The sequence below is a fragment of the Zootoca vivipara genome, chromosome 6 (assembly GCF_965207765.1).
Source record: "Zootoca vivipara chromosome 6, rZooViv2.hap1.1, whole genome shotgun sequence".
Classification (NCBI taxonomy): Eukaryota; Metazoa; Chordata; class Lepidosauria; order Squamata; family Lacertidae; genus Zootoca; species Zootoca vivipara.
Genome location: NC_142589.1, coordinates 67777184 through 67918974, shown reverse-complemented (window position 1 = coordinate 67918974; position 141791 = coordinate 67777184). Strand labels below are relative to the sequence as shown.

Here is a 141791-nt window from a genome sequence, read left to right as displayed (position 1 = left end):
AAAACACTTTCAGTTTTTATGGCTTACTTGTGTTGCTGGCGTCTGTAGTTGGGTTTGTTTGTTTTTTTAAAGCATAATGAATTTTATAAAGGCAAAGCACATTTGATGGGACAGCTAGCATCGTGGCTAGAACACACACATTGGGTGTGTTCCTCAACCCAGCCTCCCCCCAGCATCTCATTACACGGAAAAAGGGAGTCGCTCTCGGGGTGTTGGTCTATGAAAGATGGGGTGGAAGAACGAGGCAGCGTTTTTATGCCAATAAAGAGGTGCGGAACATGTGACGCTGAAAAGCATGTGCACCATCCAGGTCGCTGCGGAGACCTTGGCGTATGCAAGTCGACTTTGGGAAAGGGCTTGGAGGAGACAAACAGGGCTCCTTCCACCACTTGGCCATAGAATGGCAAGGGAAGGGCAGTCAGTGGGCTGGGATGGAATGAACCCAAGCACACCCTCCTTCTTTGGTCAGTTCTCCCTGAACTGTTCCAAGCACACTTTCCTTCAGAGAAGGTCCATAGCTCAGTAGTATAGCATAATAATAATAATAATAATAATAATAATAATAATAATAATAATTTATTATTTATACCCGGCCCATCTGACTCAGTTTCCCCAGCCACTCTGGGCGGCTCCCAACAGAATATTAAAAACGTGACAAAACATCAAAGATTAAAAACTTCCCTAAACAGGGCTGCCTTCAGATGTCTTCTAAAAGTCAGATAGTTGTTTATTTCCTTGACATCTGACAGGAGGGCGTTCCACAGGGCGGGCACCGCCACCGAGAAGGCCCTCTGCCTGGTTCCCTGTAACCTCACTTCTCGCAGTGAGGGAACTGCCAGAAGGCCCTCGGAGCTGGACCTCAGTGTCCGGGCTGAACGATGGGGGTGGAGGCACTCCTTCAGAGCATCTGCCTTGCATGCAGAAGGTCCCAGGTTTAATCCCTGGAATCTCCATTTAGGTCTTGGACAGGTGCCCCTTGAAATGAATGGACCTCCTAGTCCGAAATCCTGGAGAGCTACTGTTTCTTAGTGTAGTCCTGTGTTCTTCAACCTTGGTTCCCCAGATGTTGTTGGACTACAGCTCTCATCATCTCCAGCCATTTTAGCCATTAGTCAGGGATAATGGGAACTGTAATCCAACAACATCTGGGATACACAAGGCTGAAAAACACTTTGGCAAAGCAGCTTTCAATGCACAGTGCAGGGATACAGGCCAGCCCCAGCTCAGTCCACTGTTTGGAGCCTTTAATTTTAATTAATTAATTGATAATTTATTTATACCCTGCCCATCTGGCTGGGTTTCCCCAGCATCCCAAGGTGTGGGGTGTTTTTTTAAAAAATGCTGATATCATGCCCTTGCAAAAGGACCCCAAGACATTTTGGGCCCAAGATGAAGAACAAGATTTAAGCTTTGAGATGTGTTATGGTACCGTTCATCTTTTTGTTGGACGAGGAAAAAAATGTTCAGCTGCTCTTGCCCAACACTTGCCGCTAGTCTAGCTACCACCTATATCAGCCCAGCGGGACGCAGGTGGCGCTGTAGACTAAACCACTGAGCCTCTTGGGCTTGCCCATCAGAAGGTCAGCGGTTCAAATCTGCATGACAGGGTGAGCTCCCAGTGCTCTGTCCCAGCTCCTGCCAACCTAGCAGCTCGAAAGCACGCCAGTGCAAGTAGATAAATAGGTCTTCTTCTTCCTCTTTGGCGATCACTCGTAGCCGAGTAAGATTGTGTTCCATAAACACAGGTTTAACATTGGATCCGTAAGTGTCTGTGGAGGCCAATTCTGGATCCACACGTCCTTGCACAGTGGGGACATTGGTTTCTGGGTGGAAGTTGATCACGGTGTGGATTTGCCAAGTGTGCCTTCCTCTTAGCACGTTTCTCCCTTGCATCCTTAGATTGAGTTTCTTCAAAGCCCATGACACCTTTGGTAAAGGCTGTTATCCAACGGGAGTGCTCGCAGGCCAGTGTTTCCCAGTTGTCCGTGTTTATACTACATTTTTAAAGATTTGCCTTGAGACAGTCTTTAAACCTCTTTTGTTGACCACCAGCATTACACTTTCCATTTTTATGTTTGGAATAGAGTAGTTGCTTTGGAAGACGATCATCAGGCATCCACACAACATGACAGTCCAACGAAGTTGATGTTGAAGAATCATTGCTTCGACACTGGTGATCTTTGCTTCTTTCAGTACACTGAAATTAGTTCGCCTGTCTTCCCAAGTCATGTGCAATTTTTTGGGAGACACCATTGATGGAATCTTTCAATAGGTACCGCCGCAGTGGAAAGGTAAATGGTGTTTCCGTGTGCTCTGGTTTCTGTCACGGTGTTCCATTGCGTCAGAAACAGTTTAGTTTAAGGTTACCATATTTTTTTCAATGAATCTGGGGACACTTGTCAACTTCAATGGATTTTGTATGGGGACGGTCCCCAGGAAATGGGGACGTTTGGTAACCTTAGTTTAGTCATGCTGGCCACATGACCCAGAAAGCTGTCTGTGGACAAACGCCGGCTCCCTTGGCCTGAAAGCGAGATGAGCACTGCAACCCCATAGTCGCCTTTGACTGGACTTAACCATCCAGGGGTCCTTTACCTTTTTTTCTATCAGCCCACCCTGACCTCCTTTCAGTATTCACCAAGCCTATTAATACGACTTGGTGACACAGGTGACACACACGGTAAAACCTGCACAGACACACATGGGAAAGACTGTACATCAGCCATAGAGCCTCTGCTTTGCATGTCGATTGATTGATTGATTCATTCATTCATTCATTCATTCATAGAATCATGGAATTGCAGAGCTGGAAGGGACCCAGCTAATCCATCTCCCTGCAATGCAAGATTGACTGATAGAAGCTTCTCTCTGCCTGAGACCCTTGAGGATTTCTCCCACTCAGAGTGGACAGCACTGGGCTAAATGGGCAGGCTTTATTCTCTTAACAAACTCTTACCTACTGAAAAAATCAGCAGCACAGTAATGGAATGCAACATCAAGGTTGCCATGGTGATGAGCTGTGTATGGCAGAGGCAGCTCCCTTTAAGGAGAAAGAAAGGGGGGGGAATAAAAGTTAATAAAATAAATAATCAACCAACTGGAGTTTAACATTGAAACCATAACCCAGTGTGGTGGTGATGTATATTCAACATAGGTTTGAACCCGGACTCTGCTATGCTTGTGCAAAAAGGGACTATCTCTGACCACATGCTCCTGCAGGAAAATGCTTCTTTGAAATACATGTTTATGCAGTGTCTGACATTTAGCTTACAAATTTTTGGAGGAAAGTATTAAGATGGATGAATGATACTTTGGGGGAGGATTTAAAATTGTCAGATGATATAATATTATCCTTAACCACATACCAACTATATGTGGTTTGACAGACCTTTCTGCCACTGCCAGATAAACTAGCACCTTGCATTTTTTTGTGATGGTACTTACCAAACAGCCATCACCTCTTCTTTTGCTACCTGTTGCAACCATTTTCTGGTGGCACCCACAGCACTTCAATTAAGATATAAGTATACCAGCACTTCATTTTTTGCCAAAAAAAAAACCCACCCAACAACACAAAACACTGAGCTAGCGGCCAGAGGTACATAGGTTGGTTGGTTGGCCAAAGTTGGCATCAACCCCAGTGGGCCATGCCTGGGCTCTTAGAACCCAGCAAGTGAAAAAGACCACCTACTTATCAATCCCCTGACATCCTAATGACACCGAGTGATTGACGCCCGACAGAACTTAAAGGAGACTGCCGCAACTGCTGGTCGCCTGATTGGTGGTTATAACCACCTCCTTTAAAGATGCACTTTCAGCATCAGTCAGAGAGCATAGTGAAGGAAGCTTGGCTGTGACTTCTGATCAGCCCCTCGCATAGCTGCCAAGTTATCCCTTTTTTAAGGGAAATTCCCTTATGCTGAATAGGCTTCCTCGTGAGAAAAGGGAAAACTTGGCAGCTATGCCCTCGGGTGCCATTAACGGAACGGCCGCTAGAGGGGCTCCCTGAGCCTTAACTTGTACAATTCTACCCGTCAAATTGTTATGAATGCAATCTATACATAAATTGCTGTGGCTGGTGATGAATGCAAATCTCTGCCTCTGGTGAAAGCTCTGAGATAAAAGTTGTAGAAAAGGCCTCTCTTATCTCCCCTTCTCTCCCTATTCCAGCTTCCCCCTTACCACCACTACCAGTCTGGTCAAGCAATGCATCCTAGAATGGTGACCAGTATATTACCCATAAACTCTTCATAAAGCAGAGGTAACCTCTCTTTTTTTAGCTCTCCGAAGGCTGACAGACAGGGTAAAATTGGAGAGCTGAGAATGTGGGCTGAGCAGGCGGTGACAGAGGGGTCAGATGCAGTGGAGGCTGGTCCATCAGGACAACTGGGGCACTGCCACAACAACCTTATCAATGACTTGGATGATGGGCTTGAGGGCATCCTGAGCAAGTTTGCAGACAACACCAAATTGGGAGGGGTGGCTAATACCCCAGAGGACAGGATCACACTTCAAAATGACCTTAATAGATTAGACAACTGGGCCAAAGCAAACAAGATGAATTTTAACAAGGAGAAATGTAAAGTACTACACTTGGGCAAAAAAATAAAAAATGAAAGGCACAAATACACGATGGGAGACACCTGGCTTGAGAGCAGTACATGTGAAAAGGATCTAGGAGTCTTGGTAGACCACAAACCTGACATGAGTCAACAGTGTGATGCAGCAGCTAAAAAAGCCAATGCAATTCTGGGCTGCATCAATAGGAGTATAGCATCTAGATCAAGGGAAGTAATAGTACCACTGTATTCCGCTCTGGTCAGACCTCACTTGGAATACTGTGTCCAGTTCTGGGCACCACAGTTCAAGAAGGATACTGACAAGCTGGAACGTGTCCAGAGGAGGGCAACCAAAATGGTCAAAGGCCTGGAAACTATGCCTTATGAGGAATGGCTTAGGGAGCTAGGTATGTTTAGCCTGGAGAAGAGAAGGTTAAGGGGTGATATGATAGCCATGTTGAAATATATAAAAGGATGTCATATAGAAGAGGGAGAAAGGTTGTTTTCTGCTGCTCCAGAGAAGCGGACACAGAGCAATGGATTCAAACTTCAAGAAAGAATATTCCACCTAAACATTAGGAAGAACTTCCTGACAGTAAGAGCTGTTCAACAGTGGAATTTGCTGCCAAGGAGTGTGGTGGAGTCTCCTTCTTTGGAGGTCTTTAAGCAGAGGCTTGACAGCCATATGTCAGGAATGCTTTGATGGCATTTCCTGCTTGGCAGGGGGTTGGACTGGATGGCCCTTGTGGTCTCTTCCAGCTCTGTGATTCTATTATTCTAACCTCTGTCGTCCCTCAGCCAGCCCTCACCTGACTTCCTCCTTACTTACAACCAGTCCAGGGGATGGCACCAGGGCCAGCCCACCCATGAGGGAACTGCCTCAGGCAGCAGGATCCATGAGGGAGCAGATCTCAATGTAGATCTTTATTTCACCGCTATTATAATAATACTGTAATAATAATAATAATAATAATAATAATAATAATAATTGTTTATACCCCACCCATCCGGCTGGGTTTCCCCAGCCACTCTGGGCGGCTTCCAACAGAAAAATAAAATACAATAATCTATTAAATATTAAAAGCCTCCCTAAACAGGGCTGCCTTCAGATGTCTTCCAAAAATCTGGTAGCTGTTTTCCTCTTTGACATCTGATGGGAGGGCGTTCCACAGGGCGGGCGCCACTACCGAGAAGGCCCTCTGCCTGGTTCCCCGCAACTTGGCTTCTCGCAACGAGGGAACCGCCAGAAGGCCCTTGGTACTGGACTGAGTGTCCGGGCAGAACGATGGGGGTGGAGACGCTCCTTCAGGCTTGTTCCCGATGTAGATCTTCACTTACCCCTTCTTCCCTGACAGGAGAGGGATGCCATTTTGTGGTTTGCCTTAGGTGCCCAAACGTCTTGGGCTGGCTACTGATAAGACAAGCATTTAAATGCAGGTCCTGCTCTGCTGACCTGCTTCAAGCACAGGACACCTGTGCAATCTGGAGAGGGTGCTTATATGCCTCTATATCTGGGACCTAAAGTACTTCCTATGGCAGCCACATCCCCAGAAGGGCCATTTTGTGTTATGCTATGTTCCCATGGCAGCCATTTTGTGACTGGCACCCCAGGGCACTCCTTCCAAATTCCAAACGTGCCCACTGACCCCAAAAAGGTTGGTGACCCCTGCAGTTTGTGTGTGTGTGTACACACACACCACACATATATATACATACAGTGATGTATTTACTCCATACATACCCTTGGACCTTGGTCCTCCACTAACATACATCCTGTCAAAATGACGGCTCCTTTGCTATCCAGAATAACCTAATACTGTACATTGAATTGGGATCAGAAGCCAAAGGTGACATTTATCACTGCCCAGCCTCCCATCCCATTTGGTGGGGCAAGCAAAACTTTCATTTTGCCCCACAATAGGTCAAAGGTGAAATGGGCAGAAGCTTCTGTATGCCCATCTCCCCCAATATTCCCTAATCAGCAGCTTTCCGGGCTCATCTGGGAGAGGTATTTCCCATCACCTGCTGCTGAATGCCAAAAACTGAACCTGGAGCCTTCTGCGTAAAAAGCATGGGTGATACCATAGAGAGACATTCTCTTTCCTGTCCTATTGTGGTCAAGAGTCGGTCCTCTTCTAGTCAACCCTAAACAAACATTGCTCACATCACAGTACTGTTCTGGGGCAGCCCTGGGTGGCCTAAGACTCTGCTGGATAGAGCCAAAGGCTCATCTAGGCCTGCATCCTATATACCACAATGGTCAGCCAGATATTTATGGAAAGCCCACAAGCAACTAACGCTCTCCCACTATTGTTCCTCAGGGGCTGGTATTCAAAGGCATGGTTAGTAGCCACTAGCAACCTTAGATCCTGTAAATGTGCCCAATCTGCTTTTAAAGCCATCTATGTTGGTACCCATCACCGCAACAAATTTCCTACTTTTAACATTGCTCTTGGTGGAAAAGCACTCCCATTTGTCTGTTCTGGCCATTCCATAAGGGATGGACCATGTGGCTCAGGGGGAGCACCTGCTTTTCATGCAGGAAGCCCCAGCTAGTTTCAGTCCCCAGCATCTCTAGGTAGGGCCAGGTGACACCCCTGTCCAAAACGCTGCAGAGCTGCTGCCAGTCTGTGAAGGCAATACTGAGCTAAATGAACGAATAGTATAGGACAGTTTTCTAAGTTCCTAAGTCCATTCAGTGTCACTAGATGACCTCAGGTTCTATTATGATGAGAGGAAGAAAAACACATCCATTTTTTTTCTGATCTATCTGATCCATCCTCTGCACCATGAGTAACTTTTACCATTCCCCCTGTCTTGTCTCCCGTGACATCCTCGGTTCCCCAATCTGGAAAACCTGCAAAGTGGACAGCAAGCCAGCTTTCACAAAGCCAGGCCAGATAACACAAGAGCATTACTGTATTACCAAATACCAAGATGAGCAACAATGAAGACTTGACGCAAGATGTACACGTGCACAGCAGCAGCACCAGTAGCAAATGTCTCCTACCTGATCCCAAGAAATAATCCTCTTTCCTTTGCTGAGGTGGGAAGAGAGAGCCCAGGTTTCTTGCAGGATCTAGTCTGCTCCGAATGATGCAGAAGTCAAGGCACTGGTGCTCAACAAGCAACTCATTTTTAACCTACTTGACTGACCTGGCCGACATTGATTTACGGGGCACCTGTTCTTTTATTTTGCCCTCTCTTAATGAAGGGGTAGCTGAACTAGCCCTCTTTAATTAGGCTTGCCATGGTTTGTAAGGACGCTGTGCTTTCCCCCCTTTCTCACCACATCTTCAGTGAGGTTCTGCTTTTGTTCTCATTGTCCCCGTTTTGCAATCTGCTGCCCTTTAATTTCTCAAGAAGGGACGAGTCGCTCCATTTTTAATGAGGACAGCAACGGATTGATAATGTGAGCCAGCAATTAACTTCACATCATAGGACCAAATTACTTGAAGGATCACCAGTCTCCTTATGATCCCAGGCCTACACTGAAAGAGGGCCCTCTCAGTGGTGACACCCCAGTTGTGGAGCACTCTCCCCAGAGAGATTTGTTTAATATCTAATTCAATGGTTCTCAAAGGGTGTGGCAGGAGAGGATGGCAAGTGTGGTGGGAAGATTCAAGGACAATCATTAAATCATTATTCTATTTTGGGAATGATTCATGCTCTTATGTGGCTGCATTGTTCTATCCCTTCGGGATGCCCCATGATCATATTATAAAGTAGTCATGTTCTATAAAACAAAATAAAAATTGGTGTTGAACAAGCAAAGTTTTATTCTGAAAGTATGACTGAAGAAAAAAGTTTGAGAACCACTGGCCTTATTTATGACAAAGGCTTATTTTTTAAATTTCCAAAGCTTTTTTATATCCAGTTTTAATCCTGTTGATAGTCCTGTGTGTTTTTTTACAATTTTGCAGCTTTTACTTTACTTTTTCTTATTCTTCTTGTAAACCACCCTTAGAATGTGATTGAAGGGTGGTATGAACATACTTAAAAAAAAAAGACTTATTAAAACACACATGCCAGCCACTGTTGCAAGACTATCAACAAGACAAGCCATTAAGATTTAGGTTGGGAAACAAGGTGTCACATTCGGGGCTCAATTCTCACTTGAGCAAAGGGCCCTCGTCTCAAGACAATGGGACACCTTTAAGGGTACCTTGCCATTTCTAACTTTATTTCCTCAGTAGTTACAGTTAACTGCATCACAAAAAAGGGGTTTTCTTCCAAGTGGACTGCGGAATGAGTGTGCATCAGTGGCTCATGTTCCATCCTCCTAAACTACCATAAGGAATTTGTTTTTCAAACCACCTATTCTTTTGCTCTAAAATGTGCCAAACTGAGCCAGCCGACCAAGAGCTTGATCGTGTAGCAACTTTTTATTATTATGAATAGGCAAAAAGATGCATAGAATGACAGCTCACTTCTAGTACTTTGTTTAAAAAACCTAATAGATCTAATAAGTGGCATCACATTCCTTGACACGTTTCTGAATCTGCAAAACACAACACTGCTGCCACCGTTCTGACTGTACTTATTTGCACACTTTGGCATAAGGTCAATCACTTAGCAGAAGTCAAAATAAGCAAATAGCTGTTTGCACCACGCAGAGGATGCCCTCTAGTGGTGTTTGCTTTTATAGCCTGTAAAGCTATTGCTATGTGATTTTTCTACGGCAGCTGTTCCCTGCCAGTGTCCGAAGGAAACTGCTGTTATGAATAGTCACTGTGCAACCATCTATATTCATTTGCACTAATGCAAAAAAGTTGCACATGTTGTACGTCTTGCATCTGTTGGCTTTTTAGTCACACATAGTAGCAAAGACTATAAAATGGGGAGAGGGGAGAGCTTTCGGTGCAGAAATAATTTGTAGCAATTTAAAAGAGTGGATACCAGTGGACAGTTACACTGTTGCTGTTTTTTATATATACAGTACCGTACTTTTCCGTGTATGGCTATGCTTTTTTCTTTAAAAATCATGCTAAAAAGTGGGGGCCGTCTTATACATGGATAGTGCACAGGGTGGACGTTTGATTGGTTCCTGCCATGGCTGTCAGTGACTATTGTGCATGTTATTGGTTACTGCGTCAATGGGTGTTGTTGACTGGCTGACGCTCCAGCAGTTGGGCGGGCAATTGGCAGCTTCTGCCGGTGATGGGACACACAGGAGGCAGATTTTGCGATACGTGTGCGGGTGAGTGATTTTCAGCAATCCCCCCCCCAAAACAACTCTGTGCCATCTCCACCCATTTTATTAAATTTGAGTCCCCCCCAAAAAATAAGGGGTGTCTTATACATGGGGGGGATCTTATAGATGGAAAAGTATGGTATATCTATAAAAAACACTATTGGATACAGATGTAAAAGGATATTGCTCCCTCCTGCTGAAAAGCAGGCTCTAACAAACGAAAGCTCCTTCCGCAATAAACCCCTTAATATGCCACAATAAACTTTTGGTTGCTCGTTACAAAAGATTTCTACCCCTCTAGAATTTGTCTTATTTAGATGGCAGCTATTCAATTACCCACTATACGTGGGAAACTAAGTTGCCAGGTTCGGGCATGCATGAAATGTTCGCCCTAACTTATGGAGCAAGTTGGAACTACTAGGAATCAATGTCTCTCCAAAATTCTGGTTTAATATCTTTGCTATCTACTCTCCATTTCAGAGTAGTTAGTCTCATCCGGTTATGTAAATTATTTTACAACTCCTCAAACTGAACATGACCACGTTCAGACAATTCCATCTGAACCTTTTGCTCAGATTTGTGGCTCTCTTCGCCTCACCTTTGCTGCAATTCTCTAGTTAACTGTAATTTCTCTGTTGAGATAAAACTATGGTTAACTGCTTTGGAATACGCCAGGAAATTATATCTGCTTTAAATTGTGGCTTAACAAGTATGGCTTGTTCTAGAACAGGTAACAATTTCCTTGGCTTGCTTGGACAAAATGAGAAACTATGATTGGAGATCATAGGTTAATCATTGCTCTGGGGAAAGACAGATATGTTCAGGTGGAATCTACACATATATAAAAAACACAGTGAATTTTTTTACCGTTTAAAAATATACCATATATTGAATTTGCTATTAGCTCACTAGCACCATCTAGTGTCACATTTGTATAATGCACTTAAAACGCACTTAAAATGTTATATTTGCAGCGGGACAGCTGAGTCCTCACAAGCAAAAGGCTATTTCATATATCGGCTTATTTAGCCAGAATCTGACTGTCTGAAATGGTTCACTACATGCATGAAAGAAAATCTATGTTGCATATTCACACAGCATGCACAGAAAATCCAGAAACTAGGGTAGTGCAAAAGGAGGATTTATTTACAGACCTATATATATCATCCTGGTAAATCAAGGCATTAAAATAAACCCCAAGTTGTGGTTTCACTTCTTACATGCTCAACTCTATAGGATTACTGTACTTTCCCAATTTCATATATTATTATTTCAATCACATTCTTAATGTGGTTGACAGCTGAAATGATGCACAACAGACAGCCTATTGGTTCCTATGGTTCACATGGCAAAAACCAGGAATGGAGAACCCATGAGCTTCCGGAGGTTGTTGGACGCAAAGTCCCATCAACCCCAGTGAGTATGGACAACAATCAGGGATGATGAAAATTGGGAGTCCAACAATATACAGAAGGCAGCAGGTTTCCCATCAACACTGGGAGGGCAGGAAGGAGGAGGGACTACCTGAGAAAGCTAGACCTCATAACATTCACTGATGCAAAGTCCAATGAATGCAAGATTCGGAACTAATTGCTGTCAATTAGGCGGGTGAGCTTAAATAGCAAAGAAGTTGAATCAATTTGAGCCTGCTCCATTATATCCAAAAAAGGTCCTTTTCCCAACCTCCATCCATCAAAATGCAAAATATTTTCTCCTTGTCTGGTAAGCCTCTGCAAAAAGGCATACAACAACAGGTCCTCCGTTGGATCACAGAAGCCTACAAGTTCACTCTACCAAATCAATATTTGTTCCCCAATAAAAATATTTGCTCTAATATAAAAAAGGGCTTATTGCAATTAAAGTGTAAAAACTGTGTAGGATTGTAAAATCCTATCCCCCCCACAAAAAAAGACCCGCACCAAAAGTTGAATAGGTATAGCAATAGAAGATCCTGCCTATAGAGTCAACAAAGGGGTTGTATCAGTCCATCTCATCTTCATCTTTGGAAGCATAGATAGCCTGGTTCCGCCTTTTAATTTTCTTTGGCCCACCCTTTCCTTCTTCGCTTGTGTCACTTAGCCGCTTCAGGGCTGTTTCACTGGGGATCACCTCTTCTGGCTGGTTTTTCTCACTCGATTTCTCCAGTTCATCACTTTCCACAGTATCATTCGGCGACACGGCCATGGAACCTGGCATGACCCGGATGTCAGAAAAAGTTGCTGAGACGTCAGAAGGGTGGTTGGGCGACGGGTCCACTGGGCAGCTGCCTGGCTCCTCTACATCATCGCTGTCTTCATCCAGTATTATTTCATCAGGGTTGACAGAAGAGGACAAGCCAGAAACATCTGTATTATAGTCACTGGGCTCCTCTGCTGATCCAGTACTGTCTACCTCCTCCTCTTCATCATCATCATCATCTCCGTGCTCCTCTCTCAGTTGTTGGATTCGGCCATTAATGTCCAAAAGGCCAAACCGGGCACAGAACTCGGTCGTCTGGGGATTGATTTGATGAACGGGTTCTCTGTGCTCCGGGAATTTGTTTGTGTTATAACAGGGAACTGTGGTACTGAAGTTATGTGGAACCTTAAGGTCTTGGTTCGCCTCTTCCAAAACCGCCTTGATGTCTTCTTCTGTGACACTGTAGTCCCATCTACAAGAGGCGAAACACAGGGAGGTTCAAGTAAGGCTACCCACCTCTCTACACCTTACATCTGAAGAGTTTCAGGACAGAGAAAAAGAAGAGTTCCTCACACAGGGCATTAACTGATATACTGAGTTCTAGGGATGGTAATGCCTCCTAACTTCAATGGGCTGGATTCAATTATCCCGGCATGCTAGAGGAATCCAACGCAAGGGAGAGTTGGGAGTAGTGCAATCAATATCTACTAAGAAGTCCTATGAATTCAGTGGGGCTTACTCCCAAGGAAGTGGGGTTAAGATTGTTGCCTTAGCTGTTGTTTTTAAACTGACTGTATTGTTACTGCTCTGATGTATTGGTGAGATGTTGGCAGAGGAGGCATAAGGGGTCAAAAAGCAGCAAATAAATAAAAATACACAGACAACACTCTACATACTTTGCATGGAGTCCATTGTTTTCAGGCATATTCCAGGAATTTGGAGACACATTAACAAGATTGTTAGTAGCTTTAAGAACAGCAATCCATTCAGGGTCATATTCCAGGCAGTCAGATGCACTTGGGTCGTGCTCAATCTCTACAATCTTAGAAAACATTGGGAAATTAAGAAGACCTCTTTGGCTGTGAACTTAAGGCACTAGCAGCTCAGATAAATCTGCTCTTGCCCTTGCTACAGACTGCACTGGGAAACAGGGGTAGGGAACATTATGCAGTCCAAGGGCCACATTCCCCAAAAGGCAACCTTCGGGGGGGGGCACATGTCACCAAGACATTTATCTACACAACTCTCCATCCTTCTGAAGGCTTTATCACAGTTCAAGGACACATCCAAGTTATTCAAAAACACTCAAGGAGGATAGTGAGGGCTGCAGCTTCGGGAGAAGGTTCCAAGCGTCAAACAGACCATCTTGGAAGGTTGTATCTGACTGACCATTTCTCCCCCTTTTACAGAAGATTCTAAATACCACTGAGCCTTAGGCCTCATAACAACAGATACCAAACAGACAATTCAGCATGTTTTACCTGTAGGAAGTCTCTGTGGGGCAAGCATTTATCCAGGGCCAGAAATTTTGTTGCTTTTGGCTGTTTCCCACTGCCATTGGCCTATTAAGTAGAGGGGGGGGAGAGAGAGACACATCAACAAGAAATGTCATATGTACCAAAGTCAACATTTTTGGCTACACAACAAGGATTGATGCGATTTATATGCATGGACATATGAAGCTGCCCTTTTGCAAGTCAGACCACTTCCATCTACCCCAGCAATGTCTATTCTGACTGGCAGCAGCCCTCTATTATCAGAGGTGGAAGTCTTTCTTACCCGGTGCCTCCCGAACCTGTGGTTGGAGATGCCAGGGATCAAACCAGCAAAACATAAATTCACAGACAGACAACTGTCTTCTGTCTTTCTGAAAGTACCAGAGGTTTGCTTGCCTATCAGTCATTTTCACATTTATAGAAATATCAACAGTGCAAAGAAGAGTGTGAAGTACATGGCAGGCTCTACAGTTTTGTCCAGCTCTATGATTTCAAGCAGAATTCACTAAGGGCTACTAATCAAAACAAACCAAGGTAAATTCATCAATAGTCTGTTAAGAGCCTAACCACTGTTCTGGAATCCCCGAGCAGCTTATATTTGAATTATGGTATTTTGTAAAAGATTGTAATAAGAGCACAGGTAAAGAACCTGAGGATGCTGTTGCGCCTCCCTATCAGCCCCAGACAGCATGGCCAGTATTCAGTGATGATGGGGGCAGTAGTTCAAAAACATCTGGTGAGGCAGTTTCCCCACCCCTGCAATCTATTATATATTTTGGAAGGTTGTTTGCTTACCTGTTCGCTATGCATTTGGACCCCTCTTAAGAGATTTTAACCAACTTTTGCATAATAACTCCTGAGCTCAAACAGTAGCTTCTTGTCTACGTTTGGAGACAACGGGACACCATTTAGAATAAATATGGCAGAATGAACCTTTCAAAACTGCAATGCCTTTTGTTTGTCGGAATTCTCAAGGAGCGCAAGGTGCAAGTAGAGCACAACTGGCTCCCAATCCAGAGCAGTTTGTTATTTTGAAACTACTGGCAGGTATCAAGTTTCCTCCACTAAAATTTCTCTGGAGCTCCAGCTTCCGTTAAAAACAACAACGACAGAAACACAACTGCACACATAAACGTCAGCAGAGGCACAGCAAAACGCTCCACTTCTTTTACCTGGTGCTGCATGAACGCAGCAAACTTCACATGCAGGTGTGCAGCAAACCAATAGGTTGGTTTCAAGTGCTCCAGTAGCTCTGAAGCAGCAGGACTTCCCAACGTATTACTCTCCACTTCTTGGCGGAAGAAGGATTTTTTCCTGAGCAGCAATTTCTTGTCTCCATAATGATATATACTTCTGGGCCAGTCGTGGGACATAAATACATCCATAGGCTGCTTTAGCTGTTAAACCAAAACGAAAGCAACACAAAATGAGACAAGACGGCTGCTGTTGTGAGTAAAGGAAGCACAGCACAGGATGTCAAGGAATTTTTTATGGAAGAGGGGAAATGATTAAGTGGGCTTAACTGCATTAGTTTCAATGGGTCTGCTCTGAGTAGGACTAATGAAGATGATTGTTCTTCTAAGTTTTGGCTTAATGTTTTTTTTCTTTTTGATTTCTTCTGTTAAGTAATGTTTTACTGTATTGTATCTTGATTATATTTTAAATATTATAATTTGCTTGTCAACATAGATTGTATTTCTTTTAGTTAACTTTTTAAAAAAATATTTGTTTTTTTGAAAGAGCCAGCCAGTTCAGCAGGACCCGCTGAGACTTCCTGGTGTTTCTGCAGCTGAATGCAACATCAATGAATTACTATTATCGTAATATTATTATTCCCCTGCCTTTTTTCCCTGAGAGGAGCTTAAGGTGGCTTAAAGAAAAAATCAGACCAGCTTTAAACACAGGGCAGGGGACGGGACAATAATTAAAAAACAGTTAAACATTAATTCTCATCCCTCTGCCTAGCTGAGAGCTGCTGAAGAAGAAATAACATAACTAGAAACAACATAAAACCATTTTTAAAAAGGTATAAGCCCTTTTAAAGGCTATTAAAAGATCTGGAAAATTAAAAGGCTGGTGGCAGAAAACCTAGTGACAGAAAGATTAACAAGAGTGGGGCCACACAAATCTATTGTGAGACTGTTTTGCAGCTGGGATGCCAACCCTTCCCCCTGTGCTGCCACCCACTTTATCTCAGATGGTGATGAAGGTACTTGAAGGGAAGGAGCAGGGCTACAAAGAAGATCTTAACATACAGACAGGTTGATATGAAATTACACTAACTTGCTTGAGCTTGAAGACTTCAATGTTTCTTACATGGTAGACACTTCTTATCGTTTGTTGGTTGTATGGTGGATACTCAAAGTGACCTTAAGCAAGTTGAGAAACGGTTAGCTGAATAAAAACAATGACAAAAAGGAAGACTTCCTAATTGGCTCTGATCCCCTGAAATGACAGCATTGTGGAATGGGTGTTATATTAAACCTCCTTTGAGAGTTGCACAAGTGTGCTTACCACTATACTACAAGGCCAGTTTCAAGGTGCTAATGATAATTTATAAAGTGCTATACAACTTGAGATCTAGAAGCTTGATCACAGAATGCAGATGTACTATAATTTTAACAAATAGTATTATTTATGCATTTTATTTGCCCTCATTTTATTGCACTGATTGATGTTACTGCTTTAAGATGAAATGCATTGCACACCACCTTGAGATTGCTTGCAAAAGAAGGCAGGCTAAAAATATTTTAGATAAGTAAATGTAACAAGGAATTTAACTTCTTCCTATTTCATTCAATAGATATTTGGTTTTAGCACTGTCAATTGAACAAAGACCACACAACCTTACTCTGACACCCTCAAGAGGCAAGTAACCATTTTTCCTATTTTACTAAAGTGAAAACTCAGTACCCCGGTGAGCAGGGATCTGAAATGAGGCCCTTTGCTGATCACAAGACAGATGAGATGGAACATCACTACAACAAGCCAACAGAAAGGTGCAGAGAAAACTAGATGGACATTCACATCCTTTTCCCTTTTATCTGTATCTTATACTTTCCTCACAGGAATCAGAGTAGCGTTTGGGCCTCACAACACCACTTTGAATTAGTCCATGGTAAGAAATAGTTATTTGCTCCAAGCTTCCGAGCTAAGCATCTTAGTCAAGTGAAGATTTAAAACTGGGTTTCCTACATCCAAGAAAAATACTCAATCCATTTTGCCACTTTGATTGCCTTCAGCACTGTCGCATCACAGGGATAATCAGGACCTGTTCAGATGTACCAGTAAACTAGGGTTTCCCAGTAAAAATATGCTGTGGTGGGCAATGGACCCACATGCTCCCCTTTCCCCTCCTTCAAGCAAGAATGAAGATAAAAAAAGCCTACTTTTGGTTATGAATAAGCTGCGGTTTCCCATTAAATCTAAACTCAATAACGTAACTGTGGTTAGCTCACACAAACAAACATCAAATCATGGTTTCAGATCTTGGTTCATTAGCCAGAGCTTCCCATTGCATCAAAACCAGGCTTCAGAATCACCTACCAGCATCAGATGCAACTCACTCTAAGGCAGGGGTAGGCAACCTAAGGCCCATGGGCCAGATGCGGCCCAATCGCCTTCTCAATCCGGCCCATAGACGGTCTGGGAATTAGCGTGTTTTTACGTGAGTAGAATGTGTCCTTTAATTTTAAATGCATCTCTGGGTTATTTGTGGGGCATAGGAATTCATTCATTATTATTTTTCAAAATATAGTCCAGCCCACCACATGGTCTGAGGGATGGTGGACTGGCCCACAGCTGGAAAAGGTTGCTGACCCCCTGCTCTAAGGCAAGAAGTGCTATAGTTGAAAATGAAATTCAGATTTAAAACAAGAATCTGCAGCACGACCCCATCCTAGACATACCCTTTTTGTAATCATGAGATTTGAAGATGCCAGAGAGTCCGCCAATTCTCACCCCACGATATTTTACCACTCCAGCGTAACCTGAAACAGGAAAAAAAATTATGTAGAAGTAGAAGTAAGAAGAAGTAGAAGACTGTCCAGGAAAACCACCAGCAGTACATTAAGTGGTTACTGATTCCCAAGAATGTGCTGTATTTCCTTCATAACAAAGAGATAGGTTGCATTCTGTAATATGTATAGGGATAAAAGTGTATTTTGGGCTACAATCTGCTGCTCAGTATACTGGCCACACAAGGTCAGAAAAAGACAGAATTGGACCTAGATATTTTGCTGTTGCTACACTGAAAACTTTCCAGAACAGCTATACAGGCTTATACTGAAAACATTCCAGCAACAAGAATATACAACTTCACCTGCAAGATACTGACACGCCTAATTTTGGAAGGAAAAAAGTGCAGCCCCCCACTATAAAGCTGAACTTCGATCTAAATCCTCAGCCCTATGCTTGTGCATCCTAGGCTATCAAAACAGAAAGAAAAATGTTAATACCAAGGTAGTAGATGTTTGGTGCCACCCATCCGCCATATGGCAGCTCTTGCAAGTGATTGGAGGCTTCGTGGTTGCCCCCAATAAAGATGGTCAGGACAGGAGCCTTCTTCTCTCCAGAATAATACCTAGAACACAGCCAAAAGCCAAGGTCTTTGTCACTGGTATTAAGGATCAGCATATTCATGTTTCCTGATCAGCGGAATCAGGTCTATAGGTTTACATGCATGCATTGCATATTGTATCATACATTGCTTCTGATGTGCAGCTGGGGAGGTGGAGATGGCACATGGTCTACTGCTGAGCGGAAAGTGCTTGTAGGAATCAACAAATTAACATGAAACACGTAAAGCAAACCTGTTTAATTGCATGTGTCAGTAGGACATGCAGTGGAAGCCTGGGCATGTTTAGTCAGAAGTCCCACTAAGTTCCATAGTCAATCCAACTAAGACTGACTAAGCCACGTATTTCACCTCAGCTTGGATGCTGGACTTAGTTAACACACTACAGTATATGGATAAAAGGAGTGCGTAGACTGAAAAGGACAGTGGGACCACTCAGTTTCCTCCATCTGCCATCCACATGTTGCATGTGAACATCTTGCAGGGGGGAAACCTGTTGACTTCTACAGAAGGTGGAATCCTGCATGATCTGTAGCACTTCTCTTGCAGACAGTCACCGTGGATGTCAGGAGTAGAGAGAGAAAAGGCTGTGTAAAATTGAGGTGGGGGGTTGGTCAGTGGTGTGGCCCTGCCCTCCTTTTCTCTCTCAAGGCCCCCATGAAAGTGGGATTTTAGGTTTTTCAGGAACACTTGACACTTGTTAATACTTTGCTATTCGCATATGGAAAACCTGGTGAAAAAGCACACCAATAAAAACCTCCCCTGCTTTATGCTGTGGCCTTTCCTCCTACAGGAGCTGCTCTAACAGCCTACCAAGTCAACTCTTCGGCATAAAACACAAATTATATATAATATTTTACACACGCGCACACAATGCTTAACCAACTCCTCTACCAACCCAGCAATTAAAAACCCCGCAAAGGCACTTGCACTCTGCGCGTGCTCAGAGGCACTCTTCCCTCAAATGGGTTCCGGGGCGGAGCCTCCCCGGAATTCCAAATCCTGCTGTCTCTTCGCGAGGGCGACTCACCTCGCGAAGCCCCCCAAGCAGCGGTACTTGGCCGGCACCGCCATGCAGCGCAGGTCCGCCGCGTTGCGCACGGCCTGGAAGTCCCCGGCGCACAGGAGCAGATCCGGCGCCGCCTGGCCGTGGCGCTGCTCCAGCAAATGGATCGTCTCGTACATTTTGTCAAGCGCGCCATGGCAGCAGCCGGCCACCGCCACCTTCATCTTCCGGCCTCGGCGCATGCGCAACGCACACGCCCTCGACCGTTGCTTTCTCCGCCTGCGTGCTCCGCCCCGCCCCCCTGCTGCTACTGTTGCGCATGCGTCTCTCCTTTGCTCTCACCGAACGCTTGGAGGTTGCGCTAGCATTGCGACAGTGTCCCGCCGAGTGATTTTTTTCATCGCCAGGATCCTCCCCCCCCCAAAAAAAATATCTATGGTCTTAACGTGGCTCATTTCTTGTATTAATAATAATCATCATCGTTCATTATTACTGTTAATCGTTATAAGGAAACCAATCTCGTAATGGCACATATTACTACCCTGTTTCTCCGAAAATAAGACGTAGCCATAAAATAAGCCGGAGCAGGATTTTTAAGCATTCAAGGAATATAAGCCATACCCCGAAAATGAGACATAGTAGGCGCAGCAGCATTGCTGGCCGGGGCAGGAGGAGGAGGAGAGGAGGAGGAGGAGGAGGGAAAAAAATAAGACACCCCCTGAAAATAAGCCATGGTGTGTGTTTTTTGAGGAAAAATAAATATAAGACGGTGTCTTATTTTCGGAGAAACAGGTATATTTCATGTATTATCATTTCATATTATTATGATTATTATCATCATCACCATCATTCTATTCCTTACCCACCCTTCCGCAATTAGGTGGGCTACGACGCGATCAAATTAAAATGCAATATATTAGTAAGGGGAATGGGATTGTTAGAATGTTAAATCCAGCTCCTCCTTAGAAACACAGCACGTGGAAGTGCAGCGGCAAAATAACAATGCAAGAAGTAAAATGCCATCAGAAATTTAAGTTAAAGCCTGCAAGTGTCTGACATGGGAACGGTGGCTGTGGGCATATGGAAGGGGGGGTGTTTTTCCATAGCCAATAAATGCAATTTCCAGGCAACTTGTCTTGGGACTCAGGATCAAGCCTGATTTCTAAGGGTGCTTAGAAGTAAAACGGGTTTTCCCCGGGTTGGCATGTGTTCCGATCTGTTACTAAGGAGAGGGTTTTCCAGACCCTTGGGAAGGGGGAAACCGCTCGGTCCCATTCTTTCAAGATGCAGAAGTGTGGATTTAAGCCCTTAACTTTAAGTTTAACTGCTTGGAGATCGGGCTTGTTCTTGAGACAATTTGCCTAGAAATGGCATTTACTGGCTACAAAGAAAATCTTCTATCTGCCCACATCGACTACTGTTCACATGTCAGACTCTTGCAGCATACCCTCCAACATTTCCCCTATGAAAATAGGGACGTCCCACTCCATAGTTATAATTTTACTAGTTATACCCCACACATCTTACAGGGTTGCCGCAGCCACTCTGGCCAGTTTCCAACAAATATAAAAAATAAAAAAACATTTAAAATTTTTTTATTAAAAAACCCTATATAGTATTGTCTTCAGACAACTTGGGGGGTCAGATAATCCATACCCTCCAACATCTCTCCAATGAAAATAGGGACGTCCTAAGGTAAAGCAGGACATTCCAGGATCAAATCAGAAACTAGGATGGCTTCTCTAAATCTGGGACGTCTCTGGAAAATAGGGACACCTGGAGGGTCTGTTGCAGGCTTTAATTGAATGTTACAGCACTGACTAGCTCAATATTCTGGGGAAAGTTCTTAAAAGATTTTAGGAAGCAATGTTGCTTTTTTAGCACACACACCCACAATTGACATTTATTCAGTAGGAAGTCTTATGGGTAAGCATGGAAAAGATCAGACTGCCCAGATTTGGAAACATACAAGTTAAAGAATGCTGGTGACTAAAGAAAAGGAAAGAAAACTAAAACAGAAGTGCTGCTTACATCTTCTTCCCAGGAGCACATTATTATTAACTAGCTGACCCGGCCACGCATTGTTGTGGGTCAGTCTGTTAAATGGACCCTCAGAGTCCCTTTCAGACTCCCCTCACCTTCAAAGTCCCCCTTCATTTTTTTAAAAAATGTTTTACGCGTGTTCTGTTTACACAGGCTCATCCCTGTGAGTCCCCCCACCCTGTCCCGACCCATGAGCTTTCCCACTCCCTCATCCCCCCACCCCCCAGCTTATCCTTGTGATTGTCTCCACCCTGTCCCAACCCATGAGCTATGCCGCCTCACCTCCTCCCACCCCCTGGCTTATTCCTGTGGCTGGCCATACCATGTCCCGATCCATGACCTATCTGGCCCACTCCTCCCCCCCATCCCCCCAGGTCATCCCTGTGATTGGCCCAACCCTGACCCGACCCATGAGCTATCCCACCCCCTCCTCCCCCCACCCCCCACCCAGGCGAGCCCGCACCTCCACTTGGCCCAGTCTGCAAAGGCAAGGCGAGATGGTGTGGAGAGGGAAGCTTTCCTAGCTGCAGTACCAGTGTAGGCATCGCTATAGGGCACTGTTTTGCAACCTCTCCAGTGCTCCCAGAATCCCTGGCTGTCTGAGTTTTGTGTTTGGGAACAGTAGGTTTTACCTGCTTTACCTGCCATAGGTGTGACATCTGTCCAATCTAAGTGCATACAAACACTCGCATATTCTCATGTGACGTTTTGGCCAAATTTGAACACGATTGGGCAAGTGGTTTCGGAGAAAGGTGGGCTTTAAGAAAAATGGACCTTCTACATTATATAGAGAGAGAGAGAGAAAGAGAGAGAGAGAGAGAGAGAGAGAGAGAGAGAGAGAGAGAGAGAGAGAGAGAGATAAAATAGAATATATAGATTAGCTGCTTTACCCATTGAAATGACTGGAAGCAATTTATAACACAACAAAATAATAAAATAATAATAAAAACATTTTTTTAAAAAACCACAAAAATATGCACAAATGAAAGACAGGTCTAACACATCCTGTCCTATCAAGAGAGCCCATGAATACTTAAAAAACCTTTCAGAACAACATCTCCCATCAGCCCCAGCATGGATAGCCAATGGCTACGGATGATGGGAGGTGTAGGCACAAATGTATTAGAGAGCCAGTGTGGTGTAGTGGTTAAGAGCGGTAGACTCATAATCTGGGGAACGGGGTTCGCGTCTCTGCTCCTCCACATGCAGCTGCTGGGTGACCTTGGGCTAGTCACACTTCTCTGAAGTCTCTCAGCCTCACTCACCTCACAGAGTGTTTGTTGTGGGGGAGGAAGGGAAAGGAGAATGTTAGCTGCTTTCAGACTCCTTAAGGTAGTGATAAAGCAGGATATCAAATCCAAACTCCTCTTCTTCTTCTTCTTCTTCTTCTTCTTCTTCTTCTTCTTCTTCTTCACTCAAAGGGGAACGCACAAACCACCTGCTCACATTGCTTGACCTTTTCTGCTCCTTTGCCAGCTGTACAGCATTCTTTATTTAAGAAGAAGTATCCAGAACTATCTACAATAATTCCAGCTTGGCTTCACTTTTTCCCCCTTTCCTTCCAACAATGTTCCCATGGGATGATATAAAGGTTTAAGCAGGAAGTTATTTATGTGGGATGAGAGTTGGGTGTGGGCAGATGTTTTCATTACACCCTTGGCCTTTTTTTATGGAGACGTGGCCTAGTTTCCCATGCACAGTAGGTACTGAATAAATAAATATCAACTGTTGGGGTTTTCCAAAGTCTTCAGACGACAATTTTCACTCCAGAATTTTGATAATATCTGGTTGTTGCAACTGAGCTTTCCTCCAAGTTGTTGATTGCCTAATAGCAGAGCCAACGTATCCAGCATTTTCTTTCTCTCTCTCTCTCTCTCTCTCTCTCTCTCTCTCTCTCTCTCTCTCTCTCTCTCTCTCTCTCTCTTTAGGTCAATTGCTCAACCTATAGTGTAGGAAAATACCCAAATGAAATTAACTGAACCTGTTACGGAACCTAAATTACCTGTGGCCACACCTTCCTGAGCAATGCAATTGCATGTGTAAGGTAGGATCCAGTAGCAGCCACACTCTACTGGAGCAGTTTACATGTTGCAGGAACGGCAACAGCATTCTGCACTGAACATGGAGAGACTCTTGGCCCAGGAACAGAAAATGCCAGGGCCAGCCATATCCCAGAAGACTTCCTAATTTGGAGTGAAATGGCAATTTGCTTCCGGTCCTTTATCTTTTCTTTGATGCCACTTTTTGTGTCAGGTATGTGGTTATTTATCTTTGATCCCGGTTCGGAATGATGGGGCATGGAGTTGGGGGGAAATTGCCTAGAACTAACTGTAACTTCCAGATCGTCTAGATTTTGTTTATATCTTAAAATGAGACTCTTCTCCAAGTAACATTAATTGGAGAAATCTGTTAAGATATGTCCTAGGGAGAAAGGGACTTTTCCTTCCTTCCTTCCTTCCTTCCTTCCTTCCTTCCTTCCTTCCTTCCTTCCTTCCTTCCTTCCTTTTTATTCTTAGAAAATGCTGTTTGCTGTTTGTTTTATTGGGTGGGTGTGTTGTTTTAGGTAGCATGAGTTTGCCTTTTTCTGTTTTCCTTTTCTTTTTACCTGCGTTTTTTTTTTTTTTTTTGTATTCATGTGGTGAGGAAGGGGACGGAGGGGGGTTCTATTTTTGTTTGTGTGCTTTTTTGGTGTATAGTCATTACAGCGAGGGGTGTGTGCGTTGGGGAGATGGGTTGTTGGGGTGAGTTGTTGGGGTGGGTGGGGTGTTGAGGTGGGTGGAGTTGGAGAGAATGGAGGAGAGTCACCTGGGTTGGTTGTCATCTTCCAAAGCACCTACTCTATTCCGAACTTAAAAATGGAAAGTGTAATGCTGATGGTCAACAAAATAGGTTTAAAGACTCTCTTAAGGCAAATTTTAAAATGTAGTATAAACACCGACAACTGGGAAACACTGGCCTGCGAGCACTCCAGTTGGAGAACAGTCTTTACCAAAGGTGTCATGGGCTTTGAAGACGCTCAAACTCAGGACGAAAGGGAGAAACACGCTAAGAGGAAGGCATGCTTGGTGAACCCTCACTGTGATCAACTCCCACTGGAAAACCCATGTCCCCCCTGTGGAAGGACATGTGGATCCAGAATTGGCCTCCACAGTCATTTACGGACTCGCTGTTAAAACCGAGTTCATAGAAGACAATCTTACTACGAGTGATTGCCAAAGAAGGAGGTGGTGTTGGTGTGGGAAGGATCACTGTGAATAGCAAGGGGGGGCTTCACCAGTCTATTGGTTCGAGGTGCTTTCTGGGTGCTTAATTTGGCAGTAGATGTTGTTGCAGGGTTGTCAATCTGTGATGTGTGGGTTTAGCTGAGGCTGGTTTGTAGTCTTGTGTTCTGTGTTGAGTGGTACTTGACTGTCTTGGTTTGCATTGCCATGTCGTTTCTGTTATTCCTTCTTTCTCTTTTGACTGTCGTTCAATCATTAGCTGCATTTTCGTCTTGGTTGTCGTTCGGTGGGTCAGATGGCTGCCATTCTGGTGGAAGGTTAAGTCTGAGGTTCTCCATAAGTTGCAGGGCTTCAGGTATGTCAGTGGCCATGTGCTGTGTTGTGTCATTTGTTACAATGAGGCGAAAGGGTACTTGATTCCTACATGTTGAAGACGTTGGATACATAGTCATAGGTTTGTTCTTCTGTTTAGGGTCTGTTGCAATAAATCCTGAAAGGCCAGGATGAGGTTTTCTCAGTATTGGAAGTTGGTTGAGTTTCTGATATTGTTCCATATTTCTTCTTTATTTTTGTAGCAGGTGAAGCACATGATGATGTCTCGTGCAGGGGCTTTGGCTTTCAGCATGGGTCTGTGTGCCCTTTCCAGATCATCTATTTCAAGTTTTAGATTTGGAATTGTGGTTTTTAGCCAGCATACAAGGAGATCAACCTGGTTCTTGTCTTCCGTTTTATCAGGGAAATTGCAGAAGCCGATACTGCAGTGTCTACTGTGAACTTCAAGGTCTGCTAGTTTAATTCTCGCTTCCATGTTTTCTCTTTCTTGGCAGTTATCCGTATCAGCTAATTTATTTTTCAGACATGTGTTTTCCTCTCGGAGTTCTTTTAGTTGGATCTGGATCTGGTTTTCCTTTTCTTGAGTGGAGATGATGCCAGTGTAAGTGAAGGTGTCCACTTTGGAGGTCAGGTCGCCGATTATTGTCTTCAGGGGGAGTCACTGTGTTCTTCAATAGTTCTGCTAGTCTCAGTTCCATTTTTGTTGTTGGGCTGTTGTCATCACGGGGGGGGGGGGGGGCGTTGCGGCCGCCTTGTCATTCGCCATCTCCTTGGTTGAAGAGAGGGACTTTTCTGTGCTGTTTCTCCAATCAGTGGTGTGTGGTGAAATTGTCTATAGGGGAATAGTTAGGGCCTGAGGTGCCAGTTTGTGAGGGTTATTGTGGGGAGGACACTGTGTATGCGAGCATTGTGCCTTCCTCCATAAGCCAGGCAGATGATTCCCAGGCTTTGGGAAGGTAGTGGAAGGGATCTTGGACCTGTTGGAGCATCGTCCCTCCCTCCCTTCCTAAGCTGGGCGGAAACTTCCCGGCTTTGGGAAGGAGGCGCCAGGGGAACATTTAGGGGACTAGCCTAGTCCCCCTAATATACTGACCGCACACCACTGACTCCAATTTTGGAAAACATTGGTTTTATGACCCTCCCCACTTCTCTTACATCCCGAGAACTTTGATTTCTGTCTTAGTGGTGCCTATGCAAATAAATACATGTACACAAATGTTAAGACAGCAATAGCACATAGCTTATCCATTCACAGCTGGTGAGGTTCATTTTATTTGTTAATTAATACAGTACAGTATAAGGTGCTTATGTTTTTTCTTATTTTTTAAAGCCAAAGGCGTTCGCTCTTTATGTTTTAAAATCATTGCAGGGCAGACTGGGTGAACTGAAGCATCAAACAGTATGCTGAGAAGAGTTTTCCTCAATGTGCATTTTTTACTTTTCTTGGAGAGATCACCTGGCACCTGGTGTGAGAATTTCCAGAAGGGTAGCCATGTCAGCTTACTGTATCAAAATGCTAACAGATCACAAGCTTTTAAAATACTAATCAACAGTGGACTACTCTCAAAGAATTCTCCCTAATGTTAGCAGATGAGTGAACACAATCTTAAGCCACTGAGAATCTGTCAGTTTGCTTATAGGTCCGTTTCTCACACCAATTTCAAAGTCGTAAGTGAATAGAACTGGGATTGCATCAGTAGGGGTATATCACACAGACCCTGCCTTTCTGGGTGCTTGCTAAAGTTAGATGTTCATAAAGTGTCAGGACTCTGTGGCTACCCCATGCCAATCTATGCCTGAATCTTCCAAGTGTTCCAGGAGTTGTGGTTCTGTAAGTGGCACATCGTTTCCATAACAGTCTTGCAGGCGATGGAGCCCTGCTTTGGAAAGAATAGTAGATACTGATAAGTTATCTTGAAATTGTGGTATATAAGGAAGCAGGATTTAGGGTGAGGGTGTGGAAGCTTGTTTCCTATACCATCTGCTCCACACCTCTATAGTACCACCTGTGAGTTACGTTCTTTACTGGAAAATAGAACAAAACATATATACCTAGTATAAAATTATAAGTGCACAAGGTAAAATAAGACATGAAAAGAATAACAATTGTTAAGGCACCTGTGTAAAGAAGAAAGGAAAAGGAAAATAACTTACAAATTTGCAAGGCTATTATTTTACTTAACCCAATAACAACTCTCAGAACATTTAACAAACTACCGGTAGTCCCCACAATTCTTTGGTGGAAGCCGTGCTTGTTTAAAGTGGTATGGTTACAAACTTTGTTGAAAAAAACAATTGCCGTATCAAGCATGGAGTGTTTTCTTCCAGGACAAATGCATGCACAGATGTTAAGTATTGTATGCAGTCATCCACATTGCATCAAAACAGACTTGGAAAATCATTTACATTACAGATTAAGCTCACATCCACAGGGTATACTTCAGTCTAGAGATTTAAGATAATTTATCCATGGTGGCAGCTGTGACAGAGATGGAAGAGATATTACTATTATTAATAAATGATATAATTAACAACATTTCCCAGGATTCTTCAGGGGAAGCCAGGGCAGTTAAAAGTGGTATAATACTACTTTAAATGATGGGGACCTTAAATGTGCAGAAAAACACAACCTTGGTCTATTATGTATTTCTTTTTTATTTATGCGGTGCCTTTCTGCTTAGGTACCAAAGGCAGTTCACAATTGTAAAACACGAAAACAAACAAACAAAATCCTATAAAATGGAGAGTGGCCAAGGTCTCTCAGGCCAACTGGAAGCTGATGGTAGGTGCTTCCTGCCCTGGGCTTCATCACTTCTGCCTTCCCTCAGGTCACACAGCTCTCAAGTAGCCCCAGGGAATCGTGCTGGTGCCCTGGTAGTTCTCTCAGACCATTGATGGTTCTTACAAGGAGTTGATGGCATGTGCTTCTTGGCCTGAGCTTCCTCAGAGCTATATCTCCTTGAGTACTAAAAAAGAAAAAGAAAAAGTGGTATCTTCACAAACAGGAGCACAAGTTTGAGGGGAAATATGTGACCCATGCACATGTCATGAGGAACCGAGTTAAAATGAATTGTAACGAAAGGCCCTCAGGCTACTCAATCCTCAAACAAGTGACGCACAAGATTTGATGACTCCTTCTTTCCGGCCTACACCTTGCGAAACAAAATTTCCCCACATATCCTTTTAGTCTGGTTTTAGCTAGGGCTTTTTTTCCAGCCGGAACTGAGTTCCAGCACCTCTCAGGTGGGCGCCATTGCCGTCCTAAGAGAATGAGGGAAGTGTTCATGGTGAGTTCTCACACCTCTTTTTTTTTTAAAGAAAAAAATAGCACTGGTTTTAGCCATTAGCTATAACCAGTGCCTTTTCTGTAACCAGTACTCACTGGTATGGAGTGGCCTATTGCTTTTGCTGCCCATGTTACCCATGTTGTGTTGCCACCTGTAATGCTTTTATCAAGATATGAGCCCTGGCGCCTCATTATTATTATTTAACCAGAAAGGCACTTAAAGGTAAAGGTAAAGGGGCCCCTGACCATCAGGTCCAGTCGTGTCTGACTCTGGGGTTGCGGTGCTCATCTCGCTCTATAGGCCGAGGGAGCCGACGTTTGTCCGCAGACAGCTTCTGGGTCATGTGGCCAGCATGACAAAGCTGCTTCTGGCGAACCAGAGCAGCGCAAGGAAACGCCGTCTACCTTCCCACCAGAGCGGTCCCTATTTATCTACTTGCACTTTGATGTGCTTTCGAACTGCTAGGTGGGCAGGAGCTGGGACCAAGCAACGGGAGCTCACCCCTTTGCAGGGATTCGAACCGCCGACTTTCTGATCAGCAAGCCCTATACTCTGTGGTTTAACCCACAGCGCCACCTGGGTCCCTTGCCATAAGAAAGGCACTTGCCATAACAATATACTGCCGCACTCTCCTGGAGTTAGGAAGCTTCTGCTTTTGATTAGCCATATTTATCCATGTTGTCCAGACATGCACATTATGGTTAGGTACAAAGGAGGCTTCCTTCTCCTTAATTAAACCTTTGGTCCACCCACGGCTGTTTACACCGACGGGCAAATGCTCTCCTGAAGATGGCAGGAATTAAACTTTCAAATGCGAAGCATGCGCACAGTCCTCCTTGTGAACATTATAAAACAAGCCAGCTTCAGTAGCTATGGCTTCAAGTCGACTTGTTTGAAGGTAATGATAGTCCAGGCTTTTTTCAGCCAGAACTCGTGGCACCTCTTTTTCTAGAAAAATATCGTTGATCGTAGTTAATGTTAACCAGTCCGTAAATCTAGACATCATCATTATCAGCCATCATAGTAGTAGCATTTTTATTTCATACTTCAATCTGAAAGAAAAAAAATGCCTCCCAGAGCAGTTTGTGTCTATCAGTGGATGAGGCAGTCCCTGCCCTCAGGCTCATAATCTAAGATACATGGCACACAAGGAAAATGGGGGAGGAGGGGAATAGCAAGTACAGAAAACTAGTTCAGGCACTAGTTTGTAGTACTGTACCGGAATGGAGAGTTTTGAAGAGGAGGAGCCAAACATTGCTGATTGATTGAAGGATAGACTCTGCCATTCCATCTCTTCCTCTCCTGTAGCCTGATGGAATGAGTGCCATTGGCAGATGACAGCTGAGGGAAGGGTCTGATGAAGTTGGTCTCTTAGCAGAGCTGATGGAGCCCTAATCTGAAAAAACTGTAGTTACGCAAAAGCCCTTTTATGTACAGGAACTGATCTTTGAAACAGAAGTGTCATTTCTACACAGCTGCCCAAATTTTCAGTGTGCGTCAAATAGCTAGAGCAGCGGTTCCCATCTGGTGGTTCCATGGACCCCATTCACATAACAAAAACTACAATAGGAATATCAAAAGTTTCAAAACGCAGTATTTAGCTAATTGGGAACCACTGATCTAGAGCATCTTCAACAGATGTTCATTTGACTTTTTTAATATATATATAAAATCTCCAAGGTAGAGGATTCCACACCTTTCTCAGAAAAAGCTGGACATGAGCACATCAGTCTGTATCCTGTTGACAGAGCGACCCAGCCATAACAGTAACCTCTGCTCCTCCATAATAACTCACAGAGTCAATTGTAACTTCTGGTTTTCTCCCTTTTTTGTATGTTGCTGGGTGATTCCTACGCAAAGGTGTGTTACTGCCAGCTCCTCGGAACATCACGATCCTGTCCACTAATATGAAGCACTTTCTAGTATGGAGCCCAGTGATGGTGCCTGGAGAAGCTGTAAAATATTCCGTCGAGTTTCAAGGGTAACTTTTCTTCACATTGAGTCTAAACATGCAGTAACTATCACTGCTGACCTTTCTTTCATTTTGGGGCAAATATGTAAAGGACAAGACAGAAGAGTCTTAAATTATGCATGGTGTGAGGAAATGGGTAATTAGAACACGGGGTTGGGATCATCCAATTAAGATGAAGGGAACCGTTCAGTATTAAACTATGATATCCAAAAGATAGGGTTGATGTTTTTAAAAGGGTATTAGGCAAATTCTGTTGCTAGTCATGATGGCAGAATACCTCCAAATACCAGGTGCTGGAGGACAACAGTGGGAGAGCCCTATTGCCCTCATGTCCTGGTTGTGGGCTTCCTGTAGGCATAAGGTTAGCCACTGTTGGGAGCAAGAACCTAGACTGTATAGGCCTTTGGTCTGACCCAGCAGGGATCTTATGAGCCAATCCAATGCAAGCTGTTGACTATCAGAGAGGGCCTAACCTGCTCCTTTGGCTGAGCTCTTGCAAAATTTCCTCACAGACTGGAACACGTAGTAGGGCCTAGGCCCAACCTACACATTCAGCCGAATAATGTGGTAAATATCCTGAGGTGGTCAAGCTGACTCTATTGCTGTGTACACACAACCAACTTGAAACACAGCTATGTCATTCTTTTTCTCAATAAAGATATACACTGGTTTCTTTCGGGGGTCGGGGAATGCATCAATATGCAGTACAGTGGTACCTCGGTTTAAGTACACATTTGGTTCTGGAAGTCTGTACTTAAACTGAAGCGTACTTAACCTGAAGCGAACTTTCCCATTGAAAGTAATGGAAAGTGGATTAATCCGTTCCAGACGGGTCCGCTGAGTATTTAAACTGAAAGTACTCAAAGCGAGGCATACTTAAACCAAGGTATGACTGTATTTCATAAGAAACAACAGGATAGATTTGGATTGTGGCTGTTGTGATGTGTACACTGGTTCCTACCGTAAGTGGGAATGTACTGAATGCAGAGTAAATGGGGTTGTGCACACAGCCTATGGTTCCAGACTATAAATGAGGTGCCTTTGAATGTTCCCAAGCGTTAAAAACAAAACAAAACTCCTGCAAGTGAGAAAAAAGTAGCACATTGCGAAGAGAGGTTCTAGCCCAGCTTGCTCTCTGTTCCAGCTTTCTGCTTGCAAAGTAGCATTCAAAAATGTGATTACCCACTTCCAGTTTGAAGCAAAACAACTTTTCTATCCCCACATAACCCTAATGTGACATTCTGATGCATGTCTTTGTGGCCCAAGCCATAGTTATTAAGTGACATTGCAGTAAACTAGCCCATGTGAGAAGGTTGGAAAGAATTGTATCTGCTACCAGACATGTCTGCCCTTGTGGGACTATTCATGTTGTAACACATGTGTGTAAGGGTTCCTAACAAATATTCTTTAAAGAGTGCACAGAATATTTGCTTCAGGGTGAGGCGGGTCACCCTCGAGTGTACAGTACGTACCGTAATTTGTACTTTGCTTTGCTCTCAGTCTTCTATAACTCAATTGAGTCACACACTCTGCATACAGAAGGCCCCAGGTTCAATCCCTGCCATTTCCAGGGTTCATCCTGGAGAGCCACCACCAATAAGCATCAACATTATTGACTGAAGTAGGCCAGTGGCCCAATCGACCGCTTCAGTTGTCGGAATTGGCAATACTACAGGTGCCACATTATACCTGTTCCTCATTTGTAAGAACTCAATTGTTTAGTGTGGCAGCGCCTACGGAACTCCCTGCCTATTGATATCAAGCAGATACCTTCACTGTACTATTTTCAGCACCTGCTAAAAACATTCATGTTTAGACCCAAATGCTTAGAAGGTTGAGGTAATTTTAATATCTGTTTTAGTATTTTAACTTCTGCATGCTTTAAAGTAGAGTCGTAATCTTTTCTCGATTTCACTGTTTCATCTTTTGTAAACCAATCTGAGGAGGTTTTCTTTACAATCAAGCGGTGTACAAATTTTATGTAATAAATAAGTAAGAACCACTGCTTTCAGCAAAGCGTATTGCATTCTTTCCCCTAATTTTTCTTCCTCTTCCCCTCAGAGAATATGAAAGAGACTATGCCAACGACAGCTGGATTCCCATTGGAGAGTGTACGGGCATTAGTGTTACGCAATGTGACATCACAGAAGACATTTCTGCCACTGTGCCATACGATCTACGTGTCAGGGCAGGTGTGGGGACCCAGGCTTCGCACTGGGCCACTCTCAGTAGCTTCTTCAATCGTGTCACAAGTAAGTGCATTCACATGCTCCTCTGTGATGCACATCTCACCCTGGGATCCTTAGGATAATGGTAGGTGCTAATGATCCCATTAGGGGGCCTTGTTCCTACTGAGGTCAGTCGTGGGTGTCAGCACCTGGCACCATTGAGCAGCTTAGCTAGCAGCTTCACCTGGAAAAGAGATTGGATAGCCATCTTCAAATACCTCAAGGACTGTCACATGGAAGAGGGAACAAGCTTGTTTTCTCCTGCTCTGTAGGGTAGGACTCGAACCAATGGCTTCAAGTTACAAAAAGGAGATTCCGACTAAACATCAGGAAAAGCTTTCTGACATTAAGAGCTGTTCAACAATGGAATGGTTTCCCTCGGGAGGCTGTGGACTCTCCTTCCTTGGAGGTTTTCAAGCAGAGGTTGGATGGCCATCTGTCTTGGATGCTTTAGCTGAGATTCCTGCATTGCAGGGGCTGGACTAAATGACGCTTGGGGTCCCTTCCAACTCTACAATTCTTTGATTCTATAAACCTACCAGGACCCCACTGAAGCAGACTCATGCCCTGCCCTCTCCTCCTTCAAAGCTGAAGAAGGCAACTTGGAGTTGCGATTTTAAATTTCTCACAATGCGCTGGAGCACTCGATGTACATATAGCATCACTCCAGGGCACTTTGTGAAATCTGAATGGCGGCTCAGGTCTGCCTGCCACTGTCGGCAAGTAAGCTCTTAACTGAGTTGGGAAACCAACAGCATTATGCTGTGGGATGCTCCTCCCCGCAAACTTGGTCCTGATTAAGGTGATAAAACTATGAGTGTGAAACAATTGAACTTACACAGGTTGGGGCCTACATAGGTTGCCAATTTGGAAAAAAATTGGTGGTGGTGGGAAGATAAGGGCTGCCCCGCATAATCAGTCGCATGATGCTGTGCACGCACACCATTTGACTGGCAATGCCCATCAACTTTAGGGACCCCCAGCCCCCTCAAATATTTTATCGTGGTAGGCTGAACAGACCTCGGCCCCCTAGGATTTGGTTCTTGTGGGCCTACATAATGGTGGGCTGCCTCACCATTGGATCTAATGACTTAGGGCTTTTCCTGCACCTTTGGTAGTTAGGAGAATTTCAGCAATTGCAGTTCTCCCCAGTTCTCTGCTTTAAGTTGATGGAATTTACCACGGTTGAGGCGGAAAATCTGTTTTGAATGCCATGGCTCAGCCTTCCACAAATGTGAAGTCGTAATAAAAAGGGGTTTGAAGCAAATGAGTTTCCACCAGCACATTTAACCTAATATTGTAAACACACATCTAGAAGTAGGGAGAATGGATTCCAGCTCAGAAAATGTGACTTCCAGACAAAGTTGTTTCCAAAATTTGACAGTTGATGCAGCATTTTTCAACTCTTAGTTTTTTGCCCTAGCTGGAAAGGAAGCCAGGGCTCCTTTTTCTTTATCAGTTGATGTATAGGAGTGAAATTCAAGAGTAGAAGCTGGTCAGATGCTTCAGTTTCTATCTGCCTGAATTGCCAAACTCTATGCAATTCATAAATGCACGTTGTATTTTGGATGGTATAGCCTCCCTTCAAATCTAGACAGAACTGGTTTGTCCTTCCTTCTCCTGTAGCTGTTGCTGGTACTATTACTGTAGATGATGCCTGCAGGGGAAACTGATAACTCACCAGCTGCCCAAGAAACATTTCAAGTCTATGCAAGATTGCTAAATGCCTGGCCCTGGTGGTGGAATCCAGTTTCCACTCCCAACTTAGCCCTGAGGGGTTTCTACTAGAAAAACAAGAACGGATCGGAGAAAACAGATGACAGATGCAAGATGGTACCTAAAGAGTTGTGCATCAGAATGAGAGCACCTCACAAACTCATCAGCACTGAATATAAAGTTGTAAGCTTCTGCTCAAGTGGATCACTTTGGGCAATACTATACATTCCATTGGCTGGGAACACAAATGAGATAACCACACTGAATGCAGGTTTTGCACAGAATGCACTGTAAAGCTAAAGCAGATGAAATGTTTGAGATCCATGATTGGATCTTCTCTCTCTCTTTTAATTAGATCAATTGAGGTAGGGTAAGATTGATTGGGACCACAGCATTGGGGTGGGGAGGGGAGATACTTATTGAGTATACACCAAATACCCATCTGATCTCCTTTTAAGTTCAGAACATTTTGGAAATTCCAAACTGGGCTGGCAGCATCCAATATGGTATTCATGGGCAACTGTCGAGGTCCCTCTCTGCCCACATTTATTTATTTATTTGTATTGCAGCATGTTATTTAAACCAAGGTGATGCTGTGCTGGCTACAAAGCATATTGTAAGCATCCAGAAATGCCATCTTACCTCCTTTTCCTCATAAAGCCTCTGTCCCGTCCCTGCCCCCCACAGCTTTGCCTGCTTTTTTCTGTTTGTTTGGAGTGTGTATATTTGCCTTTTTTTCTTTTCTGTGGTATGGGATGTTGCTCCTATTTTGAAAGTTGCCTGTTTTTTTTTCTTATTGTCTGATTTTTGTTTTGGGATGCGTATAGGTATTTGGGATGAGGGTTTTTTTGAGGGGTGGGGTTCCTGAGCATTGACAGTTTTTATTCTATGAAATGGGTATTTTGTGATGCTCACAACAGTTTCTTAGATTTCCAAATGTTCCCCCTGGGCTCAGAAAAGCTTGGGGACCCCTGCTTTAGGCTGTTCCACAGCATATTGATCCTTGTTTTTCCTGAGCTGGGATGCGAGATTCGTGTATGATCGCATGATGGATATGATTGTCGTTTTCACAGCCTCCCTCATTCCACCTATGTTGACCGTCACAGCTGATGGATATCATTTGCTAGTGGAACTTGAGCGTCTAGGACCTGCCTTTGAATTCTGGATATATTACTGGAAGAAGGGCCAAGGGCACAAGGTAAGTTTTGGTCTTATATCCTTATATGCAGGAACAAAAGAGAAGAAAGTTCTCTTGCAAGTACATGGACAAGATCAAATGCATTGATGAGGAACCTGTGGCCTTCCATATGTTATTGGACTTCCACCAGCCCTGGCCAGCATAGGCAGGATCAGAGAAGTTGTAGACCATCAATGTCTGGAGGACCACAGGTTCCACATCTCTGGTCTAGAAGTTAGGTTAGGCTATCCTGAAGCTCTGCCAAAAACTCTGAACGTTATTATGATGGAGCAGCACAGAAAACGATCCACAAGGAGACTTCACTTTGGTCCTTCCTAATTCCAAATTTTTTCCTGCTATATACTGTTGCCTGATGGTGTATGCAATCTCTTTGATTCCTACTTACTGCGATACTGTACAAACCTCCTAAGTGGAAACTGACTGTTGGGCTTCTCCCAATGAGTCTGCCTGCCTACAACAATAAACCAGAGGATCTGCTTTCTATTTAATCACCATAGGGTGTCAGAATGGCTGTGTTGCAATTGTTATAAGAATTTTGAGGTCATATCTATATATATATAATAATTGTTCATAAAACATGTACATGAATGTACAGTACAGGCACATGTCTGAAGCAGCACAGGAAGACAGGCCTTTCTGACACCATTTTGACTCTCTCTCTGACCAGGTGTTCCTCTGCAAGGAAGAAGGGGGGTGGGGGGAACCTTCTCATTGTCTCAGGAATTAAAGTGATAATCCCTGGCATCCTGATACCTGGGTGCCAGACAAAAGGGTGTGATTAACTTGGCTGGGAAACAGGGAAATGTAAATATCTCTCTTTTTTTGTTGATTAGGTTTTGGGGGCAGGGGGCAGGGTCCAGACTGCTCAGATTACTGCCACCAGACCTCCCCTTTCATGATGTACCTATGATGAATCTAGGGAGGGGGGTCTTGGGCTACACCCCTTCTGTGACATATGGATGATGCTTCTGGGGGGTGGGCTGAAACCAATTTCAAATTTCTTTTTAAGGGCAAGACACCTTTGTTTGGGGTTCCTTCCTTGTTCTCCTGCGTGAGAGGAAGGACCCTGTTGCAACAGCGAAAATAAAGGCTTTGCTTCTCAAACTTCTCTGGTTGGCCTCTGTTATATTCTCCAACCGATGGAGAACCCAATAAGGGAATAAAGACAGATTTTTGCCTATATCAGAGGGTATTACCTTTTCAGTTGTAGAACCCAAGTTGCAGAAAGTTCAGGGATCTGCATGTCTTAAAAGGCTCTTTATCAAAAAGTTTGAGAGGCTTTCTCAGTTGCTCCTTCGTAGTGAAACAGAAATTAATGCAAGGACTCTGAAGCTCTGTCAGTAGTAGATGGGCAGCCAGTACAGAGGTTTTAACAATGGTGTGTCACATGTTGCCAACCATGTGCCCCCATCAGCTGTCTGGCCAGTGCATTCTGCTCCAGCTGGAGCTTCTGAACCAGGGCCAAGGGCAATGATCTCAATTAAAATCACCTATGTCCTGCTGCAGTTAGCTTTATAAAAAAGTTCAATTTGGATTAAATCTTCCCTTCCTTGCACTCTGCTATCCCAGTGAAAATTGCTTCATCCACTAACCTAGTATTACATTTTTTTAAAGACAATGTTGCTATCTATGCAATTGAAGTAATGTCTAGTTTGGCAGCTGCTCAGCTTACCTACAAAGAAATCAGAAAACAATTTACTTGGTAGCTTTCAGAACCTTTGGTCCTTCCCTATACAATGGAACCTGGGTTAATCTCTTATTTCAGTTGTCTTGTACTATAACAATTACAACTCCCTAATTGCCCAGAATTTCTTACAACTGCCTAGAAATAAAAGGGGGGGAGAGATCTAACTTGAATTTGCTTGCAGACATTCCTACTTATATTTTCCCGAGGCGGTTTTTTAATGAGTGCCTCTGAAAGCAAAATGCGAAAATAACCGGAAATTCAAAAAGCCAAATTTGCATTCTGAAACCTTGCATAATTTTCAAATTTGTGAATAGTTTTTGTCTTGGCTCTAGTGTTTGTGCACATTGTATTAGGCGTTTGGCTGTGTTACACAAATGGGCTGTGGTGGTTCTTCCTGTTTAGCAATGGAGTTATTAATATTCAGGTGTCAGAGAGGGTGATCAAACAGGATCTCATGTCAAAGCAAAGAACAGACCAGTTAATCAAATATAGGGGTAGGGAACCTGTGGCCCTCCAGGTGTTGTTGGACTCCAACTCACCTCAGCCCAAATCAGCACGATCAATGAACAGGGATGATAGAAGTTGTAATGCAATAAAGTCTGGAGTAGGGATGGAGGAGAAATTCTATTCAGTATGCATTTAGAAGCAGAATCTATCAAATTTGTGCATTCCAAAACAACATGTAAACAGAAACGTAGATATCCTTCAAAATTTGCACTTATCAGAATTTTCTGATGCTGTTCTCCAAATGGTTTTTACAAAAATGCATATATTAGGTAAAAGTGTGCATAAAAACAAAGATACCAGTGAAAATAACATACAAAAATACATTATGTTAGGCCAGGGTAAAGTATTTGTACATTAGTTTGTACTGCATATAACATTATGTTCAATAGGATAAATTTGTGCTTAAATGCTGAATTTTCATGAAGATTTTTTAAAATATAAAATGTGAAGAACTGCATTTCAGACTGGCAAAATGAGAACCAAAATTCACAGAGCCTTCCATCTCTAGTCTGGACAGCTATATCAGGCATCCCCAACCTTCAGCCCTCCAGATGTTTTGGACTACAATTCCCATCATCCCTGACCACTGGTCCTTTTAGCCACAGGGATAATGGGAGTTGTAGGCCAAAACATCTGGAGGGCCGCAGGTTGGGGGTGCCTGAGCTATATGCTTCCCTTGCCTGATCTAATGTAACTGATTTCACCCTGGCTTCTGTGAAACTAGGTGTATCGCAAAGTGGTGAAAGACAGCAGCACTACCTTACATATGGACACCATGGAAGCTGGTACTGAATACTGTGTTAAAGCCCAGACCTATGTTGAAGCCATAAACCGGAGCAGCAATTTCAGCCAGGTGCAGTGTGTGAGGGCCGAAGGTAAGAACAACAAAGATACTCTCCTTTCCAGACATGGTTCTCCACTGCTGGAGGGCCAGGGCAGATAAATTTAATAAAAACTTGAACATTTGTGACACCTTTGTTGGGCTTACAGGGTGGGCAATTTCAAAAGTCGATATAAGGGCTTGCGTACCATTGTTCAGGGTTCTCCTTCCTCCTGTGTGTGGTGAGTGGGGACCATAGCTGCCAAGTTCTCCCTTTTTTAAAAGGGAAATTCCATTATGCTGAATAGGCTTCCTTGCGAGAAAAGGGAAAACTTGGCAGCTATGGTGGGGACCCTGTTGCAACAGTTCCTTGAATAAAGATCAGGCTTACTAGCCGCTTTGCTTCTCAATATACTCTGGTTGGCCTCTGTTATTTTCTCCTACCGATAGGGAACCCACTTAAGGACTCTATACGGGCACCAGAATACCCCATAAGGGAAAGGGAGCGCTGCTTCCCTTTACTTCACTGCTTCTTCATTACTCTTCTTCAGAACAGTGCAAAGCCATGTAAACACAATGTGCAGCAATGGCCCAGATACTTTTCACCTCAGAGCCCCTCATTGTGGTTTTCTGCCCTCTTAGCAACTACAGACTCTTTTTTGTCTCCAGCAGGCAAAGCCATATTGGTCACCTTTGCCCCACTCTTCTTGGTTATCTCTGTTGTGGCTGTTTTGGCCCTTCTTTGGGTTGCCTGGAAAACATGTCAGATCTGCCAGTATTCTTGCTGCCCGAATGAGAACCTGCCGGACACTTTGGTAAGATAAGAAATGGTTTGGAGTGCCATATTTTTCGCTGCATAAGACACACCTGACCATAAGATGCACTTAGTTTTCAGAGGAGGAAAGGGGGAAAGCTCCATTTGGGGTGGGGATCAGCTCACAGTTGTGCAGCTTCTTTTGCAAAGAGGAAAAGCCCCATTTTTAAAGGATCAGCTCAAAGCTTTTGAGTTTACTTTGCAAAGGGAAAAAATCCTGTTCAACTCACAGTTCTGCAGCTTCTGATAATCTAATCAGCCAGTCACATGTTGCTGGGGAAACAAACAGCCTCCCTCTGCAGAACCTTCAACAATGGAGGCCTGGACAAGGGGGTGGGGCGAAAGGGAGCTAGCATCCCTTATCTCCCTTCCTGATCTCTTGCAATCAGCTGCTGAGTAGCTTCCTCTTCCTCTCTTGTTAGCCTTTAGCTACTTGTAAGAAGAAGTAAAAAAGCACGATCTGCTTTTTGCTCCTGGGCAATTCGGCTCCAGAGACCACGCATTCGCTCCATAAGACGCACAGACATTTCCCCGTACTTTTTAGGAGGAAAAAAATGTGTCTTATGGAGCAGAAAATACGGTACTGTGTTGAGGTTGTGCCTTAACACTTCCAGAAAAGGTAGATGTGCCCTGCCTTTAAAAGCCATGGTGTTGAAGCTTGGTGCTTATACTGTGCCGCAGTGCCTGTTACCCTGGCAGGTTATTGAAATGCATAAGAGTAGCAATCAGTCTGGCTGCGGACACATGACAATACCTTTTAAAATCATATTCCTCCCCCCCCCCCATGAATTCTGGACATAAGTTGCTGAGAATTGTAATTCTGTGAGGGATAAACCACATTGCCCAGAATTCTTTGTAGGGGGGAATGTGCTTTGAATGTGCACTTACCTTGAAATGACAAAAGTCAAATCATTGAGGAGCACGGATTTGTAAATGAAGGGATAATGCTGTAAGGGTTACAGGTAGCCCAATGTGTTTAAAGCTATGTAACTTTATTTACCTTTGTGTTTGTTGAACCCAACACTGGAGCAACTTAGTAGAAACCTACCTGTGCTCTATTCCCCTCGTAGTGCCACCTTGAAGAGAACCAAATACTTAACTTTTAAAATTAAAAAGCTGAACATTGGGAATGCAGGGTGGAATATCACTTAAAGCTAGGGTGGGCAATACTGTGGCCCTTTAGAAATTGTCCATCTTCCACTATGCCTGACCCTGACCATTGGTCATGCTGGCTGGGGCTGATGGAAGTCCATAAACAACTGGAGGAAGCCAGGTTCCTCATTTCTGCCTAAGGGAACCAAACGTACACAGGCCCTCTTATGGCTACAGCCCTGAGTGCTGCTTTGAACACTGAGCTTTGCAATACTAATTCGGTACTGCTATCCCTCTGCAGTGGTGAAGTAAATGCTCTTCCATATTTTCCCCATTATGTGTTTTTATCTCTCTCTCTCCCCCCCCTCTTTTCCAGAAAGTAACAGAATCACCTGCTAGGCTCCTAAATTACAGGGGAGAGGAGACGGAGAAATGTGATGAGTCTGTGCAAGTGCTACCCCCCGAAGAGCTTCTCCGCTTGTGGATTCATGAAACTCTTTAATATCACACCAAGGACACAATCTGCAAGATGAGACTGCAGTGCTGCTCTCCTTTTTGCCTCTCCGAGTAAGGCACACACACACACACGTAGCTTTCCTCTCCTAACAACACAAAGACAGAAAATTGAGGATTTGCTTTCTTCAAAGGGAAAGTCATCATGTGGCCAGCAAGACGGGTTCCCGCGCTGAGGGTTTCACAGAGAGGGCTGGAGCCGACCCATTCATCCTTGTTTAACAGAGAACAGCAGCCAAGCTCATTGATAGCCACAGAGGCTGTGATCCTAGCTGCTTGTCATCATCTGCTTAGCTGAGAGTTAAAGACCTTGGGCTGATTACAATGTGCTGGGTTTGCTTTTTAACATAAAGGTGCAGTGCTAGAAGGAGATGCAATTCAAATCCATGTTGATTTTGCAGAACAGGAACAAGGAGCAGCAGGTTCGAATTCAGTGACGGACTGTAGCTTAGCGGTAGCAGCTAGAGCACATGTTTTGAGTCAGAAGGTTCTAACTTCCAACATCTGGCACCTCTATTTAAAAGGATCAGTTAGAAGATGGTGTGAAAAATCCTGAATGCCAGAGGAGACAATACTGGAAAAGACTGACCTGGTACAAGGCAGCTTCCTATGTTCCTTCTAGTCAAAGATCTCACCTGAATAAATATTTTTCACATATTTTTCAATCATAGCCCTAAGCTACGGTTAACCTCAACTCTGGGATTTTTGTAATAAGACAGTTTCTTAAACTACAGTCTCAAGTTAGCTTATTTTCAAGGTCGTCTTAAGCATATGTGGCACCGGGGTGCAAAGATCCCAGAGTTGTCAACCTTTTTTGGGGGGGACCCCTTTTTTAAGGAAAGGTTCCCCAGGGTTGTCAATCTTTTTTTAAGGGGGCTGACACCATGCTTATCTCTGATCAGAAAAAGAAAACAGGAAACGTAAGGAGCCCAGCGCAACAAACCAGCCCGAGGCATCGGCAACTGAGCGAAGCCGGGTGCCCTGTGGTGTAAGCAGTGTGCACTGGGCGGGCCTCTCCATGGCCCTACACCAATCCCAGGCGCGCAGGAGGGTGGAGCCGGCCATCGCCTCAGTGCCTCACTGGCTGGCTGGCTCGCTCCCAAACTCACAGTGCAGAGCCGCCTGCAGCAGAAGTGCCTGCCACGGTGCTCTGACCGATGGGTGGGCTCTTTCCCGGACTCCAACTCTCAGGCCCCAGACCCTCAGCCGGGCGCCCCTGAGAGCCCGGCGCCTATGGTTAAGACGGCCCTGCTTATTTCAGCACTGCTTAACCACAGATTGTCAGGTTCAGGCAACGTGATCAGAGGCAGAGCTAGCTGCTCTGGCACCCGCAGCGAGCGTCCCTGGGGGGGCGCCACCCGCAGCAATGTCACCCCCGCTCAGGGATGACACCCGGGGCAAGCCGCACCTAACGCACCCACCCTTCCTCTTCCAGTGAATGTGATTTAATTTTTAAAAAAAATATAAGCAAAAGCTTCCAAATTCCTCATGTCTGCACTGGAAGAGAGGTGTACAAGCCTGAGGTTTGTTGAGGCTCCTTGTTACACTCAACTATGGCTTAGTATTATGTTTGAACTAGCTCAATGAGAGAAGGCCCTCACTTAATATAGGCATTTCAGAATTTTATACAGAATTCAACAACACATGGGTTGTCTGCCTTGCATTCGGGAACTACTGTGCTTTTCCAGCTTAGTTCTAATTTACTGAAAGTTGTTTACTTCCAGTGCCTAATATGATTGGGTTAAACTTGGCCACTTGTTACCGTACTTAAATGGATGAAATCACTTGCTGCGGAACTACAGTAGTTTGCTGCTTGAAAAACATTCAATTTCTGGGCCAGGTTTTTAAGTAAGACATATAACAAGTTTTGCATTATTTTGGTGGTTTTTTTTTTTAACTATGCAAGGCATTGGAAGGCTTGAAAAATATTTTTAAATACTGAAACATGCAGTATTTTTTTATGTAGCTACATGTGATTACTACTTAAGTTCATTTCAAAAAGTTACCTTACAAAAGTTGTGGCATCCCGAGTACTGCAACTCTGTGTAAAAGCCTATGCATTCCCTATGTTGGCCGTAAAATATAGACATATCTGGAAAGCAAAACAATGTTTTGCATGTATATTTTATAGTCCTGAGATGTGCTATGCCAGTAATAGGGCGTGCAGGAAGGTATCATGTAACACACCAATGCTGCTGCATAGGATTAGGGTGGGGAGAGGGAAAAGAACACAGAGTACCTACTGGTAATTATCTTGGCATGGAATTTTAATGCAGTCCCAACTCAGCCGTACAGCAAAATCTGACATAACCAGACTGTGAAGTGATGATGTTACAAAACTAAATTAGGATTGCCACATTTTTCCCTGGCAAAACCTATGACCCTTTTAAGAGCTGAACAAAAATCTAGAAATCTAACCAAGTTCTTTACTACTTACCTATGCAAGGAAAAACTGCAGTGGAAGAATTTCACATAACCTTTGTCCAGCAAAAAGACAGAAATTTATCAGTTTCAGGGAGAGGTTAAGGGAAACAGTGGTTGTGGCTAAATAAAAAAATTCCTTCAGTAGCACGGCTACCTACCTGTAACTAGTGGTTGTGGCTGCTTACTTTCAACTCCTTGCAGTTGTAGTTTCTGTAGTTAGGAAAAAAGAGGAGTAAAAGATCCTGAGCAGAACCACTGTGAGCCTTCCTCTCTAGTTCAATAGCTGATTTTTGAAGGAATATAACTTACTGACAACTGGGACGCGGGTGGCACTGTGGTGTAAAGCACTGAGCCTGGGGGTTGCCGATCAGAAGGTCTGCGGTTTGAATCCCCACGACGGGGTGAGCTCCCATTGTTCGGTTCCACTTCCTGCCAACCTAGCAGTTCGAAAGCACATCAAAGTTCAAGTAGATAAATAGGTACTATTTACTATTCCCCCTCCAGCGGGAAGGTAAATGGCGTTTCCGTGCGCTGTTCTAGTTTTGCCAGAAGCAGCTTAGTCATGCTGGCCACATGACCCGGAAAAACTGTCTGCAGACAAACGTCTGCTCCCTTGGCCAGTGAAGCGAGATGAGCGCCACAAACCCAAAGTTGTTCGCGACTGGACTTAACTGTCAGGGGTCCTTTACCTTTACCTTTACCTTACTGGCAAAAGAAGTAGTATACTTATTAAATTTTGTAATGTTTTTTGGAAACTGGACCTAATAAAAAACATAAGCACGGCTTATGTAGATTAATTGCTTGTCACTAGCTAATCATAACATGGAACATCTGTATGTAAATCTTATCTGTTTGCGTGACTGTAATGTACATCTGACCTATATCACAAACACAGAAAGCATATAAAATTCAATGTGGCATTATAATGGTGTGGTCAAAGTTATTATGTGTATTAGAAGAGATGATATGTTTAACTTCATAGTGCTGGGAAATGTGTAGATTTTTTTTTAATAGAAGCCCTGGCATCAGTCTTCATCCTCTCCAACTTGTTTGAAGTCCTCAGTTTTGTTATTTCCAAGTGTTCTCTTTCACAGCAAGAGTTGTGAAAAAGGCAGATTCCATGCCAGGGGTCATTAAGAAAGGAATTGCCGTTATATGGGGCAACCACAGTTGGAATACTGTGTACAGTTCTGGTTGCCTCACCTCAGAAAGGATATTGTAGAGTTGGAAAATTTTCAAGGGGGTGGAGCAACTCCCCTATCAAGCATTTGGGACTTAGAGAAAATGCAAGGATTGGAGTTTATTATGATGGAAGTTTATTGAAATCATGCATGGCATGGAGAAAGTGGACCCAGAAGTTTTTCGTATCTCGTGACACCACAACCCATGAACATTCAATGAAGTTGAATGTTGGGAGGATTCAGATGAAAGTACCTCTTGCAGATTTCCTATAGACATCTGGTTAGCCACTGTGAGAACAGGATGCTGGACTAGATTACCATTACGTACTATAGTATGGTTCAGCAGCGTCTAATATTTTAATATTTCCCCCTCTGCTGTGGCAAATTCTGCTTCTAATTAGGCCCCCAACCCATACCCTCCAACATTTCTCCAATGAAAATAGGGACATTCTATTCCATCACAATAATTTTACTATTTATACCCTGCCCATCTGACTGGGTTGCGCCAGCTACTCTGAGCAGCTTCCAACATATATAAAAACATAATAAAACATTAAACATTAAAGCTCTGGCACTGGATAACTCCATACCTTCCAACATTTATCTGATAAAAATAGTGACATCCTAAGGGAAAGTGGCCCCTTCATGGATCACTGCCTTGTCGTGGCGAAGGGTCTTGAATAACTCCAAGAAGCTATGAGCTATGGCTATGCCGTGCAGGGCCACCCAAGACGGGCAGGTCATAGCCGAGAATTTAGACTAAATGTGATCCACCTGGAAAAGGTAATGGCAATCCACTCCAGTATTTTGCCAAGAAAACTCCATGGACACAAAAAAGGAGAAGCTTTGAGAAGACAGTGAGTTTCCAAGGCATGCTCTGGTTCATGGGGTCATGGAGTCGAACATGACTAAGACGACTAAACAACAAAGGGAAAGTGGGGCATTCCAGGATCAAATCAGAAACTGGAGATGACTTCTGTAAATCCGAGACCGTCCCTGGAAAATAGGGATACTTGGGAGGGTCTGCCATCCATTGTTAAAATGGCAAAGAAAAGGGGGAGCTCACACTTCTGCTTGTTTGCTCAGGATAGCAGGAGTAAATCAATGAATCTGTCACCCTGGATCGATTAAGAACCCTAATTAATGTTCAGCGGCTATAATTAAACAACTCATTACTACCAGGTATGTGCATTAACTCGTTTTATTATCCATGTATGCCTCCTTGAGCTCATTGATATAATATTATAGTAATATAATAAATATAGTATAAAAATTATAGTAATATAATAAAAATCAAATCCCAGGCTTTCCCAGGTCAAGCCTTTTGCACTGTGTTTGTGTCCCCGTAACTGTGACCCCTTCCAGCTCAACCTTAAGTTCCCCCGGGTGAAAAGAATAAAGAAAACCCAGCTACAAGTCGCCCTTCTCAGCACCCAGCAAAAAGAGAGAGAGAGCTTTACGCGAAATGGGAAGATCAAGCAGCGCAGCCCCGCCCAATAGCTCTGCGCATGCGTTCGCAAGCGGCGGACTCCATTCCCCAGGAACCTCTGCGGCACTCCCGCCCTTGCCCCGCCTCTTTTCCCTGTTTCACACTTCCGGTGCGACCGCGTTGTCCCCGTGCGTGCGTTCGAGCGCTGCGCGGTTGGTGTTTCCGGCCCGATAATTTTAAGCGCGTGTGTGGCGAAGTTTGCCTCTTGTCTGCTCCAGCCATGCGGCCCGGTAAGTGACGGGAGGGAATAGTTGTGGGGAGGGTGCTGCTTCTTCGGGGAGTGCATCTCCCGGCTGCATAAAGCCGATGTGAGCTTGGCGGGAGAGGGGTTGAAGGAAAGGAAAAGGAGCACTGCGGGCAGACACGTGGCTGCTGGAATCGTCTGGTGGTTGATTTGTTCGTTTATTTCAGGCATCCCCAAACTGCGGCCCTCCAGATGTTTTGGCCTAAAACTCCCATGACCCCTAGCTAACGAGACCAGTGGTCAGGGATGATGGGAATTGTAGTCCAAAACATCTGGAGGGCCGAAGTTTGGGGGTGCCTGGTTTATTTGTTATTTAAAGTCATTATGCGGTTGCTGCTGCTGTTTGCCCTGCTACCTAGCTGACAAAGTCTCTTCGAGCGGTTTACTAGATTGGTATCTGAAGAAGTGTGCATGCACACGAAAGCTCATACCCATGACAAACTTAGTTGGTCTCTAAGGTGCTACTGGAAGGAATTTTCCTACCTTAAGGTTTATGATCTGAAAAGGAGGACGCGAGGAGCAAGCTCAGGGCACCGATTCTTAAAAGTTAAAGCGCCTAAGGAGAGCCTTCTGGATTGGGAGTCCAGGACTGGTCCAGGTCCTGTTTTCACAGTGGCCTAGCAGATGCCTGAACCAGGCCTTACAACGGGCCAGCTGGGTCACCTGTTGAAATAACCACCACCGGTTTAGAGTTTTCCAAAAGGCAGCTGGTTTCTCAGCAGAAGTTAGCAGTGTTTTCGTACTTTATTTTCGCTCCGCAACCTGATGGGACGGCAGCCGTTAGGTTTCAGTTAAGGGGTGGGGAGAGTAAGGTTTCGTCCCGTTTCTCTGACTTGTGTGCCCTTCTCCTCTGCAGGTTTTAGCCCCCGTGGAGGACGTGGGGGGCGTGGTGGGTTTGGAGATCGTGGTGGGTTTGGAGATCGTGGGGGACGCGGAGGCTTCCGAGGAGGGCGAGGTGAGTTATCTCTTTCTTCCTCCATTTGTGCATTAGTTATAAGCCCTTGTTGCCACCCTACAGATGGGACATTCAGATCTGCAGTGGTGCATGCTGGGGGGGAATCAAGGTACTTAAGCACAGAGTTGTGGTGGCTCGTCCCTCCTCTTAGTGGTTTAGTCAAAGGGTGGTCCAGGTGCCTTGGCCAGGTAGCAGCCATGTGTGCTTCCCTTTATTAGACATCCCTAAGATTCTTGAGAAGCAAGAGCTAAAAACAAGTCACTGCACTACTTGAGTCTGAAGTCACCAACTTAGTAAAAGACCAAGAAATTAAGAACTGGATTGAAGACAAAGAAGACCGACATCAATTTTAAATGCTGAATATTTATTAAGAAATCAAAAAATAAAATAAAGGATAAAATGTAGAACTCCTGTAGCTCTGTTTTACAACAGCTGCCCTATTTGCCAATTTGTTTCCAAGACCTAATTAATGTTTAAAGCCCTAAACAGCTTAGGTGCCAAACACCTGAAAGACCGTCTCCATCCCTGCCAATCTTCTTAGGCGTAAAGATATGCAAAGGCATCTCCCTTGGTAGTTTGTGGAACCTTCAGAATTGTATAGAAAGGCAGTCCTGCAGAGGGTTTTCTCTGTGACATTCTGAAAACTGTGGAGCTCCAGGTGTTGCTGGACTACAACTCCCATCAGTCCCAGTCAGTCAGGGTGATGGGAGATGGAGGGCCACAGGTTGTAAGCCTCTGACCTTAATTGTGAACTGTAAACTGCCCTACGATCTTTGGATGAAAGGAGGTATATAAATTTTAACAACAACAGCTCTCCACAGAGGTATGTGTAGCATATTCATTGCACAGCTTTTGTTGTACACTGAAGGCACATCTCTTAATCCTGGCCTTGGGCAGTTAAGGTGTTTTTGTTTCATGGCGCCTGCCTCTTTCTGAATTTATACTGCCCTGCCTCATTTGGAATAGTTTTACTTGTCCTATAGCTGTAATGGTTTTTGTTTGTTTTTATAATGGTTTATTACTGTATCCCTCCCTGAGACCTTATAGGTGAAGGGTGATAAGAAATTGAAATTGTACAAATAAAACCACAGTATTTAACCTTTGCTGCAGAAAGATTTCTGCTTTCCATTATGCCCTTCAGGAGTTGCAACAGTTAAAAAGCAAACTTAAGCGAAGGAAACTAGAAATTTACTAAAATTACATTGGACTTGCACTGAACTGTCACAACTCTCATTCTTGTATTTCCTGAAGTAGCTAACTAGTTTTATTTATAGCTTAAGTCATTGCTGTTTTTCTTCTCTTATTTGTTTTGCTTGTTCAATACAGTTAATCTTTTTTTAAGTAGGGAGAGAGAAAATGAAGCTTACTTCATATTTCAGTTATATTGTAACTAATGGGCTGGATGATAACCCAGGGGCTCCTAGTTGGAAACGGTGCATTTATTGGAGCATAATTAGAAGGAAGTCATGGTTCTGTCAGGGAAATAATAGTTGGGATAATAAATGCAGCTGGAGTGGGTGGGATTATATAGGCATGTTGAGGCTTTGGGGTGGTGGTAACTGTTGCTTCTGAATTGCTCATATCCCATTCCTTCTTTCTCTTTTTTCACCTGTAGGAGGTGGGTTTAAGTCCCCTGGTGGTGGTGAAGGAGGCTTCCGAGGCGGTCGTGGTGGTGGTGGCGGCTTCCGAGGCGGCCGAGGTGGTGGCTTCCGTGGCGGACGAGGAGGAGGTGGCCGAGGAGGACGGGGTGGCTTCAGAGGAGGGAAAAAGGTTACGGTAGAGCCCCACAGACATGAAGGTGAGACTTGTTCATCCTGTCATATAAGAAGATAATTAAACTTTATGCAAGAACATTACGCTTACTGCAGTAAACCCAGTGAAAGAGGAACCGCCTCCCAGAGCATTGTGGGAGAGGCATTCTTTCTTTGTTTGATATAGGGCAAGGTAAAAGACTGTTAGGTTCTAAGCCTCTTCAGAAGGCTTGCTATCCCTTCCTGTTAACTGTAGCCAAAAGCTTGTCATGGGAACAGCCCCTGTGGCCTCTCTGGTAATTGTTGCAATGTTGAGCTTCTACTCACTCTAAAATATTGATTGCCTGGAAAACACACACACACACACACATCCATAACTTTAGTTAATGCTAGAAAGCAAATATTTAATAATAATAACAATAATTTATTTATACCCCGCTCTCCCCAGTCAAAACCGGGCTCAGGGCGGCTGACACCAGTAAAATTACAATAAGACGTAAAAGAAAGTCAGTTTGCATTCCTTTCCTACACCCTCCATGTATGAGCACAAATATTTTTTTAAACACACCTCTTCTGACATGCAGTCCTACTTCTGGCATTCCATACTGCTTTATTAGCCTGAAGTTCTGCTGCATATGGATGGGAGCTACCTGACCGAAAGGAAAACTGGAGTTAGATGCCAACAGTCCGATAGCTCCGGCCCATAAATATCATATATGCTCTAGGCATGCTTGTTAACTTTGAAGCTGCTTTTAAAGGAAAAGTGAGGAAAGCTAAAAGAAGCAGAAATGGTAGTTGCACCAGCTGAAAATGCAAGAACAGCCTGCTGCATCAGGCCAATGGTCCCACTTGGTCTAGCATCCTGTTCTCACAGTGGCCAACCAGATGCCTGTGGGAAACCTAGAGAGCAGAACATAAGAAAGAATTCTCACCTCCCGTGGTTTCCAGCAACTGGTATTTGGAAGCATTACTTCCTCCAGCTGTGGAGGTAGAGCAGAGGCATCCATCCATTTGTCTAATCCTTTTTTTAAAGGCTATCTAGGTTGGTGGCCATTACTGCCTCCTGGGGGAGCAGTTCCACAATTTTAACTGCTGTGTGAAAAAGTACGGGCAGCTCCCCATCTACATGTGATCTGTTTGCGCACGTAATACATGTCCATGTATCCTAACAGTATTCTAAATGTTTGATTTTTGTAAGGGTGAAATGAGGTTGTTGGGACAGAGCCCCATTCACTGTAAAGGACCAGCCATCACAGCTTAGCAACTGCCTAGATTGATCTCATGGGGGGGGGGGGGAAAGGCAAGAGTTTTAGCTGAATAATAATATTTGCACCCTAGCCCACCTGAGGTTGCCCCAGTCTCGCAGTATTTAAATCTTGCTCGCATGAAGCATGTCTCCAATGTGAACAGATGTAAGTTCCGGTCTCTCTTGTATCCTCAGGTGTCTTCATCTGCCGGGGAAAGGAAGATGCGCTAGTCACACGGAACATGGTGCCTGGCGAGTCTGTGTATGGAGAGAAGAGGATATCTGTGGAGGTGGGTGATGGATAACGCTCCATGGGAGCATGGTTGTGGGGAGAGGGAATTGCTTGCAAATGCAGGAAGGGGGAGCACGTTCCAAGGACGGGGACCCCTTTTGGTTTGCAGATGCCTTGGTTGGCAAGTCTCAATCCAGCATGCCTTATCCTCCCCTCTTAAGGATGGTGAACTGAAGGTGGAGTACCGTGCCTGGAATCCTTTCCGCTCCAAGCTGGCTGCTGCCATCCTTGGAGGCATTGACCAGATCCATATCAAGCCTGGTACCAAAGTGCTGTACCTAGGAGCTGCGTCGGGAACAACAGTGTCTCATGTCTCTGACATAGTTGGACCGGTAAGGAGACGCTTTGGGGTACCTGAGACTGCGGGTGTACCTTGAACTGCTGCCAGGTACTGCTGTTTGTACAGATAAAGCTGTACAGTCTTGAGCTAGTGAGTTGCAACAGGAGTAGCTGGGGTGCTATAGAAAACAACTTCTTGAGTAGTTCCCACAGCTTGCAAATATCAATACTATGCTCTTTCCTGGACCTCAGGCTATGACTCTGAATGAGATCAAGAGACCTAATCCCCAGCTCCAAGCTTCAGACAGGAGGGGACTGTAGGGACAGGAATCATCACTGGAAGTTGTCTTAATACTAAGTCAGATGAGATGCTGGGGATTGAACCTGAGATCTTGTATATGCTCTGCCACCAAGCTGTGGTTTCCACCCCCACATTTTTCCCATGGTACTCAAGTGCTTTGGCTCACTTGGCTCTTTTCTCCAGAGCTGAAAGAGAAGACTGAATCTTGCTTTTGGTGCCTAGCAGGCAGGCTGTCCAGTGCTTCCATGCTGTAAGTGTCAAGTGACTAGCCCTGAGGTTGGGAATCTTCCCTTGGCCAGCACTTCTGGAGACAGCACAATTGCAGGGATTATCCCTTTCCTGCTTCCAGGTGTTGTTCAAGATGGTAAAAGCAAAAAAATGATTGCATGGAGTGGCAAACGGATCTCTCCAAAGTGATTGTGCATTAAAATGGCAAATGTGGTTCAGTGTGAGCAGGTGTAAAGTGATACATATTGTGGAATAACCTTAATTTTACATATATGCTAATGGGCATCTAAACTGCCAGTGACTGACCAGGGAGGGCATCTTGATGTAGTGGTGAATAGGTCAGTGAAGGTGTCGACCTGGTGTGCAGCAGCTATGAAAAAAGGCAAATTACATTTTGGGGGTTCTTAGAGAAGAGTGAAAATAAATTTCTCAGTATCTTAATATTGTTTTGTGAATCTGTGTTGCAGCTGCACTTGGAATACTGTGTGCATTTATGTTCTCTGCAGAAAATATTGTATAGCTGGAAAAATGTGATGGGGGAAAATGGGGGTCAGAAAACTAACTTATTGTGTAACAAATACAGTTGTACACGAAATAATTTTAAGCAGTTTAATGACAATGAAAAACAGTGATGATCCAGATATTTCCAAAGCAAAAGAATCCAAACACAGTGTATACTAACAAAGTACCTAAATTGTGCATAGATATAAGTCACAAATTAACAAAGAACCCGGACACTTCTTGACCTTAGTCTTCTTCAGTGGTTTCTGTACCATGTACTTAAAAACTGTTTGGCATAAAAGCAAAGATGACTTTGCAAGACAATGAAACAATTATACACACACAATCACAATCAAAAGTAACTCCACCTATAAATTTAAATGCTATTTTTTAAATAAAAAAACCTGATTGGCCACTGCAAGAACAGGATGATAGACTAGATAGGCCTTTGATCTAATTAGCAGAATGGCCCTTATGTCTGGGGCTCCTCTAGCTATCCTTGCCCAAAGAACAGTGGATTGTTGCCGAAGGTGACAAGTGGAACTGGTGAGTGCTGCTCTTCAGACTAATTCTAGCTATTTTATCAAAGATGATCACTCATGGCTTCAGCAGTGGCACTGGACGCTTTTTCCTGTTCTGGGCCGTGGACAAGGCACTGACTCCCTTGCTTCCTTCTCCTTACCCAACAGGAGGGCCTTGTATACGCTGTGGAGTTCTCCCATCGCTCTGGTCGCGACCTCATCAATGTGGCAAAGAAACGGACCAACATTATCCCCGTAATAGAGGATGCACGGCACCCACACAAATACCGCATGTTGCTTGGTAAGATGCCTGTGAAACCTTAACACCTGTGCAAATAAGCCTTTCTTGTATGCTGGTTGAGCTGGACATCTCTTAGAGGAGCGTCTTCTGTTTCCCCCACCCACTGGGTGAAAGCAGCTGCCCATAGATTGCAAGAGCCTTAGTAACATTAATACTTGCATTGCGCCAAGCCCACCTCCCTCTGTGTTGTCTACAGACAAGCAGTGAGTCTCCAAGGATTCAGGCAAGGGTCTTTTCCAGACTCAGATGGTGATGCTGGGGACAGACCCTGGGAACTTCTGCAGGCAAGACATGTGCCAGGTGTGGGGAATATTTTGCGTGCTGGGGCTGGTATTGTTCTCCGTACCTGGCGTATGATCTACCACTGAGAAACATCCATTTATGTTTATTAGGAACTGGCAAGCTGCTAGTAACTGATGCTGGGGATTGTACAAAATAAAAGTGTCTTGGGTGTTCTTCAGTTCTAGACCACTGACACAGTTGGTTTTGTTACGTTTGATCTCAGCAATCAGAAAAAGTCTGAGCTGTTCCCCTAAATCAGTGGTCCCCAATTAGGGGTCCGCGGCCCCATCCCTTGCCTCCCCCCAACTAAATTTTTGTCATTTTTGCATGGTAATATCACAAATATATTGGCCAAAATCAGTTTTGAAATCATCCCCACGCCTGATCTGCACGTACCCCACCTGCCTGATCTCTGTGACTGCTGCTTCACTCATCCCCATGCCTGATCTTCCATTTCAGACACTGATATATCAGAATATTCTGATGTTTAGCAGCTGATATATCATGATGTTGAAAACCAGATACCACTCAGCTCTAGTCTGTTTTTAGTATAGCTAAAATCCTTTGCTTATTAGTGGCTACCCCACATTTTGTTTAAAAAATTGCTTTGCAGAGGGTAACTACCATAAAGTTATCAAAAGTAAGGGGTCCATGGCTTGGCTTTTGAAAAATAAGGGGTCCTCAGTAATTAGCTAACTGGGAACCACTGTCCTAAATAAATGTGGGTAAAGTAGGTTAAATGAACACTGCTGCTGCCTCACTGCTGTTGATTTAATCACAAAAGTGCAGGGACAGATCTTGACATTCTAGACCGGAAGTGGGAAACAGGGTTAGGGGCCAAATCTGGAAGTCCCTCACCCCCTGTGGCCCACTTTGCTGGGTGGGTGGAGCCACCTACCTGTCAATCACCTGGTGCCACCATGACATCAAGGTAACTTGGCTTCAAAGGAAATAATTAGAAGCACAGCCTAAGTGTGCTCCCAGCCCTTCCTTTGCAGCCCGGCTTGAGTTTAAGCCACAGCTGCAAAGGCAAAATGATATTTTGCATTGAAAAATCCACCCTTGTTACATGTGGCACCTTTTTCTGTTGCCATGTATGGTGACAGGAAGAGGCACCGAATATAAAAAGAGCCGACTTCCTGATGCAAAGGAAGAATCAAGTGTGTACTCCTGATTCTTTATCCTCTTAGCCATGGCTTGAAATTTGCTGTGGCCATTACCCGTTACTGCTCTAGACCAGGGGTCCCCAGACTTGCCCGCCGCGCCAATCGCGCGGAGGGCGGGGGAGTGCGCGCCAGTGCGCATGCACACACCCATTTACTGGCGCGGTGGCGCGCTTCCAGGCCGGAAAAATCTCAGAAAAATTGTTTGTGCGCATGCGTATGGGCCTCCTCCGACCCGGAAGTGCACCAGAAATGACCTCTTCTGGGTCGGGAGAGACGCATGCGCAGAAACGATGTTCGGCAATTTTTTCAGATCTGGAAGCGCGCCACCGTGCAGCGCGCCACAAGAGTAAGCAGCGGGCGGCGGGGGGTGTCGCGGGCCGGATTGGGAGGCCAATTGGGCCGCATCCGGCCCGGGGGCCGTAGTCTGGGAACCCCTGCTCTAGACTCTACTGTTTTTCTTTTGCCTGATGACCTTATTTCAAGTGAGGAAAGTGATAGGATTTGCAGGGCAACTTCTAGGCCCGTTGCTCAGTACGCCCCCTTGCTTTGCAGGCATGGTGGATGTGATCTTCGCAGATGTGGCTCAGCCCGACCAGTCACGTATTGTGGCTTTAAACGCGCACAATTTCTTGAAGAATGGTGGCCATTTTGTCATCTCCATCAAGGTAATGTTTAGTACAACTGTTATATTTTCTAACTGTATGAACTTCAGTGGGTCGTTTTCTTCACCTTCGGCTGGAGAGTCAGCGGGGGCAAAGAGCTGGTTTTCGGTAGTCCATTGGAATTCCATCTCCCTCATTAGGAAGACCAACCATTCTGGGGCAGGATTCACAAGTCTACACCTTATGGTCATGGCAGTTTGCTATCCGTCAAGACACTTTTGCAAACATAAGGAATTATGCCCAAATCTCGCTGGTTCAGATGTTGAAAGAGCCTAGACCATGCCCGCTTCCTTTCTTGTGATTTGCTGGCCAGTGGCAGCCATTTTCAGGCAGAAACCATGGAGAGTGTGTGTGGGGGGGGGAGTGAATGTATCAGAGAGATCAGACAAATCAATTTTTCATTTGTCTCTCTCCTGCTCGTTGGCTGCAGCTGTTTTAGGACAAAACCATGATGGGCAGGGAAGAGAGATTGCTGATTCCAATAAGAATCAGTGGAAATTGTGGACTTGTTAGGCCTAACAAAATATTTCCAAAGAAAGCTTTGTGGCCATAAGCGGCACCCAAGTGTATAGGGATATGGCTGATATGCCTTCCACCCAACTGACAAGTGTTACGCCTATTTTGACTAAAATAAGAAAATTCCTTCAGTAGCACCTTAAAGACCAACTAAGTTTATATTTTGGTATGAGCTTTCGTGTGCATGCACAGTCCTATTTGGACTGTTGGAGGTAATCTCTGGAGTTGTGTTGGAAAACCCCAGGACTGTTTTCTTAGAGGGGGGAGGCAACATTCATGCTAATGCTGCCTTGAGGTGACCGGTAATTTAAGCAATCTGGAGGTGAGTGACCAGGTTGGGCTGACAGCATGGTCCTTAGACAAGGGGAGCAAAGGTGACCATTTCTGAAGAAGCCCTCTGTGCCCTCAAGAAGCCCTCTGTGCCAACTCACAATCACCCTCTTGGGGGAAGGTTCTCAAGCTGGTGGTGGCTGTGATCTTGGGAAGAAACTGGTTATCTGGACCCATTCCAGTCTTGGTCCAGACCTGATTCAGAGACCACATTGACCTTGTTTGCCCTGGGAGATTACTGTTACTAAGACGGAGGTGCAAAAATGCAACCCATTTGCTTTTTGATCTATCAGTTGCCTGATAGTAAGAGTTACAGGTAGGTAGCTATGTTGGTCTGATGTAGTCGAAACAAAAAAATTTAAAAAATCCTTCCAGTAGCACCTTAGAGACCAACTAAGTTTGTCATAGGTATGAGCTTTTGTGTGCATGCACACTTCTTCAGGTATCTAAGGTGCTACTGGAAGGATTTTTATTTATTTATTTTTTCTGATAGTAAGAGTAAGAATATAAAGTACTACGGTGGTTTGGCTTCTGCCTATGGGGCCAGTTCCATCCAGAAAGTAGAATTGGGGGGAGCTAGCAACTTTGCCTCCTTGCAGTCATGCTGTGGGATGCCACAGGATTCCATTGTGTCCCCAAGGCTATTAAAGCCATTAGGTATGCTTTTAACAGGTTTGGCAATTTGCAAAGAATGCCCAAATGCATTTCTTTGTAACTTCTGCATAGTCATACATAACCTGGATCCTGGGTTAACAGTGACCTGCGCAAAGGCCAACAATCTGAAACTGAATCATGACAATGAAGAGGCCTTTGAGGGTGAGAGTTTCCTGACTCTAAAAATCAGACATGGTCCCTGTTCTGGATGGGTGTGCAACCAGGCTGCTAGCGTGCTCCTGTAACATAAGGGAGCCATGAATTGTCCCTGTTAGATAAGCTTGAAGGCTTGCTGTTAGACTGACCTGCTTGATCCTCTCCTCCCAGGCCAACTGCATTGACTCAACAGCAGCACCCGAGGCTGTCTTTGCATCAGAGGTGAAGAAAATGCAGCAGGAGAACATGAAACCCCAAGAGCAGTTGACTTTGGAGCCCTATGAGCGGGACCATGCTGTAGTAGTTGGCATTTACAGGTAAGTGAAATCTGGGTGTGCTGATTTCTGGATGTGCTTGGTGTTTCCTTGGAGGCATAAAGGGGGAACAGGTAGCATTGGGGCATAATGAGGAGCAACTACTGTTCTTCCCACCCCACACTTGAGCAGAGGGAAGTGTGGGCTTGTTACAGGGTTGGAAAAGAACCAGGGTATTGATGGAGATTGTGTGCACACTGTGTATTCTGTGTGTATTCTGACCAATAAATAGCAGCCGAGCAATCTAAATAAGTTGCAAAGCAGGCCAGATATGTGTCTGGTTTGCATTATAATTCCCCACTCTGATCAAACTCCTTTGATTGGGGGGTATCCAACACATTTCTTTTGTTCGTGCGACAGGACTTCCCCTCCCTCTCCTCTACCGACACACACCCATTATCTCTTAAAATCATGTGCCAGTCTCCACACTAACTGGGTTTCCCTGTTGTACAGGAACCTGAGAAGCTGCCCTTCATCTGTCAGACCATTTGCCCGTCTTAACTAAACCCTGCCCGCTGTGGCTGGCAATGGCTCTCCAGGGTCATGTGCTGAGGTCTTTCCCATCCCTTGCAACCTGAGGCATTTAAACGGAGATGCCAAGGTTTGGTCCTGGGACCTTCTGTGTGCAGTGCATGTGCTGCTGGGCTGTGGTTCCTTCCTTATAGGTGAGGGGGAATATGGCCCTTGAGGAGCAAAGATCAGTGTGTGAGGCTGCACCTCTTTTTCTTGCTTCTCCCTAGTCTCCTGGGAAGAGCATCAGGGCAAGTGGGGGCCATCCCCCTCAAATATTTTTCTGAGGAGGCTGAAGGGACTTGGCTAGGAGTTTGCTCCTATGACTACAACTCCTATCAGCCCCAGGAAGCATAGCCAATGACTCACAATGATGGGGGTTGTAGTTTGGCAACACTGAGAGGGGAGTAGGCACAGGTTCCCCACCTGTCCCAGCAGAACAAGGGCTGCTAGTTCAATTGCAAGAGATTACCAGCCTGGCCCCAATTAGATATGTAAATAACTTTTTTTTGCAATTGTCTCTCTTCTCTACTTCCTCCCTTCCCTTTCCCTTATGTGTCACATGTCTTCTCAACCTGTGCACTTGAAGGCAAGGCTTTATCTTAAATAAGGAGATACCTACAGTATCTAAAACAGGTTAAAAATATGAACAGGAATATACTGGTAATATTTTTACAGTTTGCTGACCACAAAGAAAAAGTTACACTCTGTAAAATACGTAAGATCTTTAAAGGAATCAGAAAGCAACTGTAGATTGTCTAAAAGAAAAATGCAAATGCAAATATTTGGAAGGTTTTCTACTTTCTTAGTGGCTCAAAAAATAGGAGACCAAAAGGTGCTTCAAAAAGAATTTGGGAAACAATTACAGCAATAAAATAAAAACAGATACGTCAAAGGTCATGTAGTATAATTGCTGATATCCATGAATAGCCTTCAAGCTCCTTGATCTCTGGAGCACAGGCACTACAGCCCTATCTCATGGGTGTCTAACTTGTGGTTCCCCAGATGTTACTGAACTCTTAATGTGACCTTCAAAAGTTTATTCAAACGCTCACTAATTTAGGCCGGGGTGCTAACTCATCAGCCTTTGCCTTGCAACAGCTTTCTACTAGTTGTATTTCAACAGAGGCTTCATCAGCATTGCTTAATTCACTAGGCTCCAATTTGTGTGTTATGGGAATTGGTTCATCTGATATGACAAGTGTGAGTCCCTGTTATTGAAATCATTCTGTGTTGTGTTGCCCTTGCTTGTCACGTTACTGCAAGTAGCTGGCAGGAAACAGTATCCTGGTATGTGTGCCGTACATACCTGGGAAGATTGAGAGTCTTTCCATGAAATGGCTAATGTCTGGTTTAGGCTCCTGCAATCAGCGATATCCTCATTGCCTCCCACTCTGCCTTTGCTATCAGGATTACCACGGAGTACTCACAAAATGAACTTTTGTCTATGAGAAGCTGATGTTGAGGATACTGAATGGTACATTTTAGAAAATAACTTCTGCATTTACAATGTCAAAGCACAATTGGTAGCAGTCGTGTTTGGTCAACAGTCTGTTAACAAACACTCTCCTTTTCTTTACAGACCACCTCCTAAACAGAAGAAATAAAGTGTGGAAGCTAGTAGGTGACCATTGCAACAGTGCTTTAGATCAGAGTTAATTTTTCTGCCGCTTCAACGAAACAGGACTCTTTCTACTGACTATACCCCCAGCTTTCTTTAAGGCCAAGCATTTATGCAGAGATGCTGTTGTGCATTGGTATTCTGTGGCGTTATCAAATGTGTATATTTTTTATTAAAATAAGTAATGTAGATATGCACTGGTTTTGCTTGTGGACTTGCATATAATTAACAAGGGTCAGAATTAGTGTAGCAGCTTGTAAAACTTGCCAGAGTCTCCTTTTAATATGTATTTGGTACAGCATTGTAACAAGTGGGGTGCCGCAGGGTTGTGTCCTGGGCCCGTTGTTGTTCAATGTCTTTATAAATGACTTGGATGAAGAAACTGAGGCGATGCTCATCAGATTTGCAGATGTCACCAAACTGGGAGACTGAATCATGATTCAAGATGAGCTTAACAGATTGGAGAACTGGGCCCAAACTAACAAAATGCACTTCAGTACGGACAAATGTAAGGTTCTGCACTTAGGCAGGAAGAATCAGCTGCTCAAATATAAGATGGGGGACATCTGGCTTGCCAGTAGGACGTATGAAAAGGATCTAGGAGTCTTAGTAGAGCACAGGCTTAACACAAGTCAACAGTGTGATACAAGCACATAGCTTATGCTGCATCAACAAAAGTATTGTTTCGAGATCAAGGGAAGTCATAGTACTGCTCTATTCTTCTTTGGTCACACCACGTGTGGAGTAGTGTCCAGTGCTAGGCACCACAATTTAAGGAGGATATTGACAAGCTGGAAGGTGTGCAGAGAAGAGTGACCAAGATGATCCAAGGGTCTGGAAACCAAGCCTTATGAGCAGTTGAGGGAACTGGGTAAAGGGTGTATGGGGTGTTAGAGGAGGGATAGCACCTCTGGTGGGGCAAACATGCTCCTTCTGGGGTAGTTTGTCCATCTTTGGTCCCCACCCTGCACTGTGTTCTCCCCTGTGGCTCCTAGAAGCTGCCGGTGTATGACAGTGGCCACGGCTTTGACTGGTCAGCTAAACCAAATGAGGGTAGTCATTGGGTCTCCAACCTTCAATGGGTTAGGTACTTGCCCTGCACATAAAGACAGGCTTCAGCAGATTGAGTGGATGAGACCAATAGTGGGCCCAATGGTCAAGAAGGTGGTTTCTGCACAGGGAGTAGATTGAAGTGAAGGAACATGGGGCTCGTCAACCAGGGAAGTTAGCCTATCTAGAAGGAAACTGATCCTACACCTCCGCTTCCTTGTGGAATATATTGAGAAGAAAAGGCTAGAGAGTAAAACCCTACACAATCCAGAGTGGAGTCCCTCAGACAGTTGGATGGTGTCTTGTATGGCTCCTTCCAGCAACTCCTGCAGCCAAGCTGGTGCCTGACGTTTTGTGCTGCTTTCCTTTGGACTACATCAGCAAGGGGGGGGGGGTTGTCTTCTGAGCAGCCTAGGACCTCTATACACAATGCCCAGGTTTGCACCCCAGAGAAGTCATTTTTGTGCAAAAACATTGCAGGAGGCAGCAAATTACCAGTCTCTGCATCCACAATGGTCGCTGCAACTCTCCAACAGTTTGATTTCACCCCTGGACGCACACTCCATTGTCTCTCAAGACAGACTGATGCCAACAGCAGCCTGGTAAACAGACTGAGAAATCATAAGTCATCGTCAAACATCTAAAGGCTGTCACATGGTGGATGAAGCAAGATTGTTTTCTGCTGCACTGGCAACTAGGACCCAAATCAATGCATCCAAGTTACAAGAAGGGAGATTCTGACTAAACATCAGGAAGAACTTTCTGATCGTGCGGGCCATTTGAATGTGGAAAAGACTCCTGCGAGAGGTGATGGGCTCTTTCCTTGGAGGTCTTTAAGCAGCGGCTGGGTAGCAATCTTTTATGTACGACCTAGTTTATATTCCTGCATTGCAGGGTGTTGGGCTAGTTCAGGCATCCCCCAACTGCGGCCTTCCAGATGTTTTGGCCTACAACTCCCATGATCCCTAGCTAACAGGACCAGTGGTTGGGAAAGATGGGAATTGTAGTCCAAAACATCTGGAGGGCCAAAGTTTGGGACTAGTTGAACCTTTAAATCTTTCAACTCTACAGTTCTAGGATTCCAGGATGAGTTCTTCTGTACTCTTCATCTTCAAGTGGTAGCTTGGGAGTTACAGGCAGTTCACAGCCTAAAATGGGCCATACCCAAAATCAGCACTGTTTTTTAAAAGTTCTTTAGGATGTTTTTAAATTCAGGAAGATTACCAAATTAGGTGTAAGAGGAAAAATAGAGGCTGACAAGGTGTGGGTTAGACGGAGAATAGAAATATGGCTGCACTGTAAGGCAATATAATGACCAACATTCATTATGTAAAACTGACCAAAGAGTTAGCTCCACAGAAATCTGATTTTGCACACATATTCTTTTAAAAGACATACTGGGATCCTGAGATGACCAAAGTACTTATGGCTTTTAAGTTTGTTTCCGGGCTCAGTCAAGACACAATATAAAATCAGATGGGTCTCTGTCCCGAAGGCAAGACATGGATGGGCATGGGGAAGGGACATCTCATGGTGCTTGCTGTTAAAAAAACTGGATGAGTATGTGTAGTTTTTCTTGGGCTGGGTGGCAGATGTTTCTCCTAGATGGTATGGTTTCAGTAAACACCAACACCCCATTAAAAAAATCCTGGATGATTACATCTCTTTGGTGGAGTATATGGGACAAGGAAGAAATTCTATGAGGCATTTAGAAACTTACTATGCATGTTAAGCCTAGACTAGCACCTCAGTACTGGATATGAAGGAAGCTTCTCCAGAGCTGTGGAATGTTGCATCACAGCATCATCCTGTAGTCTGTACTGCCTGGATAGCACCTAGAGCAGCGTTTCTCAACCGCTGTTCCGCGGCGAGACGCTGGCTGGTGTGCCGCGACGTGCGGCGACGAGAAGGGCGATTTGCATTGTCACGTGCCTGGCGGCCGCCAATAATCAGCACTGATCCGCCGGAAAGCAATATTTCTCCTCCTCTTTCCCAAAGCTCAGTGCAAACGAGCCTGGCGGCCGCCAATAAACAACACTGACCCGCCGGAAAGCAATATTTGGCAAGTGTTTCTTACAGTCATAATTATAATATAGGGCGGCACAGAGTTAATTTTTTTAACTTTTTTAATGGTGGTGTGCCTCGTGATTTTTTTCACGGAACAAGTGTGCCGTGGCCCAAAAAAGGTTGAGAAACACTGACCTAGAGTGATAGTTCCCATTGCAGGGGCTGCATTGTAGGTTTCTCCCACATGTAACAGGACTTCTCCCACATGTAGCAGGATTACTGTTAAGCGCTGAACCATGCAGTTAGCATCCCCAACTGAGAGGGGGGTGTCATTTCAAATGCTTCCCTGAGCCAAATGCCTAATATTTTTGATCGTTGGTGCTCCTTAAATACTGCTATCGGCAGTACCATCTCCATGCCACCAAGGTGATGTCAGCACTGTTCTGGTATGCAGAAGGTGATCGTAAGGAACTTAAGAGGCTTCCCCAGCCCTGCCTGCGGAAGGACTGCACACGGGGCCTTCTGCATTCAAAGCAGGTACTCTACCACGGCCAAATATCACTAAGGACTAGAGGAGAAAGGTTTCAAAGCGCCCTTTTGTTCTGCTCTTAAGTCTTCCCCTCCACTATCTTCTGGGAAAGCATTCAAAGGGTGCTAGGCTTTGGGGCACAAATCTAGGGCACCCCTCTGTAAAAATGAGGAGGGTCCCCAAATGCAGTTGGACTGGCTTGCTACGTTTTTGAAGTAATCCACACTGCCATCTAAAGAGGAGTGGAGGGATGTATAAAGACCACTGCGCCCAGAAGCCTTAGCATTACCTAACTGCACCGCTGTACGAAACGAAAGGGAGCACCCACATCAACCCCCTTTCTTTCAATCTGCAGTGGTACGGTCCAGAATTCTACCCTCTCATTCTGTGTCACGTAGAACGAGAGAACGACTCTAAGCTTCGCGGCTGCCATTCTGGAAAGGGACGTGAGTGAGGCGCGGGTTGGAAGGGGTGGGGTGGAGGGAAGGAGCGTTAGACACACACGGCGGCCCGCAGACACTTGCGCATGCGCACACCCGTTTGGGAGGGAGGAGCGTCGAAAGGGAAGGAGGCACGCGCTCCTGAAGAGAGAGAAAGAGAGCGCGCGCGCCCATTTCTTCCCCCTCCCCCTCCCGGCCCGCTGCCTCACGTGGCCACGCCGGCGGGGCGCATGCGCTCGGCGGCGGCAACGGAGGCGGTTTGTTGTGGTCGCCATTTTTTGTTGCATTACTGGGAAATCCCGGCGCCGGAGCAGCCGCCGGAGTACGCCCCTTGCGCTGGGGGTGGGGGCGCAACCCGCCCGCCTGCCGCGCCCCGCCCCCAGCGCGCTTCTCCTCCTCAGCCCCAGCTTTGAAACACGCCGCGGGCCGCAGCCGCCTCCTCAGGTAAGAGACCCGCCCGCCTGCCTGCCGCTCCCCATCCGACCGCCCTCCGGGCCCTTCCCAGGGAGAGGAAGGAGAGAGGAGGGGAGGGAGGGAGGGGAAGGCGGGCGCCGTCGCGCCTTCCTCTTCCTCCCTCCCCCCCTCCCCCAACCGCCACCCGTCCAATCCTTCCCGCCTTTCTCCTCATCTCATCCCGGCTGCGGCGGGCAGATTCTCCCAGGGAGCCGGACTCTCTCCCTCTCTAGTCAGGCCCCGCCCCTGGCCGGCTCTTCCCCGGCTTCGCCTCGCCTCGGGCGGGACCCCGCTCGTCCTCCCGGCCGGGCCGCCCCGCCCCGCCCTCATCCCCTCCCCGCCGTCCGACCCCACCCTGATTCTCCGCCGCCGCCGCCTTTTCTCCCACTTCCTTCCCCCAAAACTTCTGCCCTCCGCAGCGCAGCCGCCCGTTTCTGCCTTCTCCTCCCCGATAGGCCCGGCCTTCCTTACTGAGTTCACACATCCTCCTCCTCCTCTGATCGTTGCTGCTGCTGGTGGTGGTGCATGGATGGACAAGACCCATCTTTTTTCTCCCCCCCCCCTTCCCTTCGTCTTTCTTTCTTGCAGCTGTGTTAGTCTTTATTACATTAAGCACCATCACACAGTGTTTCCAGGCTTGTGGCGCCTTTTCAGTGTATTATTTTACTTCATCGGAGGGCTCATTTAAAAAAAAGATTTCTGTGGCAATCTAATAGCTGATAGCAATATAACAATATCAGATATTCGATTGATATTAAATATTAAAACCACTGAAGCTTAGGCTCCAGTAAATGCAATAGTCTTTTAAGGTGCTCTCTCCCCCCCCCCCCAATCTCTTGGGCATTTGTGATGTGCAAATGCCTCTGGTTGAGAAAATCACTGAGTTCTGCTAACCTCAAACATATATGTCTATTGAATGGGTGGGTTTTTTTAAAAAAAAAATCTAGATGAAATTAATCTATACACATACAAGGTGGTTAAGATGATGAGCCCTTCTAACTTCGGGTGAGCTAGGATTACCATAAATTAGTAAAGTAGGTAAATGTTGCTCCACTGTGCACCATGATTGATATGGGGCTTCTTGCATCAAAATACCTGTAGGGCAAAGCTCAGCCTTAAAAATTAAAAAAGTACTCCATTGGCTTAAATGAGATGTGGGTTGATCCCTTTGGGGATTTTACTCCTTCCAGGAAGTGAATTTATGTTTAGCATTTCAACTATTGTGGTGTAATAGTACTCTTGAGTTGTCTTCCTTTCTCTGGAGAAAGTTACCTAGAATACACAACCTTCATAAACTGCCCTCATCATAATGTGTCCTATGTTCTCAATCTTCCCCTCCCAGGTGAGGATAAATCAGTACATGGTATTTGTAACCTTTGGCTCAGCACTAATTAGTATAGTGTGTTACTTGTATCTTTTATTTTTAAAAATATCTTATCTCTCTCCCCCTCCCTGCCGGAGTTTCTTATGCTAATACCATAAATGCCATCATGCATAATTTCAGTAATAAGTTGCAATGATATCATTTGCAGCAGCTATGAATGGTAAGAGCAGGTAGTGGAAAAGAGATTTAAGTTGACAATACAGATAACCTGTAGAACCCTTGCTCCAGGATATTGCTGACGCCAGGTATTTAATACTATCTATAAAGAAATAATCAGCGCGATCATATTAATGTTTGCTCTGAAATAAGTGCTGTTATTTGTAGTGAGGTTAACTGCAATGAGCACAAACCATTGGGCCTAGGGGGACTTCTTTGTGCTGTAGATGTTTCACAAATAAAACTGATGGGATATAATTGTTTTCCATATGTGTACCTACACCTTGTGATGGAATTTATTTAATTCTGTAATCTGGATGGTAGTTGCTTTTACCAGTGATGTCTTTATGACCTCAATGCTTTATGACCCCATGTGCCAGCTTACTTGGGTCCAGCTAATCACATTTTGCGCAAATTGAGATTTCCTTTGGTTTCCTGGAGCAGTTCTGTCTATGCATATTTGTGGTACCTGTTGCTATTTACAAATGAGGTCATTCTTAGAAACAAATACAGAAAACAATATTTAATGTGCCTATCAGCAGTTGGTTTCTGAAAACCCCTGTATTGGTCCATAGAACTTTAGTAACAGACCCAGATTTCTGTAGGTTCAGAAATTGTTTGTGGTTGTTGATGTGGATGTTAGGTTAGATATCTTCCATCTCTAGCTGTCCCTGAGTTGGACCTGTAATGTAAGTAATGTTGAGATATGAATTTGTGGCATCTGTACAGCACTGGCAATTTATATGTTAGCCCCTGATTTTGAATAATAGGTTTTCTTGTTCTCAGACTCACACTACTGCAGTAATGTGGGGACATGTACTATCTCAGGTGTAATCGTAGTATATTAAGTAATTTATGAGTGAGCACAACTTTTAAGAAACTAAGAATGTTGGATGAACTTTATGCATTTTTTCTGCATGGTCACTAGTAGGCAACATTTGTGCAGTATTAAAGTTCAGCATATGCCTGATTTCATACTTGTCTGCCCTGTGTTCTTGCAAAATCCCTGCTGCCATTGTGAAGCCATGAGCATATTCTTCACCTAGTCTAGCCTATACAGTACTGTAAGAGGTAGCATCACTGAAACCCGTGAGATAACTATGTGGTGCTAAGTGAGTGGAGACCAAGAAACCCATGGTGGAATTAATCCTTTCCTTTCCTCTCCTCCAGAATAGAAGCCTGTGGGAAAGGACCATTGGATAACATGTTGCAGATTCTTGTAAGCTAGATAGAAGAATAGGGGCTTCCTTTCCTTGTTAAGGTGCACGAATACCGGTAGCATAAAAAGTTGTGGGACTGGTTGTTTCTGCAGCTGAGGAGGCTGAGCAGATAGGTTTCTCACTTCTTCTGATTTGCCCAGAATGTCCAGATACAGGATTTTGGATGGGTAGAATATTTATATAGGTTGTTTGTTTGCTTGCTTGTTATTTGAAGTTACAGAGCCTTTCACACTTGGGGTTCAGGGTCTTTACACACTGACTGAAAGTGCCACAGGGGACATGGAAAGGTTACAGTGCTATAGGCACTTCCTGTGGTTGCTCACTGATACCATGGTATTTACTGATAACATGTTGTTAGATGTCGACAGGTCAGATAAGGATCAGGAAGTTATTTTGTGATAGAAGTTGATGATTTCATAAACCTCAGTAGTAGTTCAGTGGAAGATGACCCTTGGTAGTAAGTACAGTGGAATGTGACATGGTTGGGATGTAGTAAATACTTTGTTCTTAGCTGAAAAGGACAGTAAAGAAGGAAATAGAAGCTCTTTGAGTTGGCAAAATACAAGATAGCTATGAGCAACAAAATGTGAATTAACCACAAAAAAGATAAATTGATTATTGGATTACTAAATGGGTATTTTCACTAAGGATGCAGAGATATTAATAACTTTGTACAAGGCATTGGTGAAAGATATTCAAGATGTTCAAGAAGCATAATTTTATAGAACCATGGAGCTGAAGGACCCCAAGGCCACCTCATTTATTCACCATCACAAGGTGGGGTTATCTGTACACATCAGCATAAGATCAATCCATGAAAATTCAAACAACAACATGTCACAAGCTGAGAGCAAGTACACCACATAACTCTGTAAGCGTAAATTATTTTAGGTGATTGAAATGAGCAGTCCAAGTCACATGCTGCAAATTCATGTTGTTTCTGTGACCTCTTTAGAATGAGTTTACTGCAGGGCAAACTTTTGTCTACAGCCTTTTTCACCTGGTGCTAGTTGCAGAATTCTGACATCTTTGCAGTGATAGATTATTATGGCTACTGTTCTAGAAAGTGGAACAAGTTTTGCATGATTTTTCATAGGCAACTACAGCATCTAGTGCAGCCACCAGGTACATTAAGGGCACCAAAATACCTGTTTCCTTCATGGCCTGTATTGGATGTGGCAGTAGCCCAGAAGTGGGGAACTCCTTTCTCCACCCACCCCTGCAGGCCAACTTGTAACATATGTGCAGGGGGTGTCATGCGGAAAGGTGACAACTTGAAAGAGACTCACCTTTGAAATCCGTTTGCAAACAGTTTCAATACATGCTGCTTGCAAATGGACTTCAAAGTGATGGCAGCCATACCTTTACCTGACATCAAATGTGATGTTAGAAGTGGACAAATCGATATGGTTTGGAGGAAATGGCCTTGCAGGCAAAATTAGGACTTCTGGGCCTAATTAGGCCCATGAGCTGGAGGTTCCTCGTCCCTGCAGTAGCAAAAGATCAGTGAGATGATCACTATACTAGAGTAAAAGTAAGTTGAATGAAAAACATGGCACTGTCTGTTATGTTTACATTCCCAAAGAGAAACTGAAATGTTCTAAGGTGGTAAGCAAGCAGCTCTGAGTTTGACCTCTTAAAGCTGAGGTTGAAAGATGACCCGTCCACTTGAGAAATGATAGCCTTCTCTTAAGTGTGTGAATGGACAACAACATTATGATCTGGTGTCAGACTTAACATGGAACTAATGAGTTCCATGGTTTTATAGGAAGATTTCTTGAACCTGTTAAGACATTTGACAAAGTTTCTGTAAAAATCAGAGGCTTTACATCAGTTGACTGGGTAGGCTATTTTATTTTTCCTGGATACTAGCAGAACACAAAATTGTTAGCTGGGTAATCCTTTTATAGTTCAAAGACTTCATTTTGTGTTAATTTGATAAAAGACTGGTTGCAGAAAATCCACAAAGAAGAGGAAGGTGTTATTGTTAAGGCTTGCATACATTTGTTGATACTCTGTTCTCAGTTCTTTCTGAGCTCTTGTTGAAACTATAGGATGGATACTGTTCAGCGGCCATAGCATAAATAACTCATTTGGCATTTAGCACACTAGGAAGCGTCTTCATCTATCTGAAGGAGAAGCTGAAAGTATAAAAAAGGACCTATTAAGAGTAGAAACAATATGGCTTGTGAGAATCCTGTATCATTGTTGGTTTTACCATTGTGAAGGCTTCTTACTGTCATTCCAAATGACAGGGCAGTTGGGGCAGTATGACTACTTTGAGTTAAGAGCACATATGTTGATGGTCTTGTCATCTGCCTCCTTTTAACATTTGGCTAAATTACCTTCTGCATAATTTCTCAAATAATTTAAACCACTAGGACTAATTCCTACCTGAATGGCTCTCCCACTTACCATTGTTGTCCTACTTTGAACTCAAGATTTGGGTGTGAGGTTGTACTTGAAGTTTTTCATACAGAAAGTTGACAACCTGGATGCCATCAGATGGAACATAATTTGCACAGAACTGCTATAAGGAGCCTGATGAAGTATCTTTAGTCTTTTCTAGAAATCTTGTAGTCTACTTTACTTGGGTATCATTACATTTCATGAAATATTTCTATGCTTACTTAACTTTTATCAGTGTTCCTGGTTGAAGCACTGTCTCAGCCCTCCAAATACCTTTTTCCAAATCCTGTGGAGATCAGTTCAGTCCTCCTCCTTCTCACATATCCAGCTTTAAATTCCCAAATACCTTGTTAACCATACTTAATTATTTTCTTCTACATCCTTCTTTCACATAATGATTAAATGTTTACTTGTAGTAAACTTTATGTGGGAAAATTTGCATTACATTATAAGAAAAATAGAACTGTTAGTGGAGAAGGGTGATGGTCCCATTTGACAACATATATCCAGTTCTGTTTGTGTTATCTCCTTCCTAGCCTTCTTTGATTGTTTGGAAATTTAAGATAATGTAGAAAAATAAGTTATATTAGGAGCCTATTATAATGCTGTGGTCCACAATAATCACTCAGCTAAAATTGGTTTCACAATATTTTGGCCATAGTTTTAGGAAAGAGAAATATGTATAACAACCCTAACTCTGTATTCATAGTCAAATCATTGAGTTTATATAATTGGCTTTGAAATTCTGATTCAAGAGCAGGCCATTCCCAACATTTCAAAAGGTTCCAGCAAATTCAGGTTGTGATTGCCTCTGGACTCTGGACAATAGGCGTTTGGTTGTATTTGAGCAACCTCAGTAAGTAAAGGAACTTGGACAGACCTGAACGTCATCGCTTAAAATTTCAGCTCAGTGCACTGCGACTGACAAAAATCCAAATTAAAAGCTAACAACTTCAGAATGAATTGGAAAATAATTGGTAACACATAACTCTCCAATGTACATGCATCTTAGTACTATGTGTAGTCTTAGTGTCCTCATATTTCAGAAGTGAATATTGAGCACAAGCTAAAGTGATAAGAACCATGGTCAGAAAGAGAGAACTAGATTAGAATAGTGAATACGGAATGAGGTTTGTCCATTGACTTAATACTAAAACTGGAGAGCGCTGAGTAGTTTTTAAGCAAGCACATATTTTATGGTAGTACAAACCTTTGGTTCTTACTTGCACAGAATGTAGTAGTAGTCTCTAGTAATTCTAAGTTAAAAAAATATTAAACCCATTCATGGAAGTTCAGAGTATCTACAGTAAAACTGTCAATGGCTGGAGGAGAACAGCGGGAAGAGACTCTTTGTTAGTATCCTGTTAGTAAAACATATTGTGACATCCAAATCTAGTCACTGTTGGAAACAGGATACTTGGCTGGCTGGACCTTTAGTATGACTCTGAATAGCTCATCTTGTCTACTCAATGCCTCTTCACTGAGACAGGATCTTTCACACCCAAACACGACTAGTAGGTTAATCCATGTCACCCATATTACTGCCAGCAGTCTGCTGCATAGTATTCCCCCTGCCACAGTCTTAGTTCTGTGCACTTGATTTGTGAGATTTCCATGTATGTAATTCAGTGAGAAATCTAGCAGTAATTCTAGGTTTAAGTATTTTCACTTGCACTGTGTTTGCTGCTGTATGGTATCCTCATGACCAGTAATACAGTGTTTATCTTGAAAATATTATTATGCTCTGAACTCACATTGGTCTGTGATGATAATATTCCCCTGCAATGTTTGTGACAGTGCCCTGAATCATCTCTATATATTCTACCTTTTACTCAGAAGTATGGCTCATAGACTTACGGAAACTTGTTCCAAGTAAGTGTGCTTATGATTTCAACATTAAGCTTCTATCTTCAGCACTCTTGGAGGCACATTCCATTGAAATCCGTGAGACATACTTTTCAGTGGAGTCTTGTTTTCCTCACTTTAATCCTTCCACATTGGTCTTCTCTGCCTCTCTTAATATGTGTTGAATTTTATAAACAGGTTTTCTTTTGCTCTTCCTTTCCTCCCTGAGATGTTACTCAGGGCCCATATAATTTTACAATAGTGGCAGTTAACTCTTCACTTCTTTTTGCCCAATATAAATATGAGCCCGTTACATGCTTTAATCCCATGGCTTTAGAATGAAGTTCAACACGAGGGATTCCTAATCATTCTAGCCACATTTTGACTGTGAATATAACTAAGCTTGATGAGGCTTGAATGTGATGAAGGTAAGACCATTACTAAGTTGCAGTGAAGAAAAGAGCTCTTGAGGAGCATGGAATAGATTCCTCCTCAAAGAAAGATTCCATTTTGCCAAACAAGATGTTTTTCAGTGCTTAGTGTTTAAGGTGACAGTAGTCTGAAAGCTCCCAGGTTTATAATGAACTCTCTGGCATTTTGATGTAAATCATAGATAGATGTTTTTCTTCAATCAGGGAAAGACCTGTGGCCCTTCAGATCTTGTTGGACTACAGCTACCAACATCCCTGACCAATGGCCATGCTGACTGGGGTTGATGAGTGTTCAGAGTCCAAAACATGTGGAGTGCTGCAGGTTCCCCACCCCTGTTCTAAGGACAGACAAGTAGCTGGTATCCTTCCACATTGGATTTTATGACATTAGAATTTTCTGCAAAGGTTTTGTTTGTTGCCTTAAGTTTTTGAGCATTTCTGAAGGGTGTGATTTAAACTGGGTTTGCTTGACCTTTTTTTTGTTATTTCTACACCTCCAGTAGCTTAAGTTGAGTCTCTAGGCCCAGTGGGTTAGAAAAAAATGGCAAAGAAATGCAGTCCTGCAACACAGATTAGCAGGCACCTAGGCTTAAATAAAAGTGAGGCTCCTAACTCATTTCATGACCCTTTGGCTAGAACCTTGACAGTAGATTATAGGTTTCTGACTGTTTAGGGCGCAAGGCAGTCGAGTTCTATGTGGAGACCTAGCCTTTTTTTACCCTTGTCCTTTTTAAGGAATCAGTGAAATGTCCAAAAACCTCTGAACTGGTGGAACTGTGGCAGTGAACCTGGTGCCCTGTGGCTGGCAAAAGAAAAGGCAGACACAGCTAGGGAATTGCGGCCAGGCCAGGCAGTCTTTTATGTTAGCCTTGCCAGTTACAACGAAGGATGGAGACAGATAGGAAATTCAATTCAAGCACCCCTTGGGATTCTGAACTGGGGGAGAGTTTTGTACCCAGCTGGCTCTGAGAGTCATTGAACAGGAGAGATCACGACTGCCGTGAGTGGCTGTGGCATCGTGCCAGCACTATGAGCCCTGTTGTTGCTGGGTCTCCCTTTGCAGGTTATTTCTAGCCCCTGTTCCTGGAAGGAGAGCCAGTTCTTTACCGAGGTATTTTTGGAGACTCTCGCCTTCTCCTCTTTCTTGCTTTGTTTGGGCATAATCAGCCCATTGCATCCCGGAGAACCTAGCAACACCGCCTGGCTTCCCATTGGTTCCCTGGCAGCTCCGCTTCTCCAATGAGAAGCTTGTTGCCATGGCAGAGGCACCACTGCACAGAAGCGAGTGAAGAGGCGGGGATTGAATTTGCTGCCTGGTGGAAATCTGCAGGGCAGAACAGGGACCAAGCAGAGGGTTAATGTGTAGCCTGTGGCCTGGAAGCGGAGTGCAGGCTTGGCCCTGTGCCAGTGACGTACAATGCCAGGGTGGGCTAACGGAATGAAACTCCCCTAGGTAGCCCTACATGCTTGGAAATGCAGCTTCTTGGCTAATTTCTCCTCTGCTGCAAAGAGAGCAAGTAACATGTTTCCTCTTCTCAACCCCTCCCCAGTCTGCTTCCCCCCCTCCCTTTGCACAGCAAGAAACTGCTTTGGCAAGGGACACAGACAGTCTCAAAAAGCTTGTTGTGCATTCTCCTTGTGTAGGGACTGGGCAGCTGTTGCTGTACAGTTCCATCAGAAACCATTGCAGTGGTAGAGCTGATAGTGCTGACATGTTCAGAAATCATAGGGCCGCCCCATGAATGTCTGAAAGTACGTTAGGGTTCTTTTCGTTTCAGCGGTTAGTATACACAATGGTTTAGCCCACTTGTTTCCTCAGACAACTATTTTATGCTGCCGCTATCAATGTTTTTAAATTGATCTCTCATCTGGTAATCTGTTTTATGGTTCTTGATTGTTGGAAATAATTGCCTTGTTGCAGTAATTTGGCTGTGGCAGATTCCAAAAACTGCACCCATAAACTCTTATCCCCCTCCTTTCCCTTAGGAGGCCTAATTGGAAAACCTATCTCTAGGTAGGCAACCTAAGGCCCATGGGCCGGATGCAGCCCAATCGCCTTCTAAATCCGGCCCACAGATGGTCCGGGAATCAGCGTGTTTTTACATGAGTAGAATGTGTCCTTTTATTTAAAATGCATCTCTGGGTTATTTGTGGGGCATAGGAATGCATTAAAAAAAAAATCAAAATATTGTCCGGCCCACCACATGGTCTGAGGGACAGTGGACCGGCCCACGGCTGAAAAAGGTTGCTGACCCCTGCTCTAGCACACATTAGGGCTAGTAAACCTCAGGTTACTTGATATGAGACCCTCCCCTTCAGTCTGCATGCCACTGAACTGCTTCTATCCCCCTTCTGAAATTGTTGCAGAAGGCCAAGCATTTTGTTTGCATGTTTATTTATTACATTGCACCTATTGAACTGTAGAGTTCACAACATACTAAACTCAAGAATACCATGTAAGTTTACCAATACGCATCCTAACAGTACAAAGCATATAAAAATTGTGGCTATAAAATATTAGCACCAGCACAAGCATAGCATAGTCATAGATGTTAATCATCACCTGCCAGTGTGCTCCGATCATAGAGTTATAGGGTGGACATGAGACAGGACACAGCCAGGGTTGCTCTGGTGGGTGCCCATGCTATAGCAACAGGACACAGGAGCTTAAACAGAAATCAGCCAATGGGCAAACTAGAATTCTCCAACAGGAACTGTTTATTCATGAGGGAGCCAGCTGGGGAACTTGGGCGAGGACATTTCCTTCTGTCTCCAGAGAGAAGAAATGGTGGCATCTTCTTTCCTCCTGAAGAGATATAACCTCTTCTCTTCCCAGGAGTTGAGTGTATAAGGAAAATAGAATATGCCACAAAAATGGCTCTTTAAAAATTTAATTGGAAGAGCAATGATCTTCCACCAGGCTTTTTTGTCTTTGTATGAAGCTGTGGGTCACTTGCATGAGACATTTTGAGGTCTTAGCTCTCCTGATCTGCTTCTGCAGTGCACCAAGAGTTAATGAAGGGGTCTGTCACATTGAAGATCTGGAGAGCAAACAAGAGCTTTCAGGACTGAAGTATTTCAAGCTGCAACCATTCCAACTGGGTGCCTGAAATATAGCATGTACCTGGGAATTATTTATGCCTTCTTCATTAAGCTTCAAATTTCTAGTCAAGAGCACAACAGTGCTACCTTTAATTGAGTTATGATGCAGGACTTTCATCACAAGATGATGTATGTAGAAAGTTTCTCAGATACCACCAAGGCTTTTGCTGCAGCTTTTAAGGCTATAGAACAAATGCCACCCTCAAAGACCCTGTCCTCCTAGAGCTCCCCTTGAGACCAGGCATTGGAGATATCCCCTCCATGGTTGCAGCCAGTGGATGTTTATAGCTTTCAAACACTTTCCCCAGATCAGGTAAGGAAATTTAGCAAATACACAACTTCAGTATAGATATGGACAGCACACTTGTGCAATTTGGTGAGGAAAACATAGTCTCTTCCCAAGCAGAACTTTGAAGGGCTCACCAGGTCCTGAAGGCACCAGAACTGAACAGATAGTCAGAAAAGTACAATAAAGTTGAGGTAAAGTTGAAAATGAGAAGTCTGTCTCGATATTTACACCTCTCAAACTATTCTGACCTTCTATGCTGCAGTATAATGAATGTGGGAGAACAGTGCCTCAACAATTGGAGGAGAATGGTTTTACAGAATGCTTTGAAGCATTGAATAACTTTTGGTTTATTGGGGGCAAGTAAATTTATGCCAGGATGTGGGTGGCACTGTGGTCTAAACTACTGTGCGTAGGGCTTGCCGATTGGAAGGTCAGTGGTTCGAATCCCCGTGACGGGGTGAGCTCCCGTTGCTCAGTCCCCGCTCCTGCCAACCTAGCAGTTCGAAAGCACATCAAAGTGCAAGTAGATAAATAGGCACTGCTCTGGCGGGAAGGTAAACAACGTTTCCGTGTGCTGCTCTGGTTTCACTAGAAACGGCTTAGTCATGCTGGCCACATGACCCGGAAAAACTGTCTGCAAACAAACGTCTGCTCCCTCTGCCAGTAAAGCGAGATGAGTGTTCCAACCCCAGAGTGGACTTAACTGTCAGGGGTCCTTTATCTTTACCTTTTTTTAAAAAAAAAATATGCCAGCAGGGGACAGTGGAAACTTGACTTATATCAGGAGTTAATAGTAATAACATATGAATTGAAGAAGAACCTGTTGGATCATAACAAAGGCCCATCTGGTCCAGCATCCTGTTCTCACGCATCCTGTTCTCACAGTGATGAGCCAGATGACTATGGGAAACCCACAAGCAGGACATGAGGGCAATAGCCCTCTCTTTACTTATGATTCCAAGTAGCTAGTATTCAGAGGCATACTGCCTCCAACAGTATATGTTATTGTTATTTGAATAGTGTGTACCTTACAGGTACTAGAATTCAAAAACTATTTTGACATGCTGTAGAGAATTCAGAGGAGAGGTAAGAGACTAGTTATATGAGGAAAAGGTAAAGAAATTTGGGTGCATAATATAGGTGGGGGAAGTCACAGGACATTCTGTCATCTTCAAACAGAAGATTTCAGAAAGGTAGCTCACTGTTTGCTTTCTTTCCTAAAGTTCTTAAGGTTGGGATGAAAGGCCCATTTTTTATGTTTAGCAGGAAGAATATCCCAAGTATAAGTGGTTCCGGTTTCCGCCTGCAGGAATGGCGGACCTGTTTTCCATCTCTCTGACCTTCGTAAGGAATTTGGCGGTTGCTAGGGGAGTAAATGGCAACCCCCTACCCTCTCCGGGGGTTACGGAGAGGGGCCGCTGGCCCGCGATGCCCCCAGACCCACTCCGACTGTTTTTGGAGTGGGGGGAGCTTGGGCTGAGCACTTACGACGGCCAGGACTCCCGGACGCTAATCTGCATGGCGGGGATTTCCATGGTTAAAGAAGATAATTAGGCTTAAATCTATGGACATACTTCAGAAGGAGGGGAAGAAGCGCTGTTTACTGCTGAGAATTTTATGCTGCTGAGCGAGAGGAGTCAAAGAATGTACGGCATCTGGAAGAAGGATTGATGGGGACGGAGCGATAAGGGAAGCAAGTTTTTATTTTTTCTTCATATTGTTGCCTCGTATCTTCCCGGACGCGATGTCCTGGCTTGTTTGGAGTGAAAGAGAAGCAAAAGACTGTGTGAGTTGAACTCTATAGCTGTTGTTACTGAGCATATTTCTTAAAGATGTGAAGTTGCCGATGAGAAAAGCCCCCCCCTAGTCAGACGGAAGGAGTTCTGGACGCGTTCGGAGGATTTATGAGCTGTGACGCACTTTAAATTGGAGCAGCGACCTGAAGCTAAGTTCAGCTATAGGGCAAGGAGATCCATTAATTTACCAAGAGTTCATGGTTGGATGTTTGGGTCTCCTGCCTGAAAAAGCTGTAAATTCTATAAAGATAAATAAATCGTAAATCTTCATGGCTATGAGAGAAAATGAAAGTGATTTGAGCCTTTTAAGATGGCGCTGCTACTCCGTCGCAACAGGGAGCTCCACTAAGAAGATTTATGGGGAGGCTGGACTGATTAACTCACACAGGAGAAAGAACATCTGTGAAACTTCGTTTGACATTTATCTCAGCAGCTGGAACAATCGGATGAAAGTGGAAAACATCTAGGTGACTGTAAGGGGAAGATTTGGAATATTATGAGCTTGGAGGACGATTTGAACTTTAGAAATAAGACGGCAGTGGACAGTTGCGAGGAATTCCCAATTTCTTGAAGCATGGGAACCCAAAAATAAATTATTTAGATGATTTGGCATAACATTCGGTTTGATTGATATATATATGTGTATAATTTGAAATATTGATATGTGATATAATTGGTTTTAATTGGAAAATTAATAAAAATATTTTTTTTTTTAAAAAAAAGAATATCCCAAGTATAAGAGCAATTCATACTGAAATAATCTTCCTGAGGAATTTTTGAACAATCTTTGTTGGAAGTTTATGAAAGGGCTGTGTGTGCACCAGCCTAGGATACTTGAGGTATAGGGCATCTTTCCAAAGCCAGGGGATCAAACTAGAGGTCTCAAGTCTGGATTCCAAGTCCGGATTCTGAGGTTTTGCTGTTATGACCAGTACTGTGTTTGAACTGACCTCTTCCCCACCGTGCACATTTGCCTAAGTTGAATTAATGGCAATGCTGAAAGTGCTCGTGTGCACATTCTTTCTCTTTGATTCATGCGCAACATGATTTCTCTGTTAACAAAATATGAAGGTGCGTGCATGTTTATATGTTTTTAAGGCCCCGGACTATGCTCCTTAGAAAGAAAGGCCTTTCCCTGTGAACACATCCCATAGGAATGGTGTTGGGGCTGGACTGAAAGCAGGATAAAGCCAGCTTAATTAGGGATGGGGAATTAGGAAAAAGCATGTGATTCTAGGAAGAACTGATTTGACCTCCAGCTCTGCCTTTCTCCTCCTGTATTTTACAGGTTTTACTCAGTTTTGTCTCTTTTTAAGAAGACACACCTGTCTCTGAACTGCAGCATCATATGCTTCTGTATTCATTTTTGGTGGGCTTGTCTGCACCTGCATACTTTTCAGTTGTTTCATCAACCCTGTTCACAACAGTATCTCCTTCAATATAAACCATCTTGATCAGAGATCTGGTGGTATGGTGGAGCCATGTCACAAAGTGGGGTCTGCTTTTGGAGCCAGGAAGTATTTCTTAGCATGGATTTAAGATTGTGACTGAGAATTTTGCTTCCCCAGTGTTGTGGCCCAACAAGTTAGGATTCAGATGTTGGCCAGACACAGCTTCAACCACCCTACATATAAAGGATCATGCACATTCTTCCGATGTCATGTCACATAGAAGTCATAGAGCCTAGTTAGGTGAGCATAAAAGGCTGTGACTGTTACATGCTATGGAGACCATTTCTCTGTGAGTGCTTTATATAAAGTGTTTGGACAGCACTTCCAAAAGACTGACAGACATCAAAACCTAGAACTGAATGAGTTGAATCTCTGCCTGACGGTACAGGAGCTGAGGAACAGCAAAGCTGTTTTGAGATACAGTACAAAGATACAAGACCTGAGGTGCTCACTGCCCTGAATAGCCAGTTGCTGCATAATATTCAGTATGCTTTATTGCCTTTCTCCCGTGCAGAATGATCACTTAGTGCCCAGTATTCCTGGTCATGAACTCAGTCAACATCTCTGGATTTTGTTCGACCATCGGACAGCTATTCTTTCTCCTATTGGTCAAAGAGGAGTTGATAACTGGAACCTATTCGGTTTACACCAAATAATTTAAGCCTTGATACCCGTGAGTTGAGTAGCTGGAAGTACAGCTGTATGGAGGTGTACAAAGATGTCTAGTGCAGACATGAGAGATCAGTGTGGGGCAGAAGGGAAAAAAATCCCTGTCTGTGGGGACTAGTGATTTAGATTGTGGCTCTGGTTGCTGAAGAGTACAAGGCTTCTAGGATTTTTCAGGATTATTATGTTAAACATCATCTGCACTGTAGGCTTCCCAAGCACATCAGAATAAATGCTATAGTCAGTGTTAGGAACAGTGCTTTTTTCTGGACACATACCACTAAACATTTGGTGAATCTAAGTTTGGCCTCATTGAGAGGCAGTATTTCAATATGAGTAGGAAAATGAGAGTACCCCTAAACATTTTTTTTAGGGGGGGGGAAGCACTGATTATGAAGACCAGGTAGTTTAACCCTGAGAATTATTGCCCCATGACTGGTAGTTCTTATGACTCCTGTACAATGCCCTTTTCTAAAGGAAGACTTGCTTGCTCAAGCTTCATAGCTACATATTACTACTAACGGAAAGTAGCAGGGAATAGGAATGTATAAATTTCCATTTCTGTATTCTCACTGGCCAGCCTACTTTAGGATAAAAGTGGTTGATTTGGATTTTCTCTTCTTCCTTTAAAAACAAATCATATTAGTTAACTAATATGGTTAACTAGTTAACTAATTTTGCTTTCTCAGGATTAGATCTGGGCAGTAGTCTTACCAGTGTGGCTTCCTTCCCACAAGGAAGTCTCAGTCTTATGTAGTCCTCTCTCCCGTCACATGCTCTGATTCCCTCCATTTCACAACACAGTTTTATCACTATTTGCAATTCTAGCTTGAGAGAGCAAGCACAAATCATAGTTTACCAGTTTGTGTGTAACAGCAAAGTATGGCAAAAAGATGATGTTCAGGAGGTGCAAATTTGGAGTGAGTATGCAGAGTTATGCTCTGGTTCGCCAGAAGCGGCTTTGTCATGCTGGTCACATGACCTGGAAGCTGTATGCCGGCTCCCTCGGCTAATAACAGGAGATGAGTGCCGCAACCCCAGAGTTGGTCACGACTGGACCTAATGGTCAGGGGTACCTTTACCTTTACCTTTTATGCGAGGTAGAAGCTTACTTGTATCTGAACCAGTCTTGTGTGAGCTAAGCTGAATACTGGCTCAGACATGACCAAATGGGGGCTTGAGACAGAAGCAACAGTGGAAAGTACGTAATCAAAATGCAAGGTCAATTCGCATAGAAAAGTAAAAGAGCTTGCAGAGCAGAATACAATTGACTTTTGTTATGCAAACTGGCAGTTTTACTAGAAGTCTATGTTAGAATAAACCTATTTTAATTCAGACAACAATAAATTAGGTTTATTTTTACTTGTTTTATTTATTCTGTCAATTTTGTTCTGATTTGCTTTAAATAGTTGACTTTTTTCAATGCTAGGCAATTCAATTCTTCAGGTCGGTGGGCTGGGATGCTCTGCTTGTAGTCCCACCAGGATTTGGAGACACGTAGAAGGGCCTTCTCTGTGGCAGGAGGATCTCTGGTTCTGGAATGATTCCTCCTTAGAAGTGGGCCTGTCTTCAACATTACTGGATTTCAGATGCCAATGGAAAACATTTAATGATTTGCTACTAAAAATACAAAACAAATGTTTTAGACTAGCTGGCCAGGCCACTAGCCTTTGACTGTGTCGACCACAGCAAACTATGGCAAGTTCTTAAAGAAATGGGAGTGCCTGATCACCTCATCTGTCTCCTGAGAAATCTCTATGTGGGACAAGAAGCTACAGTTAGAACTGGATATGGAACAACTGACTGGTTCAAAATTAAGAAAGGAGTACGACAAGGTTGTATATTGTCTCCCTGCTTATTTAACTTATATGCAGAATTCATCATGCGAAAGGCTGGACTAGATGAATCCCAAGCCGGAATTAAGATTGCCAGAAGAAATATCAACAACCTCAGATATGCAGATGACACAACCTTGATGGCAGAAAGTGAGGAGGAATTAAAGAACCTTTTAATGAGGGTGAAAGAGGATAGCGCAAAATATGGTCTGAAGCTCAACATAAAAAAAACCAAGATCATGGCCACTGGTCCCATCACCTCCTGGCAAATAGAAGGGGAAGAAATGGAGGCAGTGAGAGATTTTACTTTCTTGGGCTCCTTGATCACTGCAGATGGTGACAGCAGTCACGAAATCAAAAGACGCCTGCTTCTTGGGAGAAAAGCAATGACAAACCTAGACAGCATCTTAAAAAGCAGAGACATCACCTTGCCGACAAAGGTCCGTATAGTTAAAGCTATGGTTTTCCCAGTAGTGCTGTATGGAAGTGAGAGCTGGACCCATAAAGAAGGCTGATCGCCGAAGAATTGATGCTTTTGAATTATGGTGCTGGAGGAGACTCTTGAGAGTCCCATGGACTGCAAGAAGATCAAACCTATCCATTCTGAAGGAAATCAGCCCTGAGTGCTCACTGGAAGGACAGATCGTGAAGCTGAGGCTCCAATACTTTGGCCACCTCATGAGAAGAGAAGACTCCCTGGAAAAGACCTTGATGTTGGGAAAGATGGAGGGCACTAGGAGAAGGGGACGACAGAGGACGAGATGGTTGGACAGTGTTCTCAAAGCTACGAACATGAGTTTGACCAAACTGCGGGAGGCAGTGGAAGACAGGAGTGCCTGGCGTGCTATGGTCCATGGGGTCACGAAGAGTCGGACACGACTAAACGACTAAACAACAACAACTAAAGCTGGCCAGGCCACGCGTTGCTGTGGCTCATCCCTGTGATTCCCCCCACCCTGTCCCAATCCATGACCTATCCCGTCCCCTCCTGTCCCCAACCCACACCCAGGCGAGCCCCCACCTCCATTTGGCCTAGTCTGTAAAGGCGAGCCTCCATTAGGCCTAGTAGCTGCAGTACCAGTGTAGCCTCTGATAGAGCGCCAAGGTTTTCTAGCTGTAGTACCAGTGTAGCCACCGCTAGAGGGCGCTGTGTTGCAACCTCTTCTGTCTTCTATTTCCCAGCTTCCTCGGCCCTCTGTGTTCAGGGTTCCAAACCAATGGGTTTTACCTGGTTTTCGTGGCACAGGTGTGACATGTGGCCAATCTATGTGCATGGAAACACTCGCCTATACCCATGTACATTATGGTCATACATTTAATTTTTATATCAGTTAAGTACGTATTCATTTTAAATTAACCATTCAAATTTCATTTTTACATTTTACAACAATAAATAACTCCTTCCTAAGACTATTAATCCAGATCAAGTAAACTTCCTAAAAATTACATTCTTTAAAAAAATTATCAAAATAATTCATTTTGCAAGCTCATTCTCTATTTTCTCTTTGTTCCAATAAGTTAGCTTTGCCATTAATCATTTTTCCAGCAGTTTATTTACCAATTGTTGAGGTTCTTCCTTTTCCAGGTCTGTGCAATTAAGATTTTAGTTGCCATTAATAGGTAGTGAATTAACTCTTTCTACTTTCAATCCAATATCCTTTACAGATCAATTAAAATGCTTTCATGTTTGCAATTACTGTAATTTTTAAAATTTATATATCTTTTTAGCTCTGTGTACTGTATGGTGCTCTTATGTTTGAAATACATTGTCCAGAGTCTTTCCCTGGGTGATTAATGTCTTTATGGCCCTCATTCCCAAGCTACCTGTATTCCAAAAAATGTATAGACTATGTACCAGACCTGGGGTTTTTATAAACATTGCTATTTGGGCTGAGTAATAAAATGCATAGCAACTCTTAAAGTTTTGGTGTGAAGAAATCCTCAAAATAGTACCTCCTGATACTGGAGTCATATGCTCTGGCTGCCATCTTCTTGCATAACACTTCCACTTTTGCATGTGGTGGATGTGGATTTTCTTTTTTCTTTTTTTTATAGATATTTATTGGTTTTCACAATAGAAAAAGGGATTACATAGAAAGGGTGGGGGAAAGATGAATACAAAAAAAAGCAAAAATACAAAAATCAAGAAAACAGAAAAAACCACAGAAAAAAGTAAAAAACCATATAACTTATCTTTATCACAATGTATATTAGGACCTCCTCGGGTTCCCGTCCCTGTGTTTCTCAAACACATTTCTAATTTAGCAAATTCTACCTCTAAATCTTCACTTTTAATACAAACTTTCTTATTTTCTATTCTAAAATAAACCTCTTTTACCTAATCCACAGATTTATTTACCACTTAATTTCTATTCTTAAAATATTACTTTAGCATAATTTTTTAAATACAATTTAAAATCTTTCCACTCCTCTTCAATTGCTTGTTCTCCCTGGTTGCGGATTCGTCCGGTCATCTCTGCCAGTTCCATGAATTCCATCATCTTCATCTGCCATTCATCAATCGTTGGTAACGTTTGCTGCTTCCAGTATTTAGCAATCAAAAGTCTCGTTGCTGCGGTGGCATACATGAAAAAAGATACCTTTCTCTTGGGAATCTCCTTCCCTACAATGCCCACTAGGAATGCCTCTGGTTTCTTCGCAAATGTGCCTTTTAGCACTTTCTTAAGTTCATTATAAATCTTATTCCAGAAGTCATTCACCAGTGGACATGTCCACCACATGTGGTAAAATGAACCTATTTCTTTCTTGCATTTCCAACATTTATCATCGTTGTTGTGGTAGATCTTTGCTAGCTTTTCTGGTGTAAGGTACCATCTATACATCATTTTCATTATATTCTCTTTTAATAAACTACACGCAGTAAACTTAAGATTTTCCTTCCACAACTTCTCCCAATCCTCTATCATGATATTATGTCCCACATCCTTTGCCCACAAAATCATAGCATTTTTAGTTTGTTCGTCTTTTGTATGCCATTCCAGCAGCAATTTATACATTCTCGAAAGTATTTTCACCTTAGGTTCTAACAATTCTGTTTCCACCTTTGACCTCTCAGTTTGGAAACCAATTACTCTATCCATTTTAAACACTTCATTTATCTGATGGTATTGGAGCCAATCATCTAATTTACTTTTCAACTCCTCATATGTTTTTAATTTAAATTGGTCTCCATCTTGAATCAGCAAATCTCTATATTTCAACCAACCGGTCTCCATATTTAATCTTTTACGAGCCTTGGCCTCCAAAGGCGAGAGCCAATTTGGCGTTTTTCTTTCTAATAAGTCTTTATATCTGGACCAAACCTTGAACAGTGAATTTCTAACAATGTGTCTTTTAAAACTTCCATGGGCCTTAACCTTATCATACCACACATATGCATGCCAACCATGAACATTATCATAACCTTCTAGGTCCAAAATATCGGCGTTTTCTAATGTAAACCATTCTTTCAACCAGCAAAAGGCAGCTGCTTCATAATAAATTTTAAGATCAGGTAGAGAGAAGCCTCCTCTTTGTTTGTCATCAGTCAATATCTTATATTTAATTCTTGGCTTCTTCCCTTGCCATATAAATTTTGATAGCACCTTTTGCCATTCTTTAAAACAACTCAACTTTTCAATTATTGGTAATGATTGAAATAGAAACAGCATCTTTGGCAATACATTCATCTTAATCGTTGCTATACGGCCCAACAAAGACAATTTCAGGTTGGTCCACGTTTCTAAATCCTTCTTAACTTCATTCCATACTTTCACATAATTGTCCTTAAACAAATTTAAATTTTTTGCAGTCATATACACACCAAGGTATTTCACTTTTTTAACAAAAGATAAACCAGTTGTTTCTTGCAATTTCTCTCTCTCTTCCTTATTCAAGTTTTTATCTAATACTTTAGTTTTTGATTTATTCAGTTTGAAACCCTACCCTTCCAAACTCTTGAATAACTTCCAGAGCCCTCTGTACACTGGACTCTGGATCTTGTAAGGTTAACACCAAGTCATCAGCAAAGGCTTTAAGTTTGTATTGTCTCTTCCCTACAGTTACACCTTTTATTTCATCGTCTTTTCTAATCCTGTCAAGCAGGACTTCCAGGACCGATATAAAAAGCAGAGGAGAGAGAGGACACCCTTGTCTTGTACCTTTCTCAATTCTAATCTCATCTGACACCATATTGTTCACAATTATCTTAGCTTTTTGATCTGAATAGATTGCTTTTACTCCATTCAAAAATCCACTGCCCATTCCCATTTTTTCTAAATTTCTTTTTAAAAATAGCCAAGAAATATCAAACGCCTTTTCCGCATCTATAAACATAAAAATGGCTTTTTTGTTTATCTTCTGCTCCAGCATTTCCAGAATATCAACTATATTCCTAATATTGTCTTTCAAATGCCTCCCCGGAAGTAAGCCAGCTTGATCTTGATGAATAAAGTCTTTCAAAACCTTTTTCAATCTGGAAGCTAAGATGTTTGCAAATATTTTATAATCCACATTAAGTAATGATATTGGGCGATAATTCTTAACTTGCGTTCTATCCGTATCTGGTTTTGGTATCAGAGTAATGTAGGCCTCTTTCCAAGATTCGGGGGCCTCTCCTCCGTTCAAAATTTCATTGCATAAATCTTTCAAAGGTTGTACTAACCAGTCTTTCATTGTCTTATAATATGCATCTGTCAAACCATCCGGTCCTGGGGTCTTGCCCGACTGCATTTGTTGTATAGCATATTCCACTTCTTGCGTTGATATCTGTTGGGAAAGTAGGGATTTGTTCTCTTCTGGGATTTTATGCAGCCCAAATTTGTCCACGAATTGCTCCACTTCCTCTTTATTTTGATTTTCTTGTTTGTACAATTGTTTAAAGTACTTCTGAAAAGCTTTTTGTATCTCTGTCGGGTGTTCCAGATGTTTTCCATCTTGCACTAAACTTACAATAGTATTCAATTTCTGCCTCTTCTTCAATTGGATTTTCATGGTGATGGGAGCAGCGTGAGCTAAAAGGAGCCAAAAGGATGATGGTTTGATGGTTCTGGAATCAAAAGCTTAGTTATACAAGTATCAGTGCAGTGGACAATGGCTTGCTCTGATTTGAAAAGACACCAGAGTTTCAGTCAAAGATTGAATATTGCCTCATTTAGATATTTAATGAGACTGATTGTTGGGGAAGGGGGAGATCCATTGTAAAATACTGTATTTGCCTGTCAGAAAGCATGATTGGTTTTTTAGTCAGGGAAGCCGTTAGCCATCCCATCCACCCCCCAAAACACACACACATCTCTCAGAATGAATGTCTGAAACTATTATTCCAGTGGTGGTTTTTTCCAGGTGGCCTAGTTACTAGGAGAATGGGGTCTGGAAATTTATGCTAACATCACCACCACCCTGCAAAAACCTCACAAAATGATTACATGTTCATAAAGATACTGAAACTGCATTCTTTATGTTACTATTTTTTTTCTACAAAAATAGTGATAACATGCGGTCAGTTTAGACTCCTGTCCCACATTCCTCTTTTCTCTAAGGATTTAGCAGAAACAGCTTGTTCAGTGACCATTCAAGTTTTTAGAAACCAGCACCAATGAGTTAATTCCTTTGGGAAAGTTCAAAGAGGCAAACAGTGGCCTGGAGGTAACATTTTAGAAAAGAGGAGTTTGGAATTGGCACGTTTCAGCCCCTCTCCTTAGTGGTTTCTCTGGCCTGCATTTGGAAACCTTTTGTCAGCTGTTCCTCTGATCAGTTTCCACTTGGCCATGGCATGTAACCAGCTGTTTGCTTTGATCCAGCCAAGAGAGCATTCCACGCCCGCTGACCTTCCATAGCCTCTGCAATGACAGCTGTGTAGCACTGCTTTCTGCTTAGTGGCTTTAAGACTCTCGGGAGCACAACCTGGGCGAGCAACAGCCAAAAAGTGGACTTCAGCGAACAGCTTTCCATGGTGTGGACTTGAGTAGATGTTGTGGTTAGATAGCTTTTCCCATGGTGATCCCCTCCAGCACTGAAACCCATCTCAATACGATGCTGCTGACATTGCAAACGCATTGGGCCCGACAGGAGCCTTCCTGCTTTCTGCCCTCAGCCTGCTACAACAGGAAAATGGTCACAGGTAGGGACCATGTGTGGCAACTGAGAAAATACTGATTATCTGATCATATATGTCTTTGTTCTAAGCTATGAGGCCAAGAGCAGCAACTTAGGGAGACTTGGCAGAGAACTAGAAAGAAGCTGGAGGACTATTATGCACTGTAGATGGGAGAGGGAGGTTGTTGTCTCATTTAAGTGTTAATGGGCTTAGGTGAAATCTGAAAATACCCTGGGGAAGAAGACCAAGAAATCTAGGGTTTGGGCTTGGGTGGTTTTTAAAAAAATATGTTGAATACCTTTGCTTGGAACACAAGGTGTGGTTTTTCTTCAGTGGTTCAAGAATGAGACTCTGGGAAGGAGTAAGTCTTTGGGGCTACATGAGCTATGTGACTGAGTTAGGATAAGTTTTTAATAGTGAATACATACGCAAACACATATAAGGAGCATGCTTATAGCTACAATCTTTGCATAGATGATGCCTGAGTTTCATGCACAGTTTTGGTACCCTTTGAATCATTGTATCTTGATGGTTGTAGAGATCTGTAGGGAATTACAGTAGCTGTTATCTTTGTGGATTAGGGAATTGCATGTTTTACTAAAAGGGAAGTGGAAATGTACTTTAAATTAATCTGTGACCCTTTCTTTTATAAATGAAAATGCCTTAAAAGAGAAGCAGAGCTACAGGCAAAGAGCAAAATTATATCTCTTGGCTTTGAAACTTAAATGAAAAATCTAAGACCAAATCTTCATATATGTCAACCTGAGTCTGCATGTAGAAAATAGAATGTGCCCTGGACTCTGTTGGCATTTTTACTTTCACATATAGTCACTTACCGCTGATTTTAGGAACTCTAGATTTAATGTTGATAATAAATTATGCAAGTGCCTGCGTGAGATTTCATATGATTTTCAGGGGGGGGGGTCAAGGATTGGAGAAATGAAAGATGAGAGGGGATGGAGAATGGAGGACCAGTGGCTTTTGGCGGGGAAGAGAAGAGGGAATATGAGCCATAGGAGCTGAGCAAGGCAGAGCACAATTCTAGAGGGTTCATTTGGCACTGCCTGTATACTTCTAAGCTTTGCTCCTCAGCTATAACGGCTGAAAAAACTGCTCTTAAGCATTGGAAACTGAACTGCTCAGAATACCAAGTTCCAAACTATGCCTGACAAACTCAGGCATATTGGAATGGTACATAGCCCTCTTTATTAATAAAGACATCAATCCTGGGGAAATGGGGGTTGTCAACCCTTTAGGCCCATGGGCACATTGGCATACTGGAGAAACTGTTGTGGGCACCACACACACCCTGCAACCAAGCACCCCCTGCAACCTGTTCTATTGGCTACAATGGAAAGATTCTTTCAAGTCTAATATCAGTGGGCAGCGGGGGCGGACCCTGTGGACACTAGGAAAGGCAAGCACATGTGTGCCCACAAGCACCATATTAGGAACACCTGATTTAAAGATAGATGTTGTAGCTCTTCATTGTGAGAAGAGGCTTGGGAGAGTCAGGCTGAGCTGCAGAGGAACTTCCACAACTTGCTTCTGAGGGAAAACTTGTGATGTCACATGCTTATTAAACCCCACATTGTTTTTATTTGTGCCAGCCTCCGGTTGGGAAGTGGGCCTGTCTCTTTTTAGACCCTTAGTTAAATAAATAAGGAATATGATGTCAGTAGCCTTGCACTTCTTTGCCATAAATTGTACTCAACTAGTCTGTCCATAAAGGGCAGAAGCCCAGCTTTGAAACCCTTCCATTAATTAACTAGCCATGTTAATAAGCATGCAGCTGCAGCCAGCTTGGTGTTAGAGCGGTGCTGTGTTGCCAGGAATTGGATCTAGTGGGACCTCAAGCAAGCACTTTCTGCCAAGTTGGTACTGTACTGAGTTTTGTGCCTCCATGTAGCAGACCTAGGAATAGAAACCATTAGCTCTCTCTGCCTGTGTGCTGCTGTACTTCATTCCAGCCACTCTAACATGTCCTTTCCACAGCTAAGAATAGTACCTAGTAGTTCTGATGGTTGCCGAGGCACCAGCAATAGTAATAAAATTGCATTTTATGTACAAACTGAGCACTGTCTAGGCCAGCAATACAGTACCTATATTTCTAAAAGAGCAAATTTCCCCCTGGTGGAGAGCAGCCAGAAGCACAAGTAGGAGGAAAGCTGTGTAACTCGAAACACAAATTTTGTAGGTGTTAAAGATACATATTTTTGAATTGTTCCACAGTGTTGTAGGGGTCATGCTTCAGACTCAGGTTTTCTTGGGGGTCTCCCATCTTGCTAGTGTGCTATGATGCAGAGAACCAGTGTGGTCCAATGGCTAAAGTGCTAGGTTGGATGTGGGAGTCCCTGTTCAAATCCCTGTCCAGCTATGGTTTCTACACTGGACATATCACTATAGTCTCCCATCCTGCATCACAGGATTTGGAAAAATATAAAAATGCAAATTGTTTTGAGCTCATGTTTCTCTGGTAGGATATAAGTGAACTAAACTGAAGTTGTCAATTGTTAGGCCCAGTTAGGCCACTGCTACCTCACAGCCTAAATATTTGGCAGCATAATCTGTAAGACCTGGGCTGGTTCTTCTAGCCTGACTCCTCTTCATCTTCATTCACTCTTTATAATATGTGCTATATGAATCTGGGTGCTAGCTCCAACTTCCATGGGTAAATTAAAACTGACTGCCTAGTAAAATGGAAATTGTTGTTGTTGTTTAGTCGTTTAGTCGTGTCCGACTCTTCGTGACCCCATGGACCATAGCACGCCAGGCACTCCTGTCTTGCACTGCCTCCCGCAGTTTGGTCAAACTCATGTTCGTAGCTTCGAGAACACTGTCCAACCATCTTGTCCTCTGTCGTCCCCTTCTCCTAGTGCCCTCAATCTTTCCCAACATCAGGGTCTTTTCCAAGGATTCTTCTCTTCTCATGAGGTGGCCAAAGTATTGGAGCCTCAGCTTCACGATCTGTCCTTCTAGGGAGCACTCAGGGCTGATTTCCTTAAGAATGGATAGGTTTGATCTTCTTGCAGTCCATGGGACTCTCAAGAGTCTCCTCCAGCACCATAATTCAAAAGCATCAATTCTTCGGCGATCAGCCTTCTTTATGGTCCAGCTCTCACTTCCATACATCACTACTGGGAAAACCATAGCTTTAACTATACGGACCTTTGTCGGCAAAGTGATGTCTCTGCTTTTTAAGATGCTGTCTAGGTTTGTCATTGCTTTTCTCCCAAGAAGCAGGCGTCTTTTAATTTCGTGACTGCTGTCACCATCTGCAGTGATCAAGGAGCCCAAGAAAGTAAAATCTCTCACTGCCTCCATTTCTTCCCCTTCTATTTGCCAGGAGGTGATGGGACCAGTGGCCATGATCTTGGTTTTTTTGATGTTGAGCTTCAGACCATATTTTGCGCTCTCCTCTTTCACCCTCATTAAAAGGTTCTTTAATTCCTCCTCGCTTTCTGCCATCAAGGTTGTGTCATCTGCATATCTGAGGTTGTTGATATTTCTTCCGGCAATCTTAATTCCGGCTTGGGATTCATCTAGTCCAGCCTTTCGCATGATGAATTCTGCATATAAGTTAAATAAGCAGGGAGACAATATACAACCTTGTCGTACTCCTTTCCCAATTTTGAACCAATCAGTTGTTCCATAAAATGGAAATAGTGATAGTGATATGTCAGATGGCTTTAAAGAGTGTTTAGACAAATTATCAATGCCTACTAGCCATGATGGAGATAGTATGACTTTACCAGTTGCTGGGGATCACAAGTAGGGCTGGGCGATATCTGGTTTTCAGTATCACAATACATCATCAACTAAACATCACAATATCTTGATATATCACAATAAATATTCATGGCAGCGGAGGACTTTGTGGGCATCCTCACAGCCGTGGAGGGCCTCGCCGCGCCTTTCCTTGGTGGTTGAGGGCTTTAAAATGTAAGGAAGTAGTAGATTTAATAAAAATATTAAATAAACTCCCATATAATATATTTAATATATTTTCAACAAATTTAAGAATAGTTCACATGATTTACTAGTCAAGTTGCATCTGCTTCCACACTCAGAGGTCTAAGTGGAATCAATGCATGCACTGATCCCAGGGAGATTCATGCACAAGGTGGTTACAAACTGCTATCTGTATACAGGTAACTCACAATTTGTGCACCTTTAACTTGTACAAATTCAGCTTTACACGCTTAGCAATTTTAGAAAATTAAAAAGGGGATGGAAAGAGGGCAGTTGTCTGGGGGGAAAGGCTTTGGCAATCCCACCCACCATTGAACCCAATGTGTTTTGACTATATATACACTATTTTGGCTTTACATGCCATCCCTGAAACATAACCCACCCCTGCATAAGTTGAGCGTTGCCTGTATTGTTTCAAGTTGTTAGGTAAAATCAGTGATTAACAGCATATAATACTGTAAAGGTACAACTTCATTGGCGCCTTGCCAGTAGAAGTAGAATATAAATTTAAATAAATGCATTAGCAACATGACTAATCGCCCACTGTATGTGGTGACTACATGCTGCATTAATGTGTGAACCAGCCCCTATGTTTTGACTGCTGAGTAATGCTTATGCTGCTTGAGGATGATTACATAAAGAAATTGTGAGGCCACAGTGTAATCGTTTAGCAATAAATTATATTACTATGAGTCCCAGAAAATAGTTTAAGAGCATCTGATGCTTCAACTACTTAAGATTTTCATTTGTATTATTATTAATAATAATCATAATAACAATAATTTTATTATTTATATGCCACCCATTTGACTGGGTTGCCCCAGCCACTCTGTGCAGCTAACAATATAATATTAAAAACACAGTGCACAAGTGAAACATACGATGAAAGGTTGAGTATTTGTGGAGGGAGGGCCTGTATATTGTACTGGCCCTTAACATGTGTAATGGGTCTTTGTGGAAGGATAGACTGTGCTTTGGTGAGCTTGAAGGCAATAGTGTCCCTAAATACAGTGCTTGGCTTTTACCTCGTTGAGGTGAATTACAGCCATGGTTCAGTAACAGAGCACATGCTTTGCATGAATAGGGTTCTGAGTTCAAATCCTGCCTGTGGGCTGGGAAAACTGGCCTGTCAGTCACCAATCCTTGGTGACCAGAGGTAGCAGGCCCATTTTAAGAAAGTTATATGGGCACCAGTCACAAAATTGCTGCCATGGGGGCATGGCATAACACAAAATTAGAGAGAATCCAGTCATTGTCGCTTCACTCCCACCTACTGAACAACCTCATGCTACCTGCGGGAAGTCAGCAGTGTTCTGCTGGCCCTGGTTGTTGACATCATACAATCTTGACATCTTGCACATACAGACTGATTCTGTTGCTATCTAATAAGAACAGAGAGCATTCCCCATAACCAAAAAATATATAAAAGGTGGCCAGGCTACACTACACTACACTACACTACATCCATCCTTCCTTCTCTCTCTCTCTCTTAAACACATATTTCAACTATACACAATGACACATACATCTCTCCCTCTCTTTGCCCAAGTGCATCTCTCCATCTGTTTCACAGACCACATAAACACAGAGACTATACATTCACACACTCCTCACCCACTTCTTTCTTTCTCCCACAATCACAGCACAAACAGCTATCTCTCTCTCTCTCTCTCTCTCTCTCTCTCTCTCTCTCTCTCTCTCTCTCACACACACACACACACACACACACACACACACCCCTCACATATACCTCTGTCTGTCTGTCTCCTCAGTGCAGGATTGGCAACAAGCCCAAGACGCTCTGTGGTTTAGACCACAGCGCCACCCACATCTCTGTGCATCTCTACCTCTTTCACAGATCACCATTCGTTCATACCTCCTCCCTCCCTCCCTCCCTCCCTCCCTCCCTCCCTCCCTCCCTCCCTCCCTCCCTCACACATACATCTTTCCCTCTTTCTATGCCCAAGTGAACCTCTGTCAGTCAAGCATCCACGGGCAGCCTCTTCATGGGGTGAAGCAAGTGCCTGCCACCAGCTCTACATCACTGGCAGGCAACAAACCAAACAGGATGGGACACTCAGGGAATAGGAAAATGATTCCTGCCACCACAAAAAAAACCCAGAAATATAATGCAACAGGACTTACCCTTCCAGCTCCAGCAACTGCTCTACACTGTTCTGCCATCCCCTCTTCCTGCAAAATCCAAAAAATATTGAGGGTCTGTAACCTTGGGCCTGAGGACTCCAGAAAAAGCCTTCATGGGTGCTGGGCGACAGTACCCCAGAGTAGACAATACTGAACTGGAAGATTCAATGATCTGGGGTAGCTCAGTTGGTAGAGCATGAGACTCTTAATCTCAGAGTTGTGGGTTTGAGCCCCACGTTGGGCAAAAGATTCCAGCATTGCAGATGGTTGGACTAGATGATCCCCATGGTCCCTTCCAACTCTATGATTAGATTCTGTTCTTTCTGTTCTATGGTTTTTGATTTGTTCAGGGGGAAGTCAAGAGCTGCATTGATATGAGGCCTAAATTGTTCCCTCCTCCAGGCACTGGGTTCTGCCTTCCTCAAATGTGCTCCTGATTTTTTGCCTTGCTCCATGGAATTCCGTGGGAGCCGCTGAGAATAAAGTTCTGACATCCTAGATTGTAAAATCTATACTTGTGAAATGTGTGTCTGGAAGGGCAAGGTCTGTGCACATGGAAGGAGAGTCTGTGTTGCAGTGGCCCCTCAGGCCCTGTTAATGTGCGGCTCTGGGAATTGGCTTTTTAATTAAGTAGGTGTTCTTCGTAATAGAATTGGCTTGGAATAATAATAATAATAATAATAATAATAATAATAATACTGTAATTTATTATTTGTACCCCGCCCATCCGGCCAGTCACTCTGGGCAGCTTCCAACAAAGATTAAAATACATTAAAATGTCACACATTAAAAACTTCCCTAAACAGGGCTGCCTTCAGATGTCTTCTAAATGTCAGGTAGTTGTTTATCTCTTTGACATCTGATGGGAGGGCATTCCACAGGACGGGTGCCACTACCCAGAAGGCCCTCTGCCTGGTTCCCTGTAGCTTTGCTTCTCGCAGTGAGAGAACCACCAGAAGGCCCTCGGCGCTGGACCTCAGTGTCCAGGCAGAACAATGGGGGTAGAGATACTCCTTCAGGTATACTGGGCCGAGGCCATTTAGGGCTTTAAAGGTCAGCACCAGCACTTTGAATTGTGCTCAGAAACGTACTGGGAGCCAATGTAGGTCTCTCAGGACCGGTGTTATATGGTCTTGGCAGCTGCTCCCAGTCACCAGTCTAGCTGCTGAAGAAATAAGGAAATAGAAAAATACAGTTGAATAAAAATTAAACATACTGGAGAGAGAGGTACAGATCTGGGCTGTTGCATTCACCACCCCTCAGAGTAATTTAACGGTTTTTATTACTTAAGTAAATAATATTAGAAATGCTTTTTAAAAATAATAGTAGGCTTGGCTATTATTGAATTCTTAGCCAAGGGTACAGTGTGTGTGTTCTGGGATAGCAGAGAACATGACGCTGGTTGCAAAATTCAACATTGTGAGAACCTCGGATTTTGCTTTTTAAAAAAAAAAAAAAAAGCAAGAGTATACCTTAAAGGTTATCACATCATAGATTTTTTATTTTATTTATTTGTTGTAAGCAAACAGTATACACCATCATGTTTATGTAGTAATATTAGAACCTTAGTTAGCAGATCGTTTTTCCTGGAGGTTCACTTTGATAAGAAAGTTGTCTGTGGTAGGCCATCCCTTAAAAGTGGTTTGCTGGTAAGCTCCTGTTCCTACTGTTGCTTTTCATCCAGATCCCTCTCTTGGCTTTGGGACTAAAAATTAGTAGGGGAAAAATAACATACCTCAAAGGGCCAGACTTGGCCAAGGGGACCACATCATTTGATCCTTATCTTACAAGGAGATGAAAATTGGACACAAGTTGTACAAAATACCGTATTGGCCTGAATATAAGCTGCACCTTTAAAATTGGGAGGGGGGGAGGAAGAAAAAATACCCAAATATAAGCCGCTCCATTCTGCACTGCTCCTGGCTGCGTGGGGGCTGCGGGAGCTGCACTATGTTGCCAGCGGCCTTTCCAGTACCTCACTCTCTCCCATACCGGTTTTGGGAGAGAAGACGGGGGACTATGCGTGGGGTTGGCGCCGCTTTGCCGCGCTCCTGGCTGCATATCGTAAGGTCACAAATATAAGCCACACTTTAACTTTTCATGGTTGGAATTTGGGGGGAAAGTGACACTTATATTCAGGCCAATACAGTAATATAAATTTTAATGTAAAGAATGTATTCTAATAGATATGGGTGTGTATATCGGGGCAGAAGTGTCTGCAAAATGGAAATGTATGTCCTGGGCACCAGTAGCGTAAATTACGGTTTTGTATCTTTTGATTATTGTTTGTTTAGAGTATTTATAAACCATCCTTCACCAGATGGTGCCATGGTAGAAAATACCATATATATTAAAATGATAATTAACAGTATTTCAAAACTAAAACAGATAATAAAACAGACATTTTTTAAAAATACATGGCAACAGTAACTGAGTTAAACTGAATAAAAAAATTCCTTCAGTAGCACCTTAAAGACCAACTAAGTTTTTATTTTGGTATGAGCTTTCGTGTGCATGCACACTTCTTCAGATACGTATCTGAAGATACAGATACAGATATGTATCTGACGAAGTGTGCATGCACACGAAAGCTCATACCAAAATAAAAACTTAGTTGGTCTTTAAGGTGCTACTGAAGGAATTTTTTATTTTGTTTCGACGCAGACCAACACGGCTACCTACCTGTAACTTGAATTAAACTTAATTATTCCAAAAGGGGGAATAAATCTGTTTAGTAACCTGCAGTAAGAAAAGTTGACATATTCATAGCATAACCAGTGGAGAATTGCTCTTCTGGGGGGTGGAGCAAACTACAGATAGAAAGCATGTTAGAAACAGCACAGATATTGACTCCCAGTGGGCGCTGAGGGAATCCCTCTTTTTAACTACAGTGGTGCCTCGCTAGACGAATTCAATTCGTTCCACGGGTCAATTCTTATAACGAAAATTTCGCTAGCGAATCCCATAGGAATGCATTGAATTTTTTTAAGGAATTTTTTTTGCCCATAGGAACGCATTAATTGAATTTCAATGTATTTCCTATGGGAAACCGCGATTCGCTAGACAAATTTTTCGTAAAACGAATTCTTCTAGCGAGGCCACCTCCGCTAGAAAAATCCTTTCGTTAAGCAAAAAATTCATCTTACAGAGCGTTCGTTAAGCGTGGCACCACTGTACATTCAAAAGAGAGGTCTGTAACTTTGAGGTGTGGCTGCATAATAAGATACCCTGACCACATTCTGCCCAGCTTTTCTTCAGTTCTGACAATCCTTGTGATTTTGCTAGAGCCTCTGATCATGTCTGACATGCAAACACCTCTGCCCGTTTTTCTGTAGTTACCTCTCCTCTGCACAGTTCAAGCTGTAGCCTCTCCTCTTGCCTCTTTCCCTTCCCAAAATGCCATTAATGGTAAAGGTGCACATGCACTCAGGTAAGCGTCCTTGATTACAAAACATGGAACACAATACCTAGACCTTGAAACATTCAGGAATACATTTCAAGATTCTGCCCTTCCTTCTATAAACTCAGGGTTGTGTACATGGTCCTGCTTCTCCCATTTTATTTTGTTAACATCCCAATGAGATAAGACAGCTAAAAGAGCTGGAGCTCACCCAGTGAGCTTCAAGGCCATAGCTGCCAAGTTTTCCCTTTTCTCTCGAGGAAGCCTATTCAGCATAATGGAAAATCCCTTAAAAAAGGGATAACTTGGCAGCTATGTTCAAGGCTGGAGAGTGTTTTGAACCCAGGTCCAAGCACAACACCCTAGCCACACTATGCCATACTGAGGGAACAGTTGAATCTAGGAGTCGTTCATATGTGCCTTCTCCCTTCCTATTTGCATATTCTTGATCCCAGTGCTAACAGTTGATGGCTTCCTTATGCTCTTCTCTCAGCTTTCATTCACTTAAAGCTGCTATGCAGTCAGTCTGGGAAAGATATCAAGAGGCCTGCCATCCCCCACCCCACCCCCAAGCTGTGGTAGCTTGAGGTTGCAGAATTTAGTGGACCCTTGCTTAGTATAATGAAGGTATAATGTAATCAAAACAAATAAAGAAGGCTGGGAAATGCTAATATTAAGCACCAGCCCTTATGCCTGAACTCTGTTTTGTGGTGTTTGATATTGCAAATATAAATTTGCTTAATAATACCATGAAATGCAAACACCTTTTAGACTGTCCTTTCTAATACATTTGTGTCACTGTTTCAGTTCACTGGATGAAGCTCTCTATCCTGGGTTGTTTCAGGAAATTGGATCTACTGCCCCCCTCCCATTAAAAAGCCAAAAATAGAACCTAGGTTCTTGGCCATATCCTCACCCCTACTGTAATCAAGATACCTGACTCTCTTCTTAAATTGGAATGCGTTTTGTGGTGAAAGCAGGGAGCTATTTCTGGGAAGTGCAGGCATGTGTGGTGATTAAAATTATTTTTGTGCCCTCTAGGTGGCAGCAGCACTCCACAATGCCAGCTGCCGCCCTGCAGCCAGGTTGCCTCTCTGGGCCGCTCTCTTCCTACTGAGACAATCATGTCGAGCCAGCACAGCCATGCACCCTTCTCCAGCATCCAGCCCATGGCTGAGCATCAGCAGGTAATTTCCTGGAAATTCAGCCTTTTGGGGGGCTCCCCCTGAATCAGCTGTCTCTTCTTCAGACTGTATGTTTGTAAATACACACAGCAGCTCGGCCTGGTTCAGCTCCTTTCCCACTCTTCAACCTGTGGTCATTCCAAGTAAAATCTACATGAGGCTGATACAGGTGTGAATCTCTGTTTTTATTTAGCTCACGTTATGGAAACAATGGCTATTAGATTTGAGGCTCTAATTTCAGTCTCTAGTCAAAGCATGCAGAGGGGAGTCATTGTGGGATGAAGCAAACCCCTAATGCAATTGTCACTGGAATCAGTCATGATGTATGGTAAGAGCCACTTAACCTGGGCCCAAGCAGTCATCCTCACCTGGGCTGATAGCAACCTCTTTCCTACACTGTGGGGGAAATTAAATGTGGGCTGCAGACTTAATCTACTAAGTTTAAAAGGTTAGTAATCTCAGCATGACCCCTGCACTCACTCACTCACTCTGTCTCCTTCAAACCTTCCGCCTCCAAGTACATAAAAGACATAAAAGAAAACAGGGTTTTTAGTGGAATAGAATGAAGCCCTTGTCAATCGCTGCTTCCTGCCGGCGGCTGGAACACATGCTCTTAGCCCCATCATGGAACTATTTCAAGCCCATGAACTTTTGGGACTTATCTCCCCCCCCCTCCTTTTCTCCCACAGATCATGCCAGACCTGGCCATCCTGCAGAGAAGAATCCCGCTCACTTTTCGGGACTCTGCCACAGCCCCACTACGCAAGCTGTCTGTCGACCTTATCAAAACTTACAAACATATCAATGAGGTAAGAAGGCCTTCTCTGTGGTGACAGCTTTGACCAGTTCCTTAAAGCATTGGCAATAGTGATGATTTAAACATCTTTGCACTTATTCTTCCCTCTGTGCTGCATGCTGATGGCACCATTCCTTAGCTCTTCTGCCCTGCCAGAGAGTTTAGTTTGCTTCCTTGGGCTGCTATGGGGAGGTGTAATTCCTCATCTTAAAAGAAAGGTCCCTTGTATTCTGTGCACTGACCCTGCGTTTCGCTGCCAGGTCTATTATGCTAAGAAGAAACGCCGAGCCCTGCAGGTGGCACCCGAGGACACAAGCACCAAAAAGGAACGGAAAGTGCACAACGAGGGCTACGATGACGACAACTATGATTACATTGTTCGCAACGGGGAGCGCTGGCTGGAACGCTATGAAATAGACTCGCTCATTGGCAAGGGATCCTTCGGACAGGTCAGAGAGCAGCCGGGAGAGAGACTTCTTCTGTATCCACCTCTCTAACTACACAGCAAGTTGCAGCCTGTGCTCTGGTGATCATTGGTCAGAACGCTGCTGTAGGTTCTCCTTCCCCAGCAAATGTGCCTTTGGCAAGATCAAATGGAGCATGCCCCACAGTCACAGTAACACACAGCCTGTAATCTTGCCAAAGGGGAAAGGTTGTAGCTCATTGGTAGAGCAGAAGCTTAGTTTGCAGAAGGCCTCAGGTTCAGTCTCTAGCATATCCAGGCAGGGCTGGAAAAGATACCTAACTGAAACCTTGGGGAGCCTCTGCTAGTCAGTACAGACAAGAGCTAACCAACGTGGTATCTTCCAGATGTTATTGAATGACAGCTCCCATCATCCATGACCATTGGCAGCACTGGCTGGGACTACAATGAGTCCAGCAACATCTGAACATCATCACTTTGGTTGTCCTTGATATAGAAAGCATAAACCAGATGGCTCATTAGTGTGGTTTCGTATAAGGCAGCTTGTTGGGTTCTGACCTGCTTTTAAGTAACGGGGGTTGACGTTTCATTGCCATCCAATGCAAAGTTTAGCACGTGTACATCGCCCTGGCCTCTTTCTGAGGAAGGGCAATAAATAAATAAATAAGATGAGCACTATGTGTGAGGATGCTTGAATGTTCCCTCTGCCCAGCGGTACTTTTGATTTGGTGGTTCTCCCCAAAGTCATTACTTCTTGCCACCACTGAATGATAAGATTATACTAATGTGTGTTTTTCTCCCTGCTAGGTGGTGAAGGCCTATGACCAACAGGCTCAGGAGTGGGTGGCCATAAAGATAATCAAGAACAAGAAGGCATTTTTGAGCCAGGCTCAGATTGAATTGCGATTGCTGGAACTGATGAACCAGCATGACACAGAGATGAAATACTACATTGGTGAGAGTTTGCAGAGATATGTTTTTGGAATTAGTTGAGAAGTGTGAGTGGGTATGGGAGAGCACTACTGGTGAGATGCACATTAAATGAAGTCTTCAGTGCTTCATTCAGATTGGTGACAACTTGTGGAAGGCTCTGCATAACAGTAAGTGACTGATTAAAGGAAGGTCTGGATAGTGTTTGAGAGAGACTGATTGGAGCATGAGTTGAAGTCGGTGGGGGTTCAGGTCATTGGGAGAGATTTGTTCATCGTTTTGCTTGCAGATGTGGCACACAGTGATCTGTGGTCCAAGACTGTGGGAAATGTTCATGTGGGATGCCTGGAGGCCATAATTATATGTCAGTGAGGTTCACAAGTGTTGGCAGCGGGGTGTTTGTCAAGGCATCAGTGGGGAGTTGCAGTATTCTAGCAATGCCGCCACCACACTTTCTCTCTCCACCCCACCTGCAGTGCACTTGAAGCGGCATTTCATGTTCCGGAGCCATTTGTGCCTGGTGTTTGAGTTGCTGTCCTACAACCTCTATGACTTGCTCCGTAACACCAACTTCCGTGGCGTCTCTTTGAACCTCACACGCAAGTTTGCCCAGCAGCTGTGCACTGCATTACTCTTCCTGGCAACACCTGAGCTCAGCATCATCCACTGTGACCTTAAGCCTGAGAACATCCTGCTCTGCAACCCCAAGCGCAGTGCCATCAAGATTGTGGACTTTGGCAGCTCCTGCCAGCTGGGCCAGCGGGTAAGTGACTCCTTGCTGTGACCTCTCCAATTGCAGCTCCTCTCCCAGTGCCTGGCCTGAGACCCTCCTAGTGGTTGACATCTGAAGTTTGTAATTGTCAGCTTGAACAGGTTCCCTCAATTTCTTAGAACTTCTTCAGCTTGGTATTGGCTAGATGAGGGCCTTAGAAGGCACTGAACCACCTTATTTGTCTTGGCCAACATTTGAAGCAAAGGGACTGAAAGAAGACAGACCTACCTGTTGTGACCTTCCAGGCCCCAGAGTGCAGCAGCTGATCCTATCTTTACTTTTCCTCCCTGTAGATCTACCAGTATATCCAGAGCCGATTTTACCGCTCACCTGAAGTGCTACTGGGCATGCCTTATGACCTGGCAATTGACATGTGGTCCTTAGGTTGCATCCTGGTCGAGATGCACACAGGAGAGCCCCTCTTCAGTGGCGCCAATGAGGTAGGTGGAAAGAGGACGAGCCAGGGGAGGGGAGAGGAGATTGGCCCCTGGGTATTATGCTCCAAAGGGCTTTTTGTAGCAGCTAGCTTTTAGCAAGGGCAGCTGTTGAACTTGCTGGGCAGAACCACCTAATCGAGACAGAGAATGCAGCAGCAACTTGGCTTGGCTTGGCTGGCAGGAGGAGTTGAAGTGTGTGGAGCTGTATGAATAGATCCTTGAGAAACAAGGAGTGGGTTTGGAAAGCCAGGAAGAGCCATGCGGGGCTGGGAACTGTCACCTTGTGTTCTTGATTCTGTGCCTTTCCCTTGCAGGCAGATCAGATGAGCCGGATTGTGGAGGTGTTGGGGCTGCCACCCCCTCACATGTTGGAGCAGGCTCCCAAAGCTCGGAAGTACTTTGAAAAGCTGCCTGAGGGGGGCTGGGTCCTCCGGCGGGGCAAAGATGGCAGGAAGGTAATGCTTAGCACAGCTGTCCTCTCTTTTCAGCCCTTTCCCCCTCTGCACTCTCTTTAAAATGAGCCTGAGACAACAGATATTTTTAAGATTATCTGCACAGCACAAGGTTTTCAATTGTCAGTTTTGCTATTCACATTTTGTGTTTTAGCGGGGGGTGGGGGTGGAACCTGTTGTGGTAAGCTTTTTAGTTGTGCCACAAAATGTTTCCAATGACCTTTGAACTGTATTTTGTTCTGGGACTGTGGTTTTGTATCCATCATTTTCTGTTACTTCTATGGCAAGGAGGTAGAAAATAATTTGTATTGACTAAATCAACCTGAAGGCACAGGCTCTGCCCTCAGACTTCCAGGCTAAGAGACTAGAAATCTCAAGGGAAGAGGGGGAATGATTTTGAGAATGCAGGTGGGAAGACATGAGTTTTTAATAGGCCTTGGAACAAGCAGGTGAGTTCTCTGTGAGGGCAGAAGCAGGCTCCCCCACAGTCGTTTTCATGGGTGATTTGAAATAGATGGGGCAAGTATCCTGCAAGTGTGTTAAGATAACTATCCTTTAACATGAATGGTGCATGTGACAGAAACACGTGTCACGCCTGGGCAGGAACAAGAAGCCCTGTGATCCTTGCTTTTTGCAGAGAGTTTAGTCAACTCTTTTCTCCAATCTTTAGTAAATATTGACAGTGATTTTTCTCAAACACATCGACTTCACAATCAACAAGGACATTGTTTCTGATGGAGTTCCTTAGGTAGGAATATAAAATAGCCTTGTGATAAAATGAATTCTTTTCTACTTTCCAAATACAAACTTAGCATGACTGATAATGTTTCCGACTTTACTGAGTACAGTAGCACAACACCCCACCTGGCTGGTACAGACTGTTCTCTATCTAGCTGTAAGTAAAGTCTGCCTAACTATACCATTCCTTGGTGTCTTTCAGGACTACAAGGTTCCAGGGACACGGCGGCTGCACGAAGTGCTGGGGGTGGAGAGTGGAGGCCCAGGCGGGCGCCGTGCAGGGGAGCAGGGCCATTCGCCTTCGGACTACCTGAAGTTCAAGGATTTGGTGCTGCGCATGCTGGACTATGAACCCCGTAGCCGCATCACCCCCTTCTACGCCCTGCAGCACAACTTCTTTAAGAAAACAGCCGATGAGGGCACCAACACAAGCGCCAGCACCTCACCCAGCCTGGGCACGGAGCACAGCCACTCCACCAGCACCACCAGTTCTGTGTCTAGTTCTGGTACGTCCATCTCTCCCTCCACCTCCTTTCCACTGCCAGCTCTATCCTCAGTCATCTCCATTGTGTGATGGAGGGTGTTGGTCTAGCTATTCCTAGCATCTCCTGTTCTGTGCCCAAATGTTACCTTGTTCTGCTCCTTTGACGCTGTGTACGTTTTTTCTCTCCTATCAGGCGGCTCCAGTGGTTCTTCCAACGACAACCGCGGTTACCGTTACAGCAATCGTTACTATGGCAGCATGGGCACCGTGCATGCAGACTGCGAGATGCAGAGTCCTCAAGTACGTTGCCTGTCAAGCTCTGGCCTGTTTTGGCTCCCCATGCCCTTTCTGTCGCCCCAGTCCTTAACACGCTCAACCCCTCCATTTCCCTCTTTAACTGACTGTTTCCCTCTTATTTGTTGTTGTGGTTGCAGGCACCCCCTCAGCAGCAGATGCGTCTCTGGGCCAGCGGCGACAACGAGAGTATTCCTCACATCTTACCTCACAAGCCCACGCCCAGCCAGGCCATGCCATGTTTCCCCCCGAGCGGGCACCCTCCGTACCAGCGCCCTCCACTCCCACTCTCTCCCCCGCTTCCTGAGGCCATGGAGGTTTCTCTGGGCCCTCGCCATCTGGACTGCAACCCCCCCGGGCTGGGCTCTTCCTCCTTGCACTTGGGCACCTCGGCCTTCCGGACTAGGACTGCTGGCGGCTCGCGCCCTGAGGGACTTGGCCTCAACTATCCTCTCCGCGGGCGTGGGCACCGAGACACTGACGAGACTGCACTGATGGGTGTCTGCGTGCCCCAGGGCACGGCTGCCAGCTCCTGATGATGGACTGGCCCGGCAGGCTAGGAGCCAGTGCCCAGCGAGAGCACTCCCTTGTTGCACCAGAGCCTGGACGGGCCAGGACTGACTGTAGGGCAGGGAACCAGTGCCCAGAGAGCACTTCTCCATAGGTGAGAGTCTGAGTGGGCCAGGACTTGCGGTGGGATGGGTCAGGTTGCCTGGCTGTGGCCAGTCTAGAGATCAGGTCCTGTTGCTACCTAGGACCTTGCTGCAACTGGTAAGCATTGTTGGGGGGGAGGGGAGGGGGGAGGGGGGAATAGGACAGGGGGAAGCATGTGGAGCCAGCATCCTACCGCCCTTGCAGCCTGGATGCCGCCTTCCCCCTTTCGGTCAGTGCTTTCTCTGACTTGTGTGGTCTTTCCTGGCCACAGCCCCTCTTGAATCATTCAGCGGCATGTGGCCTGCCAGCCATTCCCTTCCTTGGTGCAAGAGATTTCAACATTCTGTGCTTGGATGGACAGTCAGACTTCTGTGCACTGCGTGGACTGATGGGCTTGGTGGCCTATGTGGTCCCATGGGAATTGCTGCTAAAAATTTTTTTCCCCTGCTTGGAAATAAAGGGTTGCCCCAACCAGCGAATGTTTATGCTGACTCGTGTGCAGCCATCTTGGACCTGCCTCTTGTTGTGTGTACATGGTGGAAGGTGGGGGGGGGGGAGTGCCTAGATCTGTGCTCTGGCATTGAAGTATTCTAGTGCAGGGCACAATTAGGAAGGTAGAAAAGGCGGGAGAGGGATGCTGAGCTGGGTTGTGAACTTGTACCTCTGCCTTACTTGAGCTCATGCACCTGCACAGGATTCAATCGTCTGAGCTCAGGCTATTTCCTTAAGATTCTTTTCTTTTTTTCACGAGTAGGAAATGTGGAAGCTTAGCAGAGAAAGGAGAGATGCAACCAATATTATTTTTCCTAATCACAGGGAGTTGGCCCTTAACACACCCACACCCCAAAATGCTGCTGTAGTATAAATAGCAAGTGTGCTGTTAGATTGGCAAGAAACTGAAGCAATAAGGCCAAAGGTGACCCAAGGAGCCTGTTTCCCTATTCCAGTTGCTGCTTGTTGCTCACTAGGCACTTAGTTCTGCTGTGCTACACAGCCAGGCAGATCAGGGCTTGTACCTGACCAGACTTGGAGGTGCTTGTGTTAGCACTGTCCTTTTCCAGTTTTGGCAGGCTGCTGTCCCTTTCAGCTGGATGAGATTCGGCTGGGCCTTACACATGAAGGGGCCCTCTCAGAAAAAAGAGCATTTCAGTCACAGAGCATTTCATTGTAATTACCATACAGTCAGCACAAGGGCAAGCGTAAGCTTGCTGCTTTGGTCTTTGGAACAAGATGTTAGTTTTGTCCATTGTTCTCTGAGAGCAGTGCACATGGTTCCAGACTCAGTTGCTACTGGCAAAATGTGATGCTTCAATGGAAGTGCAGAGTGGTTGGATGTTGCCTGTGTCAGTTTTTTAGACCAGGAATTTGTTCCAGGGATATATGCTATGTCCTCAGCAGTCCTAGTACACTCAGGCCCATGTCTGGCATTAGATACTGGCATTATCTAATGCCAATATCATGGCATTATATATTGGGATTCAGCATCCTAAAAATCTCAGTCTTTTGTTATGTATCATGGTTGTAAAGATGGGTTTGAAAGGCGTGGGAGCAATTTCAAGTTCTGAAACCAGAAGATGACTTGGATAGGCCTTCCGATGGCCTGGTGTTCAAATTCTCTGCTGCACTGCATGCTCTCTTCCTTCTGCCCCAAGAAGCAGTTGTTTGGAACACAGCATATTTGCATAATTTATGCAGATTATGCAGTGCAGGCTTTTTTGTTATTTAGAACAAAATGTACACAGTTTTGCGCCCAATGCTACCAACTGAAAGAAAGGAGGCCGGTTGAGAGGCTTGGGCCCAGCTAGGCTAGGCAGCGTGGGCTGTAGAAGAGCTAATGAAGAAAGATGGCTGCACGCATGAGCAAACTTCACTGCAGATGGAAAATCTAATTGGACATTTGGTGGTGCTTGTGGAAAGAAGAACTTGCTGCTTTTACACAAAATAACCTCAACCAGGGCCATCCAATAGCTTGTAAGTACCACAAAAGTTGAAGTTCTGCAGGTTTTGGGTGCTGGTCCTAGCCTTTATTCTGAATAGAATAAATGAGTCTGTTACACTTGAACAAACAAGCTCTTGCAGACAGTTGTTCAACTTGGGAATGCATTCCATTAATTATCTGCTCCCACTTAAATGATAAATGCTTAAAAGAGATCATCAGAGGGTTCTGTATTCTTGCCTCCCTGCCAGACCAGCTGCCTCTTTGCCCCTACCCCTACCCCGCCCGCACTACACACTGCCATTCATGCCTTTTAAGAGTGAATTAACAGTTAAAATGAAGGCAGATAGCTGTATCACCTGAAACTCTGCACATTTTGCACATTGTTGCTCCGTTCTCTACTGACTTGTCACATTGGTTTCCTCAAAGGTAGGCATAGGGAACCCATGGCCCTCCGTGTGATGTTTGGACTCCTAGCCCCACCAATGGTCAAGGGTGAAAGGCAGCATAAAATTGCAACATCTGGAGCAGGCACCCCCAAACTTCGGCCCTCCAGATGTTTTGGACTACAATTCCCATCATCCCTGATCACTGATCCTCTTAGCTAGGGATCATGGGAGTTGTAGGCCAAAACATCTGGAGGGCCGCAGTTTGGGAATGCCTGATCTGGAGGGTCACAGGTTCCCCATCCTTGCTGTCTACAGTAGTGGTGAGGAACCTTTTTGGGGCAGTAGGCCAATCTTTTCTTTCCCACAGGCTAACTCTTACAGGGACAGGACTACCGACCTGTCAACCACCTGGTGTCTTATTGACATCTGATGATTGTCATGCCCACCTGCCAAAGTTGGCCTGCTTTGTGCAGTTTCCAGTGGGAATAAGCTGGCACACCTAAGCAGTATTGAACTCCCTGTGCATCAGCTAATGCACAAGTGTGTGTGTTTCGGTATGTTTTCTGCTACCAATGTCTCTACAGTGGTACCTCGGTTTATGAACACAATTGGTTCCTGAAGTCTGTTCATAAACTGAAGCGAACTTTCCCATTGAAAGTAATGGAAAGTGGATTAATCCGTTCCAGACGGGTCCGCGGAGTACTCAACCTGAAGCGTACTTAACCCGAAGCATGGGTGTAATTGATTCCGGAAGTCTGTTCATAAACCGAAGTGTTCATAAACTGAAGTGAACTTTCCCATTGAAAGTAATGGAAAGTGAATTAATCAGTTCCAGTCTGCGGCGTTCGTAAACTGAAAATTCGTAAACCGAGGTGTTCATAAACCGAGGTTCCACTGTACTTAGCCTCACACCTGATGTTATGTATGGCGGCAGGTGAGCAAAACATCTTGTGGGCTGAATGAGAAGGCCTGATGGGCCAGAGGTTCCCCACACCTGGGCTAGAGTATATTCTCTGGCATAAATTACCAAACTACCACCTGCTTTTATTCTTTTCTTTTTCTCTCTCTTCCATGGTAAACTCCACTCTGGGCGCAGTTCGTTCTGTATTTAAAAATGCTTGATTTGAGACTAAAAGCTCCTGTTCAATCTTACAGCCAGGGTTGTATGCGGGCTGTAATTGTGCATGTGCAAAAGAGAAGACAAAAAAAATTCTAGTATTCAGTTTAACATCAATCATTTTTAGAATCCCAGTTTTTCCCTTTTCCAAAAGGAGGTCTCTAGCTTGTGTGACTGCAAAGATGATCAAGCTCAAGTTTAATTTAAAGTAACAGAGTAAATGCAGTTTTGATTACCATGTCCCATTGGTTATAATGGGGAATTAGGGTTTTTAAGGATTGGGGCCTTAAAAGAGTATTTTTAGAACTTCTATATCTGTCCTTAGGTGGGGCTTGATAATACTGTACAAAGGCATTACCCACAAATTTAATTCTGGCAGGCAACATGGAAAGCCTTCATTGTATGTCACCAGTATTTATCAGAGTAATATTTGTAAACAAAACAGATTGGGGGTGGGGCGGGGAACGATGTGATTGTTTAGTTACACTCACATTATTCAGTGGTGAGTCCAAAATTGTATCACCCCCACCCTGCGCCCAAATTGTCCTAACAAGTAGTTTATGCACATACCCTGGCCCAGCTTTTAGGCTGTATGTAGCAGCCTCCCTAAAATGTAAATAGGGTAATAAGACCTGTCACTTCAAATACCTATTACCCCTGAAATGCATACACCTGTTTCCTTTGGACAAATTATGCCAACAAAGCTATTGTTTTCATGTCCTGCTTGGGCGGGTGGGAGCAGAATGCTGAACTATTTCATGTAGCATGGGGTTCATACTACTCATTCAGCATGCAGCTTTATTCCTTCATATTTATACCCCACACTCTAGGAATGCAGAATGAATCTGGTTGATAATAATAATTTTAAAAATTTCTGCAGTCATGACAACCTCCCCCAGTCCGTAATGGGGGTAGCATAACAGCAAAGCTATGGGAGAGATGTCCAAGCTTAGTTCATGCAATGGAACCGCATGAAGCAGCAGACATGTTGAAGGAGCTTGGCTAATGTCGGGGAACCTGTAGCCCTCCAGATGCAGTAGGACAGCAGCTGTTAGCAGTCTCAGCAACCATGGTGAATGGGAGTTGTGTCCAGCATCATTTGGTGGGCCCAACAGCTTCCCCGTCTCTGTTGTACTGTGGTTACACATTAACCTGGCTTGCAGCAATAGTGAACCATTTCACTATTTGTGAGCTTTCAGATGGCTTTCAGGAAGTAGAACTGGAAGGTGCACAGCACATCTGCTGCTGTCTTTAATACACTTAAATTTGGGACACTTTTGTGTTACTCCTATTCTACCAGCACATTGCCAAAGGTAGCCAGTGGAAGGCTCAACTTATTTAGTCTCCCATTTAGAAACTAGTGTGTAGGCCCTGGGTATTGCCAGAAAACAGATTAAAACTGTCAATCTAACACACATCTTTACAATGCAGTTTTTTATTCAAATCAGTGATGTGTCCAAAATGTTTGGGGTATTGGACCCCTTTCCTCATGGGAAAAGTGGGAGGCCTTCGGGCCAGTTGCAAATCAGATGCCTCTGGAAGGCAACAACCCTTCCACTGTATATAGGACACTGCCTTGGAGCCTGGGTTGCATATAACCATTCCATGGATTTATCAAATCTTTTAAAGTCATGTAATAGGCTAGTGGTCACCACGTTTTGTGGCAGTAGATTCCATTAAGAAATTAAACACAGTACTAGAATTACTTTCCATCTGTCCTGAATCTTCTGCCACCTTCATCGGGTGATGAGTTACAGTACTGAAAATGAGAAAAAACTTTTTAACCACTTTCTCCATACCCTACATAATTTTACAATCATCAAAAACAATCATTTGTTCCTTTTTTCACCCACAACCACTGTAGCCTTTCATTTAGAGATCATTTTAGTTGTCCTTGCCAGTACCACTTTCAGATGTGCAGTATCGTTTTTGAGATAGGACACCTAGACACAGCCAACAATATTTGCAAGACCTCAGAAAGCTACATATTCTGAGCCACACAATGGGTCCATTATTATCCAGTATTATTTTAGTGGCAGTAACTAATGTCATTATGCCAAGGGCTTTTTACCACTGGCAGTTTCCTTTTCCTTCTCTCACCTAATAATCATTATCAATGAATTATTTGTTTGCAGTTATATGCCTACATTCTTAGTGAGCTGTCTTCCACAACCCCGAGATCATCTTTGTTAATCAGCACTAACTAAAACCCCATCAGAGTATATCGAAAGTTAGGAGGTTTTGCCCCCATTATATTGAACCTCATTTGCGAATTTTGAGTTTGTTTTTTTAAACTTCCTAATCCATTTAGGGTTTGATAATCTTGAATAATTTAGTGTTTTGCCATCTCATTTATAAACTACTACAATATATTTTCTCTTTCTTCCTTTCGTTGTGAAACTGTCCATTTATTCCTGCTCTCTTCTTTATGTTGTTTAGTCAGTTACCGATCCATTAGAGGTCCTTCTATGCTGTGACTAACAGTTTATGCAGCAGCCTTTAGTGAGGTATTGCCCAAAAGCCCAAGATCCTCCAGGATCATCCCATCCACATTCCTGTTGACAGACTAAAGTTAAAAGATGTGAGACAGAACTTTCCTTTGCAGAAGCCATGCTGATTCTTCTTCAGAAAGGTTTGTAACTTCTATATACTTGATAGAATTTTATTAAGCTTACTAGCTTTTTCATTTCCTGGGTTCACACCTGAACCACTTAAATATATCTCTATATATATAAATGTAAAGGGTCCATGTTTGGGACTTTCTACTTTTCTCGGAAACCGCTTGACCGATTGTGTTCAAATTTGGACACAGCGTCCAGTACCAATACGCGAGTGCCAACATAACCTTAGATTCCACACGTGCCAAACCTTTGGCAGGTAAAAACGGAATTTTCTCCAAAAAAACCACCAAAACATAGCGCCCTCCAGTGGACATCAAAGGAACATACACCTCACCTGCTGCCATTGGCTGCATACTATCAGTAACATCACAACAGAACATTCCAACCAACTGAATATGGGCCTTTAACAGAAAAAAACAATGCGGGGGAACCGGCCAGGCTGCAGGGGTTTGCAAGGGGGACAGGGTGGGGCCAATCACAGGGATGAGCCAGGGGGTGGGGGGAGGTGACAGAGTAGGTCGTGGGTTGGGACAGAGTGGGGGGGAATCACAGGGATGAGCGGGGGCGGGAACAGAATAGGTCATGGGTCAGGACAGGGTGGGGGGAGTCACAGGGATGAGACGGGGTGGGGGGAGGAGGGGGCAGAATAGGTCATGGGTTGGAACAGTGTGGGGCAGTCACAAGGATGAGCCACAGCAACGCGTGGCCGGGACAGCTAGTGTATATATATAAATGGTTACTTTCCAATCCTCTGGTACAGAAACTGATTTTCGGGATAAGTTGCATATCTCTGTTAGAAGATCAGCAGCTTTGCACTTGTTCCTTTAATAACTTTGGAATGGATCTGATTCAGACCCAGCCATCTGATAATAAGCACTAGGGCTTCCATTTGTCACAGCCATTTGTCTCAATTATTCAGACTCCTCCCTCAAAAAGGCTGCTGAGAATCAGGTATCAATCAAGCGGATACAAATAATTCATTTAGTTTCTTTGCAATATCAATGTTGTCTTTTAGGGCACATTTTACTTCCTTTTCTTATAAATGATTGCTCTGGAGGTTCAAACCAGACTTGCACATTTTACTACAACTCCTTCAGCTTATGCATTGGCATGGCTGATTCCACAGTTCTGAGGATTACTTAAGGTACCTTTGGAAAAAGCACGGCTACAGCCATGGTCATTGCATTGTCGGATTCCTTCAGATGTTGAAGGGATTTGGCTAAACTCTTAAGAGTTTGGAGATAGCCGTGGAAGAGCAACACCTGAGAAATTGCAAAGCAAAATTGTCACCACCTAGTTTAATAAATGCAAACTACAGTGGTACCTCAGTTTTCGAACGTCTCCGTTGAGGAACGTTTCGAAACCTGAACGCCGTAAACCCAGAAGTAAATGCTTTGGTTTTCGAACACACCTTGAAAGATGACGGGAAACACAGCTTCAGCTGAGTGCAAGACCCTGAAGCCTATTGAATTTCAGTTTTTGAACGTTTCGGAACTCAAACAGTCTTCCGGAACGGATTTTGTTCGAAAACTGAGGTACCACTGGTCAATGGTCAACTCATCTGGCTTCCAAGGCTGACAGTGAACACATTTTCAAATCGCGAGAGCTAAAACTAAGTTCCAATCCTAATTTCAGCTCTATTGTTATTGCTATTCATGGCTGTTACAAATCCCAGTGTCATAGAATCGGGCTGGTAATAGCAGCAGATAGGACCTGCTTTGGAGAGACCAATACTATTACAGAAGGGGTCATCTTGCATATACTGTACTAATTCAGTGAACCAGCTGAGCCCGCACAGCTGTAGAAGCAGAGATCCTTGAGATCTACACATGCAAGGAAGGGGGTGGGGTGGAAACCCAGCCACAATCCTTTCTGCAGCACATGAAGAGGGTGAACAGAAGGGACCTCTTCAGATTAACTGCCTTTGCAACAAGCTAGCTTGGCGTTTTGTCACATCTCCTTAGACACTGCCGATAGTACGCCTATAAGCCCACCATGTCTCCCAGCACAACTCGTTGCTACCTGCCTGGGCCATCCCAGCGCTAGTGTGTTGACATGCCAATCAGCTCTGGCCCTCATACAGCTCCTCTCTTGCCTTCCTGGCGAAGAGCACAACTCGCCCAGGAGAGATGGCTGCCAACAGCTTCCCTTTTAGGCTCTTGCTCCATAAGAGAAACTGCTACTTGGCCACACGCTTTAAAATAAATTGCACTTTAATAAGAAAGACAAACCATGGCACAGCAGCTGCAGAGGTTCAGACTTGCAAAGCACAATCCTGGTTTTCTGCTCAAGCTACCGTGCCACTCCTTCAACCAAGGTATGAAAGGCATCCCACAAACGGAGTCCTGTAAAGTCAGACAGCATCCAGGCCTCAAGAGAGAAATGCTCCAGGGGAGGGGGGGTCTTTGTGTGGAGTCCCCATCCAGTCCCTGGTACGCAGTACCCCTAGCACCTTGCTGGACACGACAGTCAGCACATGATGATCACAATGCTCAGGGCTGTCCATCTCCCTGTGGATTCTTTGGTTTCCTTGGTCCCAGAGAAGTGGCAGGGTGGGGCTCCTGTCCCCAGGCCACTCTGTGGCTAGTGCATCACATGGAATGGCGCATTCCCTTTTCAGTGCCAATGAAGACAGTGATATTTGTGTAGAGGGGGTGGAGTTTCTTGGAAAGCAGCTGGTACTCCAGTGTGTTCATGCCATCCTGCTTCCATGTTCTCCTCGTCTTGGCCAGCAAGTTAAATCTGTAAGACGAATTCACAGAGTCAAGCGCGAGAACTCAAGCCCTTCTCCTACCACCTCCCCGCCCAAAGTGCAGCTCCTTGGATTTGCAGGTTAGGAGAAGCTTATGTATTCTTTTTACACAGATTTCCAGCAATGAAATGGTATGGTGTGGTCAATGTTTTGTAACAAGGCGAGGAGGGCAGTGTCATGTTCATCAATAACGGGAAAAACAGTTGCAAACACCCATGCCTATACCTGCCGAAAAATACAAACCACTCACAATGATGAAGTGGGTGCTCAGAAGAAACTTCGCAGCTTAAGATCAGGAGCAGCTATATGTGGCAGGTGGGGAGGAGAAAAGGAAAGAAGGAGAATGCTTGAAAAAGTAGGGACTGGAGGATAATAGGTGGCAGACCGACTGAGTTGAAAAAACATGCCAAGCAGGAAATAGGAAAGCGGCAAGACTACACATACAGCCTACAAGCAGGAAGGGATGTGTATAACTAGCAAGGAAGGAAGGTTTGAGGACATGCAGTTTCTACCAATTGTACAGTTTCTACTCTCACTTTATCCTTGTGATATGGCAACTCAAGAGTGGGCAGTGAGGACCAACAGCCCTGGTTAGTAATGGTGGGGGCCTGGGTTTTACAAATGGATTGGGAAAAGCTATCCAGTTCTCTTCTTACCAGTTCTTTGTTTACCCTTGTGCAATATCTTTAGGCCAGCCATAATGACAACCATCCTTTCTCTCACAGAAACTGGACTGCAAACCATTGAAACAACTGAACATTCCATGCCTCCACTCAATCTTGGCCACTGCCGGAGGCTTCACTCCCTCAAGCACAAAATATCTAAATATGACTATTCTCTGGGATAATATGACTTATCCGTCATATTATCTGTGGTGGGCATTCACCCTGGTCCAGAGGATTTGGCAGGGTGCATTAAGGAGGATGCAGAGTAGCTACATACAATTACATTTAACCACCTAATTTAGAAGACAGCAATCCATTTGCAATTGGTTCAGGCCACATTTCTGCCCCAAGTAGTCCCCTCCTCTACTCACCTCTTAGGGTTCTGCTCATTGCCCTTGTCGTGTCCATGCTTGATCATACGGTAGCGGCCGTACTGAGTAGATGGGCGAGCGATAACCATCCCACTCAGCGCTACCCTGCAGAGAAGGTGATTGACAATGTAGCATTAGCATGAGTGCCCATGGGGTTTCAGCAGAGGCACAAGTGCTACAATTACACACCCAAGCAATGCAGTGCTTCAGTGCCTTCAAGTCTGCACTATGCCACTCATGGCTCCTCACCCTTGCTCCACCCTTGGACAACAGCAAGAACAGAATAAAACAATCCTGGATTCCTACCCAGGATTCCTACCCGAGCTTGCCCAATCCCTCCTTGCCAAGATTTCCTATGCTCCGACACAAACTCTAGGACAATACATGGGGGAAGGTTTGAGAGCTAGGACTCCTAGGGTCCCATCCTCAGCCATGCCACCTTAAACCTTGGTGTATAGAGTTGCCTAATCCCCATAAAGCTGCTGGGCTTTATGCTGAACGGATGGAACTGGAGCCGCCTCCTTTTCTAGCATCAAGTACCATTTCTGCCAGTAGAATCTTTACCTGACTGCAATGTCGTCATCTTCACCGCCCCAGCCCCAATAGTTGTTGGGAAAGCCATTCATCTTCATGTATTGCTCTGGACTGAGTGCAGAAACCCCTCCAAAGTAGGACTTGTATGGAAGCCTGCAAGAATTTAAGAGGACATTTATTTACACATAGCCCACCAGCTAGTACCATGCATATATGAATCTCTATAGCAAACACATAGGACCTCAGCTGGCACAGAAATATGGGCATCTAATATTACTATGTGAATATTACATTCACAAGCACAGGTTCTGCCCACAGGCTTACAGACCAATAGATATAACATGAAAGGAAAAAGGAATGTGGAAGGAAAAGGAAAAGCAATAAATTCAGGTACCAATTCACGTGGAATGACTTGAGGGAGAGTTCTGGGAGAGGAGTCAAATGGCAGCTAATAGAGAGGACCTCACTCTCTTCACTGCATGAAGCATGCATATCATTTTAGGGTTTTTAAGGGCAGCAGTACACTGCATTTCAGGAGGACCATTTCTAGAGCAGGGTTCTGTCCAGTGATCAAAATTAGACAGGTTCCAGGTGCATTTTGCACCTGGCTATTGGCCACTTGCAACCAAGTGAAGGTGCCTGACACCTCCAGCATCTGGAGGTGCATGACTGGGGATAATTGGATCTTGACTGTTTTCACACCCTAATACCATTATCCTGTACAATTCTATCAGTTATATTTTATATCTGCATAGTCAGAATGAATGTCAGGAACCAAAATGCTTTTTCTGTGTAGCCTGAGCAGGAGCAGTGAAAAACATTATAGTTACGTAATTGTTGTCACTTGTCTTCACTTACCCCACCCCACTGCCCTGCTCACAGTTGTGAAGAATATTCTTACGCTATGAATGGTCCATGTCACCATTAAGTAAAAGAGGTAGGAGTAAGCCAGTATTTATGTAGACCAGGCATCCCCGAACTTCAGCCCTCCAGATGTTTTGGACTACAATTCCATCATCCCTGACCACTGGTCCTTTTAGCCAGGGATAATGGGAGTTGCCCAGTTTGGGGGTGCCTGATGTAGACTGTCCCTGGATAAAATGACTTGTCTTCTTTAAGTCCTCAAAGTTCTTAACCTAGCTCAAGGTTGTCATCTGAACTAGCCAGGTGTTAAACTGATAATCACAGTCAGCCCATCATTTGAAAAATAAGACTTCAGAGCTGTCTTGCCCCAAAATGGCAACTAGACATTCCATTTTGGCAACTGCAACCTTGGTTTAAGGAGCCATTTGGCACCTAGCTTATACATCTGAGCTTCTAACACTGGTCCTGCCTAGGCTTTCGACTTTCCCCTACAGCTGAGCTGCTGTATGCAGAAAGCTTTTCTCTATCAACTCCCACCTGTAAGGCAGCTGCCCTTCCGCCAAGCTCAAAACAGCATTATTTGACTCTTCCCCTGCTTTAACCTCACATCAGTCTTGCAAAGTAGGCTGAGGGAAGATGACTGCTTCAAGGTCCCATCAGTAAGCCTCATGGCTTAGTGAATATTTGAACCCAAGTTTCTCTGGTTCTAGTCTAACATTCTAACTCTTCCAGCACACTCCCCATATCTCCATCTAGAAAACAGCCTAGAAACACACAAGTAGGCAGTTGTTATCAGTGTGATTTTGGTGATTTTGTTTTCAGAAGGGAGACCGGGCATCTCTATTTTAAGAAGGAAAGGGTGTTGGGAGGGGTAGAGAAGCATTCATGGAAACAGACCCAAATCCAATAAGCTTACTTGTAGCCAAACTTGTCCATGGCAACAGCCACATGCTTGGGGAAACGGTCACAGGTGTACACATTGCGGTCATCTTCGGGGATAAGGTCCACATCGTGGAAGAACATACAGTCCCAGTCCTCGTCTTTCATAGCTTCCTTGAAGCCCACATTCAAGAGTTTGGCCCGGTTAAAAGTGTAGTTCTCAGCCTGAGAAAGAGATGGGTGGCATTTATACCAGAGTTGTGTGTGTGTGTTGTGTGTGAAGTAGCTCCCCTAAAGTGCTAAACTCTCACATCCAGGACAGTCACCACTAGGCGCTACATTAAAATAGTATACTTCCTCTACGCTGACTTCTGGCATTCTTGCATTTGACAGCTCCTCCAGAACTACCTACTCCATTTCTAACTTGGCTTGGGCATGCTCCAGTGGGGACTCATTCATCTATGTCCGAGGTTCCTCACCTTATCTCTTCCCCCTCCAAGGAATCCAGTGAGCTCAAACCGCTTGGTGCTGGTTGGTCCCTGCCCGCTCCCCATACCCAGTCTCAGCTCCACCCCACTCCACTCCGTAGTACTGTTGCTAGGGTCCCTTTCCTTGTGCCTGACTCTTCCCCACCTCTCCAGAGATCAGACTCAGCTCAGCAGAAAGCATGATTCACTGCACTTTTCGGAAGGAACTACAGCTTTCCCTCTCTGCAGCAATCCGAGCGCTACCCACTGCCCCCTACTGAGGCTTAGTGCTGAAAAAAGCTTTGCCTGCCCACCTGCCTTCACTGGGTACTCCTCCATTAACAATAAAGAGAGCTATTGCCTCTATTCCCAACTCTCCTAAGGAGAGAGAGAGGCCACACATTAATGCAGGGACAGGCAGCAGCCACGGAAACTCTTCTGTTGGGAGCCACCCAGAGTGGCTGGGGAAACCCAGCGATATGGGTGCGGTATAAATAATAAAAATATTATTACCATAATAATTATAATAATTATTATTATTCAAACCTCCTGCCCTGCCCAGCTCACACACGGCTGTGGCAACGCACCTGATGGATGATGTAGATGCCATAGGTTAGCTGCTGCCGCTGCAGGAAAGGGTGCAGGTAGTAGAGCAGGTACTTGAGGTGTTGCTCTCGGTTGCGGTGGGGGATGATGACGGCTGTTTTGTGGACTGCATCACAGTCGGGCGGATGGTAGCGTCCCCCTTTGCTCACAAGGGGATTCTTCCGCACAATGTCATCCAGAGACAGCCCTGTGGGGAAAGTCACCCGAATGGGGCCTCCTGCAGGCGAGCAGAGACAGGGGTAAGGCAAACAATCTCCACCACCTAGGTAGTCAGCAGAGTGCAGGCTAAGAGCCAATGTGACCCATAGTTCTCAGAGGAGAACACCTCAAAACATTTTCATTTTAGATTAAAATGAGCATCAGCCTCCTAGACAGTTCCAGGATTCTTATTTTTCTCCACCCGCTCCATTCCTGCAAACTTTAAAGAATCATAGACTTGTAGAGTTGGAAGGGACCATGTGAGTCATCTAGTCCAACCACCTGCAATGCAAGATTTTTTTTTTGCCCAAGATGGGGCCTCAAACCCACGACCCTGAGATTGAGTCTCATGCTCTATGAACTGAGTTATCACTATGCTTTCACTAGTCACACTGGACAAGAAAGGGGGCATGGGTCGAGGAGAGAGAACCACTTCTCTCATTCCACAGAGCACTTCACGGCTTAATGGAAGATCACTTCTACAATGGGCCCACAATCCTCAAGTCTGTTTTTTGGGGGGTCTCTCATCACTAGGCAACTCTATTTAAAAATCACTATTGTTGTACTATACTTCCAGAATTTGTGTCTTCTTTCCCAGGGCCAAAGAGCGGTGTAAACAAGATGCAAGCTTTTGAATTACACTGAACTCTTTAGTCTCAGAACTAGTAAGATACACACAAACATTGACCCAAAAGCTTGCTCAGAATTTACTTCACTGTTTCATGCTCATTTTTGCCTTTCACATGCCACCAAAACCTTTCCAGATGGCTCGCTGGTTCAATGAAACAATACATTATGGCTTCTGTGACTACGCCAGCCCAACACCATTCAAATCTGAGGGCTGACTCCAAATCCCATTCCTTGCCAGAACCAGGATCAAGAATAGAGAAACCCTTACCAAGGAAAGGAGATGCCTCTGGACAGTAAGGAAGTTCCTCTGGGGGCAGAGGGGGCCGGGGAATCAGGCTGAGGTTGGCGTAGACGTCCCCTGGCAGCGAAACGTTGTGTAGGCTGGACAATATAGTCAATGTGCCCCCCTTGTAGAAGATGCCCAGGAAATAGGCAACACGCTTGCGGTAGCCATCGTGGTACAGCAGAGCCATCACCACCAGCTGCACCCCTAGGAAGAGCAGCAGGTAGCGGCCACGCAACTGCAGCATGGCTGAGGCAGGGCCAGGATCATCTATCCATGGTGCAGCTGGGCTGAAGGGTGGCGGCGGCAGCAGCAGCAGCAGCAGCAAGGGAAACAGAAGATAGTGACCTGTTGGAAGCAGCAGAAGGTAGAATGAGTACAGCAATGCTCATTCATCAGGTTAACAGATTTTGGTTTTTTTTAATGCACAAACATTTTGATGGGCTAAAAAAGGTGCCCCAATTAAAGTATCAGCAGGTTTTTTTGGGGACAAAAAACAGAAACTAATTTTAATGCAAGTACAAACTGCAGCTTACAAGCATCATTTTGAGAGGCATTCCCTGCCATTAGCCATTTACAACCCATGCATCCATCACCTAAAAGCAAGGATCATCTTCGCTCGAAAACCATTTAATGCCGGTTTGATTATCTGATCAGCCTCTTGATGTTCACAACGCTTAGCTTTTGCTTGGATGCTTACAAGAAAATGCATTTCCTGTTCCCACCTTGCCCCCCAACCTTTCATGTCTACATATACAGGGGTAAGGTTCTGAAAGCAGGGGGAAGTTCACATCCAGAGCCCAGCCCAGCCATTTGTTACACACAAGGCGATCTGCTTGCAGCAAGCACAAGTATGGAAAGACGTAGCACCGTGAGACAAAGCAACTAACAGTAACAGCATCTTCCTGTCTCTGCAGCTGCATGAGAAGTCTCAGTGCAGCAAAAACCAAACCGCACACCTGCCAAATGAGAGGTGTCCACAGGAAAGGAGAACGTGGGAGTGGGTGGTAGGCATAGCAACATAACATGGCAAACATATGCACCTGGGAGGGGAAAGAAGTTAGGACAAGTGGCAGACAGCAATAAATAGGATAGCAGAATTCTTTTTTTGCTTGCACTCCCTCCCCCCCAAAACCAAGGAAACACAGAAGGATTAAGCTTGGCAGCTATCAAGTAAAAAAAGAAAAAAATATATATGTTAAGCTTTCATCCTGCCCTGGGAGAAGGTGTGGTGTAGCTCAGTTGCAGCATCTGCAGGCAGGGCTGGGAATGCCCCCTGACAGAAATGCTGGAGAACTGCTTCCAGTCCAAGGAGACAATTCTGAGCAAGGTCTTGACTAGGCATAAGGCAGTTTCCTATGTTCCTGGGAAACTTAAAAACAGTCTACATGCCTCTCCTCCCACGGAGCTCCATAATTGAATGGCGACTTGAATCTGGGTTCTCCCAGATACTATCATGCTCTGACCACAATGCACTTATTCTTAAAATAATGCTGCTAAAGCCTCCTTTCTCCATACCCCAGAGCTGCTTCATTTAAAGTGTCAAAAGCCATGTTTTGCATACATATAACCTTAGTCCACAACTGTTGCTATTTGCAACACTTGAGGGAGGAGGGATGGATGGAAACAGGTGCGAGTCCGCTTGCCGCAGCCTTTTCCATGCACCTTGTCCATCCTTGGGTTTCCAATATTAGGCCCTTGGGCCTCCAGCTACCAGCCACTTCACATATCTCAGTGTTTGGGTTGCAGAGATCCTCTTCACCCTGGCTTTTGACACTTGCAATGTATGCTTTTAGCACCCACCTTATTTCTGTGGCTGCAAGTTGTTTAAACTGTTTTAAACCTGTGTTAATTGTTGCAAGCTGCCCTGAGACCCAAGGATGAAGGCTAAAAATTATTATACTGTAATAATCTACCTGATTGCAGAATCTCGGGTAACGGGGCAGAAAAGGGCTTGGGGGAGTGCAACGCGGAGCAGCACATTCCATACCTATAAGTAAGAGAAGTAGCCTGCTTTGGTTACCTATTCTGCTACCTGCCCACACCCTGTGCAGCGCAACAGGTGCCTTGGAGCAGTGCCAACTGGCAACAGCTAAGGAGGAACAAGGAAATGGCCCAAGAGATTCCTGTAAGAGATGTTCCAGGGTGATATAAGGAGGAAGGAAATGAGTCACACGTAAAGGACCCCTGACAGCTTCCGGGTCATGTGGCCAGCATGACTAAACCGCTTCTGGCGAAACCAGAGCAGCGCACAGAAACGCCGTTTACCTTCCCGCTGGAGCGGTACCTATTTATCTACTTGCACTTTGACATGCTTTTGAGCTACTAGGTTGGCAGGAGCTGGGACCGAGCAATGGGAGCTCACCCCATCGCAGGGATTCGAACCGCTGACCTTCGATCGGCAAGCCCTAGGCTCAGTGGTTTAGACCACAGCGCCACCCGCACCATAAATAGGCAACCCTAATGAAAACCTTCAGGGAAGAGCTGACCCTTCCGGATTCACTGAGCTGTTCCAAAGCAAGAGGCTCACTCAAGGGCTTCTTGCTGCATTTGGGAAGAAAAAGGAGCGTTCTTATGTCACTTAGTCAAACACAACAGATTAGGAAATGGGATTTGGTGTGTAGCTGCTTTTGCCTTCATGTGTGCATGTTCATTCCCAACACACTTTGACGTGAAAAACTTCACAGAAAAGGCAAACAAGCTCCGTCGTGATGTAGCCCGCAACCATGTTGGAAAACTTCCATCTTTGTTGCAGTGATATTGTTCTGTACTTTCAGAGGGTCGTCGTGGCTACCCTAGAGTAACTCCGCTTGAGTCCAGTTTGTCTTTAAATACTTTTATTGTGCATAGTATTTACAGTGCGGAGATAGCTTAAAACATGACCTCTCAGTCCGAACCAGAATCCGGCAATGGCGTACGACTGTTCCTACGCCAGCACAGTAGTTGGGACACCCCAAAACGCCTCCCCCTTGACCTGCGTCATGGTGCTCTCCTTAACTCTTGCGCTGGAAGGAGCGATGCCCTCTCAGCCTCCTCCTGGCCAAAGCGGTGGAAGGGCTCTCCAGCATCCTGGAGCCCTTGCCTACTTCTCTCCTCCCCTGCACTTTCCCATCGTTCTGCATGCTGGCTGCTCTCTCCCTCCGAGTCTCTCTCCCCCCCCCCCGGCTGCTTCAGACCCACTGCTGCTCCCTGTGCTTGGCAAGGTGGATGTTAGGATGATGGGGGCTGGCTCCCTGTAGGGAGTCACCCTTAGTTGTAAAAGGTATAGACCAGCTTTTTGATAGGAAGGTTTGGGTATGAGAAGGCTTAAACTGTGGCTCTCCTTTCTAACCCAACTATTAATATGTGAAGGTAGGAGGTATTGCACAACTGGTAGAAAAGTATCCAAGTGACTCAAAACCAGTATGCAAACACAGATAAGTAGTGTGCTTGCTGGTAACAAAAGGCATATATTTTACACAATGGCTTTTACGATAACAGCTGCCATGATTTCCAGTCAGCAAATAATAACAGCTTTTAGCAAAACCAACGGCTCCATTTCTTGGCATCCGTCTGCCTTGGGAGACAAAGGAAGAGTGCACCTTCAGGGGTAACATCAAACCGTTGGAGAGTTACAGCGCCCACAGTGGCTGCAGAGACCAACGTCACCATTAGGATGCCTACGTCAGGTCATTCAGTATGAATGACACAGTTTGTCGTTGCAAAACAAATGCAGCAGAAATGAATTCACTGGGGCATTTTCTAGGCAGCCTTCTTGGGACCTGAACCATCTAAAGCAGTGCAGTGAATTGGAGCAGTTTCAGTAGCCTAAGCGGAAGCAAACAGGGTAGTACAAGAACACTGCAATCCGGAGACACTTCTCAAGCCTGACACCAACATGGAGGATTCATCCTACCCTGCAACACACACCCCCAAATAAAAGAAAGCCAATGTTTTAAAAAGCTGCCTGATCAGCTCAATGGCCCCTTTCCCGATGCACATTATTGTATTCTGGAAATACGGTTTAACACAAATAAGTAGCTTGCTGGAGCATGTTATTCAAAAGTTCCTGCAGTGCTCTTTTCCCCATGGCTGCCAACAAGCTAGAGTCTCTGCCTTGCCATGCCATGTGACCTGGGCTCCAAACCATGAATAGTAAGCAAGGTTAAAGTCATGCCTTGATTCAAAGTAAGGTTGCCATTGGCTAGCAGGTGGTGTGCCGCACAGCAGTTGAGGTAAGGGGCTGGACAACAGGGAGGAACCAGTGGGAGCAGCTGCAGCTACCTAACCTCCTGCTACACAATCCTGGCTTGTGAAATTGCTAGTAGAGCAAGAATCAAATATTATCCTTGGGCTTATTCACACTTACCTTCCTCTGCACTTTCCAGGCATAGCCCATACTTTAAAGCTCTGTTTCTTTGTCTTTTTGCCCCAGAGATTTCCCTGTGAAAACCCACTCTTTAAAGCTGAATCGGAGCAAGCAGCAACCCACAGAAAACCTGAATTGCCATTTGTTGTGCTTCAGCTTTAAAAGCAGGTTTTCATGGGGAAAGCTCCAGGATCCTGATCCAGCTACCAGTGTCTGTTCATGGGGTGGGGTGTGGGGTGGGGAAACAGAGGTTTAGGACTCAGAGACCAAGACATAGGAGAAGCTCCAGGTCCTGGGAAATGCATTTCTACTGAGTCTTCCTTCAGAGAGCTTTAAACAAAACAAGAGGTCATTGATTTGAAGGTAAAGATAATGAGCTAGGCTTCTACATCAAGTGCAGAAGGACACTTCCACTCCAATCTAAATAAACTACCCTCAAAGGGCCTCTCCCCACACAATCAGGCCATCTCTTCACCAGGAACTATTTTCCCCTGGAATTTGTAGCCAGCTCCTGTTAGACTGAAGATATAGGAACCAGAAGTCACATTATAGAAGCAACCAACCTCACAGAACAAGTTATGGGCTGCTCATTAACCAGTGCTGTACATTAATAATGAAAGAGCCATTAAAATAGAGCCACGGCTTGGTCAAACTGGAAAGCACATTCAATAAATTGCTTTCTGCACCTTGGGAGTTTCACCTCTTTAAAATTCACACTGGTGCTACCCTCTTCCTTTTTTGCCTTCAGTAGCTCCAGCATCAGATGAACAAACTTTCCAGAGATGCTTCAAAAGTTCTTTCCTGTAACTCATCAGCTCCATTTCACACCATCCTTATGGCTCAGCTTGTCTAACTACACTTCCCCACCCCTTCCCTGTCAAACCCTCTTTGGGATCTCTGCAGATTAGTCCAACCATCACAAGCAGCGTATTCACAAGCTCATAGCTAGTACTGAGCAATAGATGCACCTCTTTGCCTGTTGAACTTATTGGCCAAACCTGCCTAGTCTGCATTTTTCGAGTATGGGGTACTTCACTCTCAACTAAAATGAAGGCAAGTTCAGAAACTGGCTAGACTTCAGAAGGAAGCTTCCCGTTTAAGGGAAAAGATGAAGGGCAGCAACTGAAGTATGTGCTTTCCAAAACCTGGCTGAATTTGGCAAAGAGGGGCTGAGACTAAAATAAAAACACATAGCCAATTGGCTTCAGTCAGTAACTAGAAGAGGGGAGGGCCTGAAGCACCAAAACTGAAACAGCTCAGCACAGAGCTGCCTCTTTCAAAAGTCTGTGTATCAAACACATCCTCACTGTGGAATGCACAGGACATTGCCAAATAAAGCAATTTTCCAGCTGGCAACTTGAAACTTGAGTACTGACCACCCCCCACTCCCTGGACTACTACTAAAGAAACAGGTTCTGAAGTAAAGGCAGCTCCAGGCCAAGACTGCATCGCCCCTGTGATCCTGTTCTATCAAGAATCGCACTGCACATTTCTGATCAGGGTGTGAGAAGCTAGGGCCCATACTGTACATGGGAGGTTGTTAATCCACCACAGGAATGAGATCTTATCAGCTTTGTCAGTAAGGAAGGTATTTTTCTTTCACTAGGCAAGGCTTCCTGAAAAGGGAAGGTAGAAGCAAAACTATGCTGAGTATCTGCACCATCCACCTTTATGTTCTAAGCCAAGCCAGGCCTTCTGGAGATACTGTAACATGGAGAGATCAAAGCTTAGGAAGGAACTCTGGTGATTCCCATTTAGTTCAGCATCCTGTTCTCACAGGCCAGATGCTTATGGGAAGCCCACAAGCGAGACACTAGTGCCAAAAGCACTCAACCCACTCATGTTCACAAGATCCAGAGAACATTTATGTTCTTCCTGCCACTGAGTCTCTAATACCGGTACTAGCAATCAGCACATGCATAACTCTGTTTATTCACAAACTTGCTGCTCATTCCAGTCCTCTTCCTCCCCTCTCTTGCCCACCTTTGAACTGTACACAACTGGAGCAAAAGAATCTGGTTTACTGCAGCTCTGTAAAGCACCATGCATCCCCAACAGCAATTCCATTATATGACACGTAATGCAATATTTACAAGGCTTCTTCCTTTCACAGAATCTGTGCGATTCCATTACATGGAAAGCACAAAAACCACAGAGTCATAATTTCTGGCACAGTCTAAAATTATGCAGAGGGTGCAAATGCTGAAGCCTCCTTATTGAGTTCAGACCAAGATTAACCTTGCCTCAGGAGGTGAAGATGATGTCACCCCGAAGATTCAGTGTTTCCCTCCAAAGCAAACAGGATGTGATCTTAAGTTGGCCCAACTTTATTTATATATAAATAAAACTAGTTTAAAATGCTGTACAGCATTACTTACTGCAGAGACCTCTTCCTCAGGCTAGAAATCTGAAGTGGGGAAAATATTAGCTGCTGCTGTGCCAGTTTATAATGTTATCCAGGCATGTCTAAGAGCCTTTTCAATTCCTCAATGAGCTGGAACTGTTTAGATGCTAGGCTACTCACTTATTTCATCAAGAGCAGCACCTCTCAACTCTCCAAAGGTGTGAGATGCCTATACTAAAGAGGAAACAGCTAAATCTCTGGTTTTCCTTATAAGCTTCCAGTCTAATTTGATCCAAGGCTGCATTGGTAGGTCAAAACCACCTGGCTTTCAGCGCTGGATAAATGTAACTGCACCTACAATCGCAAGGTTCACAATGATTATAATTCCTATGTTAAAATCCATTTTTAAAGCTCCCCTCAGAGCATTTATGGGCCCCAATTCAAAGTGCTGGTGCCGACCTTTTCAAGCCCTTAACAACTTGAGACCTGGCTATATGACCCTGCTCATTCACTAAAATCAGCTATGGAGGTCCTGGTCATGTGCCCACCAGTATGAGCAATTAGGTTGCCAGCCACAAGAGACGGGGTCTTTTCAGTGGTGGCCTCATGGTTACGGAATTCCCTTCTGAGCGAATTACACACACTGCCTTCAGTGCAGGCTTTCAAGTGGAACTTAACATCTCTTTTCCAGGCTGCCTTTTCTTAATGTGTTCTTCAGCTGTGCTTTCAAGCTCTACACACACACACACACACACACACACACACACACACACACACACACACACTGAAATACAGGTTTCATTGGGCCTAGGTGCTGCTTCATAATAATTCATCTCATTTGTTGTGTTTCTTATTGTTTCTGTGCTTACCACTTTGTGAGGGCATGGTCTATGAGGCAGCCTATAAATTTGTCACATAAAATAAATTGATGACTCTTCCTGAATAAAAATCAGAAGGGTAAAGGCAGTCAGCACAGCTTGTTATGAATGAAGTGCATATGGTGAAGAACAAAGATAATCAGCATCTTCTGTTTTTCAAGAAGACATCTGCGTATATGACAAGAATAGGTGGCAATTATTTCTGTTTAACAAACCTGCTCCACCTCTAATTACTGTAGCTGTTTTGTCAATGATGTAGAAGAATGGACATTATACTGTGTGTATATATATATATATGGCTAGAAGTTGCTTCCAGCATACAGAGTACACTGAGTCAATGATATCTTCCAAAAATTATGGAGAGAGAAAGTTGCAGCAGCCTTGCCTGGACATCACATACCTTTACTGAATGTGGACATTCCTATAATGTCCATACACATGGGAGTAGTTCACCTACTAAAGTACTTTCCTTGAACAATACGTTCAGAAATATGTAAACATTCAGTTCCAAACGCAAACACCTTTTATATACATCATGTATATAAGACATGTACAAATGTCACCAACAATGACGCATGAGAAGGAAGCTCATCTGTTCTAACTAAACAGTGCCAATTCCCCCCAGAGCATTGGCTCTTAAAGGCCAGAAGACAGAAATTATTACATGCCTTGGGCTGTGTTACTGGACAATCCCAGCTTTAAAGTGCAGAGACTGACACCCGAGACAGCACTGTGACAGCCGAAGAAACACAGGCAAACTGAGCCAGGGATGGATGAATGCTCCTGAATAATTATTTACAAGGCTGTGATGTTCCCTAGCGATTAGTGTTCAGTGCAAAACAACGTCTTGAATATCTGGGGAAGTGAGCTGCTTAGATATCCTAAGCAAGCTGGCATGATTGCTAGCATCACCACAAAAAGCTACAAGACTTGTAAGGGTATCACAGCACCTAGGTTGGCACTGCTTCCCCTCCAGCTGAATGCATAAGGGCCCAAATCCCCAAACGCAGGTCTACACCCACATACAAGGACATCTGCATTCTCTGACATGGGCTTCCTGGCATATAGAAATGGGATTTTTACGCTTCACGTTAAGAGGAGTTGACTGTTGGGAAAGACAACAGAAGCAAAGGGAGCTTTGTCCTCCCTTGATACCATAACCATTCCCTTGTCCAGAGTTGGCTTCTGGGTTCTGCCCCAGTTCATCTGGGAAAAGGGAGTACTTCATAATGAGAGACCATGGGCAGTGCAGAGAAATGGTCACCTACAACTGCCATGCCCAAGGAAGGAGGGGATCTATAACTGTATGAACTGCGATTGGAAAGATATTGGAAAATGCAAGCAAACGTGAATTTAAGGATGCCCACCTGTGCAGCTCTGTTTCCTCAGCTAGATCAGAGGGGTCGTCCTTAATTCTTGGAGTGCAGTGCTTTTTTGGTCCCAGTCTCCATGGAGTTTCTGCAATGAATCGGGGAGGGTGAAGAGAGAGGTCAAGTTAGAACCAGCACGTATGACAGAACAGAAGTAAAAAGCATAGAGGCAAAACCTGGCATTTTCACACAGCAATGCAACATCGCCACTTGAAACCAACAGCACACAGCCAATTTAAACAGGAAGTGGAAAGCTGCTAGTGCAAAGTAGGATGAGGAAACAAGGGAGGGGGGGAGACAGAGAGAATGGGGTCAGGAATGTGCAACGTGTACAGAACGGGAATGGGAGTTAATCACTACCAGCAGTCAGTACTTCCAACAGGCAGCAGAACAGTTTTCCATACCGAATCATGCCATTTGCCAATCATTCCAGAGCTCTCCCTTCAAATTAATGCACTGCACAGAGACTAAACTGACCGACTAATAAAGAATAATTCAATTGCACCCATGGCACACAGCACATCACGGAACAACAGGAATAGCACTAAAAGAACCCCCTTCCAGAACCAACTCACTACTCAGGGTCTTTTATACTTTCTATTCAAGAAGTCAATTCTTTGCTGCTTAGTTTATTCATTATCCCACAGGGGGAGGTACAGAAGTCTTGCTGTAGCTCCACACTTCCCTAGCGAACAGGCGACTTCGCGTTCTGTTGCTTAGACAACCCACGGGTTGCCAAGGTGCAACTGTTAGTGCCTAGTTTTTCTTAAAGGGCTAGAAATTCTGGAATAAGTGCTCACTGGAGAAAGGAAGCCCTGGCTGGCACTTGGGTTTCAAACCCCCTGCCATTTGCATATGCAGCCTTCCCACCATATTAAAAAGAAATATGGTGCCCTACCTGTAGATTATGATCTAACACAGCTTGAACCATGAATTGCTATAAGCTTCAAGGAGTACGGTATCTCTCGCCATAGTCTTAAAGTTAAAGAACAGGATGCAGCCTCCAAAGTCACCTGGGCTAACACCTCTTCAAATCTTCACAAGGACATGTTGCACAACTTCCATGGACTGGATCACTGCCAACAATCACTTCTTAAACCACAGCAATTCAGCAACAATCACATAGCAACAATGCACACATGCCACTCATAGAGAAAGGCTGCTATTGTAAATACAGCAACTTAACACCCTCATATAAGCCCCTAAGTCAACAGTGACTGGTGCCAATGTGCCAATGTGCCAAAGGTGCCTTTTTTATTGTAGTTCCCTATGCATTCTTCAATGAGTTAAAATCATACCGTAGAATTGCAGATTTGACTCCCATTCCCTTTCCCCCACCTGCAAGATGTCTATGACAAAAATGTCTCTCACCAAAACTTAAACGAACTGCGGAAAAAACTATGAATGGAAAGTGGAGACAATGGATTTACCATTCCCTGTTTATATGTTTACAGTACTTTATAACACAAAAAACCCCAATAAGCACTAATATTTAAAAAAGAAAGAAATCGCAGAGTTGGAAGGGATAACAAGAGTAATCTCTACTCCAACCGCCTGCAATACAGGAATCTTTTGCCCAACATGGGGCTTGAACCTACAACCCTAAGATTAAGAGTCTCATGCTCTACCAACTGAGCCATGTCAGTGTAAGTTTTTAGCGTTCCACTAGGGTTCAGGGGTAGGGCTTGGGCAATTTAACTGTAGAATTTAATTGCTGCAGCCTTCCCCAGCTTGGTGCCCCGCAGATGCTTTGGACTGCAATTCCTACTCAGCCCCAACCAGCATTACGAGTGATCAGGTGTGATGGGAGTTGTACTCTAAAAAAATCTGCAGAGCACAAGGCTGGGAACACAGATTTTAAAAGTCACCTAACAAAGGCCCACCAAGCATAGCAGACCATCATTTAATTCATTCATTCTTTGGGGACATGGTAGGCACCACACTAAGATCCTCAGTCACTTCATTTTTTGTTTATGATATACGATTTTATTCATCTGGCCTCTGATCCCCCCCAAGCCCTTTAATCTGTTAAGACGATGACACCCTTGATGATGTCCATGTCCATGTTTGTGTGTGTGTGCACACACATTTGTGTGTTCAGAGCTCACAGAATTAGAGAATACTATAAAAAAAACTCATTTACTTACTACATATAGTTAAACTATGAATTTACTTGTACAATATGCAGTAATGGCCGCCAACTTGGATGATTTAGAACTGGGCACATTCATGGAGGACAAGGCTATCAATGGTTACTAGTCATGATGATCATGTCCTACCTCCACTGCCAGAGCCATGCCTCTGTGAACCAGCTGCAGGGAATAATCACATCTGGCCTGATTCAGCAGGGCTTTATCTGTATCTACACATGCACACACGGAGGCAATTGTGATGTCATCTCTCTGTCTCAGTTACACCAACCCAAGAGCTGCAAAATATGTGGGAAAGGGTACCCAAAATAATCAAAGGATTGTTTCGACAAGGAAAGGCTAACAAATCTGAAGACATTTTTTAATAAAGAGAAAGAATAGGACTTGAAGCTTTAAACGTTATGCATGGTAAGGAAAATGAGATATATATTTTCCCCCCTCCCTCCCAATACACTCAGGATCATCCAGTCAATTTAGGATATACGAAAGAAAGTACAGTGCACACAGGCTATCTTGTGCAGTTTGCTTCTACCAGGCAGGACAATGGCCACTGGTTCAAGATGGCTTTAAAAGAGGATCAGGCAAACTCAGGGAGAGGTTCTCTGCAGTTATTGGTCATTGTAGTTAATGGAACCTCACGGTTCAGAGGCAGCATGCACTGACTACTAGAGTAAAAGGATAAGAAGGGCCATTGCACCCATGCCTTGCTTCTGGACTCCACAGAGGTATATCTTTAGCCACTGTAAAATAAAAAAATTTCCTTCAGTAGCACCTTAAAGACCAACTAAGTTTATATTTTGGTATGAGCTTTCGTGTGCATGCACACTTCTTCAGATACACTAGAAACAGAAGTGTCAGACCCTATATATATACAGAGGGTGGTGGGGGTGGGTGGGAATGGGAGATGGGCTGATGGGAGTGGTAAACCTGTAGATGGGTGTTAATGGCTGCTGATGGCTGCAATTAGTCCTGGGCTGAGGTGCTAAAGAAAGCTTGATCATGCATAATGAGATAAGAATCCGATATCTCAATTCATCCCAGGTGCTTCCATGGTTTTAAGCTTGGTAATGATTTCCAATTCAGCAACTTCCCTTTCCAGTCTGTTCCTGAAATTTCTCTGTAATAAAACAGCTGCTTTGAGATCTTGTATAGAATTCTATACAAGATCTCAAAGCAGCTGTTTTATTACAGAGAAATTTCAGGAACAGACTGGAAAGGGAAGTTGCTGAATTGGAAATCATTACCAAGCTTAAAACCATGGAAGCACCTGGGATGAATTGAGATATCGGATTCTTATCTCATTATGCATGATCAAGCTTTCTTTAGCACCTCAGCCCAGGACTAATTGCAGCCATCAGCAGCCATTAACACCCATCTACAGGTTTACCACTCCCATCAGCCCATCTCCCATTCCCACCCACCCCCACCACCCTCTGTATATATATAGGGTCTGACACTTCTGTTTCTAGTGTATCTGAAGAAGTGTGCATGCACACGAAAGCTCATACCAAAATATAAACTTAGTTGGTCTTTAAGGTGCTACTGAAAAATTTTTTTTTATTTTGCTTCGACTCAGACCAACACGGCTACCTACCTGTATTTAGCCACTGTGGCATTCAGGATAATGGGGTAGGGGGCATCTCGGCTGCTGCACAACCACCAAGGCCAGGCAATTCATAGTTGAAGAACACTCTATTTCCCCCCATGTTGCCTCTCCCTGAAAGCTCCACAGTTCTCTGCTGAAGTGGGCTGGAATTAAGAACCTTGCTGGATCAGACCAAAGGTTCCATTAAATCTATTCCAAACCATATTGTTTTATTTATCAAACATCTAAAATTAGTCACCGCACAATACAATTGAGAAAAATTCTCGGTACACACAGGCTCACGATCTATATTTGAAAAACCAAAAAAAAAAAAAAGATCAACCCATGTGGTTCCTATCATGTGGCAATGGAAGCCAAAAAAAGAAAGGAAAGGAAACAAAAGGGAAGTGTCTGAATTCTTTCAGAAACAGCCATCTCAAGTCCTGACATTTCTAAGGGAGACAATTTTTCTCAGTGTGCCTATTAGGTGGTTCCCCATTAACACCTCCACAAACAGGCCCGGCACTCATCAGCATTAGCACAAGCACTCTGTGTGCAGAAGTCACTTCAGCGGGATGGATGAGTGCCAAGGGAACGCAGCTTTGAAATTATCCTTGGCTGCTGCTTGTAACCACGCTCTGTCTGGAGGCGTTAAAGAGGCCAGACGCTAGAAGCTGCACCTCAAAAGAAATCTCTCTTTGAGGGTTGATAGGCCAGCCTTTCCCAACACACCCCATCCTCTACAGACACATACATAACCAAGGCCAAAAGTAAGTCTTTTGAAAAGTAAAGAAGAAGAGGAAAACAACCCCAAAACATGAAATTCACACAGCACAAGGATTCAAAAGAAAATATGAGGGTTGGCAATAATCCCTTGGAATCCCCAAAAATGAAAACATAGCACCAGTGGTTACAGAAGCAGTCATTACATTTTCTGTGCTCCCCAGCCTTAGAAGACTTGGCTATTATCAGATCTGAGGTGGGAAACTTGGCCAGTTTGCAAAGCCATGAACTGGAGGGCACTTGCTCCAGCCAAGGGACAAAGTGTAGCGAAAAAATTATTTGTGAAAAAGACAAAACCCAAGGAAGATTCTGTCTACTATCAGAAGAGTAAAAGGCAAGGTAACATATTTGGCCAGACAAACTTCTGGTAGTCTGTTAGGGGGTGGGGAGCAGGTTTGCAAGTTACAAAACTTCATCAGGAAAGAACATTGAGGTACAGATTGGAGACAAATAAATCCTTTTTTGTAACATAGCTACCTATTCACTGTTTCTGTTCCGTTCTGACAGAAAATACTTTGACTACAGTATTAGGGTGTTGTATGTGATCCAAGAATACCAGCGGCAAAAATATAACCAATTCCTAGCTAGTGTTAGAAACTGAGATACAAAAACTAGGAGTCAAATGCACTTTAAACCTAGGTTGCCAGAACCAGTGTTAGAAACTCAGATATATAAGCTACCGGTAGGTGCCAAATAGCTCCTTAAACCAATGTTACAGTTGCCATTTTGGGGCAAGACGGCTCTAAAGTTTGAAAAATAAGACTTTAGAGCCATCTTGCCCCAAAATGGCAAATAAACATTCAGTTTTGGTGACTGTAACCTTGGTTTAAGGAACCATTTGGCACCTAGCTAATATATCTTAGTTGCCAATACATACTGCGCACAGCAGCCAGGCATGTGAGATTTTCTTAAATCCCTGAACATGTCTCCAGTCTAACTTGCGGCCCTTTGTCTTACCCCAGCCATGCTGCTGTAGCACTTGACTGCATCCCTGAATACTGCAGGCACATACAGTACACCTACACAATTGTGAACTGAAATCTTATCAGGGCACCTCTACACTCCCAATTGTGAACAAGTACCTTGTCAGCGCAGTCCCACAGAAGTTATATTCCTGAAGTCATAGAACTAACTGCACCATTGTAAACAGACCTGTGACCGAGGCAAAGCTATAAATCAATTGCAAATATGCATTTTACATTAATGTGAAGTCCTTCCTTGAGGGAAGCTACCGGTAACTGCATATCCATTAATTCCTCTAATTTAGACACCTGCCCTCAAGAACTTCCTTAAAATAAGAAAACTAGACAAGCTTCTTTCACATCATTATTAAATCACATATCTAAACCTGTTGCCATTCACCACCAGTAGGGATACCCAGACTATAGACAGCACGCAGGAATCACCACTTTCTTGCCCATATGCTATCTTCTTCCCCTTACAGGAAGCATGGCAGGAAGTAAAAATAAAAGTCACCATTATGGTGCAACACATGGGTGGGGAACCACTTCCGGCTGGTGGGCCAAATCTGACAGGTGAGCCAGGGTGACCACTTGTCAATCATCTGATGTCACTACGGTACAACACTTCAAAGTCCAGAGTGTTACCGGTACGGTAGTTCAAACTGCAGTCCGTTTGCAAGGAGCACCACACATCCATTTTAGCAGTGGATTCATTGGAAACTGCTTCTTTTTTCCTGGAGCAAGGCATGCTTCCACTGGCCATCAGCAGTGAAAACGTGCCTTGAACCAGGAGCTCGTTTTAAGCTCTGGGGAGTGGAGAGTGAAATCAAATACAAGCCAAAAGAATGATGGGATTCTAGAGCAGGGCTGCCCAACTTTTCATAACAAGTGGTCCGCAAGGGTACTTCCAACACAGAACCCACGGGCCACACACTGCCTTGTGCCCATGGCCTCGCTTACCTGACTTTGTGAAGGCAGTGCAAGGGCTGAGGGGGGCATCAATGTTGCCGAGGGGCACCAAAAAGGCCTCAAGGGCTGCACACTGGACCACCCTACTCTAGAGCAACATTTCCTTGAATTTAGCAAAATAAAGTTGTCTTCCTAAAACATGGGTTGTTAACCCTTTGGGGCCGATAAGCACATTTGCAAAACAGAGAAAGTCTCTCACTCTCTCTTCCCTATCTGTAACCCCCGACCTATCAGCCCCATGCCACAATTAGGCATTAAAAAACATTTACTGCCTTATTTCAACCATAAATTCAGCAGGGGGAGGAGTGGAATACATATTCCACAGATGCAAGGCAAGGTCTTTAGGCACTGGTGACCTATGTCCTAATATTACCCAATATTTGGTGCACAAACACCCAGAAACCTAACTAGACACACTACCTTACCCACTGCCTTGTGCTGCTCCTTTGTCACTTGGCTAGCTTTTCTACATCTTTCCCCCAATATCTATCAATCCCATATTTTCACAGCATTTGATCTTAGGCAAGTGAACCCAAAGCGGACACAGAGCATGATGCTACTCTTTATGCATCTCAGTAGGATTATGATCCACACCTCTACCCATCTTTAGGCCTAGTGCCAAAAACATGTGCAACACTTTGCATTGTCGCTCCCCTTGCTGAGGTCTTGCACAACCCAACTTGCCTTCAAGACAAACTAGTTTGGCTGTAGCCTGTGTCTGCATAATCAACAACCTACTTAAATGAGAAGGGAGAAGACAGAAAGGCCCACAGTGAATTCCAGAATGACACTACCGGTAATGTGAATTTGTCTCAAAGATATTAAATTAGCAGAAGTTCAACCCAGAGACACCATAATAAAGTAATGGATGGAACGAGAGCAGCTGACCCCCTAGATTCCATGCTGTGCACTACATAAGCACAAACACCAAGACCAAAAGGAAGGAAGTCTCCAGGCAGTGCTTCTATAGACACAGGCTAGCATGAAGCAATCCAATATCCTTTGTCGAATAAATTTAAATTGGCTTTAGTTGTAAGCAAGGTGCTAACCTTCCAGGTTCTGATCTTAGTCTAGACATAAAACTGACCATCTCTTAGCCAAAAATACTTTTGTTGCAAAGAGAAACTGAGACTTCAAAATGTCATATTTTAACCTACTGTCAGACTCCAGGAAAAAGCTAGGAAAAGGTCTACTTACTTAAATACAGTAAGTCCTTTGGAGGTTCTGGATGACCAAAGACGCTCTACAGCTACAAATAAAATTGCAGTGTTTCTAAAACCTTTGTTGGGCAGATAAAAAACTCAAGAGACCAAGAAGATCTGCCACCACACCTGTAGATTCCAACAACACTGATCTGTCCCCACAGTCTTGAGAAATCCCAAACACAAACATATACAGTCACTGCTGTACCAGTATTGTTTCAACACAACATGTATATATGCCAATAAAGGTGTTGAAGAAGAACAGAGAAGCGGACACAGAGCAATGGATTCAAACTACAAGAAAGAAGATTCCACCTAAACATTAGGAAGAACTTCCTGACAGTAAGAGCTGTTCGGCAGTGGAATTTGCTACCAAGGAGTGTGGTGGAGTCTCCTTCTTTGGAGGTCTTTAAGCAGAGGCTTGACAGGCATATGTCAAGAATGCTTTGATGGTGTTTCCTGCTTGGCAGGGGGTTGGACTGGATGGCCCTTGTGGTCTCTTCCAACTCTATGATTCTATGATTCTATGAACACAACATGTAGAGGCTGCTTCAGGCTGCCACATATAAATAGGATCTTCAACTTTCCCCCACACAAGCCATACTTGAGGAAGGGTCATATGCATTGATTTCCTTGCATAGAGGAGGGAAATACTGTATACAGCTCCAGATGTCATGATGTTAATTAAGCAATTGAATTTACAGTACATACATGTATGTACATACGGTACATACTCTTGAGAGTCCCATGGACAGCAAGAAGATCAAACCTATCCATTCTGAAGGAAATCAGCCCTGAGTGCTCACTGGAAGGACAGATCGTGAAGCTGAGGCTCCAATACTTTGGCCACCTCATGAGAAGAGAAGACTCCCTGGAAAAGACCCTGATGTTGGGAAAGATGGAAGGCACAAGGAGAAGGGGACGACAGAGGACGAGATGGTTGGACAGTGTTCTCGAAGCTACCAACATGAGTCTGACCAAACTGCGGGAGGCAGTGGAAGACAGGAGTGCCTGGCATGCTCTGGTACATGGGGTCATGAAGAGTCGGACACAACTAAATGACTAAACAACAACAACAACAAGCTTCAAGATGAGTTGAACCCCCACCTCCCACGAGAGTCCAGGCACAGAGTATTTACAAAATTGCGAAAGGTTTCCAACCCACCCTGCATTTTCTCAGCCTCTCTGTCATTACCAAGGAAACAGAAGTTTTGATGCCATACCCCTGTCCCCTGCACACAGGAAACGTGGGCCTCTTCATATCTCGATGCTATTAGAACTGAGACCTAACAAGAGACTACAGAGACCTAGTAGCAAAGTTCACCCGCACCCCCCTAACATCAGATCAAGGCATACTGGTTTTAAAAGGAAAAACACTAAAACACCTCCCTCTCTCCCTCACATACTAAACCAGCCCACCACTGGCCCTCCAACCTCAAAGCCAAGTTCATTTCCGACTTAACGCAAACCCACATTCCTCCAGGAGAGGGGGGGGGCTTATCCTGGGATCCGAGTTTACTTTTGTTTCAAAGCCAACCTCCCCCGTTTCCAAAGAAAGCCGACTTCCTCCAGAGTAGGGACCCTCCCCACCAGAGTTTCTCAGAACGCAGAAACTAGGCTGGGTTCAAGAGGGTCTGAATTATTTGGAGAGGGAAGGGAGGGTATAAGGGGTGGGGGTGGGGAAGTGAAGAAACAAAGGCGAGGAAAAGAAACTCCTCTGCCCCCCCCCAAAAGTCCCAATGAAAATAAGACCTGCCTTCCCTCCTCAGCTCTGCACACCTCTCTCTTTTTTTCTTTTGGAAAACCCTACCCACCGACCCACAAGCGGGAAACTCGGCTGCTATGCAACAACCATCCCCGGGGCCAGGGGAACCCTTCAGGCTGCCGAGAGGGGGAAGCCCCCCAGCCCGCCCCCGGTGGGAACAACGAGACCGGCTTCCTACCTAGGCTTGTTTGCCAGTCAGTCACTCACTCACTCACCGTTGCTGGTCGGTCTGTTGGGCTGCCTGGCTACCTGCCTCCAGCCCCCGGGGTTGGGGTCGGGAAGCCTTGGTGGGGCTTCTGCTCTGGGCTGGGTTGTGCAGGGTCGCCCGCTTCCCCGAGTCCCCGCCCGCCCCACGCGCCGAGAGAGAGAGACAGAGAGAGAGAGAGAGGCGGGGGGGGGGTTGTTAGGGGGCGGGGAGGGAAGCGGGAGAGAAAGCGGGCGCGCGCGCGTCACGCAGCAGCGCTCCGAATTCCCCCAATTGAAAGCCGGGCCAATCGCGCGCCGGCAGGGAGGGAGGGAAGGAGGGAGAAAGACAGACACGCGCATTCGCGTTCTCTCTTTTCCCCTCAGCATACACAAAAGGAATGGGCAGGCGGCGCGCGCAACGCCAGCCAACCGGAGCCGGAGCGCTAGCAAAGTCGCCGGGCGCTGATTGGCGGAGGGGTGAGGGGAGGGCGGGAGGAAAGAGAACGGGACTCAGAATAGAAGCTGAGGGGAGAAGAACATAATGAAGAGGGGAGGGGGAGAGAAGGGAGCCTGCGAGTTCCACCCACCCCCAACACTCGTCATTGTCCCTCGGAACGCATCCTTGGGAAATGAATGAGCGCGGCCGCCTCGGGCAGTGGGATGGGATTACTCGACTCGGTTAAAGAACCAGGCTCTCCGGTGCGAACCTGTTGCGCTCTTGGCTTCTGTCTGGACGCGACCAGGGCTGCGATGAGAGAGAGACAGAGAGGGAGGCAAGTCCAACTCCTTGGCAGCGGGAGAGATGAATCTCGCTTGTCCGCCTTAGAGAAATATTTATATGCCGCTGCTGCCGCGGGATGATTTGCAACAATATGCAAAAATAAAGCCAGATTTACGTATAAAATAACAAGCTATAGCTTAGGGCCCCATTCTTGGGGGCCCTCAAATAATTTAAAGGGGAAAAAACTGGATGTACATTTCCAAAATATAAGATAAAAAACAAATAAAATAAAACCTACATACAGCAACATTGGCAAATGGCTTTAGATACCTATTAGGTCAGGCATCCCCAAACTTCGGCCCTCCAGATGTTTTGGACTACAATTCCCATCATCCCTGACCACTGGTTCTGTTAGCTAGGGATCATGGGAGTTGTAGGCCAAAACATCTGGAGGGCCGCAGTTTGGGGATGCCTGTATTAGGTCCATAAATTGGGACGTGGGTGGCGCTGTTGTCCAAACCACAGACCCGGAAGCTGTACGCTGGCTCCCTCGGCCAATAACGCGAGATGAGCGCCGCAATCCCAAAGTCATCTGCGACTGGACCTAATGGTCAGGGGACCCTTTACCTAGGTCCATAAATTACCATATAGCATACAGTATATTCAACACAAAAACAGTGACAATTTGTTGTTGACAAAGGACAGCTGGACGTATAAAGGGCCTCATTACCTTCAGTAGCTTAGGAACTCACCAGACCTAAATCCGGCCCTGAGCCAGACAGTAAAATCGCAAGGAGTTAAAAAACAAGTTAAAAGCAAATTGAGGTGAAAAACAATAAACAAACAAAAGCAAAAGTCTCTCCCGGGGAGCTTTAGTGGCCCAATCCTGTACTGTAACGTTTCGCAGTTGCTTTGTAGAAAATAGAAAGTCTTAAATTTTATATTGCTTCACGGAACATGAAGAGGAGCCCCATATGCAGATGGACTGAAGGATGGCTATACATTGCAAGTGGACACACACAAATGTGAATTGTACTGACCTCAAAATCTTAATATACATGTTTTTTAAGCTACTATATGTGTATTCCCTTTTCGGTTGTTTTTTTTAGCTGGGGAAAGGATGATATTGACACAAGTTCCAGTGAGCATAGCCGTTGCTTAGTTTGGTACAGTACTGATAATGCCAAGGTCACAGGTTTGATCCCTATAAGGGGCCACCTGAATATTCCTGCATTGCAGGTGTTTGGCCTAGATGACCCTCACGGTACCTTTCAAATTTAGAATTCTATGATTTTGTTCCTGGGTTCCTCAGAGTCTTAAAAATACCATGAGGGAAACTGTCTCCCTGCATGGAGAGTAAAGGCTGCTGAGAGTCAGAGAAGGGCTGGATAGGACGTGCCAACAACAATTAGGGAAAATATATAAAATATTAATACTTTTAAAGCAAGAAATTGGGAATATAAAGGAATGGCATAATAGTAGGAGGAAAATGAAAAGGGAGGGATGAAAGAAATTGGCAGTTTGTGGGAGGGAGGATAAGATGGAAAAGGGGGAGGCAAAATTACAAAAGCTAATACAGTATGAGAGGCAGGGCAGGGAGAGAGAGAGAGAAATAGAATTAAAAGAGCCTCCTGGACCAGCAAATTCTTGCTAAAATGTGGAGCTGGGTCACAATACTTCCAGAGCTAATAGCTGTACTGTATAGGAAAATGCCCTATTGAGCTGTTTGCCACAAGGAAATTGTTGTGGCAATGTTTTTAGCAATTTGCAAAGTGGGATTAGATATCATTAGAAAATTATTTTAGTACTGTATCTGCCAGTTGCACCAAGATTGCACTTCCAACATTTGGTTATTGGTTCCACCCCACACCAGTTTTTTTGTGACTGGTGAACCTTGGTAGTTCGCAATCCCCCTTAAGCAGCCCCACCCCACCCGGGATAGAAACTTTGAGAACCTTTGGTCTACAGGAAAAGGAAGGGGGGAGGTATATGTCGCTTTCAGCGACAGCCTGGGAACGGAATGTAGAGATATCTTATGTTCCTTTGTGTCCTTTTGACTGTGTGGTGATGGTAGGAAATTGCTATAGGATTAGTCAGTGAACAGGTAGAACTGGCTGATTCAAGTCTTTGGAATTGTGTAACTGTGTCATGCAGCACCTTCTACATGCAAACTTTATCAGGAGTAGTGGTGGTGGAGAAATTCCAATTCATTTAAAGGTGAACCTGCCTAATTCTCACTTTCCAAAATGCGTAAACCAAAACACGGTTATGGTAGCTTTAAAAATTCACACTTCTCTAGGCAAGTAATGTAATGTGCACAAAGGTGCATTGTATTAGGAGAAATTGCTTTGCAGAAATGTGAACCGTATATTGGGCAAAATTGTGTATTAATTATTATTTATTTATTTATTTATTTATATCCCGCCCATCTGGCCAGGTTCCCCCAGCCACTCTGGGCGGCTTCCAACAAAATATTAAAATACAGAAATCCATCAAACATTAAAAGCTTCCCTAAACAGGGCTGCCTTAAGATGCCTTCTAAAGGTCAGGTAATTGTTCTCTTTGACCTCTGGTGGGAGGGCATTCCACAGGGTGGGTGCCACTACCGAGAAGGCCCTCTGCCTGGTTCCCTGTAACTTGGCTTCTCGTAGCGAGGGAACCGCCAGAAGGCCCTCGGCGCTGGACCTCAGTAGAATGATAGGGGTGGAGACGCTCCTTCAGGTATACTGGACCGAGGCCATTTAGGGCTTCAAAGGTCAGCATCAACACTTTGAATTGTGCTCGGAAATGTACTGGGAGCCAATGTAGGTCTTTTAGGACCGTTGTTATGTGGTCTCGGCGGCCACTCCCAGTCACCAGTCTAGCTGCCGCATTCTGGGTTGGTTGTAGTTTCCGGGTCACCTTCAAAGGTAGCCCCACATAGAGCGCATTGCAGTATTCCAAGCGAGAGATAACTAGAGCATGCACCACTCTGGCGAGACAGTCCGCGGGCAGGTAGGGTCTCAGCCTGCATACCAGATGGAGCTGATAAACAGCTGCCCTGGACACAGAATTGAGCTGCGCCTCCATGGACACCTGTGAGTTCAAAATGACTCTCAGGCTGCGCACCTGGTCCTTCAGGGGCACAGTTACCCCATTCAGGACCAGGGAGTCCTCCACACCTGCTCGCCTCCTGTCCCCCACAAACAGTACTTCTGTCTTGTCAGGATTCAATCTCAATCTGTTAGCCGCCATCCATCCTCCAACCGCCTCCAGGCACTCACACAGGACCTTCACTGCTTCACTGGTTCTGATTTGAAAGAGAGGTAGAGCTGGGTATCATCCGCATACTGATGAACACCCAGCCCAAACCCCCTGATTATCTCTCCCAGCAGCCCCATGTAGATGTTAAAAAGCATGGGGGAGAGGACAGAACCCTGAGGCACCCCACAAGTGAGAGCCCAGGGGTCTGAACACTCATCCCCCCACCACCACTTTCTGAACATGGTCCAGGAGGAATGAGCGGAACCACTGTATGACAGTGCCCCCATCTCCCAAGCCCTCTAGACGGTCCAGAAGGATGTTATGGTCGATGGTGTCAAAAGCCGCTAAGAGATCCAGCAGAACTAGGAAACAGCTCTCACCTTTATCCCTAGCCCGCCGGAGATCATCGACCAGTACGACCAAGGCATTTTCAGTCCCATGATGAGGCCCGAATCCCGACTGGAAGGGATCCAAATGGTCCGCTTCTTCCAGGCGTGCCTGGAGTTGTTCAGCAACCACTCGCTCAATCACCTTGCCCAGGAATGGAAGATTTGAGACAGGGCGATAGTTGGCCATATTGGCCGCATCTAAAGACGGTTTTTTCAAGAAGCGGTTTAATAACCGCCTCTTTCAGCGGGTCTGGAAAGGCTCCCTCACAGAGAGAAGCATTCACCAACCCGCGAAGCCCATCGCCCAGCCCTTCCCGGCTAGCTTTTATAAGCCAGGATGGGCAAAGATCAAGGAGATAGGTGGTTGGTTTCGCTTGTCCAAGCAGCCTGTCCACATCCTTGGAGGTAACAGATTGGAATTGATCCCACACAACTTGACTAGACAGGACTCTAGCACTCCCCCGCCCTGGCCCTGCTCCCACGGTAGAGTCTACCTCTTCCCGAATCTGAGCGACTTTATCTGCAAAAAGCTTTGCAAAATCATTGCAGGAAATCATGTGGCCCATACAGGGCCCCGATGGAGCAGGTGGTTCCGCTAAATTGCAAACCACCTGAAAGAGTCTACTGCTGCTCTTTTCCGCAGATGCAATAGAGGCGGCGAAGAAAGTCTTCTTCGCCGTCGCTACCGCCACTTGGTAGGCTCGACATTGAGCTCTAACCCGTGTCCGGTCAGCTTCAGAATGAGTTATCTGCCACCAGTGCTCTAGCCGTCTCAGTGATTGTTTCATTGCCCTCAGATCCATGGAGAACCACGGGGCTGTCTGGGCTCCATGCAATCGGAGAGGGTGCTTCGGAGCCAAACAGTCAATAGCCCTGGTTAACTCCACATTCCAGCGGGCCACCAGGGAATCGGCTGAAAGGCCATCAACATGGGATAAAGCATCCCCTACCACTCTCTGGAAGCCATTTGGATCCATTAGGTGGCGGGGGCGGACCATCCGAATCGGTCCCACCTCCCTGCAGGTGTTCTCAAAGGCATATCTTTTACTGTGTCCTAAAATTCATTAGGAGAGGCTACGTCAGACTTAGGGGGGAAATGAAAACACTGCTACTTACAGTAGTTTCTTACGGATCCCATGAAGCAATCCTCTGTATCTTATTTTATATTGTGAACCGCCCTGAGATGTACGGATGAAGGACAGTGTGCAAATTTATGCAATATAATAATATTAATATTAATATTGGAAAAATCATTACTAAAATGCTAATGAATTCAGGACTATTTTTCAAAAGTCACAAAGTGATGTGAAATTAAAACTGAATAAAGTGTGGAAAAATGCGTAACTGAAACGAACAAAAACTGACACCTTCACCCATCCCTACTTGAGAGTAAGCCCCATTGGAATAAATGGGACTTTATGTTCCAAATAATATGTGCATTGGACTGGGCTGGATGCCCTTGACAGCCATGTAACTTTACACTAATTTGGTTGTTAAAGAACATAATCTCTGTAGGTGCACCCAGTTATGGGACTCCCTTTCCCCTGTGGGATGGATAGAAAGCTGATGGAATTTTGCCACAGGGTGAAGACGCTCTTGTTTTCCCAAGCTCTTGGAGGCCAACGTATCTAGGTTATTTTCAGTCTTTGTCTCCCTTGATAATCTTAATTATAATGGTATTGTGACTGATGTTTCAGTTGTATTTTATGGTTCTGTGTCATAGAGTTTTGATTGATATGTGTAAAGTGCTTCGGGGTGACTTCTGACAGTAAGCAGTACTGTATACAAAAGCTTTAAATGTAAAAAAAACCCACAAAACTTTAATGCAGGGGTGCGGGACCTGTTCCCTTCCAGATGTTGTTGGACTACATTCCTGACTATTGGCTGTGCTGTGGATGGTGGGTGGGGTAGTCCAACATCTGTTATTATTTATTTGTTAAGCCAAAACCATTACAAAAGATAAAACACATGAAACAGAATTTAAAAAGTTGCAGGGTCAAAATAATTATTCAAACCAGACATTTTGTAAGATAAATGTCTGCTCCCCTGAAGAATTTAACTTAACATCCTCACAAACATTTCTACCGTACTTAAAATTGTCGCTCTAAAAGCAAAAGAGGCCACTTTTTCAGAGGTGTAGGAAGACTTACCTCCTAATAAAGTTAATCAAATGCCTAATCAATCTCCTTGCTGTGAAATTTAAATATTTGAACAAGGCTGCTCTTAAGTCTTTGTAGATTGGGCAAACCAGAAAGTAGTTTGTCTTCATAGGGGATCCGGCGATAGCTCATTCTTCAAATATGGCAGAGCGCATAGTAAACTGGAGCCGCAGAGCTGTTAAGGGTTTCTCTTCATTTGATATTTGTGATGCTGGTTAC

The 141791-nt window shown here is 44.5% G+C and overlaps 5 protein-coding genes and 1 long non-coding RNA gene across 18 annotated transcripts; 3 read left to right on the top strand and 3 right to left on the bottom strand.

Moving 5' to 3' along the window:
• Positions 1 to 10878: 10878 nt before the first annotated feature.
• On the bottom strand, positions 10879 to 19297 carry DBR1 (debranching RNA lariats 1). The gene is made up of 8 exons (XM_035120647.3): positions 19034 to 19297; positions 17885 to 18009; positions 17336 to 17416; positions 15711 to 15796; positions 14600 to 14824; positions 13413 to 13493; positions 12828 to 12973; positions 10879 to 12403 (listed from the first exon to the last, which is right to left on the bottom strand). Exons 1-8 carry the CDS (start codon positions 19249 to 19251, stop codon positions 11734 to 11736), a joined length of 1632 nt encoding a protein of 543 aa, XP_034976538.3. The 5' UTR covers positions 19252 to 19297; the 3' UTR covers positions 10879 to 11733.
• Positions 19298 to 23112: 3815 nt separating this feature from the next.
• Positions 23113 to 40580, top strand: IL20RB (interleukin 20 receptor subunit beta). Of its 2 annotated transcripts, none has more exons than XM_088671128.1 (7): positions 23113 to 23305; positions 29754 to 29874; positions 31927 to 32117; positions 34883 to 35007; positions 37926 to 38076; positions 38694 to 38836; positions 40304 to 40580. In XM_088671128.1, the coding sequence occupies exons 1-7, from the start codon at positions 23251 to 23253 to the stop codon at positions 40427 to 40429; spliced, it is 912 nt and encodes a 303-aa protein (XP_088527254.1). In that variant the 5' UTR covers positions 23113 to 23250; the 3' UTR covers positions 40430 to 40580. The 2 variants fall into 2 exon arrangements, with proteins under 2 accessions (XP_088527254.1, XP_034974926.1); XM_035119035.3 differs by having other exon boundaries at positions 38691 to 38836.
• LOC118086934 (uncharacterized) lies at positions 27244 to 43392 on the bottom strand. 2 transcript variants are annotated; one of them, XR_004692778.3, is made up of 5 exons: positions 43174 to 43392; positions 43023 to 43074; positions 37234 to 37293; positions 29113 to 29298; positions 27244 to 27572 (listed from the first exon to the last, which is right to left on the bottom strand). It is a non-coding gene; the product is annotated as an uncharacterized LOC118086934 (long non-coding RNA). The 2 variants fall into 2 exon arrangements; XR_015950339.1 differs by having other exon boundaries at positions 29113 to 29289; positions 43174 to 43311.
• Positions 43393 to 45676: 2284 nt separating this feature from the next.
• On the top strand, positions 45677 to 58555 carry FBL (fibrillarin rRNA 2'-O-methyltransferase). Its single transcript, XM_035119930.3, has 9 exons — positions 45677 to 45764; positions 46635 to 46733; positions 48349 to 48531; positions 49926 to 50020; positions 50184 to 50354; positions 52021 to 52153; positions 54154 to 54266; positions 56091 to 56236; positions 58326 to 58555. Exons 1-9 carry the CDS (start codon positions 45755 to 45757, stop codon positions 58348 to 58350), a joined length of 975 nt encoding a protein of 324 aa, XP_034975821.1. The 5' UTR covers positions 45677 to 45754; the 3' UTR covers positions 58351 to 58555.
• Positions 58556 to 62468: 3913 nt separating this feature from the next.
• DYRK1B (dual specificity tyrosine phosphorylation regulated kinase 1B) lies at positions 62469 to 102689 on the top strand. Of its 2 annotated transcripts, none has more exons than XM_035119929.3 (11): positions 62469 to 62834; positions 96083 to 96228; positions 96915 to 97034; positions 97282 to 97470; positions 98253 to 98400; positions 98852 to 99138; positions 99441 to 99587; positions 99899 to 100039; positions 100977 to 101280; positions 101452 to 101558; positions 101693 to 102689. In XM_035119929.3, the coding sequence occupies exons 2-11, from the start codon at positions 96166 to 96168 to the stop codon at positions 102086 to 102088; spliced, it is 1902 nt and encodes a 633-aa protein (XP_034975820.1). In that variant the 5' UTR covers positions 62469 to 62834; positions 96083 to 96165; the 3' UTR covers positions 102089 to 102689. The 2 variants fall into 2 exon arrangements, with proteins under 2 accessions (XP_034975820.1, XP_034975819.1); XM_035119928.3 differs by lacking the exon at positions 62469 to 62834 and adding an exon at positions 85261 to 85548.
• Positions 102690 to 110464: 7775 nt separating this feature from the next.
• Positions 110465 to 135236, bottom strand: LOC118087362 (beta-1,4-galactosyltransferase 3). 10 transcript variants are annotated; one of them, XM_088671126.1, is made up of 9 exons: positions 135090 to 135236; positions 127738 to 127886; positions 125456 to 125546; positions 116504 to 116866; positions 115389 to 115624; positions 114372 to 114559; positions 112622 to 112744; positions 112058 to 112162; positions 110465 to 111323 (listed from the first exon to the last, which is right to left on the bottom strand). In XM_088671126.1, the coding sequence occupies exons 4-9, from the start codon at positions 116763 to 116765 to the stop codon at positions 111314 to 111316; spliced, it is 924 nt and encodes a 307-aa protein (XP_088527252.1). In that variant the 5' UTR covers positions 116766 to 116866; positions 125456 to 125546; positions 127738 to 127886; positions 135090 to 135236; the 3' UTR covers positions 110465 to 111313. The 10 variants fall into 10 exon arrangements, with proteins under 10 accessions (XP_088527252.1, XP_034975824.2, XP_088527246.1 ...); XM_035119933.3 differs by having other exon boundaries at positions 110465 to 111011; XM_088671120.1 differs by lacking the exon at positions 135090 to 135236 and adding an exon at positions 129203 to 129357 and having other exon boundaries at positions 110465 to 111011.
• Between the last annotated feature and the right edge of the window lie 6555 nt (positions 135237 to 141791).

What these genes read in the sequence shown, in the direction of transcription:
- DYRK1B (XM_035119928.3), top strand. Translation starts at nt 85,422, where the DNA reads ATGGTGATCCCCTCCAGCACTGAAACCCATCTCAATACGATGCTGCTG. An exon ending in CCATGGCTGAGCATCAGCAG is followed by an intron (nt 96,229 to 96,914) that starts GTAATTTCCTGG and finishes TTTCTCCCACAG; the next exon opens with ATCATGCCAGACCTGGCCAT. An exon ending in CAGTTCTGTGTCTAGTTCTG is followed by an intron (nt 101,281 to 101,451) that starts GTACGTCCATCT and finishes CTCTCCTATCAG; the next exon opens with GCGGCTCCAGTGGTTCTTCC.
- LOC118087362 (XM_088671123.1), bottom strand. Translation starts at nt 116,765, where the DNA reads ATGCTGCAGTTGCGTGGCCGCTACCTGCTGCTCTTCCTAGGGGTGCAG. An exon ending in GCATCTACATCATCCATCAG is followed by an intron (nt 114,560 to 115,388) that starts GTGCGTTGCCAC and finishes TCTCTTTCTCAG; the next exon opens with GCTGAGAACTACACTTTTAA. An exon ending in ATGGACAAGTTTGGCTACAA is followed by an intron (nt 112,745 to 114,371) that starts GTAAGCTTATTG and finishes AAATTCTTGCAG; the next exon opens with GCTTCCATACAAGTCCTACT.
- FBL (XM_035119930.3), top strand. An exon ending in AGAAGAGGATATCTGTGGAG is followed by an intron (nt 50,021 to 50,183) that starts GTGGGTGATGGA and finishes TCCCCTCTTAAG; the next exon opens with GATGGTGAACTGAAGGTGGA. An exon ending in TCTCTGACATAGTTGGACCG is followed by an intron (nt 50,355 to 52,020) that starts GTAAGGAGACGC and finishes CTTACCCAACAG; the next exon opens with GAGGGCCTTGTATACGCTGT.
- DBR1 (XM_035120647.3), bottom strand. Translation starts at nt 19,251, where the DNA reads ATGCGCCGAGGCCGGAAGATGAAGGTGGCGGTGGCCGGCTGCTGCCAT. An exon ending in AAGTCTTCAAGCTCAAGCAA is followed by an intron (nt 14,825 to 15,710) that starts GTTAGTGTAATT and finishes TTGGTTTAACAG; the next exon opens with CTAAAGCAGCCTATGGATGT. An exon ending in CTGCGTTCATGCAGCACCAG is followed by an intron (nt 13,494 to 14,599) that starts GTAAAAGAAGTG and finishes TCTACTTAATAG; the next exon opens with GCCAATGGCAGTGGGAAACA.
- IL20RB (XM_035119035.3), top strand. Translation starts at nt 23,251, where the DNA reads ATGGCAATTTGCTTCCGGTCCTTTATCTTTTCTTTGATGCCACTTTTT. An exon ending in AGAAGGGCCAAGGGCACAAG is followed by an intron (nt 35,008 to 37,925) that starts GTAAGTTTTGGT and finishes CTGTGAAACTAG; the next exon opens with GTGTATCGCAAAGTGGTGAA. An exon ending in GCAGTGTGTGAGGGCCGAAG is followed by an intron (nt 38,077 to 38,690) that starts GTAAGAACAACA and finishes TTTTGTCTCCAG; the next exon opens with CAGGCAAAGCCATATTGGTC.